We start from the raw sequence: 144,179 nt of genomic DNA on the forward strand, positions 1-144,179 counted from the left end.
TAGATGAGCTACTTTAGGGATAACTTACTCCCTCTTTCAACAGGATGGAAGAAGCTCCAAATGTATGTAAGTCAAATATAAAAAAGCATTTATTGCATAAACAATTAAAATCAATCCAATACATACATTAGTAAGTCCAAAATGCGTTTTGCCGATTCCGTTTGGCTTTCTCAATTGGTAGTTTCCATCCTGTTTCATTCCGATTAAATTCCCCACCTTCCGCCCTGATTGGTGGCAAAGGATCATCTACCAACCAATCAAGGGCGTTACTCTGGGGGAGGGTACATTCGCACAGCTGTGCTACTCTATCCCACAACGGTATGCCTCTAAAACCGATTGCCATGGTGTGTCAATTATATGCCTCTAGAACTGCTTGCCATGGTGTGCCTATTTTATGCATCTAAAGCTGGCCGGATGTGGCAATTTTATGCATCTAAAAATTATTGCCATGGTGTGCCAATTGTATGCCTCTAAAACCGATTTTATGCATTTAAAACGGATTGCCATGGTGTCAATTCATGCCTCTAAAGCTGATTGCCATGGTGTGCCAATTGTATGCCTCTAAAGCTGATTGCCATGGTGTGCCAATGTTATGCATCTAAAACTGATTGCCATGGTGTGACAATTTTATGCCTCTAAAGCTGATTGCCATGGTGTGCCAATTGTATGCCTCTAGAATTGCTTGCCAAGGTGTGCCAATTTTATGCATCTAAAGCTACCAGGATGTGGCAATTTTATGCATCTAAAAATGACTGCCATGGTGTGCCAATTTATGCCTCTAAAACTGATTGCCATGATGTGCAAATTTTATGCATCTAAAATGGATTGCCATTGTGTCAATTCATGCCTCTAAAGCTGCCATGATGTGCCAAGTTTATTCATTTTGAAAATATGCATGGGTCTCGAAAAATTATCATTTTCAAAAGTGGGTCTCGGCCTGTAAAAGTTTGGGAAGTCATGTTCTGAACGTTACCCTAAACTTGGTGCTTACTATGGAAACAAATCTTCCTTAACTCGTAGTTGAGAAACGAATAGCAAAACAGATGCTACTGCCAATCATGGACTAACAGAAATTAGTACCTGTACCGAGGAGCGTACCGTGGGGTTGGCGAGACTGTCCGCGCACACCATACATGAAGGGAGCGCCTCCCCCTTGCGCTCTGCGTTGGAGCATTGTGTGTCACGTGACTACACAGCGCTCAGTGTGACAGACACAGCGTGCTGCGCAGGACAAGGGGGCGCCCCCCTCCCCTTGCCATCAATCTGTAAGTAAGGAGTGAGAGCCGGCGCCAAGCTAAAGGTAGCTGTAAGTGAACTATCTGACTGCTGCTTGGGAAGGAGGGAGGGACATATGAGGTGGGAGTTATGGCATGGGGAGAGATATGGAAGTGGGGGGAGATATAGAGAGGGGGAGAGATACTCCCCTTTACCCACCTTACATCCCCCCTACTTTCTCTCACCCCCCTTCTTTCTGGGCTGTGCTCTACCCACTCATAGCCCTCTACCCACTCACAGCCCCCTACCTTCTCACAGCCAGCCTTCTCTCTCACAGCCCATACTTTCATAGCCTCCCACTCTTTCACAGCCCCACCACCCTTTCACAGTCCCCCACCCACTCACAACCCCCAACCACTCATAGCCCTCTACCCACTCACAGCCCCCTACCTTCTCACAGCCAGCCTTCTCTCTCACAGCCCATCACCCTCACAGCCACCCTACCCTCTCATAGCCCATCACCCTCTCACAGCCCCTACCCTGTCTCCCCACAATCCATCACAGACCACCACAAACCCTGTCACAGCCCCCCAACACACCCTGTCACCTCCACACACACACACACACACACTGTCACCCCCCATACACTCTATCATCCCCATATACACCCTGACACGCTCCCACACATACACACACACAGTCACCCCCCCACACACTCTATCATCCCCATATACACCCTGACACCCCCTCCGTACACTATCACCATCCACAATCACGTTTAGCCCCCACACACTGTCACCCCTTCACCCAGCTCCACTCTCATTAACCCCTTGTAATACTGTCACTCTCACCCCTCCAAGCATACAAAACTCACCTACCTCGCTCTGCCGCATTTACCCTATCATATTTATCCCCCAATCCTGCAAGACTCACCTTCTCTCGCACTGTCACACTCACCCCCTTCACCCTGCCACACTCACCCTACCACATAAAGCCCTCCAACCCTGTCCTCCAACTGTACCACACTCACCCCAAACCCTGTCACACTCTCCCCCACAACCCTGCCACTCTCACCCTGTCACATTAATACCCCTTAATCTTGTCACACTTCCTCCTCTTAACATAGCACATTCACCCCAAACCTGTAATACACCCACAACTATGCCACACTCACCCTGTTACATTAACCTCCTCCAATCCTGTCACACTCCCTCCTCCATCCATGTCACAACCCCCTATCATTCTCACCCTCTCTCATTCTGTCACACTCAACTTCCCAACCCTTTCTCACCATGTCAAACAAACCCTGTCACACTCACCAACTGAAGACATTTATCATTCGCGCACGCACACAGACATGAAATACAGCTGTGCCATAACACAATGCACAAAAACAGCAACCCTACACACAAAGGTCACAGACACATGCTCACAAAGACATACATTCATACACAAGGATACTTTCAGTCAGACACAAACTTTAAGGCACATACATAGGTAGACAATGTCAGACACACTCAGAAATACACACACCTGCACTTAAGTATACATGACTGCCAGGCTATGTAACCATACCCCGCAATCGTGTATAAACTATTAGCATAATTGTTAATGAAATTTGTTTATTACAAATTAATTTAGTTTGCAAATTATGCCATAACTTCAGTCAGAGAGCTCACAATGCAGCGGCACAGGGATCTGTGACACTGCAAGCCTCTGAACAATAAATACAGAGACTAGCTGCAAGTCCATCCTTCAATATAACTACAGCATCTTATACACACAATGCAACTCCTATTTATTTTCACTTTGGGTGTTAGGGGCTCGTGTTTGTGTTTTGCCTAAGGCCTCACAAAGTCTAGAGCCGCCACTGCCCTGATATATACCCTTGCATAGGGCAATTCATATAATGTTGTTTACATACTGGGGCCTCTATTTTGCCCTGTGCATAGGCCATATATCAGGGCAGTGTGTGAAATATAACTTTGTGTACAGACTAAGGGTATGTTTCTCTCTGCAGGGGTATATATCATTCTTATCTATAAATAATACACTATTCAAATGTGCTTTAAAATGCATGGTTTTACCTTTTGAGAACAAGCATATAACGCTATGATATGGGGCTGGTATAATGACACAATGCTATTGGTCTGGTATAAAATTATTCCCAGGGCTGGTTTTTATCCCCAATACTTTTGTCCCCGGCACTGATATGGTTTGATGTCTCTGTGTTATGCTTGTAAAAGGTGCGATTTGCATTTGATATGTTGATATGTTGTGTTTACAGTAAGGTGTGATGTGCCAGTGTTATGCCTGTGACAAGGTGTGATATGCCTGTACTATGCTTGTAATATTGTGACAAGCATTCCTCTGGCACATCAATATCATCACACAAGTATAAATATGTGTGTGTAAATATATATTTATGATTTGAGGCTGATAACACAGAACATCATTGGCATTACTGGGAAAGCATTGTATATGAAGCTTTGATATTTCATGCGCACTAGCAGATGGGGGGTTTGTAGGAGTTCTCCTTGCAGTGCTTTCATATAGTGTGGAATGCTTTGGGTGACTAGCAGGACTCCATTCCCAAGAAGCCTCAGAAACTTTTAATTTCTTTTTATTCATTTTTTTTATGGGACAGGGAGGATTAGGAGACACAATATAATTCTAGATATTTTTCTTTAGTTTCCCTTTACATGGTGGAGTACATTCTTTAAAATGTAACTTTTTAATGATTTGGAGGTGGGGTAGGGGTGCCGGTAAAGCTCCTCGCCAAGGGCACTAGAGACAAGGTCTCTGCGTCTACCTCCAATTCATCTCAGAAAAAATATCACACTCTATAATTTACTATGTTGAATTGTCCTACAATATGATAACGATAATGATAAGAACTAAATGGTTAACATTTAAATCCAGATATAATCCAGTATTTAGTCAATAAACACCTGCTGTTTTTTTTCCCCCGAGTGTCCTTCTAAAAATTGACATTTGTAAACTAAGATTCATTGCACCGTTTTTATTCACTAAGCCAGAAATTGTTTGGAATTGACAAAATAATTGTATGGTTTAAGGCTAATATAGCTGAACTGGGAAAATTCCTCAAGTCAGCTATGTTTCTGGCTCAGATATTTTGGTTTTACATTTTGCAACAATTCACAGCTTAGTGAAAGCCTCATCATCTTCTGAGTTTAATAAAACCTTGCTGTCTGGATATTTAAAGAATGACAGAGCCTGGGAAAGCTGGTTATATGGAAATCAAAATCATTGCCATAAATACCCAAAATGAAACAATTTCACAAAATGTTACGTATAGGAATCTTTCCATTTTTATATCCAATACTCCCTCACCTCTCTATTATAGTCTGCTTCTGGCCACAGCACGACATTGCACGCGGAACCATAGCGCATAATAATTTACTTTCCATACAATGGAATATATGTAAATGTGTAATGCACAAAGTGTGTTACTTATCCATGTCAAACTAAAAGTAATAAAAAGTTTGCATTCTGAAACAATAAAATCTCTTTCAAATTACTTTGCGTTTTCATATTCACAAGCTTTTGGCAGGTAATGTGCTGGTGCCATGAAGCCTCTAAACAGCTAATTAACTTTCCAGCTGCAGACGTGGTGTTTGGAGTATTATGTAAGCTTCCTGATAGAATGAAACACACATCTAAATATGAAAGAAAAAAATATACTGAAGGCTTGCGGTTTGATTTATTTACTTACTAAAGGTGATGGAACTGAATAACTAACTTTATAGCCTGCGAGTTTTAAGATTCAAATGGAAATTGACTAAATACATTTAAACAGCATTTTTTTGAGGTATTTAAGTAAGTCACGTATTAAAAACTTAGTGAAAGAAGTTCAATAAAATTCTATATATTTTGTTTTGTTTTGAAAAGTAAAAATACAGTTTAATATGCAATGTTATTACATAATTTGCCTTGAACCATAAAATTATAGACCAAATTAAAACCGTAAAAATAATCAGGAAAAAAACCTTTAAAAACTTAGTAGGCAACTTACGGCACTCCAGATGGCATAGACTACGTCTCCTATACTGCTCCTACAGCAATAATGCAAACAAAACAAGACGTAAACCACAACATTTGTAGTGCTGAAGCTTGCCTATTTCCGATTATTTCTTTCCAGATATATATATATTTGGGTCAAAATGATTTGTAAACATTTATAAAATAGATCTTGTATATATTTATATCAACATGTTTACAGGTAATTTTAGGCAACAAGAATAGTGTTTATATATTATGTCCATAATTTGTATTTATTTTAAATCCGTATAGTAATACCTCAGATCTTACAAACCCATACAGAATTTAGCATGTTATTTCTGATTTATATCAGTACTATGCTGAACTCCATTGCCAAGCATTTATTGTTTTAAAAAAAATATTTGCATAATGTATTTTTTGAAATATGGGTTACATAGCTAAAAAATGCATGATAAAGCAGCAATTTTGAATATAAATTGCTCTTTAGACAGATAAATAAAATTATACAAGCTTAAAACATGTTTTCATTTATTTGTTCATTATTTTACAGAAATATTGGCAGATTAAAATATTTTAGACAGTATACATTGTCATGTGTCTTGTTATCTTTCACACAGGGTCTTAAATATCAGCAAAAATTAAGTTTGTCTTACATGCAACATAGATAAAGTAAAATACTCAATAGGTATTTGTGAGGACTCTGACGGTATTACTAGAAGAACAACTTATTAAAATTGACAACAGAAAAAAGAATGTCTGCATTGAAACATAATGCTAACATACAGCGTGAACAATTAAATCACACATACATTAACACACAAAGATACACACTGGCACATACACACTCAAATACACACACTGGCACAGACACACACACAGATTCATGCATAGACAGATACACACACTGGCTGAAAGATACATACACTGACATATACACATACATTGGTACAAAGACACACACACTCAGATACACACACTGATAGATACCGTGACACACTGAAACACACACAGATACACAGACACTGGCACAAAGATATACACACACACAGATACACATACAGATAAATACTGGCACATACACACATATATACACACACTGACACAAAGATGCACACACTGGCACATGCACACTTAAATACACACACTGACAGACACATTGAAACACAGATACACACTGGCACATACATACACAGATACACACACTGGCACATATACACACTGCCAGATACAAACAGATACACACACTGGCACATACATACACAGTCAGATGCACACACTGGCAGATATACTGACACACATATACATGCACACTTAAATACACACACTGACAGACACATTGAAATACAGATACACACTGGCACATACATACACACACTGGCACATATATACACTGCCAGATACAAACAGATAAACACACTGGCACATACATACACAGTCAGATGCACACACTGGCAGATATACTGACACACATATACACACATTGTAACACAGACACACACTAGCACAAATACACTGACACAGATACATGTAAACAGATGCACCCACTCAAATACACAAACTGACACAGATGCACACAGTGACACATGCAAACATTGACACACAAATAGACACACACACGCACACACGCGCACACACACACACACTGGCACATACACACACTCATACACATACACTGACATACAGATACACACACTCAGATACACACAGTGACACATGCACTCCTTGACACACAGATATACACAAACACTGGCACATGCGCATACTCAGATACATACACTGACAGAAACACTGACACACTGATGCACACTCAGATACACACAGTGACACATGCACACACACACACACACACACACACACAGGTCATAATATTTACATTTGCAGTCACCCTACTATTAGGTTACCTTTTCACTGCAGGACAGTGACTTTGTTGGAGTGCTAGTGTGCTGCTGGCTGAGGCTAGTGTGCTGCTTAATCTTCGCTGCCTCATCTCTCCCTCCAGTTGGCATGCTCACTGTGTGGGAAGAAGTGACACGCTGTCAGTTCCTCCCAGCTTTTCATACTACAGGGGCCCTGTCGCGCTTTTAAACGGTTGTGGCGCCTGATAGGGCTCCTGTTCAGTGATACCGATCGGGTGGCACTAAGTGCATGAGCCACCCAATGGGCAAATCGCCTCTGAACCCCAATTTTGTTCTTGCAGAACCCTAGGGTTCTGCGAAACACCAATTGGGGAATGTTTTTTAAGGACATTTGCATTGATAAAGGGCACAAGCTGAAAAATTTTTGCTGTGTTTACTGTACTTTAATACAATTATGCACAAAGTATCTGTTAGCGCAGACATAATTTTTTTCCTTGTTTCTGAATGAACTTAAGTACACTATGGGAGCTACTGCAGCACAGTATATGTTTTTACTTTATTCAAACTTTTTTTCAGGTACTGCAGTAACCTTGACCTCTGTATTTCTTACTTTGTGGCCACAATAGTGATTTATGATGTCACATTAAAAAAAAGACAGCAGGGAGTTAAGGCTTAGAAGGCTTAGAAGAATTGTATGAAAGACTTATTTATTTATCAAGAAACTGTTCAATATGAAGCTGTCTGAGGGAAGAGACCTAGAGGAACATCTGAATCAAATGTCTGAGTTAATTGATCTTTTAGGTTCTATTGGAAAGAAACTTGATGAAGAAGACAAACTGATTCTGATTCTATGAAGTCTTCCAGAAAGCTACAATTAATTCAGGCACTGGAAACTAGAAATAATCTCTCTGTAAAATATGTTACCTATAGAGTCAGTAAGGAGAGCTGAAAATACTGAAAGTGGTGAAACACAAGCGTTTAAAAAAACAACCCAAAAAACACTGAGAAACAAATCAGATTATCACAGCATTCAGGGGAACACATTTGCACTCATCTTTCTAGAAACTGCTTAAACGAGGCTACTATAGATAAGGAAAGCCTCTATATTTAATATAAAACACAATAAAAATGCTTTTATTGTTCAGGAAAAGGCAGATACAGTTATCAAAAGTAATTTCATTATTGATTTGGGTGGAACATTGCACATGTGCAAAGATTTCTTCAAAAAGAAGACAATAATTTTACAGAAATTGTGATCATAGCTTATAGCAGCAAACCACTCTCTATACATGGATGAGTAGAAATGTATTGTAAAAGAAGGCTCACTGTCTGGACATTCTTTTTGACTCCAACCTCTCATTCACCCCTCATGTCCAATCAATCGCCAAATCCTGTCGGTTCCATCTCAAAAACATAGCGTGCATCCTCCCCTATTTAACACCAGATGCGGCTAAGGTGCTGGTCCATGCTGTTGTTCTCTCTCGCCTTGACTACTGCAATCCTCTTCTCAGTGGTCTTACGTGTTTCCAGATTGCACTGCTGCAATCTATAATGAATGCGGCGGTGAGGCTTATTTTCCTGTCCGCTAGAACCTCCCATGCCTCCCCGCTCTTTTAGTCCCTGCATTGGCTTCCAGTTAGATATAGGGCTCAATTTAAAATTCTGGTGCTTGCTTACAAGTCCCTACATAATGCTGCTCCAACCTACCTATCCTCCCTAATACACAAGTATGTCCCGTCGAGGCCCCTACGCTCTGCCAAAGACCCACGTATATCCTCTGTCCGTACTCCCACCTGTAATGCTCGCCTCCAAGATTTCTCCTCTGTGGAACTCCCTTGCCTTCTCCGTAAGACTTTCACCCAGTCTCCACTCATTCAAAAAATCATTGAAAACTCACTTCCTCAAGAAAGCATATCAATTAAACTGTTAGCAGGTTTTTATCCACCCCCCCCATGACTTCTCTCCTGCAACTGTCAAAATTACCTACTAAGCCCTCAGTGAATACTTTCTAACAACCTACTTCATACCCCTACTTTTACCCTTTGTGTCACTATACCCCACTCCCTCTAGAATACAAGCTCATTGAGCAGGGCCCTCCACCTCTCTGTTCCTGTACATCCAGTTGTCTAGTTACAATTAAATGTCTATTAGTCCACCCATTGTACAGCGCTACAGAATCTGATGGCGCTATATAAATAATAATAATAATATACCATATTGCTGCATATTTTGAATACAAAGGAATATAACTCTTGCATATAGTACTATACAGTCCAGAACAAAATGGTGTCGCTGAAAGTGTCACTCTTTAATGGTCCAATTTTGTAATAAATTAGGAAAATTCCTTCTTGACCTAGAAAATGAAAGTCAGATCTCTCCTTGAATCAAGAAGCTATTACCCCCACATATTAAGTATATCTTAAAATAATTATGTATGAAATATATATTTAAATATTATATTTTTGCAAGTATTTATCTAGTTGCTGTTTAACCCCTTAAGGACACATGACATTTCTGACATGTCATGATTCCCTTTTATTCCAGAAGTTTGGTCCTTAAGGGGTTAAACATATGTACAGACTCTGATAACACCACTTCTTCAGGCAGAGAATTCCACGTCCTTATTGTTCTTACTGTAAAACAACCCACTCCTTTGCCATAGACTAAATATCTTATCTTGCAGTCTGGAACCATGACCTCATGTCCTATGTATAGTCCTGTTTATGCATAGATTTCCAGACAATGGTTTGTATTGGCACTGAATATATTTGTATAATGCTATCATCTCTGAGGTGCCGTTTTCCTAAACTAAACAGATTGAAATTTGTTAACATTTTTTCATAACTAAAATATCCGATTCCTTTATTCATTTTATAGTCTACCTCTATACGACTTTGCATTTATCTATGCATTTATATTTATATAACATTACATTTAATCTGCCATTTGAATGCCCAGTCCCCAATCTATCTAAATTTCTTTGCAGCAAAGTAATATCTTGCTCACATTGTATTACTTTACAGAGTTTTGTCATCCGCAAACATTGAAACATGACTTTCAATGCCCATTTCCATATAATTTTTAAATATGTTAAATAGAAGCCTTCCCAGAACAGAACCCTAAGTGACACCACTTACCACTTTTGTCCAGCTTGAAAATTTACCATGAATGACAACTCGTTGTACTTTATCTTTAAGCCAATGTTTTAGCCAAGAACAAACATTTCATCTTGACCCATTACTTTTAGTTGGAACACCACCATATTGTGTGGAACTGTATTGAATGCTTTCGCAAAATCCAGGTAGATCTCATTTACTGCAAGAGCCCGATCTTAACTTTTAATTACTTCTTTGTAGAAAACAATTACCGTAGGTTACAAAGAAATGAATAAGGACCAGCGCTTATTCACTAAATGTCTTTTATATCACCATATGCGAAAAACTATTGCAATATTAGCTGCTGTACATTCATGTGATACCTTCTAATGTCACAGACACAATATACAAAAATAAAAAGAGAATGTAGCGCTTATTTATAAATAAATAAATAATATATCACCTTTGAGAAATTGAGGAGTGTATATTTTGGATGTCAAATTATGATATCTGATAGCTGATATCTACAAAGAGACAATCTCACATAGTATAGACCATATATGGTTAAATAAAAACGAAAATTGTAATATGTATTATGAACTTACAAACAGAGAGCTGTGGACCCAGCTCTGGTATGAATCACTTCTGGGTCAGTTTAGGCGACCCACCCCTATTCCCGGAAAAAATATTTTTCTTTATCCTACAGGGAGAATAGAAGCACAAACGATTGCGCAGTATTGTATGTATAATTCTTGATGTATGAAGAATTCCCAAGTGGGTACTTACAAAACTGGAGTCAATATAAATGACTCAATTCCAGAGTATTGTGCAGATTTAGGACTGCACTCCCTCTTCGTAAAAGATGAATCCGGGAACCAGGATAAGATGCCATCCACAGGTAGAACGTGTACGGTCCATGCCTCCCTCTCACCTCCCAGTCAGCAGTAATCAATGTTGTCCCATAACGCTGCATCGGCTGGATCTGTTTCTCCTTATGTTCGTTTGCAGCCTCCTTTTAAATCCAGATTTCTCTTCTTTCTGTTTTGTTCCACATGTAGTTCCATAATCCTATTCTTACTCCTAAATATACCTCGGAATTCCGTTCAAGGTTTCCTTCTTAATAGTGCCATCGAAATTCTTATGCGGTACATTAACCCATTCATTGCCATAGTCCATGCTCATTAATTTATACATATGAAAAAGGTGAAAGAGAAAGAAGCAGATGTTCAGCGTTCATTTCTGTTCTTACTATTGATTTCAGACATATCATAATATCCTACATTGTTTCCTTCTTTTAACATAATGATATATTTAATCCTGTAGCAATCTGATAACGAAAAACTTGATACTTTAGACACTGTTTGTAACTATTTAGTTTCATAATTAGTTCACAAAGATAAGTTCAAATTCCCATAATTGGTTTCCGTATTTATTATAAGGTTTATGCAAATTAAACATACTAATTAATTCTGCAGAGAATATCAAAGAATATCAGTTTATATCACCTATATACATATTCATATATAAAATTTGTTGTATTTCTACCAGAGACAAACTTAAGCTTTTTTGTGTGCAATTTAATTTATAGGAAATTATAGGCTTGTTTAAATATTCTTAATATCCTGTAGCAATCTGATAACGAAAAGCTTAATACTTTAGATATTCTTTGTAACTATTTTGTTTCATAATTAGTTTACAAAGATAAGTTCATAGTTAGTTTCCGTATTCATTATAAGGTTTAAAATATCTGAGAATGTCAGTTTATATCACCTATATACATACTCATGTGTAAAACTCGTATTATTTTTACCAGAGACAAACTCTAGTTTTTGTAAAATTTAGTTTAGAGGAAATTATAGGCTTGCTTAACTGTTCTTAAAAAAAAAAAAAAAAAAAAAAAAAGGATATCTATAACATTAATGACACTTATATAATAAATTAACTTTTAAAAGAACTAATTAAAATTGCTGGTAATTAATGTGAATGAGTTAAGATTATTGGTCTTAAAAATAGATAAATGAATATATAAATAAAGAGGAGTTTTTAAAGTGTAGAATATATAAAATAGATGGAAATTAACAGACAAATTAGAGACAAGGGGCAAATATTCAAGATGTTCCTTTTATCTGTAACTATAACACGAATAAGCACGTAGGATTATTAATAAGTATTGGCCAATCCTATTACAGGATCCAGCTCTGAAACAAATCCTGCCTATTAAACCAAGGATGATCCATAGAGGAGTAAAAAATCTCAAAATCACATTAGTACGAAGTTCCCTTAAAGAGGATAATCACTCATCAACTCTATTTAATAATGAGAAGGGTTTTTATGGGTGTGGCTTATGCACAGCCTGTAAAAAGTCAGGATGTACCCGGAGGGTAATTAAAGAAATAACTCTTAAAGGGGATGAAAAAATCCCCATTAAACAATTCATGACGTTATACAAAAAATATAGTTTATCTTTTAATATGCCCATGTGGACTAAAATATGTAGGAAGAACAACTAGACCATTACATGTAAGGATTAGGGAACATATATATAAGATCCAAACAGGATTTGAAAAACATAGTGTTTCTAGCCATTTTAAAAAATTCCATAATCAAAAATCGGAAGGTCTAATGTTTATGGGGATAAAGAAGTTGAATAAAAACTGGAGAGGAGGGGATTTTATTAAGTAACTTGGGAGGTCTGAAATGGAATGGATATATAAATTAAATACTTTGATCCCCAACAGCTTGAATGCTGATTTCGAGTTGTGCCATTTTTTATAAACTAACCACTCAGTCTTTTGCCCCTTGTCTCTAATTTGTCTGTTAATTTCCATCAATTTTATATATTCTACACTTTAAGAAACTCCTCTTTATTTATATATTAATTTATCTATTTTTAAGACCAATAATCTTAACTCATTCACATTAATGACCAGCAATTTTAATTAGTTCTTTTAAAAGTTAATTTATTATATAAGTGTCATTAATGTTATAAATATAAAAAAAAAAATTTTTTTATTTTTTTTAAGAATAGTTAAGCAAGCCTATAATTTTCTCTAAACTAAATTTTACAAAAACTAGAGTTTGTCTCTGGTAAAAATAATAGGAGTTTTACACATGAGTATGTATATGTCACGTCCTGCTCTGTTCTGTGCAGATGTCTGGCCTTGGCTTCTGGTATCCAGTACTCTTTTTGCTATTCTTGCTTAGTTTTCCTTGGTTTTTTTGTTTTCTAGTCTGTGTCTGGTTTTCTTTATGCTGGGATTTCTGGGTTCATTCCTATAGTTCGTCCCTGGATTTCCCAGTCTCTAGGTTTCATTTAAATGTTTGTTTTTTGTTGCCACACCCGTTTGTTTTCCATCATTCACTCTGTTTCAGTGTTCCTGCAGGCAGCTCCTCAAGGCTTCTGCCCTTTCTTGCAGGTAAGTGCTATATATGTCTACTTAGGATGTTTAAGTATACATTAGGCAGTGTAGGACCTGCCAGATATGGGGTACATTGGCGTTGTTGGCAGTCTTATGCAATGTATGATCATATAATGTGACTAAATCCCCATGATTTCCATATGTAGTATTTAGTTATTTCTCCTCTTGTTTTGCCTATGTTGTCTTGTCTTGTTTTAGTTTGTATACCCAGCCCATGTACAGTCCTGTCCAGTCATGCTCATGTTATGTTCATGTTTTCCTCATGTCTTGTCTATATGTTCTGGGTTTAGCTTACTATCCTTCTCTGGTTCTGGGTTCTATTAGTTCTGTCTTGTTTTCATGTTTGGTGCCTATCTCTAGTCTTGCCTTGTTTCTAGTACTGGATACAATCTTGCTGCAGAGCCTCCCTATTCAGCTCCTGGGTGGTCTGCTAATTTCCATGCTCCTAGTTCCTGTTATCCGCTTAAGCTGATTCAGGGTCTTGGTATGTGGCTGCACAAACGCTGGTGCTCAACACCAGGGGGGTGTGCGGTTACCCTGCACCAGACCCTGCTAGTCCACCTCCATGCTGTGACTCCTACTCTGATCATCAGGCATACTGGGTCCCGGTCCTGCTCCGCCGCCTGGACACTGTGTCTGGGTCCCGGGCACCGGACCGCCACCCTGACAGTATATAGGTGATATAAACTGCCATTCTCAGATATTTTCTGTAGAACTAGCTAGTATGTTTGACTTGCATAAACCTTATAATGAATACGGAAACTAACTATGAACTTATCTTTGTAAACTAATTATGAAACAAAATAGTTACAAACAGAATATCTAAAGTATTAAGCTTTTCGTTATCAGATTGCTACAGGATATTAAGAATATTTAAACAAGCCTATAATTTCCTCTAAATTAAATTGCACACAACAAAGCTTAAGTTTGTCTCTGGTAGAAATACAACAAATTTTATATATGAATATGTATATAGGTGATATAAACTGATATTCTTTGATATTCTCTGCAGACTTAATTAGTATGTTTAATTTGCATAAACCTTATAATAAATACGGAAACCAATTATGGGAATTTGAACTTATCTTTGTGAATTATGAAACGAAATAGTTACAAACAGAATGTCTAAAGTATCAAGTTTTTCGTTATCAGATTGCTACAGGATTAAATATATCATTATGTTAAAAGAAGGAAACAATGTAGGATATTATGATATGTCTGAAAATCAATAGTAAGAACAGAAACGAACGCTGAACATCTCCTTTTTCTTTCACCTTTTTCATATGTATAAATTAATGAACATGGACTATGGCAATGAATGGGTTAATGTACCGCATAAGAATTTCGATGGCACTATTAAGAAGGAAACCTTCAACGGAATTCCAAGATATATTTAGGAGTAAAAATAGGATTATGGAACTACATGTGGAACAAAACAGAAAGAAGAGAAATCTGGATTTAAAAGGAGGCTGCAAACGAACATAAGGAGAAACAGATCCAGCCGATGCAGCGTTATGGGACAACATTGATTACTGCTGACTGGGAGGTGAGAGGGAGGCATGGACCGCACACGTTCTACCTGTGGGTGGTAACAACGAGTTGCGGTACACATGCCTTGACCCTTCACCCATTGATTTTAGCGGTATTTAATATGAACAGGTAACCAAGGACATTGTATACATTTATCCGGTTGAGGAAGCCACAGTGGAAGTGGTGAAACGCGTTCCGGTGATTAAGGACATTGCTACCTTTTTTAATTTGTTATATATTATTGTAATAAATTCAGTTTTTATTTTCTCATCTTATCCTGGTTCCCGGATTCATCTTTTAGAAAGAGGGAGTGCAGTCCTAAATCTGCACAATACTCTGGAATTGAGTCATTTATATTGACTCCAGTTTTGTAAGTACCCACTTGGGAATTTTCTTCATACATCAAGAATTATACATACAATACTGCGCAATCGTTTGTGCTTCTATTCTCCCTGTAGGATAAAGAAAAATATTTTTTCCGGGAATAGGGGTGGGTCGCCTAAACAGACCCAGAAGTGATTCATACCAGAGCTGGGTCCACAGCTCTCTGTTTGTGAGTTCATAATACATATTACAATTTTCATTTTTATTTAACCATATATGGTCTATACTATGTGAGATTGTCTCTTTGTGGATATCAGCATAATTTGACATCCAAAAGATACACTCCTCAATTTCTCAAAGGTGATATATTATTTATTTATTTATAAATAAGCACTACATTCTCTTTTTATTTTTGTATACGGTAGGTTAGTTTGACATGATATATGTTTCATGCTGATTTATGCTAATAACAATGTTCTTCCAAACAAATCCCTGTAAATCATCCCATAACCTTCAAATACTTTCGCCAAACACAGATATTAGGCTCACAGGTCTATAATGTCCAGGCAACGATTGTGAGCCCTTTTTGAATATAGGAACCCCATCTGCCTTCTTCCAATCCTCCGGTACAATTCCTGCAAGATTAAAAACAGAGGTTAACTGTTTCCACACTTAGCTCCTTGAATAATCATGGCCCTGGGGCTTTGCTTAAATTAACTTTCTTTAGTTGTTGGAGTACCTTGTCTTCAGTAATCCAAACACATTTTTCCTGGACGTTTTTTGCAGCAATCATTAGCATATCTCTTGCCATAAGATCTTCCTTAATATATACTGAGGAAAATTAGTTATCGAAAAGTTCTGCCTTTTCCTAGTCATTAACTAAAACACATTCAGTGTACCTACACTTTAATTTTTTTTATTTTTTTTAGAATTTATGTGCTTAAACACATTTGGGGTGGATATTACTCTCTTTGGCTTTCACTTTCTCATTTTCTGATTTAGCCCATTAAATCATCTTATTGAATGCATTATTGGCTTCCTTATCTTTTACACAGGACGCCTGTGATTTGTCTGATTTAAATGTTTTAAATGCCTCTTTCTTATTTTGAATTTCTTAATTTACCTTCTCACTAAGCCTTATTCCCACTAAGCCATTTTTGGAACTTCAATTCAGCTCCAACCTGTACGCCTGGGCGGAATAATCCCCACCTAACGATACAGTGTGGTGCTGGTTCTGCAGATGGTTCTTGTTGTAGGAGATTTCCTCATAAAAATATATTATTATATTATAACAAAAAATAGCTTTGAGATGACAGTTGTCCTTTAAACAATCATTTACCCATCACTTTCTACTGCAAAGCATGAGAAATGAAAAAGTATAGAGACATTCTTTTAATCCCATCACTCTGCAAATGGGCTCTTCCTTAACAACATTGCTTGAGAACAGTATATGTGTATAAGTAAATCACATTAGTTGGTGTGACATGTTAACGAAGCAATAATTATCAACTTAATATTATAAGCTTGTCTCATATATTAAAGGTTTTATTAAACACAAATATAGAGCTGCAAATTAATGTTAATGCCCTGAATTCAAAAACTTTGTTCAGATATATTCTTTGTATTCAAGGGTTATTACAATTTTTTGCAGGCCCTAGAAATAATCACGGTTTCCTTATTTGGATGACTCAAAAAGGTGGTTTTTTTTTTGTACATTTTGCTTTATTTATAGTACAGTGCTACAGAATTTTGCTGGCTCTATATAAATAATAAAATAATAAAATAAAAAAAATAAAAAAATAAAAATTTTGTTAGAGTTCAGTGATGTGGGGAACAGCTTGACTTCTCTCTAAGTTGGGTCAAGTTTCCTTTACAAATTGCTGATGCATACACCAAGATGAAAGGTTTGTAAAAATTATTCTATTTGTGGTCTAATTCGTAACTTGTCTTATTTTCATGGGTTTTTTTTAGCTTCAATATGCAATACAAATATAATAGGGCATTTGACTCTAATGGCATTTAAGTACAGCCCTGAGCAAGTTTTCACAATTTCTAATTTTGTAATCAATTCAGATCATTCAAGAAAGTTTGAAATTTAAAATAAGTTCAAAATCCTTGGTTGATTCAAAGATGTCATAAAATGTCCATCATAAAATGACTCAAGTTATTATAAGTATGGTTTTCTGCCTCTGAAGGCAGACTTGGGATTTTTTTTTTTATATCCACACAAAAAACAAGCATGTCTTTTTTGGTATATGACAACAGCTTACACAGTCTGCAGACCTGCCCTCTCCTTTATCCCAAGTCCAGATTGAAAGTCTGTGCTTGGGGAATTGACCAATCAGAGGATTCTCATTTAGAGCACGCATGCACATGATTGGAACTTTCCAATGCTTCTCCATGGAACTAAGAAAACTGGAAGAAAAGCTGTCTGAGTAACAGTCAGGAAGGTGTTCTATTGAAATTGGTACTTTTATAAACTGTCAAATAATAACAGACTCCAGACACATGAAGCGTTTCAGCAAGCTGAAGTGCTATATGTGTCTGAAGTGTTCCTTTATTACAAAGCTCCAAAGGTACTAGTACTTTTTAATTAATTCATACATGTGATAGAACAGAGCTCCATCACATATATGTTCTATGAAATCCAAGAACTGAGTGCGACAGAATGCCTTAATTCTTGTTGCTGAATGGGTCCAAAATTCCATCACGTGCATTTCCATAATATGAAATAATATTTTATTATTATTTTGAATGATGTGACCATGGTAGATTATACAGCTAAAAAGACAAATTATTCCTTACAGCTAAAAAGACAAATTATTCATTTATTAATTATGGGGTTCTTTTCACAGCCATAAGGCATGTGGATTGATATTCTTGATTCTTCTCCTGTCTTGATAAATTCAATGCTGACAAATTCAGTGCTGCTAAGTGTCCTATTTCCTAGGCGTTGCAGAATTGTCTTACTCGTTAAAGGGTATAATCCTTTAACATTACTGCAAGAGTTCTAGGACAGCTTTAAATAAAAATGTAATGAAGATTTCATGTCACAAAAAAAAATTATGCTAATAACCAAATATAAAAAAGACCTGCAGTCAGAAAATAATATATCAGTCAATATACTTTCATTTAGAATTATGCATTTTTCTGTATTTTCTAACAACAAAAAAGTCCACTACCTATATGTATGTGATTGTGTCACTAGCAAGTCATTATCACCTCATGTCCTTACTAAGATAGATCTTCCTCCAAATGGTTCACTTGGCATTGAGCAAAAATGAGAAATCTCATTCTTCATCAATGTCACAGGCAACAAAAAAAAACACACAAAAAAACAACCGCTAACCAAATCAATTATGCAGAATGCTCTTACACAGTGAAAATCTTGACAGTGCTAGTAAATAATCTAAAAGGCAATCCTTGAGCTAAACTGAACATGCACTACTCGGCAAACATCTCTGATGCTTCCTTGAAAGATATACATTTTAAAAAAGAACTTGATTCAGCATTTTAGAAAATGAGAAAAACATAAAAGGTAAACTAAAAGCTGAGCATTAATTTAAAAAGTGTATTTATGTGTACAGTTTCAATCACGTTGTTTTCAATAAACCATTTATTTTGATATTTTTTCATATTTAATTGCCTAGCATTGTACTATAAGATATTTAATTCAGAACTTCCGAATAAGAGTGTGTCTAATAATTAGAAGGAATGATGAAATTGTAAGACAACGTATGTGTTGTAACCCAATAGGCAAAAAGCAATAAAAGATAGACCTCTATTTACAAGTGATTACATTTAGGCAAAAATCAATGTACAAGGAATTCACACATTGTGTTACTTTAACTGTTATTTCAGTTCTTGTTTACAATCTGAACTCTGATGCTGAGTAAGACAATCAATGTTTTTTAAGAAGCCTGTTACAGCTTTCTATAATGAAGCAAATTAAAACGAATAACATCCATAAAATAAAAACCAATAGAATTGTACAAAAACGATAGAGGAAATGTAAGAGAGGTTTTCATTCGACTTGTGCAAGGATTAAAAATTTGGTTTGGTCGAATCAATTCGTCCAAAAAACTATTTTTATTCTGGAGGTCAATCTCATCAATGCAGCAGTTAAGATGGACTTCATATATGCAATAGTTTTTTGGGGGAAATGGTCTGAATAAACCAGATGGCACACAAAATACACAATCAGAGTGCTACAAAATATATACAAAATATTTATATTACAACATACACGATCCAACGCTCACTAAACAACAACTTCAAAGCTCACAAAATGTAATAGTTTTTATTTTTTTAAACACCCGACTAAGGGAAAATTAATGGGGATTCAGTTACAGTATATGATCATACATTGTATAAGCCTGCCCCAATGTACCCCATTATTGGCAGGTTCTATCCTAGCTATCTGATGTCTCCTGGTATGAGATTATTCCACTTACTTGGGAAATCCTTCATCCTGGGAATCTCTAACGTGCAAGGGCCCTGTAATAAGGGCCCTGTAATAAGGCACCTGTGACAGACACCTCATTCCAGCTGTCATTAAGCACCAAATTCAAAGCTGTGAGCTTTGAAGTTGGTGTTTAGGTACTGAGTTTGCTGGATTTTGTATGTTGTATCAATTGTCCCTAGCAACACCTTATAATTTGTGCATTTTCAGAGTGCGGCCTCGTGGTTTCATATTAACCCCTTAAGGACACATGACATGTGTGACATGTCATGATTCCCTTTTATTCCAGAAGTTTGATCCTGAAGGGGTTAATATTTAGGTTTTGTATATGTTTTGCAGTACACTGATAGTTGCATATTCATCCCATTCGGTTAGCAGATCAAATGAGAAGAATTACCAGTAGAGGCGAAAAAAAGGTATATCAGTAAAAATAATCTGTATTTATATATTTAAATATTATAAATAAAATATAGCCCTTTTTACTGCCCCTCTTATCTTTTACCGTTCTACTGATGACATCTCACTTGATCTGTGAAAACAAACATTTTGTAGCTGTCCCCTAGCCATTAATCATATATTTCCCCATCACCAGTGGCGTACATACCGGGGTCGCAGGGGTCGCGGCTGCGACCGTGCCCGGCCCACCAGGGGGCCCGGCCGCCCTGCGACCCAGGTATGTACCCACAGGGCCAGCCTCTTCTCCTGGGGGGCCCAAGAGCCGGCCACGTCAGGGCCCCCCGAGGCTGGCCCTGCTGTCACCGGGCGGGCGCATGAGGGAGCACTCTCCTCTGGGTGCTCCCTCTTCAGCTCCCTCGCGCACCACACTGATACCGGAGCCGGAAGATGACGTCATCTTCCTGCGCCGGTATCAGTACGCAGCGCACGAGGGAGCTGAAGAGGAAGCACTCAGCCAGGGAGAGTGCTCCCTCGCGCGCCCGCAGAACCAGCCAGCCGGGTGACACCACTGGACCCCAGGGAATCCCCTCAGCTCTCCCACAGGTAAAGAGGCTGGGGGTATTAAATAAATAAAATAAAAAAACATGTGTGTTAGTGAGTGTATGTTAGTGAGTGTATGTTAGTGAGTGTATGTTTGTGTGAGTGTATGTTAGTGTGAGTGTATGTTAGTGAGTGTATGTTAGTGTGAGTGTATGTTAGTGTGAGTGTATGTTAGTGAATGTTAGTGAGTGTATGTTAGTGAGTGTATCTTAGTATGAGTGTATGTTAGTGAGTGTGTGTTAGTGTGAGTGTATGTTAGTGTGAGTGTGTGTGAGTGTATGTTAGTGAGTGTGTGTTAGTGTAAGTGTATGTTAGTGAGTGTGTGTTAGTGTGAGTGTATCTTAGTGTGAGTGTATGTTAGTGAGTGTGTGTTAGTGTAACTGTATGTTAGTGAGTATGTGTGAGTGTATGTTAGTGAGTGTGTGTGTGTTACTGAGTGTGTGTGTGTTAGTGTTAGTGTGTGTGTTAGAGTGTGCGTGTTAGTGTTAGAGTGTGTGTCTGTGTGCGTCTGTTAGTGAGTGTGTAGGTATGTTTGTTACTGAGTGTGTATGTATGTCTGTCACTGAGTGTGTGTCTGTCAGTTAATGTGTGCGTGTGTGTCTTAACCACTTACCTTTCTCCAGCGCCGGACTCCCTTGGCGCTGGGGATCTCTCCACCCCGATCCACCTCTCAGCTCCGAATGTGCATGCGTGGCAAGAGCCACGCGCGCATTCAAATCGCCCATAGGAAAGCATTACTCAATGCTTTCCTATGGACGTTCAGCGTCTTCTCACTGTGATTTTCACAATGAGAATCGCAGAAAATCCTCTAGCGGCTGTCAATGAGACAGCCACTAGAGGCTGGATTAACCCTCAGTGAAACATAGCAGTTTCTCTGAAACTGCTATGTTTTCAGTTGCAGGGTTAAAACTAGAGAGACCTGGCACCCAGACCACTTCATTGAGCTGATGTGATCTGGGTGATTGTAGTGGTCCTTTAAGTGTATGTGTTTATGCATGCACTGGCGTACATACCGCGGTCGCAGGGGTCGCAGCCCTGCCACCAGGTGCCCGCCGCCATGTGTTGCGGCCCCAGCCCGCGCAGAGTAAGCACGCGCGTGCGGGCGGGGGGGGCCCACGGATCAGTTTTCGCACCGGGGCCCCATGGGTTGTGTGTACGCCACTGCCCATCACACATATCCGTTTTTTGTTGCCGCAGGTGGAACTCTGAATTATGAAACAAACAAAACTTTTCGTCCGTTGTCCACATTGTTTGTTTCGTGGTATGTCCATATGGTATTCAGATGACCCCTTGTTTGAAACCAACTACACAAGTTTTTCACAAGTGTCCATTAGACTTGGAGATTTGTTTTGTTACAAACTGCAATTCTTCCGCTCATGTTATCATACAAATTCCTGAACTCCAAACCGAAATGTAGGCCGGATCGTGAACCAAACGGATTGCTGGCTCAAAGCCCAGTGACTTATGCCTACAATCCAAGTAAAAACACTTTCCAGGTTGGAGGAAACATTCAAAGAAGAAATACTGTTCACCAATAGTGAGTATAATAAAGGATACATAATTCTGCACCTAAATAATCAAAGACATGGATCAGTTATTATGCAAATTAAGTTATTAAACAATATAGAATGAGAATCAGAAAGCAGGGTTCTCTATATGTATTGCAATGATGCAAAGTTGCTATCTTTCTTAGAGTGTCCCTGTAGGATAACCTGTTTTATGAAAGCTTCATGTACCCTATGCATATTCAATGGATCTACAGTTAAAAAGTGAAAACGAGGATGCATCTATTTTAATATTGTAACAGTAATATTGAAATCTACAAAATGTTTTTACACCACCATAAAAATATGCATAAATGAGAAGCCCATACAGCTGCAGAATTCCTAATTGGTTTCCATAGGAAATAAAGATAGAAGATACATTTGCACAAATCATACATGAAAAGTTACTAATGAGCACTCTCACTAACATTGGATTATAAAGGAACAACTTGACTTTAAAACCTTGCCAGAAAAATACAAGTTGTATAACATCTGTAAAATATAATCAGCAATCAGAAAATACAAAAAAGCTAAAGTTAAATACAATTTTCTTACTGAAAACAAAGGGATTAAAGTGCATTATTAAATATATGTTTCACAGCACATTGCTAGCAGATAACCTACGAGAGAATACTCTGTCTAATTAAGCATGCAATCTTCTTAATGTTACCTTTTGAAAAAATTGTATTATGAATAATAACAATATATTTAACTAATATATATATATATATATATATATATATATATATATATATAGATGTAAAAAACATAAAATTCATATCTTGTAATACCTTTTTTTATTGGACTAACAGAATTTTTTAATGACAAGCTTTCGGGATAACCTCCCTTTCTCAAGTCTAAAGCATTTCTGAGCAAGACGACACGTAGAATTCAAAGTTGAGTTGTGATAAAAAAAAATTAAAAAATTCTGTTAGTCCAATAAAAAAGGTATTACAAGATACTAATTTTATCTGTTTTTTACATCTACATCACTGGACTAATACGGCTACAATCTCTCTCTCTCTCTCATATAATATATGTTTTCATTAATCTTTATTTGATTTAACTATTACATTAATTTCCCTACTGTTATAAAATGTATTTTAAAGTAATTTTCCATATATTATACATCATTTTTTCTTTTTTTTTGTGAAAGCATTTATTCTATTTTTCCTTTCTTATCGCTTTCGCTTTATCTCTTTCTTTCTTTCTTTCTTTCCTTCTATCTTTCTTTCTCTCTTTCTTTCTTTCTCCCCTTTCTATATACAATGATATGTTGAAAAAAAGAATAAACTATAATTAAATAAAAACATGTTTGATTTCCTTAGGAAAGGCAGTTTCAAGGTTGTGTTTTGTTTGATCTAATGATCTGGGATTTCTTAAATAGTTTCTACTCATCAAAGGATCCCATTTGTTGTCTCATGAAGTAAAAATAGAACCTTTGATGAAAACTGGTGTGACAAATGTCACACTGCTCCATAATGTCAATATGAAGTTGCCAATTAGACACAGAACCAGGAATGTGGATTGAGATTCCATGTAGCTATATCTCCCACAGGAGAGAGTCATGCTATATTACTCATAAAAGAACACCCTTTATGTTGGTTTTAAGTATAATTCTATTTAGTTAGTTCCATCATATACCGGTAATTGTAAAATGTTCGTTCTAGATTAGTTTATATTAATAGTAAAAAAGTAAAAAAATATATACAGTGCATTTTAGGACGTTTATTATGTGCCATTATTACTAATGCATAAACATGTTATAGACCACTAAGAATCCATGCCCTCACTATACAATTGCTCTGTCAGTATGACTCCACTAATTTACCTATGCCATCCAAGACTCTCATTCCTACCAACCTTTCCAGATCCAGACCCTAACTCTTGCCCACTGGCCATTGTAAACTTTTTTTCCCTCTACCACTTTTCAGCTAGTTGCACATTACTGTCCAGACGCACAAGCTTAGCAATATGTAACTGCTCAGCTATACACCCACTGTTCCCAAACCAGTATAAAGTCTCTCTGACCTTCCTAATCCTACTTACTTATTTATTTAATTATAAAATATTTTACCAGGATGGATACATTCTCTTGTTTTCAAGTATGTCCTCGGCCTACAAAATATTCTCTACATAGTTGCCCAGAAACATTCCTGGCTACCTCTATAATCCTCCCACACTATTCAGAACCATCCATCTGCCAAGCAACCAAGTCTTACTACTCTGTTTCACACAACTTCTCACCCATAAAAAGTAACAGATTTATTTACTAAAGTGAGAATTTAAAGTTAGAACAACAACATAGAGGAGAGCTTTTTTTTTTTTATCCGTAGGAAGGGCAATGAGGGGTTAACCCTTAGTTTAATACATTTAGAGAAATGAGAACAAAATGACCTATCCAAATAGGTTTCTAATGGGTTCGACCTCATAAGAAACCTATTTGAATGGGGCATTTCGTTCTAATTTCTCTAAGAGAATTTAAAGTTAATTTCAAATTTAAGGCCAGAGTAGCAGAACTGAAAGCAAATCCAGTTTGGCTATTTGGTCCTTAAATTTGAAATTCAATTTGAATTCACCTTTAATTCTCACTTTAGTGAATAGTCCTGTAAAATGTTTATAGTGTCAAAAGAGAAACTGCCAGATGAAAGGTTTGTATCCCTGCTTCAGGACATAAAAAGTAATCCATATCTCTTATTTGTGGGTCCTCATTGGTAGAAAATGGCACAGCTTGCACATCAGGCCCTAGTTGAGTGCCTACTACAAGTTAGTGAACTAACGTTGCTTCTTTGTTACAACAGACACCACTGTGATACTGAAAAAAAGTCCAAGTCAAAGGTGTTGCTAGGCAAGGCCACTGTGTGACTGTTGGTAGAGGACGGGCTATACTGCTCCATTGCTTAAAGGTACACTACATTGGCCAAAAGAAAAAAAAAACACTGTTTGGTAAATATGTCCTTAATGAAAACATGCATGCCTTTAATTTTATTGGAGGTATATCTAAAAACAAATGCTGCAGATCTCTTGTCTGAAGCCTTTGCAAGCCCTCCCCTTCCAACCCCGCCCAACTGTCTGTGGCTGTCCAATAACAGACTTCCCTATGTAGCTCAGTGAGAGAGAAGTCTTTGCAAAACAGGTACAATTACCTGCCTCTTATATTTAGCTACACTGAGCTAGAGAACTAGGATGTAACAGGACTGGTTGCCTTATTGACAGTTGGAGGTTGTGGAGGTGAGGGGGGGGGGAGGGGGGAGGAGGGGATGTAACAAGATTACTAAAATCTACACTATTTCTACAATTTAAAAAGTGCTTGATTGCACTTAATATTCGGGAATGTAGCATGTTCTTATTTATGGCTATTTTTTTCCATTGACATCCTGGTTTGTATATTTAGCAAGCTTTGAAAAGAGAGGTGTGGGTTATGGCTCCTATTGTGGAGACGTAAGGTAGCTGTTATCAAATTTAGCATTGGGCTCAAGCCCCAGATTTCTGGAAGCTAGCAACACCCCTGGTCGGAGGTGTTGCACAAAATCTTTGCTAATGAATTATAATATTTGGTTACCGAGTTATTTTTTTAAATGTGAGAATAGGATGCCAAGCTAATTCTGTGCATAGTTTGGGTCTCTGACAAAAAAGAGTAAGAACTACAATAATCTGATGTTGCGGGCACGATGAAAACTATAAATAAACCTACAACTAGACACATCTTATAAATGATAGAGCACATCAATGAATTTATATATCCATTGGACCCACAGTAAATCATAAATAACTGATATACAAAATACATCAGCGTATACATTAATATATAGTAGTGAGAAAACATGATTAATCACTTCATCTTCAATGTAGCATTTACAAAGTTTACAAAGTTGAAAAAAAAATTCAAAGTGACATACAAAGAGACTCGTAAAAAGAAAAAAAACTGAAACCTCTCATTTCCAGACATATTCTGAAATACGCATATTGCTCTCAATCATGGAGTACATTGGGCTAAGAAAATAAAGGACTATTATTATGTTTTTTATTTTCTTTACGTCTCCTCTGTTCTCTAAATCATTGTTTTATTGTACAGACTGCATTCAGGGTTTTTAGTGTATAATCTGGTATGGATATCCTATCTATGGTTTAAACTCCTGACCTTTCCTTGACCATTATTGAACTTTGTTTAACATCATCGTTATAATTTATTACTTCCAGTCCATAATTATTTAATCATAATCTGTTTTTTTTTTTGCACTAGATGACTTTAGATCTATCGGGACTTTAAACCCTGTTTTTAACTTTATTGAAGATTATAACGTTTCTATTAAACTGCACTGTTAATGTGCCAGTTTAAGATTTAATGTGTCATTGCAATTTCTAAAGAGACAATAAACCATCAAAATAATGTGTATACTCAGCTTCTGCAGGTTCTGTGTATGAATGAATTTATAGAAAATACTTTTAAACATGTTTTTGGACTTACCCAGTATACAGCAGAGAACAACAATAATGCACGTTTAAACATTTGTAAAAATCTCATTGAGGACTCCAGTGTACATGCAATTAATATACATTTAAAATAGTGGATATCCTGGACCTTATTGCAACTGACAGAGAAAGTTCATTACTTGAGTGAAATGTATTATGGCAACCAAAGGATATTTTTAAAGCAAGTACAATATTGGATTTTAGTTTAGCTGTTTTTTTTTTTTTAAATAGCTGTTTGTTGTTTTCTTGTAGTTTTAACCCCTTCAGGACCGGCCTGTTTTTGCGATGTTTGTACGTTAAGGACCAGAGCAGTTTTAACACTTTTGTGGTGTTTGTGTTTAGCTGTAATTTTCCGCTCTCTCATTTACGGTTCCCATACAAGTTATATATTGTTTTTTTCACAACAAGAAGGGCTTTCTTTACATACCAGTATTTATATTATGTCATATATTGTATTTAAAAAAAATAATAAAATATGGTGAAAAAAAAAACAAAAAACATGTTTTTGGACTTTTACTTGAAAAATCTTTTACTTATCTACAAAAGCTAATGAAAAAAACTGCTAAATAGATTCAAAATTTTGTCCCGAGTTTAAAAACACCCAGTGTTTACATGCTTTATTGCTTTTTTTTGCAAGTTATAGGCCTATAAATACAAGTAGGAAATTGCTGTTTCAATATATATATAATTTAAATGTATCAATAGTGACATTGTTACACCGTTATCTGTCATAAATCCCCGAAACACACCTAACATGTACATATTTTTTAAAGTAGACAACCCAGGGTATTTAAAATGGGGTATGTCCAGTCTTTTTTAGTAGCCACCTAGTCACAAACACTGGCCAAAGTTAGCATTTATATTTGTTTGTGTGTTAAAAATGCAAAAAACGCTAACTTTGGCCGGTGTTTGTGACTAAGTGGCTACTAAAAAAGGCTGAACATACCCCATTTGCAATACCTTGGGTTGTCTTCTTTTGCAAATGGTATGCCATCATGGGGCTAATTCTCATTCCTTGGCTACCATACGCTCTCAAAGGCAACCTAACCAATCTGACAAATTTCAATAAAAAAAAAAAAGTAAAATCAAGCCTTATATTTGACCCTGTAACTTTCACAAACACTATAAAACCTCTACATGTGGGGTACTGTTATACTCAGGAGACTTCGCTGAACACAAATATTAGTGTATCAGAACAGTAAAATATATCACAGCAATAATATCCTCAGTGAAAGAGCTGTTTGTGTGTGAAAAATGCAAAAAACTTCACTTTCACTGACAATATCATCGCTGTGATATGTTTTACTGTTTTGAAACACTAATATTTGTGTTCAGCGAAGTCTCCCGAGTAAAACAGTACCCCCATGTACAGGATTTAGGGTGTCATAGAAAGTTACAGGGTTAAGCACAGTGCTAGCAAATTAAATTATCTGGACTTTTGGCCTGGGTTGGCAGGCAGGTCCCTCAAATTGCAATCATTAAAATTACTTAATTAGGTAAAAATATTACATAAATATGCACGTAGAATTTTAATATATATACATATTTATATATTTGACGTCTACGTGTATATTTATGAAATTATTAATGTAATTTTGTATGTGGACATATGTATATTTCGTATTATTTTTATTTATTTATTTATACATAGATATATATATCATTACATTCTAAGTGTATTTTGATATAAATATATATATATCAATATCAAAATACTGTTAGAATAAAATTGAATATATATATATAATTTCTTTTTAATTATTAAAAATTATTTTTATTTTTTGTTATTTATTTTTATTAACATATTATTTGTATTTTATAATAATCTATATATACCATATATATAGTAATTATATATATTGTATATATTCGTGTGTAATTTAAATATAAGTGTATTTTTATATTAATATACGTATATATAAATATAAAAATACACTTAGTGTGACATTATATATATGATATATATACATATATTATATATAGGTACATATAGATATAATACATGTATATATATCATATATATATACACATATTATTATTTTTTTTCACTGATTTCTTTTTTTTTACACTTTATTTTTTTGATTTTTTACTTGCAGGGAGACTGCCTGTCAGCACAGACAGTCCCCCTGCAGGCAGATACAAAAACCCCTATTGCGGTCATGTGATCGAGTGATCACATGGCCGTGGGGTCCTGATCTGCCGAGGGGGGACTGCCCGGGCAGACAGGCAGTCCCCCTGGACCGGGAGGAGAGCTGATCGCCGCCGTGGGACCGACGGCGATCAGGTAAGTTGCCCAAAACCGTTATGACGGTTCAGGACCGTCAGCGGTCCAAACGCACGTTTTGCCGCTGACGGTCCTGAACCGTCAGCGGTCCTTAAGGGGTTAAGTTTAATTAATAATATATACAGTGGGACCTCGGTTTACAAACACCTCGGTTAACATAATTTTCGGTTTACATATAAAAATCCATTGAAAATAATGCCTTGGTTTACAAAAATTTTTAGCAATACAAAGCGAGTTTCCCCAGGATGCATTGCACCTGGGAGGTTTTTTAGCACCACCCCCTGCATGCTAGAGCCTGTGGGTAGCACGTGGCGTCGAATGTGGAGGTGTTGGAGCGGCTTTTGCATCGAGTTTTGGAGCCATTCTGGAAATTGTTTGCGGTTGTTTTGGGACTTTTTGGTGCATTTGTCGAACTGTGGAAAGGTAGTTGTTTGCATGCCTTTTATTGTGTGTGCTGCAGTGTGAGTTGGTTTCCATGCCAGCTCATTTTGACTCTTTTTCTGACTTTCAGAACGGATTAATTGGTTTTCAATGCATTCCTAGGGGAAACCGTGTTTTGGTTTACAAATGTTTCGCAATAAGAAACGTCCCGGAGAATGCATTAAATTCATAAACCGAGGTCCCACTGTATACATAGCACTTCTCTTTGTCCTGTAGAGTTCCAGGAACCTTACTAAGGGGTTAAGTGCCGCCCCTTTAAATAGACACCAGGCTAATTTACCTCAGAGCCAGGACTTTATTTACATAGTTACATAGGCTAAAAAGAGACTTGCATCCATCAAGTTCAACCTTCCTTACATTTGTTTTTTGCTGTTGATCCAAAAGAAGGCAAAAAAAACCCTAGTTTGAAGCACTTCCAATTTTGCAACAAACTAGGGGAAAAAATTGCTTCTTGATTCCAGAATGGCAGTCAGATTTATCCTTGGATCCAGAAACTATTACCCTACATTGAAAAATTATATCCTTGAATATTCTGTTTTTGCAAGTATGCATCTAGTTGCTGTTTGAACATCTGTATGAACTCCACATCCTTAGTGTTCTTACAGTAAAAAACCCTTTTCATTGCCTTAGACAAAATCTTCTTTCTTCCAGTCTAAACACATGACCTCGTGTTCTATGTAAAATCTGGTTTGTGAATAGATTTCCACACAATGGTTTGTATTGGCCCCGGATATATTTGTATAATGTTATCATATCCCCTCTGAGGCGATGTTTTTCTAAACTAAATAGGTTTACATTTGTTAACCTTTCTTCATAGCTGATATGTTCCATTCCTTTTATTATTTTTGTAGCCTGCCTTTGCACTTTTTCTAGTGCCGTAATATCCTTCTTTAGAACAGGTGCCCAAAATTGCACAGCATATTCATGATGTGGTCTAACCACTGATTTATAAAGAGGCAAAATGATATTCTCATCCCGAGAATTAATGCCCTTTTTCATGCATGACAATAGCTTACTGGCGTTAGCCACTGCTGAGTGACATTGCTGCATTGTTTGTTGTCTATAACAAGTCCTTTTTGTGTTGTTATCTCTAATTCGCTTCCATTAAGGGTATATGTTGCTTGTGCATTCTTTACGCCAAAGTGCATAACTTTGCATTTTTCAACATTAAATTTCATCTGCCATTTGAGTGCCCAGTCCCCCAGACTATCTAAATCTCTCTGCGGCAAAGTAATATCTTGCTCACATTGTATAACTTTACAGAGTTTTGTGTCATGTGCAAACACTGAAACATGACTTTCAATGCTTTTTTCAAGATCATTTATAAACATGTTAAATAGAAGGGATCACAGAACAGAACCCTGAGGGACACCACTTTTCACCTCTGTCCAGCTTGAAAGTGTACCATTAATGACAACTCTTTGTACTCTACTTAAGCCAATGTTCTACCCAAGAACAAGAATTTTTATCTAGACTGATATCTTTGAGTTTTAACACTAATCTATTGTGTGGAACTGTATCAAATGCCTTGGCAAAATCCAAATAGATCACATCCACTGCAACACCCTGATCTATATTTCTACTTACTTCTTCGTAGAATGCAACCAAGTTAGTTTGATATGACCTGTGCTTCAAAAAACCATGCTGATTTTTGCTGATAACCATGTTCTTCTCAAGGAATTCTTTAATATTATCCCTTAACAACCTTTCAAATACTTTTCCAGCCACAGTAGTTAAGCTCACAGGTCTATAATTTCAAGGCAAGGATTTTGAACCCTTTTTGAATATAGGAACCACATCTGCCTTCCTCCAATCCTCCAGAACACTTCCTGAAAGAAAATAATCTTGAACTATTAAAAACAGAGGTTCACTTATTTCTACACTTAGTGCCTTAAGTACTCATGGATGAATACCGTCAGGCCCTGGAGCTTTGTTTATGTTAACTTTCTTTAATTGCTGCAGCAATTGAGTTAACCAATTACAATTTTTCTGCAAGTTTTTAGCAGCAATCATTTGCTCATCTATTGCCATGGGTTCTTCCTTAATATATACGGAGGAGAAATAGTTATTTAAAATTTCTGCCTTTTCCTGGTCTTCATTAATTAACACCCCCATCCCAGTTTTTAGTGTGACTACACTTTCAATTTTTTCAATTTTTGTTTTATAATTATGTACTTAAAAATGCTTTGGGGTTAGTTTTGCTCTCATTTTTTCATTCTTAAGTTTTAGCGAATCTAATCGCCGTTTTGCACATATTATTTGCTTCCTTATATCTCTTATAGGATGCCTCTGATTTGTCCGATTGAAATGCTTTAAATGCCTTTTTCTTATTTTCTATCTCTTGTTTTACTTCTCTACTAAGCCACATTGGTCTTTTATATTTATTACCCAATGGTGCATATTGAGAAATGTACCTTTCTAATATTTGTTGGAAGATGTTCCATTTATCCTAAAGGGTTTATGCCAGTCAATATATTGTAAAGCTGCCCTTAACTTATATAAATTTACCTTTTTAAAATCACATGTTTTAGTATATCCCCATAAGCGTTTTTTTTTTTTTAGTTTATTTCAAAGGACACTATTTTGTGATCACTATTTCCCAAGTGCTCACCTACTTGAATGTTGGTCAAAAGATCAATGTTGTTTGTTAGAACCAGGTCCAGACAAGCATCCTTTCTAGTTGGTGCTTGTACAGGTTGTGACATGAAGGTGTCATTTAACAAGTTCAAAAACCTAATTCCCTTTGCTGAACTTCTAGTAAATCTGCCCCAATTTATGTGTGGGTAACTAAAATCTCCAATAATTAACGTGTTAGCCAGATTTGCAGCTTTCTCAATTTGCTCAAACAGCTGTTGTTCCTCATCAATATTAACATTAGGTGGTTTATAACATATCCTAACCAATAGTTGATTTCCCTTCTTTTGCGCCAAGCAGATATTTACCCATAATGCTTCCACATCTTCCTCATCACATTCCACTTGCTTAAGATTTGGCTCTAAGTCATGGTTGACATACAAACATACCACACCGCCTTTTCTGTGTTTTCTGTCCTTCCTAAACAGTGTGTACCCATTTAAGTTAACTGGCCAGTCATGTGTCTCATCCCACCATGTTTCAGTTATGCCTATTATGTCATATTGTTTAGTGTATACTATTGTCTCTAATTCCCCCATTTTGTTATTTAGGCTCCTTGCATTAGTAAGCATGCATTTAATACTATCATGAGTCACTTGTAATTTTTGTAAATTATTAACATTACATACCTTCTGTGTTCTGAGCCTGCCCCTCCCCCGTCTCCGTCCCCCTTATACTGAGCTAAAGCCCATCTCTTTTCTGTCCTATCTCCATTTTGTAGATTACTATGACCCTCCCCGCTACTACTAGTTTAAAATCTCCTCCAACCTTCTAGCTATCCTATCCCCCAGCACTGCAGACCCTCTCCCGTTTAGGTGCAACCCATCACTGCTATAAAGGTTGTACACAAGCGCAAAGTTGGCACAGTGCTCTAAAAAACAAAAACCCTGCTTCTTGCAACAAGACTTCAGCCGCGCATTGACCTCTCTAATCTCCCGCTGCCTTTCCACTGTAGCGCGTGGCACAGGTAATATCTCATAGAATACCACCTTGGAGGTCCTTTTCTTAAGTTTGCTACCTAACCCCTTGAAATCATTCTTTAGGACCTTCCATCTTTCTCTTACTTTGTCATTGGTACCAACATGGACCATGAATAAGCGTTCCACTACTGTATATGTCTATCACTTATATTACCTGTAGAGCATTATTTTTGGTTTGTTGTGTGTTTTAAACTGCTTTTTAAATATTCATCACTGTAAGTGCTAAACATTGGACACACTTCCTCCTAATGGAGAGTAACCACATTTTGGCAGATTATATATAGTACAATAATAAACAAATATAATGAAACTGACATTCAAAGTTCATACAAAACTCTCTTCTGTTCAGAATTTACATTATTTCTTATTAAGAACTGATGTGACTGATGCACACTGTACCTTCCATAGGATTGCTGAGATTTCCCCCAAAATAGTGTTTTTTCCAAGCTAGACAATTTATGCATACTTTTATTTAGATTTGGATATTTTTTTAATATGCCTCGATAAATCTTAATGGGAAAATCTGTTTAATAGTATGCTCTACGATAGTGTTTATGTTAGAATATACCCATATATTAATACAGACTAAATCAAGTTTGCCCTTCTACCTGTTACTTTGTGAAATTTGAGGCACTAAAACAACTTTAGGCTAATGTAGTGGTTTTGCTGTACTGATCATGCCCCTGAAGTCTCACTGCTTATATCTCTGCCATTTATGAGTTAACACACTTTGTTTATGCAGCCCTAATCACACCTCCCTGCATGTGACTTTTGCAGTCTTCCCAAACACTTCCTGTATACACCTAATGTTTATACATCTTTTATTGTACATTCTGCTTAATTTAGAATGTATTATTTCCTGCTCTGTTAATAGCCTGCAAGACCATGCAGGAGCCTCATGTATATGATTAAAGTAAAATTTACAGAGCAGGAGATAAAAAACGTCTATAGTAAGTTAACATCTGATTGAAAAGGAAACTTTTTTTTTTTCATTCATGCAGGCCGTGTGAGTCACAGCCAGAGGAGGTGTGACTAGGGCTGCATGGACAGAAACAAACAAGATTTAAATTCTGAATGACAGATAATTGAGCAGTGATACTGCAGAGGCATGATTAAAGGGAAACTCCAGTGCCAGGAAAACGATCCGTTTTCCTGGCACTGGAGGGTCCCTCTCCCTCCCACCCCCCAATCCCCGGTTACTGAAGGGATGAAAACCAGTCACTTACCTGAGGCAGCGGCGATGTCCCTCGTCGCTGTCTCCTCCTCCGCGACGCTCCTCCTGTCCATTGCGTCAGCCGGTGGGCAAGACTGGTCCCGCCCACCGGCCAAGGAGACCTAATGCGCATGTGCAACAATGCCGCGCATGCGCATTACGTCTCCCCATAGGAAAGCATTTAAAAATCATTTCAATGCTTTCCTATAGGGTTTTGAGCGACGCTCTAGCACAGGTTTCCTGTGCTATGGACCAGGAAGTGACCTCTAGTGGCTGTCTAGTAGACAGCCACTAGAGGAGGAGTTAACCCTGCAAGGTAATTATTGCAGTTTATGAAAAACTGCAATAATTACACTTGCAGGGTTAAGAGTAGTGGGAGTTGGCACCCAGACCACTCCAATGAGCAGAAGTGGTCTGGGTGCCTGGAGTGTCCCGTTAATACAATAAAACAGCTTCATTAAGCTAAATATGTTTTTGTGCCTATAGTATATAACACTAGACAATTTGAATTATGCAGTTATAGCAAGGGATCACCAGAGCAATGAACATCACGGAAAGATACTTCATTGTGCATGATTCTTATAAATAGGCACACTGTGCTGCTGGACTTTCCTCTTGGTGCAATATAGTGAGTTTGCATGAATATAAGCACTGAAGGAGTGAGCTATCATCATCATCATGAGATGCATATAGCCAGGGTAAAGACAGAGGTTACAGAAAGCAAGAGTAATCAGAGGACAGGGAGGGGAAATAGGACTGAGGGGAAAAAAAAGAAATAGAGATATTAGCTAGATTTTGCTGTGTACACCCTTACAGTAAGTTTTGTTTCTGGAATATGATGAATTGAATATACTAAAGTATTCTCCTGTCAATACAGCTATATTCTGAGTAATTAGTGACTTTAGCATTAAAGGAAAGTGTATTAAGTACTATGCTTCAAACAAGCAAATCCAGAATTAGGAATCAGAAGTCTCCAACTGTCCAAATAATCGCAGCCAAACCTAAACAGCAATGATTTTATATAGCCTAATTCAAATCCCTTAGTGAGTGAATTCTTCCTGCAGTCTGATACTCTATTGGAAGTCATTTCCAGAGAGGGACTGGACCCACTATAATTAAAAGCTTTAGATTATTTAATTGAATATGATTGCTGATTTAGGTTTCATAAATGTTTTCTATTAACACACTGGCACAAGTAATATTTGACTCAGCTTCAAATAAACATATAGTCACAGAATAAAGAAAACAAACAAACAATCACACATATATTCAAATAGTAAAATCTGATTTTAACTATTGCTCTTTTTAAAACTGACTGAATTCCATATAATTATATGTATATATCTATTCTTACTAAGTGTAAAGAAACGAATTGCCTCTGTGCTATAGATTCCTCAAGAAATAAAGCACAGCGTGAAAGTAAGATTTCCCAATCTACTAATCTAAAAGAAGGCTCAGATTCCTGTGAGGTGCCACTTCTTGTTATTAATTTTTTGAGTCTGTCTAATAATGTACCACACCTGTGAATCAACTAATATGTGATTCATACCCACATTCATCATAGAATATATATTTCTGACACTAGATAATCTCATGCGTTTACACATCATTTGACCTAAAATCTTGTAGATTCATTATCCTCTGACCTCTAACTATTCCTCACGGCCATACTAATAAAAGGCAGGACCTTTACTACTAAACCTTCAGGCTACAATCCGTTACAAATACCATTAGCATGACCTAAAAATATTTAATAGATGTCAACATTCTTCATCCTTTCAATTAAGTAGACATTTTGTAAAATTTCCTATTCTTCTTCTCTGTAATCAGCAGTGAAGGACTTGTTTTTCTATAATAGAACCAACAACAAAAAAAAACCCTCAAAGGGATTTATTAGTGACTTCATAATGGAAAAATGGAGTATTGCCACTCTTTAACCCTGTGAGTTCTAAGAAAACGAGGAATACATTGCTAATGCCTCCCCTTCTTCAGGGCTTTAAATGGATGTCAGAACAGTTTATAGGGTTGAATTGACGGTCGACAGATGCTGAGGGGAATGTATGAAGTGTTACAAACTGAAAACTGAGGCAAAGTTCTAAAAGTGGAGTAATTAACATGACAACCCAGGGAATGGCCCTGCTGATACCAATTTAAACATATTTGTACTATTGAAATAGTTAAACAGTATTTAGTGGTCTCTCACTAAGCTAAAGTCAATTTTGACAAGTTTAGCGTTACGTAAGCTTTGTAGATAAGAAAAGAAAAACATACAGTCTGTCATGTACATTGTAAGAAGAATGGTAAGCCCCCTCATTATGATAATAATTCTTTTTCTGCAATATGATTGCACAAAACATTTCACTTAATTCAGATTAAGGAACAGAAAACACATAAAAATTATTTTTTATATTTTATAAGGCTACTTAAAATCACCTCTCTCATCAAACAGATATGGGGATTCACTTCCACCATATGGCCATATTGTGTTAAGCCCACCACTACTTCACAGTACTCCAATATCAGTGGGTCCTACACTAATTCCAATGTGGGAGACAAATTACAGTGATAGTGCTAATAAGTGCTAATAAGCTAAAGCCCCCTAGCTTCAGAGTTCGCTATTATGTATTATGTATGAATTTTGGGCAGCCCCATTCATGCAAAAGGCAGGTTCTGGGTGTGCCCCCAATTCCTTTTTGTCTGCACAAAACCTCTCAACTTGTTTGCTTAATTATGCACACCCCCATTGCTTAATTATGCACACTTCTGAAAGTCTTGAATCTTCTGTTAGCGAGCCTATATAAAACCCTTGCTTTGTTAAAATAAATTGAAATTCTTATTTAGCCTACTTTGTGTCAGTTTGAATTTGTTGCTCCCCAAGCACTTGAGTGGTTGAACAGAACTAAAAATCCATGGCATAGGGAGGGCGGTTCCCTCCTGGTATAGTGATCACTAAGAAAAGTTTGAGCAAACTCGGGTGCTCTTTCCAGAACGGATTAACCTCGAACAGTGAGCACTTTTAATCCTTTTGCTTTGGGTCTTCCTCTAGGGCTGAGTCCTTCTTGAACCGTACTAAGTTGGAACAACAAGGGCGGTTCCCTTGGAGTATGAGTGGTGGGGCCAGTCAAGAGTGTACTTATTGTTCATATATTATGTAAACTTTATTTGATTATTTAGGTATGGGTCGTGGGGTAACTCAGGGGTGATATATAAACTGTATTTGATTATTCTGTCCCGCTAAGAGGGACAGAATTATTATTCTGTCCCGCTATTTGATTATTCTGTCCCACTGATTTTTATGTCTGTTAATTTTTTTGTAATTTGATTGCTTTAACTTAACATAATTTACACTAGCAGAGTTCTTGCTATTAATCACTACTGCTTTCAGACTTTTGCATTCACTTAAACTGTAGAATCTGTTATTTCATATAAATGTGTAACTGAGACGATGAATGTAGATATGTCTGGAATTTATGTGAGGAGACATGGATTGGCCCACCTTCTTGGATTTAGAAATAAGCACAGTTCACTGTGGCAATCAACTTTGAATCCTGGGTCTCCTATTATACGCGAAGAGCAAAGATAGTTTCCCCCTGGACAACTTGGGAAGGGGGAGCATGACTGCTGCACATGAATAAGGGACTGGATTATAAAATGATACAAGGTTGCAAAGTGGTCAGTTTGGTAGGAGGCTGGGGGAGGAGACTCACCAGTCAGCAGAGACAAGGGAGAGGAGAATACTGACTTTTAAATTTGTCCAGTTTTGTCCTGAAGATTTCTGCAAGCAAAAGGAAGAAAAATGGGGGGCGGGGCCGGACTGCCATGCTGGGCAGACGTCTCTCGTAAGAGCTCCGGAACATTAAGCACTAAACTGAGTATTTCTGCCCAAAACCCGACAAGCAAACTAGTCACAACGGCAGCTCACCCTTTTTGAGCAATACTGGAGCTCGAAACAAGTGGACACACCGATCCATAAGCGTAAAAAACCCCGAAGAACAGGATGATCGACCTGAGCCCTGGTGAGCCCTGGGGAAGCGGCCGACCTCAAATTGGGGATCCCCCAGTCAGCAGCGGGAAACACCGCACCGAGCCCTGTAACCCCCCCCCTATGGACCGGTGGGGGACATCCCGGTCTAAGAGACAAACCAGCGGAGACCAGCAAAAAAGCGGGAAACATAACGACGGCACCAATATGGCGGACGCCATGTGTGCAACACCTACCAGCACCCAAAATTATCAAGCAACCTCACTTGATAAAATTTTTGAGGACTTCTGGAGAAAACTCACCCAAGTGCTGCAGGCACCCTCCTCGTACAAGCCGAGCGGTAGCTTCACAGACGAGCTGCCCCAAAGCCCTCGGCTCCCGCCAAAAACCGGAGTCTCAAGCCGGCGGCACCTTAACAAAGATCCTCCTGCCGCGAAAAACAAGAAAGCCCCAGCGGGAACACCGACACTCAAGCGCAAAGGAGGACGGATAAAAGCTCCAGGATATCGACCACAAACAGCCCGAGCTTACACCAGCATACCTGCACGACGAGTAACCACCAGAGGGCAAGCAACGGTGTGCACCACTACTGTGACGTACCCTCGCTACTTCTCCCCCAGCTCAGGGACACTGCGACAGCACAGAAATCACCTGAAAGATCACCCAGCGAGCTACGGTCCAAACAACACTCTGGTCCAGACCATGCCAGCTGTACAGCAGCAACATCAGCGAGATCGCACCGGGAAGCACACTCTCATCGAGGTACCGAGCAGAACTCTGACTACACCGAGTGGCCTACCTCGCCGATCAGTTGTAAGCCGGGACAGCCAGCAGCGCTTACCGTGGTCATGGGACACTATCTGCCCCCTAGAGGGCATAGGCTAAGCAGGAGCCCACTGGTCATACCCTGACCCTCGGAGGAGATGACATGTAAATCTCACACAAGAGGGACGCTATCCTGCCATTTCCACATTGTTAGTTTTTTCTTATTTAGTTATCTCACCTTAACTCTCTTTAGGGTAGCAGGTACAAGCCTGTTTTATTCATGTTACACACTGTTTTATTCCTAGTGCATACGCTCTCTCACATAGCATCTACACACACTAGCTGATGGCTAAGATGTTACACCATAAGTAAAGATGTAAACCATGTTATATGAGCAGCACTTTCTTTGTATGTCTAAATCTATCTGCCAAATTAATAACCAAAGCAATGTTTCACACTGATGCCAGTCAGCACACTGCGGTATCCCGCTCATGCATAGATTAGCCTCACCTATCTCACTGCCACTGAGCTGATCTTGAGAAGTAAAACAAAACCCTAGCCTAAGCACTACTCCCAAGACGCTCAGTCAGTCTATCACGCATACTACCTAACACGTCTAATATACCAAGTTTACTAATCTCTTTATCCTTTTAATACGAGAACCTTCTCGTAGACGTATGCAAATAGCCTGTTTTAACTCTGCTTGTTCTTTAAAAAAAAAAAAATGTGCTTTCACTTTCATGCCATATACGTGATACTTTGTATTCTCAATGTACTTGCATACGCCGTTGTGGCTTTGTAAGAATTTTTGTTACCTCATGCACGAAAAAATAAAGAATTTAAAAAAAAAAAAAAGGAAGAAAAATAAGTTGTTAGGCTCACCAGAGGCCTCTGAGACCCCGTGTAACACCCCTTCCAGTATGACTACCACAACACTGATGGCTGACTCCGACCTGGTAAGGCTCCTGGAGGCCTAACAGGCATCCCACAGGCCGGGGGCGCTGGAGGCCCTGGTATCAGGCGTGGGAACGACCTTGGGGACCACAGGGACAATGGATGATGTTGCGGTGGCTGGTGGACGGAGGGCCAGGCGGTCCTGGCCTCCGTCGCGTTTATCCCCCAGTCCAGTGAGGAGAGGTGATCGTGGCGACAAGGGAGCCAGGGGGTCGCCGGCAGCGGTGAGAGGACATCGCCAGCGGTAGCCGCGGGGCGCAGGTGACGGTCCAAACGAGGAGGAGCAGGTGAGGCCCAAGATGGCGGCCCCAGCAATGGCGGCAAGCCCGGCAGAAGATCGCGCAGTCCGCGTGAGACTTTTCCGGCCGGAGCGAAAGTGCCGACATCACGCACGCGACGCGACGTGGCGCGCACCGGAAGTCGGCGCAGGAATGCCGGGCGAGTACGGGACTGCGGCGCAGAGGGGAGAGCGCCGGTCCCAGGCCTGGGCGCAGCAACATCTACATGACAGGAGCAGCAGTTACAGACAGCGGCTCCGGGTACAGGCGGCCGAGGGTCCCCAACATCACCTTCTGAAGAGGGCAGTGCCCAGTCTAGATCGGAGGAGAGGACCACTGTTCCAGCGCTGATTCCTGCAACGGGTACTGGTGAGTATTGCGCTAGCGCATGGGAAGCGCTGGCGACAAGCAAGGGATCTTCAAGGGGATAGTGTTCTCTCATTGCTTAGGTCTGTACTAGCCAGGCTGCCAGAGGGGGCTGCTCAGGCCAAGGTGCTGGTTAGTGTCCTTATGCAGGCATTAGCGTCTGGTCGCCCCCCTATGCCGGTTGTGAGATGGCACCACTAGGGATGCATATTCCCCTGGAGGTCAGGGATAAAATAATCAGGGGTGAGTTTATAGATGTGTTAACCCTGGTTCCCCCTGACCGGGAATCTGTGGACAGACCGCAGCGCGGGGAGTCGGCGGAGGGTAAATAAGGTAAGATTCCACGCACCTTTGGAAACTGGCTCCAAGGGTTCATGGTATATGCGAGTATAGTGTCTCAAGGAGCTTCCCAGGGAAGGCCCCGGCACTGTTCGGTTATGTGGATCTTATTTGGGGGCGTACAAGTTTATGGGGGGCCAATGTTGGTGTCGCTACGACCAGCAATTTTCCCTTTTCCTGGTGCGTCGGCAGGGGCACGCTAGGGCGTGTGCTGGCTCTTTAGAGAGAGCCACTGCAGGTGGTTCGGAGCTTGCAGGTTTAAACATGAGTGTTCCCATTGCAGAGGGTCTCACCCAGCATTGCGTTGCTTCAAGAAAGGTAAACAAGGTCAGCGTTCGTCAAGAGATGACGCGCCCTTGCCGGGGAGCGTGGTAAGGATGCGGCCGTGGCTCGACCGGTAACCTAACTGGCGGGCAGCTGAGATTTGTTGGACAGGTTTGCCGTGGGATTTGGGATTCCGTTTGTACATTCAGATTCCCCTTCCCTCTCCAGTAATTTGAAGTCTGTGCTGGGAAAAGAAGACATTTTAGCGGAGAAGTTGGACAAGGAAGTGCAAAGGGGGCGCATGGCTGGCCCGTTCACGGTTCTTTCCTTTCACAATTTATGAGTCTCTCCATTGGGCTTGGTGCCCAAAAAAGGATTCCGTGGCCTTTTGGCTCATTCACTACCTGTCGTACCTGGCGGGCGGGTCGGTGAATGATGATATTGATAAAGAGGTGTCCCGCGTTAGGTACGCATCGTTTGACAGGGCTCTTGAATTGCTTAGGGAGGCCGGAAGCCGGGGCTTTGCTAGCGAAGTCTGATATTGAATCCGCTTTCTGGTTCCTTCCGGTGCATCCGGAATGTTTTCATTTACTAGGTTGCCAGTTTAAGGGTTCGTTCTTTTTGAACGTGTTTGCCTATGGGCTGTGCTATTTCATGTTCATAATTTGAGATGTTCGCCTCATTTCTCGAATGGGTGGCTGGCTGTTTGTCCATTATGCTCTATTTGGACAATTTTTTGTTCGTGGGAGCTCGGGGGTCGGTCACATGCGTCCGTCTATGGGAGTCATTTAGGAAGGTCTCGTGGACTTTGGGTTCCCCTGGCAGAGATCAAGACAGTGGGGCCAGTGGAGGTCCTCTCCTATCAGGGCATAGAAATTATAGCTCGTTCATGGTCTTTCAGCTGCCGGAAGGGAAGCTGGAGCAATTACTCAGGTTGGTAGATATGGTGAAGGGTGTGCTAAAAAATAAATAAATAAAAAAAAAAAAAAAAAAGGCAGCTGAGGCAAATCCAGGTGCTTTTGGGTCACCTCATGTGCTCTCTATGGGACGGGCGTTCTGTAGGAGTCAGCTCTTTCACATAGGTCGGGTTTCCAGTCAGCTGCAGGATGATCTGCAGACGTGGAGTTCCTTCCTCGGTACGTATAATGGTCAGTCGTGTTGGTTGCGTCCTGCTACGTCATATACGGATCTCAAGCTGTTCACGGATGCCTCAGGGTCTTTGGGGTTTGGCGCGTACTTCCACGGTCGCTGGTGCATAGACGCATGGCTGCTTGCGTGGAAGGAGAGTAAGCTAAAGGGCAACCTTACGTTTCTGGAGCTCTTCCCCATAGTAGTGGCAGTGGAGCTGTGGGAAGAAGGGCTCTTGAATAGGAAGGTGGTAGTGCGCACGGACAACAAGGGTGTTGTCCATGTAATTAATCGGTCTACCTCTGCGTCGCATCTGCTTAGGCGGTTAGTGCTCTTGAGCCTGCGTCATAATGTGGGGATTTTAGCGTGTCATGTTCCAGGCGTGCTGAATGTCATCGCCGACCCCCTTTCTCGGTCAGTGGGACCGGTTTCGGGAGACGGCCCCAGAGGCGGCGCAGACGGGGGAGCAATGTCCTCGAGAGTTAGGGGACCTGATGTCTGACATTTGAGGAGGTTGGCAAGGGGATCCCTATCAGAGTCAACCTGGAGGTCCTATACAGAGATATGGTGGCGTTGGTTTGTCATCAGGTCGGAAAAGGGCTTGTCGACAGCGGCGGGTAGGCTGCGTGTGATGCTGGAACTCTTGGAGTCGCTAAGCGCGGCTGGTAAGTCTGTAGCGGTTGCGAGTCGCAACTTGTCTGCTCTCTCCTTTTTGTGTCAATGGTTCGGGTGGGAGGATGTCTCCAAGGTATTTGGCTTTTCTCGTGTGGTGGAAGGATGGATGCAATGTCGACGACCGGACTCTCGTAGGCCGATCTCATTTGAGATACTGGGGAAGCTGTTGTCCTTCCTTTCTCAGGTGTGCTCGCCTGCATATGAGGTTTACTGTGCTTTTTCGGAGCGCTGCGGATTTGAGAATTGGTAGCACCCAGGGCCTCGACGCACTCGCGGTTGGTGGCTCAGGGATTTGGAGCTGTCAGCATCGGGCATAGTGCTCCGTATACGATGGTCTAAGACAGATCAGGCAGGCGAAGGGGCTCAGGTTCGTATCGGAGTTACGGGGGGTGTATACTGCCCAGTTTTGCTAGTGAGGGAGTTCCTCCGGTTTCTGGGTCAAAGGGAGGGGTCCCCTTTTGGTTCACCAGGATGGTACGTCGCTGAGTCGATTCCAGTTCTCTTGGATTCTGTAGGTATGCAGACCCTACCCAGTACACGTCACATTCCTTACGTATAGGTGCGGCAACGCAGGCGAGTCGGACAGGTCTCCCTGTAGAGGCATTAAAACGGGTAGGAGATGGAAGTCGGGCCGGTATCAGCTATATGTATGCCCGCATATGTTATGATAGTTTAGCAATTTCCCCTTCTCTCTCCCCCCTCTTCCCTTCCCTCAATTTGTTAGTTATGTGATTCCCGGATGTAGGGTTGTTATGTCTGTTCCTTCATTCTAGACAGGAGTCTGTGCTTCGTATGGATAATAGGGCTCTACTATGTGTATGGGGCAGCCCGGCACGCGGTAGACAGAGTGTATGGCCGTAACTTGAGTTTTCCCCATGAGTCAGTTTGGGTACGTTGGAGGGGGTTAAGGGTATTACGCTGGGACCAAATGTACTCTGAATGTCTTCAATTAAGCCGCAGCTTCTCCAGTCCAGTCATCCTGGTATTGCACGCAGGCGGGAATAACATTGGCTGCCGGCGGTCGGTCGATCTCATCCAGGCCATGAAGCAAGATGTTGTCGCACTGCTTTGCTCTTTTTAAGGACTTGATTGTAGTTTGGTCAGAAATCATCCCTCGCCCAGTATGGCGGGCGAGCGCACATGGCAGAGGCTTGGAGAGATGTAGGAGGAAGGTCAACATGACGGTCTCTAGATTTATTCAGCGCATGGGGGGAGTTGTAGTATGCCACTTTGAGCTGGAAGGAGATAATGCTAATTTGATGCAGGGGGATGGCGTACATTTGTTACCGGTAGGCTTGGGCATATTCGATGTGGGACTCCAGTCAGGAATTGAAATTGCGCTGTCGGGGGGGGGGCGCGATGCCGGCGCGCAGTAAGGCACGCGAGGAGGGCATCGCGGTGGCAGTATCATGGACAGCGCAAAGAAAAGGTTAAGACGAAGAGTCACTTTGGGGAGATGACAGCCCGCATGGGAGCGGATGGCGGAGTGCCGGCTGTTTAGTATCATGGAAAAAATGTTGGGGGAACTGTCTGTTGGGCAACCGCTCAACAGCTGACAGATTGGATAATGTTAAAAGTGATACATTTAATAAAGCTGTGGCCGTTGCCCTTATCCACTAAGAAGGTGTCTGATGTGTTATTGGGGGGCAACGGTGGGGACATGGATTATGGGTCAGCAGTCAAGTTTCCCCCTGGACAACTTGGGAAGGGGGAGCATGACTGCTGCACATGAATAAGGGGCTGGATTATAAAATGATACAAGGTTGCAAAGTGGTCAGTTTGGTAGGAGGCTGGGGGAGGAGACTCACCAGTCAGCAGAGACAAGGGAGAGGAGAATACTGACTTTCCCTCCCACCCACCCTGTTGGTTGTTTGGTGTCTGGTTTGCTTTTCTGTTTTGTCACAGCTTGGCGGTATCCTGGACAGCGCAAAGAAAAGGTTAAGACGAAGAGTCACTTTGGGGAGATGACAGCCCGCATGGGAGCTGATGGCGGAGTGCCGGCTGTTTAGCCTCATGGAAAAAATGTTGGGGGAACTGTCTGTTGGGCAACCGCTCAACAGCTGACAGATTGGATAATGTTAAAAGTGATACATTTAATAAAGCTGTGGCCGTTGCCCTTATCCACTAAGAAGGTGTCTGATGTGTTATTGGGGGGCAACGGTGGGGACATGGATTATGGGTCAGCAGTCATGTTTCATTTAACGCTTCTAGAAGTGATGTTTGTGAACAAGTAAAGAATGTGAAAGGATATTATTGAGCTTTGTTTTAATAGTTTGAAAGAATCTGCAATTTGTGTTTTGAAAGGAGGATGTTCTATGATGTTAGTTATATGGAAGTAATTTGACAAATTGCAGCTTTTCATATTTATATATTAAACGTTTGTTTGCCTTACAAGTTAAAAACTGCTCTATTTAAATTTGAAAATTACTACCCATGCCATATAGCTCAGCAAAATGTTACAATTTAGATAAAAGATTGCTTACTTTCTGGCTTCATAGAGAGCTTGTGGTCAGTCAAGCTATATTTTGATTGTCCCTAAATAATTCCCCAGCATAGTGAGTGTAGTGTTAACAGTGTTTTATGCAGGTGAATTTTTGGATAGTTGTACTGTGATTTTATACATTTTTATATGTCATTTTATATGAAGTTTAATGTCCAGTGCAGTATTTATTTTCATCTGTTAAATCGTATAGCCGAGTGCTGTTACTTAGCCTGTTAAATGACTATTTCTATATATGTGAAACTGTTATTTATATAACTAGATGTGCAAGATTTTTTATCATTTCTGTTTTTGCTGTTTGGTGAATTAATGATAAAATAGTTTGTTTATGATTACATATGAAGCCTGATTAAATAAGTTAAAGGAACACTAATGGTTTCTCCTGCAGAGCAAGAAGAAATAAGACTGGTTGCTTTACAGAATGGAATGGCTCTTAACTATCTATTGGCAGCCCAAGGAGCCCAAGTAGTAGGTAAATTATGTTTTATTTAGACAGCTAATGAGAATGGAGCAATCCAAGATGACCTGCAAGTTCTAATTGAAGTCTAGACTAGAATGGGACAACAAGACCAAGGGTTATTAGAATATCTTGGTTGGATCTTTAGAATAGGTTATGGACAAGGTAATATTGGAAGAAAGATTGTTACATCCTTATTAATCATTTTCCTTTCTATATTCATGATATATGTAATTTTCTGAGCGTTCAAATGCCTGCTGCAGCTTCTGAAACATAAACCCAAAGAGAAGAGTAAATCTCATGTATATTTTTATTTACAACCTCTTAAAGTTCCAGACCACAATATTATTAAAATTAGCTAAAAATGCACCTAGCCTAGGGGCAGGCATCTCATCTGCATGATCAGAGTAATCCCTTTGTTTTCCCAGCCTCAAGAACGTATATGGGTTTTTATGGCCTCAGAAGTACTGGGCATATATGGGTCACAATATCTTTTGACATGCTCTCTTTGTGGTCTAGTTGATCCCTTCTGTTTACCTATTAACCCGATCATATCCATTTCCAGGTTGCACTACGTACTACAGTTGCTTCTGAGCCAGCCTATGGGAAAATGCTACCCACTAATAGTTCCATCCCCTAGATGTGTTGACCTTTTTGATGTCCCTATTCTCACTTACTGACCATACTGATTTTTATTTAGCATGCTTTTGTTTAGTTGTTCTTTCAGAATAAATGGAGGGATTGGAAGGGTTATAATGATTTAGTAAGCTTTTACTAAGCTAAAGCCACCTCTGACAAGTTTAGCATTACGTAAGCTTTGTAGATAAGAAAAGAAAAACATGCAGTCTGTCACTTAAGTAGTAATAAGAAAGGTAAGCCCCTCATTATGAAAATTAATATTTTTCTTGTTTATTTATTTATTTATTTTATTTATTAAAAATTCTTAAGAAACGCAGTCTTGTTACCCATAGGGTCTCGATGCGCATACCAGCAATAAAAACAGATAAAACAATATCCAGCAAACAACAGCATTAAAATCAGGTGCATTTAAAACCAGGGTTAAAATTTTCATGTAATCCCGTACGCCTGAGCAAATAAGACTGTTTTTAAGCTCCGGCGGAACTTCAGTAGATCATTCTCAAGTCTTAATGTCAGGGGCAGGGAGTTCCAAAGTTGCGCTCCCTGAACATCACTCGTCCTCCCTCCGCACTTTTTCTTTTTGAAATTTGGAATCTTCAATAAGTCCAAATCAGCCGATCTCAAGGATCGACTGGGAGCATAGCGTGTGAATTTATCCTTCAGATAGTCTGGTCCCATGCCATGGATAGCCTTGTATACCAAACAACCAGTTTTAAACAGAACCCGTTCACGAACGGGCAGCCAGTGCAAGGCTCTTAATGATGGAGTGATATGGTCATTGCGGGCCACACCCGTAAGTAGCCTTGCAGCTGCGTTCTGTATCAACTGGAGCTTGTGTATGATGTTCTGGGGCAGTCCAAGGTACAGAGCATTGCAGTAGTCCAATCGACTACCGATGATGGCGTTGACCACCGAGATTTGATCGGAGGGGGCAATGAATCTAAAAGTAGACCTCAGAAGTTTCAGGTGGTAGTGGCAAGAACTTACCACCTGATTAATCTGGGGCTTCAGTGTCAACCTGGAGTCGAGGATGACTCCCAGATCTCTGACCTTGGCGGCAGGACTCAGAGATGGAGAAAACGAGTCCGGCCATGAGGGAAAGATACTATTCACCTCCTGGTTACTGAAGATGATACATTCAGTTTTGGAGCCATTGAGTTTTAGATAATTGGCTCCCATCCACGACTGGATATCCTGTAGGCAGGAGGAAAGATTGATTTGATCCTCCTTTTTCTTGGCCAGGCGAAAGTACAACTGGGTATCGTCGGCATAGATATGATAGGGAAGCATGTGGCGGCGGATGATATGGGTCAGTGGCCTCATATAGATGTTAAACAGGATTGGAGATAAAGCCGAACCCTGGGGGACTCCACACGACAGGGCGATGTTAGAGGAGTAAAATGTTCCCAATTTTACCCTTTGAACCCTGTCGTGGAGAAATGAGGTCACCCAAGCCAGGGCCCTGTCATCCACACCAGCCACAGTGAGTAGCCTCTCTATCAATCTATCATGGTCGATGGTGTCAAAGGCCGCCGATAAATCCAGGAGTACCAGGGCAATTTCCTCCCCACTGTCCAAGGCCCACAGGAGATCGTCGTGGACTTTAACCAGGGCAGTCTCTGTCCCTCTGCCAGGTCGAAATCCCGATTGGAAGTCATCCAGAATGTGATTAGACTCTAGGTGATGCTGAATTTGCCAAACCGCCGCTCTCTCGATGGTCTTGGCCAAAAAAGGCAAGGTTGAAATAGGTCGATTGTTGCTCAACTCGGAGCGTGGCACAGTTGGTTTCTTCAGCAGTGGGATAACCACAGCCTGCTTCAGAATGCCAGGAACAACTCCGGTGGCAAATGACATACTAACAATGTCTGCAATATAGGGGGCCAAAACATCAGCGGCATCCTTCACCAACTGTGCAGTGCAGGGATCAAGCGATGAGGACGATGCCCTGAGAGACTTGAGGATGATCAAAATCTCAGGCGTACTAACGGGTTTAAAATTCGAGAGCATCGAGCCATCATAGGGTGTAAAAGTTTCTATATCAGGTTCCACCACTATGTTGCTCCTAATTAGGTCAATTTTTTGTTTAAAAAAGTGAGAGAGGGATTCGCAAAACTTTTGAGATGTTTCTTCTTGGGGAAGCGAACAGTTAGGATTTGCTAGGAGGTTTATTGTGCGAAAAAGCTCTGCCGCTGAGTTCTTCGCTTTTGTAATCTTATCTGTAAAATATTGTTTTTTCGTATTTTTAATACTAGATTTATATAATTTTAAAGATTTTAAATATTCCAATTTGAGGTCGGCATTATAATCTTTTCTCCACCGTTTTTCAGCTGCTCGACATCGCCATTTCATCTCCCTGGTCACCTGATTAAACCAGGGAGGGTTTTTATCTACTTGTCTTACTAGACAAGTTTTTTCATGGGGGCTAAAAGTTCTATTGATTCTACAATCACTGAATTAAACAGTAAGATTTTCTCTTCTACTGTGTGGGAAGCATGAAATTTAATGGAGTCCATTTTGCTGGCAAAAGTTGTACTAAGAAGAGGTCCGGTGACTTTGGAAATATCTCGAGACCAAGAGCAGATATTATTTCTTTTTGGGATGTGGGGGATTTTCTTCATTTCAACACCTACTGCCTCAAACTTGATCAGATTATGATCACTCCAGGCCGTGGGTTGAGGAGTAGTAGTCGAAGAAATCAACCCATTGTGGAAAATCCAGTCTAGCGTGTGTCCGGCTCTATGTGTGGGGCCGGACACTGCTTGGTTATACCCTATGGTTTTTGCGTAGAGTATTAAACTCTGGGCATGAGAGTCCGTAGGAGAATCAGCCCATAAGTTAAAGTCTCCCAAAATAATGGAGGAGGCAAACTTAAGACTAATAGTAGTTAGCAGTTCAGATATCTCCTCCATAAAGACGGGGGTACTAGTATTAGGCGGGTGATAAATGAGAGCTAGCCCTGCCATCTCCCTCTCAGTGCGCTGCCATAGGAGGGAGAGATATTCAAATGTGGTGAAGGATGTCACTTCCATCTCATTTTCCCTGATTTTAAGATGTTCTTTAAAAATAATCGCAATCCCCCCGCCTCTTCTTGTTGCCCGATTGCACATAAGTATGTGATATCCAAGGGGGGCCAATTCATCAAGACGAGGTGGGGCTGAGGGGGAAAACCATGTTTCCGTTAAAAATAGAAAATCAAGGTTGTTATCTTTAATTATGATGTTGATGGCCTCAGCGTTCTTAATTGCTGAGCGGGCATTCAATAGTGCACCCTTAAAAGACGGGCCATGATTGCTCTTTGGAGTATTATTAGTCTCGCTAAGGTTGCTGGCCAAACTAAGAATAGTTTTAATTTGGGAGCTTCCATAGTGAGATAATATTTTATTTTTCTTTAATTTGAGGGCAGTGCGAATACTTATTGGGCCATGAGTATTTAAAGCCTTTAAATAAGAAGCAGAATAATTCAGGTTACTCATGATGCTACAAGGTTTCAACAGCTGAGGCGCAGTCAATTATATATAACAATAACAGATAACGACAAGTTTTACCAATTGTCAGAGATATATGATCTTAACATTTAGCATAAAAATGATCGATAGCGATAAAGAATGCGCAGAGTAACACTTACAGTTTGAAGACTGGATGAAGTTTCAAGAATAACAGCGTTAAAAGGAATGAATAGGTAAACAATGGGGGGGAGGATTAATAAAGATGGGGGGGAGGATTAATAAAAACAAAGTGAGAGATAGATAAGTTGTTGTTGGTCCGCCCGTCCGGGGCACGGACGGGCACAGACGGGCTTCCCTCTGGCGCGCCTCCGGTGCACCGCCGGAGCGCCGCCTGCGCCCGCTGCGCTCTGCGCAGCGCGCGGTGGCAAATAAGGGGATGCCAAGCCCCTCCTCCTGGTAACAGGGTAGGCTCCGCCCACAGTGGTGCTGTCAAATAAAGATGGCCACCAAAGTGGTGAAATAGGTGGCTTGTGAAGATGAAGGCAGTGATGCCCGCGGTCTTCCCCGCCTGGGCAAAGTGCAGTTCAAAGTGCAAAGTGATGAAAGTGCTGGGGTGCAGTGGTCACGGCCACGTTTGTAGAGCTGGAGCTTTTTTTTCTGCAATATGATTGCACAAAATGTCTCAACCTGGTTGCATAATCATGCACACCCATTATTTCTGAATTATGCACACCTTTAAAAGTCTTGAACCTTTTGTTAGCAAGCCTATATAAGCCATTGCTTTGTTCTAATAAACTGGAGTTCTTAATCAGCCTACTTTGTGTTATTCTGAGTTTGGTGTTCCCCAAGTGCTTGAGTGGGAACTACGGTTGGACAGAACTAAAAGTCAATGGCATAAGAATGGTGGTTCCTTCTGGGTACAGTGATCACTTAGAAATGTTCCAACAACTATTTTGACAAATGGTCATCACTATGGATAGATGTATATGTAAAAATCTAGGTGTGATATGCCTTTAAGACAAATTCAATTTGTAAAGTGCAGAAAATATTGTAAAATGTGTACAAGCGCAATCCAAACTTTAAAGTGCAATCCAAACTGCCTCTGGTATTTTCTGTCCAACGTGGATTGGAGTTTGCAGCTATTACAGTTAGAGCAGGCTATCTGCTCTACTCTTGTGAGTTTAGCATTCTATCAATTTGAAATCCCTTTATGTTTTTGCAGTTTTGCACTATTGGTATCTTTTCTCAGTTTTTTTCTATGTTTACTTTAACATATGGATAACTCTGAAAGTTGAGCGTACGAAGCTTGTCTGTTCAAAGAAACCATTTTGTGTAAGTTTTGTGTGTTATATGCACTAGTATTCACACTGATTGCAAATAATATTATTGCACAGTTTGGATTGCACTTTAAAGTTTGGATTGCACATGTACACATTTTACAATATTTTCTGCACTTTACAAATTGAATATGTCTTAAACGCACAGCACCTCTATATTTGTTTTTTATTGTTGTGTGTGTTTTAGGAGCTATTACACTTGATGGAGTGCTACTCTTTTATATATATATATATATATATATATATATATATATATATATATAAAACATTTTTTGTATTTTTTTATTAAAAAGATAGTTTATTAGAGGATTAATGTTATGGCGCCTTTTTTTTTACTAGTTTTTTTAGTTGTAAAAATCCTTAAAGGTTTACTCTGAGCATCGTTATCACTACAGTTCACTGTAGTGGTAATGATGCGAGAGTTGCTCACCTGCAGTACCTTTTGCCAAGGTTTTGCAAAGGTTTGGGTTCCTTACCTGGGTTCCATTTGGTACAAAACATGCCTCAGTGCTGGCTGAACAGCATCCACCAAATTATGTGGTTCACTCATTAGCTGACAGCATCAGTTCAGCGCTCTCGGCCAATGAATGAATGTTTGTGCAAGGAATATGCACAGAATTGACAGTAGCCAGCTTGGAAATCTGGTCAGGACTGGCTAATGATAATGCTGGAAGTGGAGTTACACCTTCACACAGCATCATTAGATATCCAAGTTTCATACTAAAACGCTGCATATACAGTGTCCTTGCATCATGATCAGTTCAATACTGACGTGGATATTTTCGTTGGAGTAACACTTTAAAGTTAAACAGGATAACAACCATTCACTATAGCTTACCATTGTGTCTTAATTTGAGTCGGAATATTTGGTCATCAAAAGTAAATTCAAATATTCAGTGAAGATATCAGTAGGATAACATTTTATCTGAAATGTCAGTCATACATATCTCCTGCTGTCAAATCCTTCTTAAAACAATTAAAATACATTTGATAGATCCCACTGTCATGCTAATCGCAGTATGTTTCTAAAAATATTTTATAACCTCAAATACAACATTTGAAAGTCTGCAGATAAAACATTAATTAAAACAAAAGGCTCACAAAGGGATTACATTCCACATGACAAGGTGGCTGTATTGCAATTTTACTTCATTTAATCTGAAACAATAGGAGCTTACATCATGGAAGCTTTTAGTAAAGATTTTGATTAATTAATTCAGTCAGAATTATTCTAACCATAGAAGAGATATTATATTTTATGTACCTTAAGTTTCTGTTATTGCAATACAGTCAGTTTTGTTAAACCCTTTATAGTATGTCTACCTCTTAAACATTGCCTGTACTCCACACAGATAGGGTAAATATGTTTCCTTGTGCTTAAATTAACAATTTATGAAATAACTCTTTTTTTTCTATTATTTTCCAATTATATGGTTTTGGTAATGCTTATGGTGCAAGGATGCTATGGGTGCAGTCTGTTTTTTTTTTTTTTTTTTTTTTTTTTTGTGAAGCTGTTTCAATGGTTTTGAAAACCAGAAGATTCCTTAGCATCCCAATACAACCATTATGCCTGGAATATCTAAAGAGGATGTTTCACATTTCACATTCTTCATTATGCATCCAAAATATCTGTTTTTAACCCTTTTAGCTACCGGTACATCTTATTGATACATGAATAGTGATGTACCGAACTGTCCGCCGGCGGACAGTTCCCGGCGAAATTAGCTTGTTCGCGTTCGCCGCGGCGGGCGGACACATGCGCAGTTCGATCCGCCCCCTATTCGTCATCATTGGGCAAACTTTGACCCTGTGCCTCTCGATCAGCAGACACATTACAGCCAATCAGCAGCACTCCCTCCCTTCCACACCCTCCAACCTCCCTCCGGGCATCCATTTTCGATTCATTCGGAAGATGCATGCTTAGTGAGAGGAGGGAAAGTTTAGCTGCTGCTGATTACATAGGGAAATTGATAGCTAGGCTAGGGTATTCAGTGTCCACTACAATCCTGAAGGACTCATCTGATTTCTGCTGTAAGGACAGCACCCCAAAAAGCCCTTTTTAGGGCTAGAACATCAGGCTGCTTTTTTTTTTTTTTTCCTGTGTAATGTAATTGCAGGTGCCTGCCTGCCTGCCAGCCTGTCTGTCAGGCTCACAGCATATACTGTGCCCACTTGCCCAGTGCCACCACTCATATCTGTTTTAACAATCGGTTAAGCTTTACATTTAAAATAAATATATTTTTTTCACTGTAATAGAAGAGCAGTTGCCTGCCTGCCAGCTTCTGTGTGAGGTTGGATGCCTTGCCCATTTGCACAGTCAGTGCCACCACTCATATCTGTTTTAACAATCGGTTAAGCTTTAGATTTAAAATAAATCATTTTTTTTCACTGTAATAGAAGATCAGTTAGTTGTCTGCAAGCATCTGGGTGTCAGGCCTACTTCAGCGTGTGCCCTGCACAACCCTGCCAGCGTGCTTTGACAGTTGCCAATCATATCTGCTGTCTCTTTAGCGTGCTTTTACAAAGAAAAAAGGTTTCCAGTGTAAGCTAATAGCAGCCAGTCAGTGTTCTTCAAGCGGCTCTGTCAGGCCTTCCTTCAGCGTGTGCCCTGCACAACCCTGCCAGCGTACTTTGACAGTTGCCAATCATATCTGGTGTCTCTATAGCGTGCTTTTACAAAGAAAAAAGGTTTCCAGTGTAAGCTAATAGCAGCCAGTCAGTGTCCTTCAAGCGACTCTGTCAGGCCTTCCTTCAGCGTGTGCCCTGCACAACACTGCCAGCGTGCTTTGACAGTTGCCAATCATATCTGGTGTCTCTTTAGCGTGCTTTTACAAAGAAAAAAGGTTTCCAGTGTAAGCTAATAGCAGCCAGTCAGTGTCCTTCAAGCGGCTCTGTCAGGCCTTCCTTCAGCGTGTGCCCTGCACAACCCTGCCAGCGTGCTTTGACAGTTGCCAATCATATCTGGTGTCTCTTTAGCGTGCTTTTACAAAGAAAAAAGGTTTCCAGTGTAAGCTAATAGCAGCCAGTCAGTGTCCTTCAAGCGGCTCTGTCAGGCCTTCCTTCAGCGTGTGCCCTGCACAACCCTGCCAGCGTGCTTTGACAGTTGCCACTCATATCTGGTGTCTCTATAGCGTGCTTTTAAAACCAAAACTTTGTTTCCACTGTAATAGAAGAGCAGTTGCCTGCCTGCCAGCTTCTGTGTGAGTTTCACAGTGGATACTGTGCCCTCTTGCCCAGTGCCACCACTCATATCTGTTTTTACAATAGCTTAAGCTTTAGATTTAAAATAAATAATTTTTTTCACTGTAATAGAAGAGCAGTTAGTTGTCTGCAAGTGTCTGGGTGTCAGGCCTACTTCAGCGTGTGCTCTGCAGACCTGTGCCAGTGTGCTTTGACAGTTGCCACTCATATCTTGTGTCTCTATAGCGTGCTTTTACAACCAAAATTTGTTTTTCACTGTTATAGATTGAATAGCAGTTACTTGTCTTCAAGCGGGTGTCTCAGGCCTACTTCAGCGTGTGCTCTGCAGCACTGTTCCAGTGCACATTGCCAATCATATCTGGTGTCTCTATAGCGTGCTTTTAAAAACAAAATTTTTTTTCACTGTTATAGATTGAATAGCAGTTACTTGTCTTCAAGCGGGTGTCTCAGGCCTACTTCAGCGTGTGCTCTGCAGACCTGTGCCAGTGTGCTTTGACAGTTGCCACTCATATCTTGTGTCTCTATAGCGTGTCTCTTGCCTTTCTTTTAACCAATTCGTTCCTTCCATATGGTTTCAAAAGATCTCTGGCATCATTACTTTCAACGCAAATAACGTCATCATAGTTAGTCTCCTCATTATTCACCGGGAAGAGAGTGTTTGCACTGACTACCCACAGCATGCTCTTGCCATTGCCTACTCCACCTTCAACGACAGGGTGTCAGGGTGTCAATCCATATCTGCCAAGTGACCCTATGTAGGGGGAACAGTCTCTATTCTGCTCTGTGTCAGTGTGTATCAGGGATCATTAGGATAGGTGTCAATCCATATCTGCCAAGTGACCCTATGTAGGAGGAACAGTCCCTATTCTGCTCTGTGTCAGTGTGTATCAGGGATCATTAGGATAGGTGTCAATCCATATCTGCCAAGTGACCCTATGTAGGGGGAACAGTCTCTATTCTGCTCTGTGTCAGTGTGTATCAGGGGTTTTGAGGGCAGGTGTCAATCCATATCTGCCAAGTGACCCTACGTAGGGGGAACAGTCTCTATTCTGCTCTGTGTCAGTGTGTATCAGGGCTGGACTTTGAGGACAGGTGTCAATGTTAGGTGATGTCTGCCCTTTATGGATTAAAAGCAGACTCTGCATCAACTGTGCAATTTTCCATGGGAGTTTTGCCATGGATCCCCCTCTGGCATGCCACAGTCCAGGTGTTAGTCCCCTTGAAACAACTTTTCCATCACTATTGTGGCCAGAAAGAGTCCCTGTTGTTTTTAAAATTCGCCTGCCCATTGAAGTCAATGGCGGTTCGCGTTCGCCGTTCGCGAACCGAAAATTCCGGGTTCGCGACAACACTATACATGAATGCTCAATTTACTAAATTACCTGCACATACAGTATGTGCCTAAGGTTTAGTAATACTACCAAGAAGATTACTTTTATAACATGTCAGTTATTATTTATCTATGCAGTTATTTTGAATGTTTTATTTTTTATTTGAAATATAATTGTATTTATCTTTATTTCTCAAATTTTAAATTCTAATTATTTAAATTTAGATATAGAGATATTAAGGGATTTTAGGACCATACATAGGAACTGGAAGCATTCTGTAATTGAACATTTTTTCCAGGTCTACTATTTTGGCCAATTATGACATTTTTCCAGTTCCCGGTTTGACAATTACCACTCATTGTTTGTGTCATCAGAAGAGAACCAATTATTCATAATCACCTCTAGTATTCATGTTTTACATTTACTTATCTACAGACCCTATGAACATCTCAAACATTATTAAATCCCTCCATAAGTTCTACTCAATGAATTAAGTATTTACTACAGTAAAAGAGTGAAACTGTTTAAATCAAATCACAACATTTAATTGCACAGCTATAAAGGATAAAAAGGGGTGGTGATGGAGATATGTAAAGATGTACAGACACAGGCATGTCTTCATTGGTGATCCACGTGAAACTGCTGTTCTTCAAGCGATAATTTCACTTAATAGTAACATTTACACTTTTCTAACAATTTAGCATATCACATTTTTTTCTTAGATGATTTTTGATTGTGAATACAAGACTTCAAATTTATAAGTGGATTCTATACCTATGAAGACAGTCTTTAAATACAGAATTCATCACAGCTGGCTCAGTAGGCTGTATGGATTGATTATCATAATACACTTAATTATTACTAGAAGAATCAGAGGGCATGCTTAATATATCTTTTGCCATTAAACCCTCAGTTGAATCAGCACATTTCCTCTATCACACAGCTTGAACCATAATTTTCAATCATCAGTTCAAATAATGAGATCTTAGAACTCTGACCAGTTTGAGCAAATCTTATTTTTTCTTACAAAAGCTTATTTCATTAATGTAAATTGATTTTTTTTTTTACAGATAATACAATTTTTTTATTGCAACTTTCTTGTCTTAAAGCAAACCAAACTAGATATGCAAACTATAGTATGCAATGTAATATAACACATGACTTATTATGGGATTTGGAATTGTATCTTTTTGCAATAAAGCACACATTTTTTTTTTACAAGGAATTTAATTTAAAAAACAAAACAAAAAACAACACTGAACTAGTTGAATGTATTGCAAAATATTATCAGAGGTGAAAGGGTTTACTCTGCCTCCTGAATAACAATCTTCCCTAGACTTCAATGGAGACATTGCCTTTTAGTACACAGCATAAACTTTACTCTTTTAAGAGAACCCAACCCTATGTATTTTTCTTTGCTGGTAACTTTGCTGAACACACTCACCACCATAACAACAAAGGCTTATTTAAGTTGTTAGAGGGCAGTAATGTCTGGGCACATTCTTACCTTTAAGGGTTATCATTTTCCGAAGTTGAGACTCCAGAAACTGGTACATCTGCCTTCTGACTTTTGGTCCTCTCTGCATCAGAGTATTAGAAAGTGATAACTGAGTGGTGGCTGATCAGTTGACAGTCTCACCCTATTACTGGGTGTCTATTGATAGAAATAGTATTTCTCAATGGGCACCCATAAGTTGAAGTTGCACAGGAGGCATGATTCATGCACAGGACGCATGATTCATAGTTTCACTATAGAAAGATTGTTAATAAATAAGTAAATATATGGAATGACTTCCTACATTACAAATTCATGCAATGTTGCTATACTTCTGCCCTCTTTATTGCCAAGCAAGAATATATTTCACCTCTCATCTCCACCTAGCTCTGTGATCCCAAATGCTTTGTTCATACCTTTAACTCCCTTCTCTGCTTCACTGTAACCACGTCATTAATTAACCTCACAGCCAGTGATTTTTGAATGCCCATTTATTGACACGATTACCCAAATTAGGAATTAGGAATTATATCACCCCTCTGTCCTCCTCTCTTTCAATAATCAGCCTCCATTTCGTTCTATATTCCACTCTTAACTCTTTCCCCCAGTTTCTGAACAAGAAGTATCTAAACATTTTCTATTCCTCCTCTCTCCGCTTATCATAATTCCTTTCCTTTAGTCTGGTCCCATCTCTAATGCATATTTTCAAACTCTCTCTGTCTACTGGTATCTTTGATACTGTGGACCCCGCTCTTGTTCTTCAAATCCTCCATAACCTTTGACTCTGTGACATACAAGGTTTCATCTTATCTTTCTGAATGCTCATTCTGCTTATCCAGTTCCACCTATTCCACACTGCTGGTCTCAGTTGGTGTTTCACAGGTTTCTGTTCTTGGTCTTCTTCTACTCTCCATAAAAAAATGTTTCTAACTTTATTAACTGTTTAGCATTTCAATACCATCTATATGCTTATTTATTTCTCCTCCCCTGAACTCTCCCCCGAGCTTCTGAAACACTTCCCAAACGGCTTCTGTTCCATATCCAGCTGGTTGCCTTCCCATTAGCTAAAACGTAATCTTTCTAAAACTTTATTCCTCATTGTTCCCCCCTCAAATAGCCCTTCTCGATCTACCTTCCTGCATGTCAATTGAACACTTATTGCCCAATCTCCTCACGCTTGCTGCCTTGGAGTTATTTTGGCTAAAGTCTTACTTTTTCTCCTCACATCCAGTCTGTCTCGAAATCCGGTAACATCCACCTCAAAAATATTACCTGCATTCATCCTTTTCTAGCTCAACATACAAATAAGCCAATTGTTCATGCACTTATTGGTCTTCCAAATACCCACATTGCCCCTCTTTAGTCCATAGTGAATGTTGCAACTAAACTCAACTTTCTGAATGACTCATACTTCCATTTCTCATCCCTTTATCAATCATTACATTGGCTTTCTGACCCTTCAGTTGCAATTCAAACTGGTAACTAAGCCCTCTTTTCGCAACAAATACATGATCTTCACTCTGCAAGTTACATATATAAATATTTAAGTTATTAATTACATTTGTTGTATAGGAATGTGCTATGTGTCAAATCACAAAAAAAGATTTACAGAGTAAATTCTTCCTTTAAAGCCATGTTCCCAACTTTGTCCTCTGCCCAGGTGTGAAATATTGCACCCCGAAGGACATGCATGTATATATTTTTCCAAACTTAATGACTCTACACATTTGTGCTGTTCTTGCTGGGCTTGATATGCTAATTGACAGGTTTAAATTTTCTGCTAAGGGTGATAACCAAAAAACAATAATAAACAATAATAATAATCCACAGGTGAAAAATTGTGCCTCCTGTTATACATATTAATTGCGGACGCACATGCGTCTTGCAATTATATTCTGCATTCAGCCTGAGTGTCATGGTATTCTGGTAAATGGGACATTTTCTGGTTTTCAGTGGAATGCTTGTGCGTTCCACTGATTAATTCTATTATCTGCTTGGTTCTAAATAGTTCAATGGTTCTCTTCTATATGTTCCAACATTATAAGTCTTCCTCTGTTGAAAGTTATACACCATATTCATGCCTGATTATTTGTGATCTTATTTCTATGACTCTGTTAAATGCAATGTGTATATATATATATATATATATATATATATATATATATATATATATATACTTCCTGTACATTGGTTTCCTTGCCAACCATAGCCATGTGATTATGGTTGCGAGGTTTCCAATTATTGTAGGTGGCCAGTGGCCACCCATTTCACTCAGGTGTTTCATGGTTTGGTATATAAGGGGATTTCTCTCCTCTTTTAGTATGCTCCCTTTATAAAGGTGTACACGCCAAAATGTTGGGGGCTTTTATTTGATGTTTCACCCTCTTCTCACTAACTCTGTCATTCTTATTTTTCTGGTATGTATTATTTTTTTGGACAATATTTTATAGGTATCTATTTAAGTCTGTGTCAGGATTGATACTATTGATTCCTAGTACTGAGTATTGATTATGCTTATTTTTTGACAAGGTTATATTACCGTATATACTCGAGTATAAGCCGACCCGAATATAAGCCGAGGCCCCTAATTTTACCCCAAAAAACTGGGAAAACTTATTAGCAGCAGCAGCTACTGGTAAATTTCTAAATAAAATTAGATCCTAAAAAAATTATATCAATTGAATATTTATTTACAGTGTGTGTATATAATGAATGCAGTGTGTGTGTATGAATGCAGTGTGTGTGTATAAGTGCAGTGTGTGTGTATGAATGCAGTGTGTGTATGAGTGCAGTGTGTGTGTATGAATGCAGTGTGTGTGTATGAATGCAGTGTGTGTGTATGAGTGCAGCGTGTGTGTATGAGTGCAGCGTGTGTGTATGAGTGCAGTGTGTATGTATGAATGCAGTGTGTGTGTGTATGCAGTGTGTGTATGAATTCAGTGTGTGTATGAATGCAGTGTGTGTGTATGCAGTGTGTGTGTATGCAGTGTGTGTATGAGTGCAGTGTGTGTGTATGCAGTGTGTGCATGAGTGCAGTGTGTGTGTATAAATGCAGTGTGTATATTATGAGTGCAGTGTGTGTATGAATGCAGTGTGTGTATGAATGCAGTGTGTGTGTGTATGCAGTGTGTGTATGAATGCAGTGTGTGTGTATGCAGTGTGTGTGTATGCAGTGTGTGTATGAGTGCAGTGCGTTTGTATGCAGTGTGTGTGTATGCAGTGTGTGTGTGTGTGTGTGTGCAGTGTGTGTATGAGTGCAGTGTGTGTATGAGTGTAGTGTGTGTATGCAGTGTGTGTATGAATGCAGTGTGTGTATGAGTGCAGTGTGTATGAGTGCAGTGTGTGTGTATGCAGTGTGTGTGTGTATGCATTGTGTGTATGAGTGCAGTGTGTGTATGCAGTGTGTGTGTATGCAGTGTGTGTATGAGTGCAGTGTGTGTATGAGTGCAGTGTGTATGGATGCAGTGTGTGTATGCGTGCAGTGTGTGTATGAGTGCAGTGTGTATGAATGCAGTGTGTATGAGTGCAGTGTGTATGAGTGCAGTGTGTATGAATGCAGTGTGTGTGTATGCAGTGTGTGTATGAATGCAGTGTGTGTATGAGTGCAGTGTGTGTATGAGTGCAGTGTGTATGAGTGTAGTGTGTGGGTGAGTGCAGTGTGTATGAATGCAGTGTGTGTATGCAGTGTGTGTATGAGTGCCATGTGTGTATGAGTGCAGTGTGTGTATGAGTGCAGTGTGTATGAATGCAGTGTGTGTATGAGTGCAGTGTGTATATGTGTGTGTGTGTGTGTGTGTGATGGAGAGCATTGGTGGGGGTGGGCATTTTTTTATTATTATTTAATTATTATTCTTTTAATATTATTACTTTTTCTGATATTATTTTTTTTATTTTATTATAATTTTTTGATTTTTTTTTTCGTCCCCCCTCCCTGCTTGTTAGCTGGCCAGGGAGGGGGGCTCTCACTCCCTGGTGGTCCAGTGGATGGGCTGTGTAGGAGGGGTTCTGGCAGAGAGCTGTTACTTACCTTCACAGCAGCTCCTGTCAGCTCCCTTCTCTCTCCTCCGGTCCGTGCAGCTCTCAGGTCAGCTCCCTCTGCAAGTCTTGCGGCCGCGCGCAACACTCTGACCCCGCGGCTCTCGCGAGACTTGCAGAGGGAGCTGACCTGGGAGCTGCACGGACCGGAGGAGAGAGAAGGGAGCTGACAGGAGCTGCTGTGAAGGTAAGTAACAGCTTCCTGCCAGCCCCCGGTCCTTGTCTGTATTATAGCAATGTAAATTGTCATAATACAGACAATTGACTCGAGTATAAGACGAGTTGGGGTTTTTCAGCACAAAAAATGTGCTGAAAAACTCGTCTTATACTCGAGTATATACGGTATTTGCATTTATGCTATTTGTATAGTTTTAGCTATGCTGTAATTTATTGATATAAATTTTGGACACCTGTGATTTTTTACCCGTATAATAAAGTACATTTTATTTAGTTGGTTGTGCTCCATTCAGTTTTTTAAATTGGCCACAAGATGAGAGGGGTGTAATCAACCTAGAGTTCTTACAGTTATGCCTTCTCTCCATCCCGTGCCTTATTTCAGTTTGGCTAGCAAACCAAAATGATCAAAATGATAAAACCCCAGTGGTGAAACGCGTTAATGGTTTTTATTGTGTATTTTAAATAATAAATTAAGTTTGGCTATATTATTGTGCCACTCATTAATTTTTATTTTATTATTTTTACACATACTCCATATTTTCTTTCCTGGCATTTTATATATCCTGAGGTGGGGATTATACCGCCCACGCTATCTTTCAAGTGCAGTTAGATCTGCACTCCATTTGTGAGTATATTTCCTCCTATTTCTATTATCCATTATACCAATAGAGAGCACTATTTGCTGTTCCTATTTTTTCCCTTTTCCTGAGATTTGGATACCATCATACTCAAGGGGACAAGCATTCGAAATATCCTACAAGCAGGGATTATTATGCTGAACACCTGTTACCCCTGAGCTGGTCATAGCTCATGTAAATGTGAGTGCAATATATTCTATTATTCTACCACTACTCAATTTAAACACTCTGCACGATTGGTCCTTTCCCTTTGTGTTTTCCATATCACGAGACGATTTGAAGTACCACAGACAGAGGATACACTCTACCAGTGGAACCTGTGGAACAGACATTTTATTCTCTGATACATATTGGGACTAATTGTTACTGTTTATTTTTATATATATTTCTTATTTGTCTATGTTGTTTTAATTTTGGCGCAGCCTTTCTCTCTTCCTATTGTATATTCTTATCTCAGGGGGTAAGAGGGTTACCCTCTGTAAGGTCGCTGCCTACCTATTATATTATTAGCGCTAACCTATATTTTTTTACTTCCTATGTTAGTGATCACTTATAAACATTGTTTCTTTTGTTCTGATACATGTTATAGATTGTGATACGTATATAGAATAATTAAATAGTTTGCACACCAACATATTAAGTGAACTAAAAGTATGTTTACAGTTATTATGGGCCCAAACGATCCTTCTCTCCTTTATAGGTTGACTGGTGCTTTGAATTAGTTTTATTAAAAAAAGAAAAGCAAATTTTAAGTATCCCCTTTCTCAGTACCATATTTCAATATCATATATGGGTGTATTAACTAACAACTGAATTAATTGTTTAGTTAATACATTCCTGTATTTCCCTTTATATACAATTCTAATTTCCCCTGAGAAAAATACTTTCTATCTGCTTGATAAGTATTAAATTACATATTAATATGTTTACCACCTGATTTTTCATGGTACATAAATATGTTCTGTGTTTCTGCTAGTTGATGTTTTTGCCAATTCAGATCATGATCGGTGACCAGAAAATGCACAGATGAGAACAAAGTGATTGCAGTATCCTGCCTGCTGTAAAAGTCAGATTTTCCTGGAGCATCTTTTATAACTTGCATATTTATACTTAAAAAGCTCTAAATAGGATATCTAATTAATCTGGCCCTATGAAACAGTATTATAAAATCTTTAGCTGTAAAATGAAGCAAAATATATTGCCAATGCAAGAGTGTGCTAATCTTAATATAAGATGCACCTGTTTCTGAGTTATCTCAATGTGATAACTTCCAGCAACCTGTATGTAATTTGCCTCCTTATCGCAAACAGAGCAGAGGAAAAAAAAAAGCCAAAATCGTAGGTCTGCTTCTAGTCTGTGAATTATTAAATTGGAAAAACCAAACAGTAATATATATTGGTATAATACATCAAAATTCGTTTTTATCAGTGTTGAAGTAGTATTTCTGCTAACCAATATCAATAGACATGAGCAGTCACCTTATCTCTACAGATTATTTCATCCCAAATTTAACTCAGTTTTTGGTAGGACTCCTAATCTTCCCCAAACCACAGATTACTTATGCTACAAAGAGCACAGCTTCAAACAACCTTGAATTTCTATCTAATAGTAAGTTTATTTTTTGCATCTCTGTTCAAGTGAACTTTACATGAGGTCATGGGTATAGAAAGCAGGGCAGATACAAGGAAAGGTAAAAGGAACTTAACATGTATAGCTTGGAGGAAAGACGAGACAGGGGGGGATATGATAGAAACATTTAAATATAATAAAGGGAATTAACACAGTAAAGGAGGAGACTATATTTAAAAGAAGAAAAACTACCACAAAAAGAGGATATAGTCTTAAATTAGAGGGGCAAATGTTTAAAAATAATATCAGGAAGTATTACTTTACTGAGAGGGTAGTTGATGCATGTAATAGCCTTCCAGCTGACGTGGTAGAGGTTAACACAGTAAAGGAGTTTAAGCATGCGTGGGATAGGCATAAGGCTATCCTAACTATAAGGTAAGGCCAGGGACTAATGGAAGTATTTAGAAAATTGGGCAGACTAGATGGGCCAAATGGTTCTTATCTGCCGTCACATTCTATGTTTCAATGTTTCTATGTTACAGTGTTAACTTTTATTATTTTAGATGTTATGCTATCCTTCATATACAGGGCCACCCCTCCTCCTTTCTTGCCTTCCCTGTCTTTTCTATATAAGGAGTACCCTGGTATTGCTATGACCCAGTCATTTTTCTCACAAAGAGATTTTTGGCGGGCGATTTGAAAGTTTAAAAAGCGAAACAACACAGAGGATAATCAGAAGCTGACTGAGGAAGCCGTTTGACGGTGAAACGCGTTTTAGCTAATGAGAAGATCTAATTTTAGATCTGTTTAATACATTCTGTATTATTTATATAGTATTTTAATCTTTGTTATTTTCTAGAAAGCTTGTATGCATTTTAATATTACTTTTATTAATAAATATATCTTTTATATCTACCAATTTTACTGCATCAAGTTCAAATGATTCTAGGGTGGGGTAGTGTCACCCCACAAACTGACACTAGGCCTATATACTTAGAGCCAGTTACCAAAGGCTCTAAACAAGGTGAGCACTTCTGTATTGTATTTATATTGATATAATCAGTATTTAAAATACTACACTGAGATTGGATCATCTGTGTCTTTTCCTGGTTAATGTGGAGAGAAACGTACCCATACACAGGGGCAGACTGACCGGTCGGGCACTTCGGACATGGTCCGAGGGCCCGGCCGGGAGGGGGGTCCGCCATCAGGGGGCCCGGCCGCCCCTTTAAATGCTGCAGCCGCCTGAGCGCTCTCTTAAGAGCCTCAGGCGGCTGCAGCTTCTCACCTCCCCTCCCCTGTAGCGTGGCCGAGCTGCACTCCGGTCCGCGGTGCCCGGCCGGAGTGATAGGAAGGTGCACACTGAGTGTGCACCTTCCTGTCAGTCCGGCCGGGTACAGGAAACAGAAACTCCTGTTCCGCGCGGAACAGGAGTTTCTGTTTCCTGTAAGGTTAAGGTTACAAATACCCGCTAAACTCAAAGTTTCTCTGTTTGTTTTTGGTGATTTTTCTCATTATACCATGTCTCAGTAACGGCGACTAAATCTACGTTATCAGTTGCCATTATTGCCACAAGTTCATGGATCTTATTCTCCAAACTGCGAGAATTTGTAGACATGACTCTAAGCTTATCATTTTTTAACACACTTGCTACAGGCACCTTCTGTCCTTGTTTTGGGGGGCAATTGGATTGATGTTTTATCAGCCTTTTGCCCCTCCCCCACCCCTTCCTAGTTTAAGTACATCCTAGCAAAACCTCTGAACTGCTCACTGAGAACATTTGTTCCCTTTTGAGAAAGATGCAAACCATCTTTTTGGTACAATTTATTTTCATTCCAAACAGAGCTACCATGAGAAATAAAGCCAAATTCTTGCTCCCGACACCATTCACCAAGCCACAAGTTAAAGTCCCTAATACGTATCTGCATGTCGTTCTGAGTGTTATGCACAAGCAGAACTTCAGAGAATCACAGTGTGGAAGCAACCTGCCGTATATCATTGGCAAAACACTAAAAACTTCCTTTACCTCTGAAACCTCATTGCAAGCTAAGTAATTTGTCCGTAGATGGACAAGTTCATCCAATTCCCCTGCCTGCTTTGCTCACTTAACAATATTTAGTCTCCTGTCTCTGTGAGCAGTAGCTCCAGGAAGACATCTCACAAGACCACTGTTGTCCAGCTCCACACCTCTTATGATAGAATCCCCCAACAACAAATGCTTTCTATTAGGCCTCACCATAGTCTGCAAGCCTGTCTCCATAATACCACTACACTCAGTGCCTGAGAATGTCTCCACAACACCACTACCATCAGTGCCTGAGCCTGTCTCCACAACACCAGTACCCTCAGTGCCTGAGCCTGTCTCCACAACACCACTACCCTCAGTGCCTAAGCCTGTCTCCACAACACCACTACCCTCAGTGCCTGTGCCTGTCTCTATAACACCACAACACTTGGTGCCCCAGCCTGTCTCCACAAAACCTCTACCCTCAGTGCCTGAGCCTGTCTCCACAACACCACTACCCTCATTGCCTGAGCCTGTCTCCATAACACAAGTACATTTGGTGCCTGAGCCTGTCTCCATAACACCATTACACTCCAAAAGTGCTGAAAATGAATTATGTAGAGCAACAGACTGTGCAATATGCCTTTTATCCACAACTCTAATTCTACCAGATCCTAGAGTAATCCATCTGCCATTCCTAGTACGTCTCTGCGGCAGTGGCTTTGCAGCAGTTCCATCCTGAGTTTGTTTACCATATAATTTACAAATCTCAGACTTCAAAAATACAATCTCCTGCAGCAATATAGAGAACTGTCTACAGATTAGACAGCATCCAAATCTCCAAAAAGTGGAACATGTAACAAATGCATAACAATTATTACACTGAACTAAATCTGCCATTTTAATGAGGTGAATAATTTAAATCAAACTAATCTTAATTGGTTTTTTCTTGTCCTCCTGTATACCTCAGATTACCTCCAGTTTATCTCCAGAATATCTCTGGAGCACTTAGATGTAGCAATCAAGCTATATTAGCCAAGCTAATGACCACAGCCCTTATATAACTCCTAAAAGTACCACCCAATAGGAATGTTTAACACCTGGGTAAGCCTATGCTTATTGGCAAACAATAGCTAATTAACCAACAATCAAAAGCAAACACCTAGCTAATCAAATGCCTTACCAATTACCAACAGGAAATCAAACCTTGTACGATCAGTAACCTTATAGATGAATCTTACCTGTAACAGTAAAAAAGAAAATTCTTAGCAAAATCTTAGACAGTTAAGGATTCTGTAAAACTCTCCAGAATATCTCTAATCACACACTTTGAAGCAGCACTTAGATGTAGCAACCAAGCTATATTAGCCAAGCTAATTACCACAACCCTTATATAACTAACCACAACCCTTATATAACTGTATTTTTTTTTAGATAAAATGCAGTGTTTACATTACAACCTAGGGATACCTCCACTGGCCTTTCCTCAGATGGCTATTAGAAGTGCTTCCTTGGGCAATGCTGCACAGTGTGCATCAATTCCATTCAGTATATCCACTGTCTGCATGGAGACACTGACCTTTCCTCATAGAGATGCACTGATACAATTAATCTATATGAGGAGGTGCTGATTGGCCAGGGCTGCATTTGGCTTGTGATGGCTCTGCCTCTGATCTGCCTCCCTAAAAAGCTCAGCCAATCCAAATCTTTCTTTAAGGGAAAATATTGTGATTCATCTGATCACCAATTCTGAGGATGTCAGTAAATAAGGCATATCAGGAGCAGAAAAAAGGGGAGAAAAGGCTGCGCCAAGAGATACAATAAAATAAGTCCCAATAAAAATATAAAAAGGATATATATAAATATATATAAAAGTCAATATAAAAAACAGTATAAAAATCAAAAGAGGATAAATGTCTATGTTGCGCTGGTGTTCTCTCTTCTTATGATGCTTTAGATCCTCCCGTGATATGTAAAATATAAAAGGGAAAAGGACCAATGGTGCAGATTGTGGGGTACGTGGAAAATGAAGAATAAAGATGTAATAAACTCACATTTGTATGAGCTATAACCAGCTCAGGTGGAATGGGCGTTCTGCAGTATAATCCCTGCTAGTAGGATATCAGGAAATTCTGATCCACTGATGCTGTCCAATTCTCAGGAGAAGGGAGAAAAATATATAACAGATAGTGCTCTCTGAAGATAAGATGTGGTATATATAAAACAAAATAAATATACTCACAGTATACAGTGCAGATGACACTGCACTTGAGATATGGCGTGGGTGGTATAATCCCCACCTTAGGATATATAAAATGCCAGGAAAGGATAATATAAAATTGGAGTGATAAAAATATATATAATAAAAATATGAATGGCACAAAGATAAAGCCAAACGTAATTTATTATTAAAAGTATACAATAAAATCCATTAACGCGTTTCACCTCAAGGGTTTTATCAAATTTATTATTCCATTTTGATAAAACCCTTGAGGTGAAACGCGTTAATGGATTTTATTGTATACTTTTAATAATAAATTACGTTTGGCTTTATCTTTGTGCCATTCATATTTTTATTATATATATTTTTATCACTCCAATTTTATATTATCCTTTCCTGGCATTTTATATATCCTAAGGTGGGGATTATACCACCCACGCCATATCTCAAGTGCAGTGTCATCTGCACTGTATACTGTGAGTATATTTATTTTGTTTTATATATACCACATCTTATCTTCAGAGAGCACTATCTGTTATATATTTTTCTCCCTTCTCCTGAGAATTGGACAGCATCAGTGGATCAGAATTTCCTGATATCCTACTAGCAGGGATTATACTGCAGAACGCCCATTCCACCTGAGCTGGTTATAGCTCATACAAATGTGAGTTTATTACATCTTTATTCTTCATTTTCCACGTACCCCACAATCTGCACCATTGGTCCTTTTCCCTTTTATATTTTACATATCACGGGAGGATCTAAAGCATCATAAGAAGAGAGAACACCAGCGCAACATAGACATTTATCCTCTTTTGATTTTTATACTGTTTTTTATATTGACTTTTATATATATTTATATATATCCTTTTTATATTTTTATTGGGACTTATTTTATTGTATCTCTTGGCGCAGCCTTTTCTCTCCTTTTTTCCTGTATATCCTTACCCCAGAGGGTTAGAGGGTGACCCTCTGTAAGGTTGCTGCCTCCTTTGTATATTATTAGCGCTAACCTACTCCACACTTTTTCTTATATCAGGAGCAAAGCCAGGAGCAGCAGACTGGAATAAAGGTAAGATTTTACTATGTTTAGAGGGGTAAAGGGGGTGGATGACAGGTGGGCTAGATGGTGTTTTAACACTATATAGTGTCTGAAATTCATGTTTGTGTTCTTTTAATAAATGTTCATTAGGGGAACGGTATTGTTATGAAAAGCTGTGCCCCCTAGATTTTATTAAATTCCCATTTTGATGTTTGAATTTACATATCCCTTTGAATGTATTTAAAACCCCACTCTAAACACAAAAAAACAACACACATTCTGCTTTGAAACAAAAATAGTTTTGTTTATATAGGTCCTTTGTATTATAGTCCATGACTATGACTAGACACACAGTGCAGAGAAAACTCAGCTCAGCCAAACCATTTTTGACAAAAAATATTTTTCAGGAATTCCAAATTTTATTCTTAATATCGTTTCAGCTCAGCAGAATTTCAGTACCAAAAAACAGGTTTGGGAACAGAATCAGACAAATGTAATAGGCAGACAATGTAATAGAGCAGCAGGAAATGCTAGCAGAATGCTTGGTTGTATAGGGAGATGTATTAGCAGTAGAAAGAGGGAAGTGCTCATGCCATTGTACAGAACACTGGTGAGACCTCACTTGGAATATTGTACGCAGTACTGGAGACCGTATCTTCAGAAGGATATTGATACCTTAGAGAGAGTTCAGAGAAGGGCTACTTAACTGGTTCATGGATTGCAGGATAAAACTTACCAGGAAAGGTTAAAGGATCTTAACATGTATAGCTCGGAGGAAAGACGAGACAGGGGGGATATGATAGAAACATTTAAATACATAAAGGGAATCAACACAGTAAAGGAGGAGACTATATTTAAAAGAAGAAAAACTACCACAACAAGAGGACATAGTCTTAAATTAGGGGGACAAAGGTTTAAAAATAATATCAGGAATAGTGATGTCCCGAATTGTTCGCCGAACTGTTCGCGAACTGTCCGCCGGCGAACAATAGCGTGTTCGCGTTGGGCGAACATATGCGATTTCCGGTCCGCCCCCCATTCGTCATCATTGAGTAAACTTGACACGAAAAGGAGTTTTATCGTCTACTGTGACCATTTCTGTTTCCGAAGTTAAGGAAATTCTGTATTTTGTAACCATTTTTAGATGCCATAAACATCCTAAACTTCGAGCCTACAGCAATTTTTTTTTTTTACATTCTTTATTTTTATTTTGAATCTTACAAGATGCATAGGTATGCAGTAACAATCTAACAAGATTTGTAACAAATCAGAATAGTTGTACAGCGATGCAACACTATCTAGATCCGTTGACAGTGCTGAATCCCATATACAGTGCCAGCGAGTAATAACAAACCCAATTTATGATAACCTTATGACAGTTTAACCTTGTTTGTGTTTGGGCAATGTGGAGTGCAGTATTTAGTTAGTTATTCTTCTTTTATACTTTGGGGGCCATCGGGGGTTCCAGTAGGACATGGTTTGGATAAGTATATGATAGCTACAACAGTGCTTCAGCATGCAAGCGGGTAACACTTGCGAGGCCAGTATCCCACCCCAAGTTCTGCATTTCTGTGTAATGCCCTGCGGCGTGGTTTTGGGTTGCAACCCTTGTATATACACATTTTGTCGTTTACGACAAGTCGTGACTTGTAAGGTCAGTAGTGTTCATCCGTGTGGGCTTAGTTTGTCACATTCTGGGAGGGAGGTTCTGCTGCTGATTGGCTGGAATGTGTCTGCTGACTGTGATGTTCCGGGCCAAAGTTTACTCAATGATGACGAATAGGGGGCGGACCGGAAATCGCATATGTTCGCCCAACGCAAACACGCTATTGTTCGCCGGCGGACAGTTTGCGAACAGTTCAGCGAACAGTTCGGGACATCACTAATCAGGAAGTATTACTTTACTGAGAGGGTAGTGGATGCATGGAATAGCCTTCCAGCTGAAGTGGTAGAGGTTAACACAGTAAAGGAGTTTAAGCATGCGTGGGATAAGCATAAGGCTATCCTAACTATAAGATAAGGCCAGGGACTAATGAAAGTATTTAGAAAATTGGGCAGACTAGATGGGCTGAATGGTTCTTATGTGCCGTCACATTTTATATTTCTATGTTTCTATGTTTCTATAACAAAAAGTATGAATATGTGCCAACTGTGTGCATCTTTCAAACATTTAGTTCTCAAATCAAGTGAGAAAAGTAACCAACAGAGGGAAATAAAAAAATATATATAATAGATATTTTTACTTTGCCTAATTATTTCACTCTATAGCTTACTTCTCATTTGATTTCTAAAGAAAATCAACATTTAGTGACTGTCCCCAAGCCATCAATCATCTTTCCCCCCGTTATTCATCTCCTTTTTGCCCCACAGACAGAATTCAGAATCACAAACCTGAAATAAACATGCCCCATTGCCCATTTTAGTTGGTTAATGATATGTGTACTTTACTGCAAAAAGTTTTGGAATTTGACTGAACAACCAGTTGGCCCAAAGTTGAACATATTGCAGTTTGGATTGAAACTAAACTCCTAGTCTAGTTTTGACATGTATACATGTTTTAGAAATTCTGCATGACCTGAATCACATGGATAACATTGATCAGGTTCAACCAAGCATTCACTTTCCAGAGATAGACTGCAACCCACATCCATGTGAAGAGAAGATCCAAAATTATACTAAAATTAGTCATTGCTAACAATACCTCTCATACTGACGAAGGCTGACGAAGTTTAACTCTGAGGCCATGCCTGCTGTGATACTGCAGCTGTGTGTAAAATCAAGATGTTTCCTGTAAGCTCCAATAAGCTACCATGGGAGCATTGTCAGCACTAGAGCAAGTGGGAAAGGTTCTCACATATCATCTCTCTTTAGGTAGTCTGACTTACCCCTGGATAGAGAAGCTGGTGTTTCCAAACTTTTGAGGTGTACAGTTAATTAAGTTCCAGTGTTCCAAAGTATTCTCTGTCCTTATCTCCTCTTCCTTGGGTGCAGGGTTGGTGCAGCATTTTTTGTCTACACAGTCGAAGACGCATTTTGCCATCCCCCAAATTTGTCTACATCTCTGTGTTTATTAAACCCAATTTTTGCCCATCTTACCCATCCTTTTGCTATTTTTGTACATCTTGCCGCCTTTTTTGTTTCTCTTTTCCCTCTTTGAATATTGTGTACCCTGTTTGTAATTTCTTCATGCTTTTGAGCCTGTTAACCCCTTAAGGATGGTGGGTGTTCTATGCCGTCCTTGAAGGGGTGGCTCTAAACTCCGGCGATCGGCGTTGCTTCCGGTCTGGGGGTACTGCTTGACAGCCCAGACAACTCCTCTCTCCTTGTCAAATTAGGCACCTGCGGGCCATGCGATCGCTCTGAAACGACATGCATCTGCCTGCAGGGGGCCTAAACTGACTGGCAGTCTCCCTGCTGCTTTAAAATAAAAAAAAAGTATATTAGTAAATAAAAAACAACAATATACATATATATATATGAGATATATACATATATCTATATATAATATGTATATATATCTTGATGAAATTATATATATATATATATATATATATATATATATATATATATACATATATATGTATATGTACAGGTTTTATAGTGCTTTTGAAAGTTACAGGGTCAAATATAAGGCTTTTTTTCCATTTGTTTTCACATTGAAATTTGCTAGATTGGTTATGTTGCCTTTAACCTCTTAAGGACTAAACTTCTGTAATAAAAGGGAATCATGACATGTCACACATGTCATGTGTCCTTAAGGGGTTAAGAGCGTATGGTAGCCCAGGAATGAGAATTACCCCCATGATGGTATATCATTTGCAAAAGAAGACAACCCAAGGTATTGGAAATGGGGTTTATCCAGGCTTTTTTTGGTAGCCACTTAGTCACAAACACTGGCCAAAGTTAGCATTCATAATAGTTTTTTGCATTTTTAACACACAAATATAAATGCTAACATTGGCCAGTGTTTGTGACTAAGTGGCTACTAAAAATGACTGGACATACCCCATATTGAATACCCTTGGTTGTCTAGTTTTGAAAATGGTATGCCATCATGGGGGTAATTCTCATTTCTGGTCTACGATACAGTCTCAAAGACAACATAACCACTCCGAACTGAAAAATGAAACATGCTATATTTGACCCTGTAACTTTCTAAAACACCATAAACTCTGTACATGGGGGGTACTGTTGTACTTGTGAGGCTTTGCTAAATACAAATATGTACATTTTATTGCACTCAAATCTAACAGTATTATGACATTCACAGTTAGGATGACATGCAGAACTAAAAAAAATCTAAAAAAGAAAAATCTTAATTTCTCAATTTTTGTTTAGATTTTATTTATACTGAATTATGTTTTATATATGAATAGTTAATGTGAAATGAAAGCCCTTCTGAATAAAATGATATATAATAAGTGTGGGTGCACTTAATAGGAAAATGGTGAATTACACTTGAACAGACATATAGCACTAATTCAAGTTTTGTGGTCTCTTATGTCTTTAATCCCTCTTCTGAAGGTTGTTCCCTCCATTAATGTATTTTATCTAATTTGCCCCTTTTTGTCTCTTTGTACCTTATCTCATTTGTGTCTATTCTCTTTCATACACACACATATATATATATATATATATATATATATATATATATATATATATATATATATATATATATATATATATATATATATATATATTACATATTACATACCAAAAGAGTTGTGATGGGGAAAAAATGTGGATGAAAACTCCTTCCACGTGAAGTAAGTGGATAATTAATACATTGCTAAACACAAATACACACACCAGTCAAGCCATAAGACTTGCTTTTCCCACAGAAATCTCACTTTAACAATGCTCTCAATACACCTACCCAGATTTCCTTGTAGTAGTGAGAGCATTGTTAAAGTGAGATTTCTGGGGGGAAAAGCAAGTCTTATGGCTTGACTGGTGTGTGTATTTGTGTTTAGCAATGTATTAAGTGTATGTGTATGTGTATGTGTATGTGTATGTGTATGTGTATGTGTATGTGTATGTGTATGTGTATGTGTATGTGTACCATATATATGAATGGAAACACTCTCTGACACACACTTTCGTTCACTGACCCAAACCCACGTTCAATGACAACTTTTTACTATTCTATACACACACACACGCACCCTCACAGGCTCATACGTAGGCATATACAAACACACCGAGTCATAGACACACACACACACACACACTGGCTCTTACACACACAGACTTGCTTATATATACACACACAATTAATGTTTCTTATTGTCCAACACGTGTCCCACCAAGTGTTGCTGCCCAAATAAAGCTGACCTTTTCTCTCCATAGAGCTCGGCCACTGGGATATGATGTCATGTATCCCAGCGGCCTTTAGCTCATTAAGCAATTGGCCGCGGCTGCTTCTTGCAACTCCCATTGCTAGAACCAAGCCTCCTTCAGGCTGCACGCGTTTTTCCCCCCACAAAGTAATTCTTCCCAAGCCCTAAATTTAACACTTTCCAAAACAAAAAACAAACATTCTTTAATCCCAAATGTAATCACTGAAAGTCTAAACCTGAAAAATCCTTTATCTTAATCCTAACTCATCTTAAAAACTAAACACCACATGTACCCAATACTAAATGAACCACATTCCAACTCTAAACTCAGCAATCATAAACAACACCTGTACCCAAATATAAAATTAACCACACTCAACCCCTAAAATACAGTTATCATACATGGATATATGTTTTAAGACATTTTTATGTCTGCCATGTTCAGTTAATACATACATTATCCCCACTTCATCAACATTTGTTTGGGGCGGGGGGCACCTTACATGAACATTACATGTAAATCTAGCACTGGTTACAGGTAAGGTTGTCTAGAATGAGTGGAAAGCTATGCTAAAAATAACATGATGTGGGGTCAAGACAAAACTGCATTAAATTCAAAGAAAAATAAAAGAGAAGCGATTCAATTTGTATTACTTGTATTGTGGTCATAGAAGAACAATGAGTGAACACATCAAAATACATTCTTTGTATCTTTCTGCATAATCTAAATTCAGCTGCTACCTTCTTTAGTTTTTTTCTGTATTCTTTCTGAATCACAAAATTATTCAATACCTATTTGTCTATCAACGCATTGTTTTTGTTCCTGCTTTAATTCAGAAGAATAAAAGCTTTTTGTACATCTGAGCAAGAAAGGAAAGCTAAACACTTAGTTCCTGAAGATTTTAATTCATGTTTAATTCTTATTGAACTTTAATAATAAAATAATTTGCAAAAATTCAAAGCACAAGATATATGTTCAGTAATCTTTTCAGCAGGTTTATTCCCAGAGAGACAAAGTGCTTTTTATTTTCTTTTAAAACAGGTACTGTATATGAATATAGATAGACCTGAAAAATTTAAAGAGAACTCTCAAGAAATATTGCAGAGTTATTTACCAACTTCCAAGTTTTGGTCAATTAAGACCTCGATTTAATATTTTTGTATAAGTTGTCCACATGACTTAATATATTTGGATATACTTTTAAAATCTTATTTTCAAAATATTAGATATATAAAAAAAATCTTCAAATATTTAAATATTTTTCAAAACATTAAATCCTTAAAATTAAAAGTGTGTCCAAAAATATTAAGCCAGTTGAAAAACTTATACAAATATATAAATTTGAGGGCTAACTGTGAATTGCAAAATTGAGGCTAAAATAACAAAGCTTTGTCTGTAGCTGAATTGAAGAAGTTTTTGAAACCTAAAAACATTTACTATTGATATCTCAGACTGTTTTACCCTAAATTTTGCCATTTAGATTTAGCTTGTTAAAATGTGAAGCTTCATGAATAGCGCTGCTGGTAACATGGGGTCAGCAGTTCACCATGTTAGAATGCCTGTAAAGGAATAATATCTCATGACGTGATATCTAAAATATAAATTATTGTCATCATAATAATTATTATTGGCATTTATATATAGCGCCAACTTATTCTGCAGTGCTTTACAATATTATAAAGGGGGGAATTTAACAATAACTGAGACAATTACCAAATGTTACAGAAACAATACATTAATGAGGACCCTGATCAAATGAGCTTACAATTTAGAATATACGTGATCATGTCTGTGACCAAGTGCAAGTTTTTTGCTAATGTGACATATTTGCATTGTGCTGCTACCTTGGTGTATTCACTTTTATTTACTTAATAAATACTTAATTTTTGCTTTTACTGCTTGTATTTCAACTTGGATTAGGTCTTCATTGTACATCCACTCCTGGTGAGCTAACCGTTTTTCCTATTTTGGTTTTTAATATATCAATGACTTGTACTAAGACTTCTGCTCTTGTAATTAGCTAAACATTGCAGGGTTGGCACCAGACTGGAGAGGTCTTTTAAAGAGAATCACTGAACAGAAAGTGAAAAATAGATTTTATTTCAAACCATCAGCCCAACAACTCCCCATCTGTATCTGTGATATCGTCTGCAATTAGCTGGGGAGAAAAGACATAGACATTAAGCAGAAAAGAAAAGTACATCAAACTTTTTACCAGTGTCAAACTTCGCCAATGCTTTTTAGCTTCTTTAACTTTCCAAACTGTGATGCAAATAAAACATAGAAAGTATATATAATTGATGTACAGATACATTAAATGTATAAATACAATTTTGAATTTGAGAATGTTGTTCACCCGTTAAGCAAGATGGCTGCTTAAAGAGAGATCCATAGAAACGGTAGCTACAAAAAGAGGTAAAAGCAGAAATGTATAAAGATATACACAAAATATATTTTATTCAAAAGTTAAATATACAAAGAAAATGATAAAAGCAAAGAAAACAGAAAAATCTGCCTAAGATGTGAAATCTATCGATAACATTACATCACCAGCTGTCAGAGAAATAGAGGATGATCATTCACCTCAACATCCTTCAATAAAGACTCTCTGTGACTCCAAAAAATATGATCCCCCAATAACACTTTCTTTAATGGAAAATACAATTCGCAATATGCTGGAGGATATGTTTGAACGTTTTTGTTCATCTTTTAGATCTGATTTAATGTCAGAAATAACGTCTAAATGAACTGGAAATCCTCACTGACAAATTAGACACTGAATTTACCGTTCGCGAAGAAGCACACCATTTAATAGAAGAGAAGGTGAATATACTTGAAAACCAATTGAAATTGGCAGTCGCAAAAACATCTGAATTAGAAGACCGCGGCAGAAGAAATAACCTGAGAATTTGCAGAATCCCTGAATCAGTACCCATGAACCAGCTAATGGATTTTGCTAAAGGATTAATTTGATCAATTTTGCCAAATTCGACCGACTTTGACATAACCATAGATAGATGTCACAGGCTCCCTAAGCCTAATTCAGCACCGAATGAGGCTCCCAGAGACACTATTCTGAGACTGCATTTTTATCACATTAAAGAGCAATTGATGTCTAAAATGAGACAGGGAATTAAACTACCTGATCATTATAAAAATGTTACAATTTTATCTCCGTCAACATTAATAGAAAGAAGAGAATTTCAGATATTTACAAAAGTTCTTCACAATAAAAATACTAAATATAGATGGGGTTTTCCCGTTAAAGTTTTATTCCATTATGAAGGTCAAAATTATATAATAACGACACCAAAAGAGGGACAGGATTTTATATCTAGCATGGATTCACAGGAACCTCTTACACAAAAATTCATGAGAACATCTTCTAGAAAAGAACATATGAAATAATACATCAATTCATACATCCATAAACTACGATTTACAAGAATAGTTTTATTCGGTTCCACCTTCTTCTTTTTTTTTTTTTTTTTTTTTTTAGGATAAGAAACCTTTGCCACATTTTATAATTAATTAACCAAGGAAATTAACAAAACATATATATATATATATTTTTTTTTAATGGACTGGCTTAAAAAAAAATCCAAATACCAGTTATTTTTGTTTCTTTTTTATATTGGAATACCGGTACATTTAAAATATGTTTCTATTTGGTATATATTAATTTATAATTCTGCTTTTTTTCACGTGTGTCAAATGATGGTGTATCTTTGTATACACTGGCATTTGTCTATGAGAGTTAGCAGAGTTTCAGTTTGGAGAGTTACATAAGCACATAGCTGAAAAGAGACTTGCATCCATCAAGTTCAGCCTTCCTCACATATGCTTTTGCTGTTGATCCAAAAGAAGGCAAAAAACCCAGTCTGAAGCGCTTCCAATTTTGCAACAAACTAGGAAAGTTTATACCTCCCTCCCCACCCTGGGCCATCAAATGTTTTTTAAGGAGAAGAGACCCTTTTTGTCTTCTCTCCCATTGCCCACGTGTTTTGTATATTGTAACGGATCACCTGTACTCTGACTGAGTACCTTCCATTGATAAACGCTTTCTAGCTTGAGCTGAGGACCACAAACACCACACCGGACACCATAACCACCGCAGACTCCACAACCGCCGTAGCTTAACTGGAGTCTCGCCGTCTTCCTTCCACCCTGGATCAGCCTCTGTCCTCCAGGACCGTGTGGAAAAAGACCTCTCCTCCAGGAGAGCGTATCAGGAACAGCTCTTAAAAGAGCTAACTGATTAGAGCTCAAGGGCTCAATCCCCAGTGTAATTATAGCAGTTCCCCTCCAATCATGAGACAAGACTACATGTTGAGGGTCAAACAGGAACAGAATGAACTAAGGGTTTATTGTCTCTTTTACACACGTTTTCCCGCAAGGTTACCACCCATGTGGACCTTGTGGTACACAGGACACAAAGTTACAAAGCCAATCAAAACACTCTTCTACAGTTAGGCACTCCCAGATAATGTACACAAACCCTTCCCTCTGCCTGTGATACAATTACCAAACACAATGGACTAACTAAATTACCCACAGGCAGAAAACACACATTTTTCACAAAACACAGAAAACATCCCTGGATAGCCCTGTTCTGGGTAAACAACATATCCAAACATCACCCAGATCAGAGCAGGGGTTCAAAAGTTTTGTGGAAGTCACATTTGAATGGCCACAAGCATGGCTTTCATGCTCAAATCAGTTCCACAGATTTAAGCTGTGCGGCCGGTCTATCTTCTTCTCTATCCTGGAGATAATTTGCTTAAGTGGCTGTGGTAAGCCAATTATCTCCAGTAACAGGAAATATCTCTAAGTCCAAAAACCACATACAAATACATAACTCTTATAATACAATGTTTAACCTATATATTCAACATATCCCCAGATAGCTTGGATCTGAGCGCTCAATATGTCAGAAAAGCGCTCAGATCTCACGAATACAGTTGGATCGCCATGGGGCTAAACAATAGCAAGGGCTGATGAGAGATTGAGGAGGGACAAAGCAGCCAGTTTCAACTGGTCTGGAAGTGTCTCTGGGACAATGCCCTGCTGGAGAAAAATGGACAGAAAAAAGGAGGAGGGGAAGAGGCACATTTCCCTTTGGATTTAAAGGGGCAGAAAAAGTGTTTTAAAATCCAATAAGTCACAGGGGCCATAATCACAGGGCAAAAGGCTAGCCGTTAGTCCTCTCCAAGAACAAATGGCGAAGGGTACTTCGTCACATATATAGTTTATTTTTATTTCTGGAAGGAACTTTTCTACAAGTTTGTTTTTAACCCTTTTGGTTAAGTTCTAATTTTTTCCTTTTTTGTTATTTTCAATTTTTATTTTTGTCCATCCAATATAATTATATTTATATTTCTTAAATGCTTTATATATATATATATATATATATATATATATATATATATATATATATATATATATATATATATATACACAATAAACAATACACAAGATCCAGCGCACTCTCCTATCTACTAAACAGCAACTTCAATGTTGACAGATTTTATTAGTTTTTAAAAGTTTTTTTAAAACACCTAATCTAGGCAAAAACAGGTTACAGGTGCCTCATCTCAGGTCCCTATTTAGCCTTGTACTGCAGAGAGCCTCAGATGGAATTTTTTTCCCCAAGTAAGTGGGTTAATCTCATAATCTCTTCAATCATTTAAGAAGGGCCTTAAATCCCATCTCTTCAGGAAAGCGTATGGCCTCCCAGAGTAATCTCTCCCTTACATACCTGTCTCTTGCTCTCCTATGGGATAGTGCTTTGCTCTCTCCTCCAGCTCTGCTTCACTTGATATTTCCTATCCTAATGTTTCTAATACCCCACCTCCTATAGACTGTAAGCTCATTTGAGCAGGGTCCTCTTCAACCTATTATTCCTGTAAGTTTTCTTGTAATTGTCTTATTTATTGTTGCATCCCCCCCTCTCAAAATATTGTAAAGCGCTACGGAATCTGTTGGCGCTATATAAATGGCAATAATAATAATAATAATAATAATAAGAGCAGACATTAGACTGTGAGAGTAGGACCTGACAAAGATGGGGTACATTGACGTTGTGGCAGGCTTATGCAATGTATGATCATATAATGTAACTAAATCCCCATTATTTTTTTGCCTAGATTAGGTGTTTTTAAAAAAACTTTTAAAAACTAATAAAATCTGTCAACATTGAAGTTGCTGTTTAGTAGATAGGAGAGTGTGCTGGATCTTGTGTATTGTTTATTGTATAATATGGCCCCCAGCAGCACCCCATTTAAGCATGTTCAGGTGAGTGCAACCATCCCCCCATGTTTCATATATATATATATTTGGGAGTCTAGCCGACTCCTTGGTTTTGCACCCCTCCCTGTTACAGGTGCCTCATATCAGGTCCCTATTTAGCCTTGTACTGCAGAGAGCCTCAGATGGAATTTTTTCCCCAAGTAAGTGGGTTAATCTCATAAGAGCAGGCATTAGACTGTGAGAGTAGGACCTGCCAAAGATGGGGTACATTGATGTTGTGGCAGGCTTATGCAATGTATGATCAATGATCATATAATGTAACTAAATCCCCATAATTTGTTTGCCTAGATTAGGTGTTTTTTAAAAAAAAACTTTTAAAAACGAATAAAATCTGTCAACATTGAAGTTGCTGTTTAGTAGATAGGAGAGTGCGCTGGATCTTGTGTATTGTATAATATGGCCCCCAGCAGCACCCCATTTAAGCATGTTCAGGTGAGTGCAACCATCCCCCCATGTTTCATATATATATATATATATATATATATATGATCTAAGTACTTTTATATGCACATACACATACATAAATCATTATTAAAAGTGTATTTTAATGTTAATTTATATAATTATATATATTAAAATACACTTAGAATAACGTTAATTATATATATATAAAATAAAAAGAATCAATAAAGTGAAAAAATAAAAATAAATACAATTAAATTTAAAAAACATTATATATCAATTTAAATTTGTTCCAACTGTACGTCTAGGTACGTCCAACAAAAAACGGTCGTTAAGGACTAGGTAAGTCCACGGCAAATAGGAGCCCTGGACCGGCGATCCACGGCGATCAGCAGTGCCCCTGCAGCAGCTACGGCCACCCCGGCCCTCCAAGGCCATTTGATCAGCATGATCACATGACCGCAATTGGTGTCTATGGAGCTGCCAGCAGAAGGACTGTCTGAGCTGTTAAAAAGTAAAAAAAAATATAATAAAATAAATATATTATATATGTATAATATATTGTAAAATAATTAAAACATTTTATAATATATTATACATATATAATGCATAAATATGATTTCATTATAAGTGTACTTTGAGATATATACACATATCTCAAAATACACATATAATAGGTTCATATATATGCATTATATATGTATAATTAAGTGTTCTTGCATAGCAAGACCACTTAATGTTATCTCACATATATATTATTAAGTGTTCTTGCATAGCAAGACCACTTAATGTTATCTCACATATATATTATTATTATTATTCTTATTATAGCCAAATTTGCCACCCTAACTCCTCCCACAGTTTTTACACTACATAGACAAAAATTTACCAAAACGTGCAGATTGTTCCCGATCGCGTTGCTATTACTTTGTGGAACATTTCGCTGAATGGTTCTCGGAATATCGTCGTTCTTGTGGCGAAATTTGTCCCATAGGAATGAATGGCAAAGCTAGAGTGGGAGCTGGCAAAAGCTGAAAAATCAGGACATGATTTCTAAACTGCCACTACTCCCTCATTTTCAAGCCCACCTACACAAATCTTATATCAAAACGTTCAGCTATCCCTGCTGCCACTAAAAATGTCCACGGCTAAGCCATAGTCCTGATTGTTTTCGCAATATGACCATTTGTTTGCAACTCACGCAGTCCATTGACATTCATTGAAACGCCACTCTGCAAAGCTCACATTTGAAGGGCAATTTCTAAACTGCGACTGTGCCTTCCTTGTTAATATCTCAGAGACATACTATGCATCAAAATGGAGGTCTGGGTCTTGTGATTCTCACAATATAAAGCTCTTCACTGTAGGATTTATAGTTTTTAAAATACGACCGTTTGAAGATGCCAACCGCCAAAATACTCTGACCTGTGCAAGGCTGCAGCAGCAAGTGATGTCATAGACAAAGCCTTTTGTACACCTGCTAGAGTTTTTATAAATGTATGGTTTAATGTAACTGTGCAACAAAGATGCAATTAAATGTGCTATATAAATGATAACAGTTACTGCGCCCACTCCAGTTGTAGACTACTGGTGGAGGCAAGAACACTTCACACAATTTCCCCCGAAATTGTAGCTTTTCTAGTTATTATTATTATTCTTATTATAGCCAAATTTGCCACCCTAACTCCTCCCACAGTTTTTACACTACATAGACAAAAATATACCAAAACGTGCAGATTGTTCCCGATCGGATTGCTATTACTTTGTGGAACGTTTTGCCGAATGGTTCACGGAATATCGTCGTTCTTGTGGCGAAATTTGTCCCATAGGAATGAATGGCAAAGCTAGAGTGGGAGCTGGCAAAAGCTGAAAAATCAGGACATGATTTCTAAACTGCCACCACTCCCTCATTTTCAGGCCCACCTACACAAATCTTATATCAAAACGTTCAGCTATCCCTGCTGCCACTAGAAATGTCCACGGCTAAGCCATAGTCCTGATAGTTTTCACAATATGACCATTTGTTTGCAACTCACGCCTTCCATTGACATTCATTGAAACTCCACTCTGCAAAGCTCACATTTGAAGGGCAATTTCTAAACTGCGACTGTGCCTTCATTGTTAATATCTCAGAAACATACTATACATCAAAATGTAGGTCTGGGTCTTGTGATTCTCACAATATAAAGCTCTTCACTGTAGGAATTATAGTTTTTAAAATACGACCGTTTGAAGATGGCAACCGCCAAAATACTCTGACCTGTGCAAGGCTGCAGCAGCAAGTGATGTCATAGACAAAGCCTTTTGTACACCTGCTAGAGTTTTTATAAATGTATGGTTTAATGTAACTGTGCAACAAAGATGCAATTAAATGTGCTATATAAATGATAACAGTTACTGCGCCCACTCCAGTTGTAGACTACTGGTGGAGGCAAGAACACTTCACACAATTTCCCCAGAAATTGTAGCTTTTCTAGTATATTATACAATGCTTTAATTTTAATATAATATACATATATAGGAAATAAAAGTGTGTGTGTATAGATGAAAATGTATTCATACTTACCGTAATTTTCTTATCCCCTGGTCATAGGGCATGGAAGCACAACAATGGGTAGCTCCTTCCTATCCCCAAATAGACAGGAACTAATTAAAAATAAGGGTATAAATACCCTCTTCCACCACCTCCTCCCTCAGTCTTGTTACTAGCAATATCCCAGGGCGGGATCTTTGTGCTGCCATGGCCTATGACCAGGAAAAGAAAATTACGGTAAGTATGAATACATTTTCATCTTTCCTGGCCATATCCATGGCAGCACAACAATAGGTAATACCCAAGCAATAACCAAGGGAGGGAATAAAACTCATGATTTCAGGTATGCTAGTGTATTAGAAAACCACAAACATGAAATCACAGCAATAATCAAACTTATGAGTTGGATGCAGTTGACCAGCTTTCATGTCTATTTGGTAATGTCTTATAAAAGTGTTAATAGCGGACCAAGTGGCTGCTTTGCAAATAAGTTCTGGTGATACTTTAGCCGCCGCTGCCCATGATGAAGAAAGGGACATTGTAGAGTGAGCCTTAAGTCCTTCTGGAATCTTCATTTTTGATGCTTTGCAAGCTTGGATGATGGCAGATACGATCCATCTACTGATGGGTATTTTGGATGCTTGAAGGCCTCTCCTGGACCCGTTAGGAATAATGAACAATCTTTGAGAGATACGCCATGAGGATGATCTTTGCAGATAAATTGACAGACATCTCACCAAATCTATGGAAGAGGGATTAAATACTTCTCCATCATCTAGTTCATCTGAATGCAGTGCTGGGAGCACTATCTCTTTGTTAATGAAGAAGGCTGAGATAACTTTTGGTCAAAATTCTGGAACTGTTCATAAAATTACTCTATCCTTGTGGAAGACTGTAAAAGGCTCTTTAGCCGATAGGGCATGGAGTTCAGATACCCTTCTACCTGAAGTGAAGGCCACCAATAGAACGGTCTTTATGGTGAGGAAATGAGGAGAAACAGATTCTAGTGGTTCAAAAGGGTGACAACTCACGGCTTTTAAAACCAGCGGTAAGTCCCATGGAGGAGCAAAAGGCTTAATAGGAGGCTTTATCTTTAGTACCGCTGACATGAATCTGGTCACATCTGTGGCCCATTTGTGGTCAATGAGGGCAGAAAGGGCTGAGATATGTACCTTTAAGGTATTATAGCTTAAACCTTTATTGAGACGTAGTTGCAGAAATTCCAGAATATCTTTAGAAGAGGCTGTCTGAATATCTATCTGTTTAGACGTTGCCCATGCGGAAAAGACAACCCAGATTCTGTAATACGTGGTGGAAATAGAACACTTTCTAGCCTGCAACGGAGTGTTGATTACCGATTGAGAAAACCCTTTTTCTTTTAACCCTTCCTTTTCAAATTCCACGCCATCAGATTGAGGGAGGCCGTATCTGGGTGTAGAACTGGGCCTTGTTGTAGTAGAGAAGGAATCTTTGGAAGCTTCCAAGGATTTGCTTTGCAGAGATTCAGCAGTAGAGGAAACCATGGTATGCGTGGCCAAAAAGGAGCTATGAAGATGATGGATACTTTCTCTTGCCTCAACCGTCTCAGAAGGGGAAAGATGAGTGGAGTAGGAGGGAATGCATATCCTAGGTTGAATAGCCAATCATAGAGTATAAAAGAAAAGAGTAATACTCAAGAGTATAGAGCAGAAACACTGCTCTTTTGATATAGCGTTGGTGGTATGATCCTGTTAGGGACCAGGAACCAGACAGAGACAGAACTAGATGCAAAACCACCTTTATTAATAAATAACAAATAAATAACCAAAAGCAAAGTCCAGGAATCAAGCAGGGGTCAGTCACCAGAGCGGGTAGTCAGGCAAGCCAGGATCCGGAGCACGGAGAGCAGCGGAGTCAGGAACAAGGCCGGAGTCAGGAACCAGGAACAAACAGGAAACACAGGCACAAGGAGACTTCTGGGGAACAGGAAACCACGCAAGGGCAAGGAGGTTCTGGGATTTGCTGCTTAAATAGGCTGAACTGATTAGCATCAGGGTTGATTACTACTCTCAGGTGAGTAACCGTGGCAACATGCTGAAGGAGCTGATAGTAATTACAGCTGAAAACTCAGTCACTGAAACAGAAAGGGTTGCTGTTTAAAACAACAAAGAAACCCTGACACCTCGGATTTATTTGGAGTAACAGCGAAGGGCAGGCTTACTGCTCGATGGTATCAGCTCTGGTGGTATAATCCCTACCTCAGATATTTTTTAATTAGTAGTGAAAAGCTAAGTAGCAAAGGAAATATATTATGAAATATATTTTAAAATGGTAAAAGAATTTAAAGGAAATTGGCACAAACTAGGTCTATTTGTCCAAAAGATTTCCTTTATTCAGTAGTAAAATTGAATATAAAACATCCAAAAATGGCTCCTTTTGTCTCCCCCCCCAACCCACCCCTCCCTCCCCCCAGGTCAGAAGGAGTTACTAAACCCTTTTTTGTGCTCACTCGATTTATTTACATTGCAGGACTAAGGGCAGTAGGGACACTGTACCCATACTACTTCAATGAGCTGAAGTGGTCTTGGTGCCTATAGTGTTACTTTATTACCGTTCAGAGAAAACAATATTGTTACACAAAATTATTTATTCATATAAAGTAGATATCACAGGGTATTTATCTAAGGGTATTGTGACTCCCTTCACATGTCTTTGCCAAGATTTTGTGAAAATACAGTGATGAATTAATAACAAGTTCACTGACATTTTTTGTTTTTAAACTTGGCAACATTAAGATGAATCTATGGTGTATTATCCTTATTTTTGTGCATTTTAGTAACCCACACATTTATATTACTCCATAAATGCATACCATTTGCAAATGTGGACACCAACATGGACACCATACTCTCTTATTATATATTATAAACTTTATTGATGTACCATACTTTTACCATTTTAGTTCAAAGTGTGTGGTTTTCATTTTTTTAAAATAATTTTTACATACACATTGTTTCACATATTTGTTTTTTGCTGCATATTTGAGTGCAATATCCCTTGTGTATGCCTTGTAAAATGTACGCAAACATACAGGGCCAAATGAATTACTTGCTTATTGCAGCTCTGACATCAGTAGGTCCTCTTACATTTACCCTTACAGTACAGATGTTTTGTCTATATTTTTGGTGTGATGAATAATATAGCCATTGTGAACACCCAAAAGTAATGGGAGTTTTAGCAAAGGGTCAACTTTTGTATTTTTATTCACTCAATGGGATGTTTAGTCAATAGACTTCAAATATGTTTATGGCAATTTGGAAAGGAACCAACTAACATGGAAAGAAATACATTTCATAAATGAAGCACTGTGCCAGAAAGATATATCTAGCCCCCAAGAGATTTCAAAATGAAGAAAAATGCAGGATATGGGAACTTGAACTTTAGAGAAATATCAAGTTTATTAAATATTCTCGCAGCTTCACCAAAGTGGTATGAAATGCGTTAGGCATCTAGTAAGTTCATCTACTGTATGTTTTATTAACCATACATAATATTTTATGAATGTTCTAGTGTCCATAACTTGCATTAACTTCATACTGGAGCATGAAGCTATATATATTTAGAACTGTAACTATGACTTTATTTATGATATACCTGCGTTCTACTTCTAGGAGCCTCTTTCCATGGAAAGGTTAACAGTGAAACAGACGTAATATATTTGGTAATTTAATGATATTAATCTTACTATTGAAATTAGTCTTCAATTTAATTTGTATTTTACCCTTAAACTGTGTTCACATATGTATATCAGTCCTGCTTATAGATAATATTTTTTGGTTATAATTCTTTCTGATTTAGTGATTTAGTGAGAATGCAGGGGTATGATCTTTACACCCAACCTGCTTCAGTAAGCTAAAGTTGTTTTGGAGCTTAGAGTATTGATTTTATATAATAAATATTATAGTTAATACCTATCATAGTAACTGGAAAGATGAACCCCTTAGTGACCAGACCGTTTTTCAATTTTCTTACCGTTAAAGATCGGGGTTCTTTTTACATTTCTGCGTTGTTTGTGTTTAGCTGTAATTTTCTGCTTACTCATTTACTGTACCCACACATATTATATACAGTTTTTCTAGCCATTAAATGGTCTTTCTAGAGATACCATTATTTTCAACATATCATATAATTTACTATAAAAAGAAATATAAAATATAATGAAAAAAAACCAACAAAAAAAAACTTTTTCCAACTTTGACCCACAAAATCTGTTACGCATCTACAACCGCCAAAAAACACCCAATGCTAAATAGTTTCTAAATTTTGTCCTGAGTTTAGAAATGCCCAATGCTCTTAGCTTTTTTTTGGAAAGTTATAGGACTATAAGTACAAAATTAGTACAAGTTACATTGTAACACTGATATCTGTCAGGAATCCCTGAAAACCCCTTTACATGCATATATTTTTTGAAACACATAGAAATTTACAAATGCATGTACGGAGAACTTTAAGGGTTAGTGCCAAAGAACACCCCAATATGTGTTCAGCAACATCTCATGAGTACAGTGATACCACCCATGTATAGGTGGGTCAGGTTCTCTGGGTGCTAAAAGACCTTATTTGGAGGGTGCGCATTCCAGTTTTCTAACTTGGAATTTTCACAGATGGTCATCATGCACCCATGTCCTATTTGGTACATTTTTAAAGCTGGCCAATGTAATTTACCCCAATCAAACCATATATTTTTGAAAACCTACACCCTAGGGTATTTCAAATGGTGGTATTTTAACACTTTCCATGCACTCATTGTACCACCAGTCTTTGTCAAATGTTTGGGCAGTCATTTTGTTGTGTTATTTTTCTCTCACATTGTACTTTAGGCATGGATTCTCAGTTCCTGATATGTGTTACTGACAAAGAACACCCCAATATGTGTTCAGCAAAATCTCCCGAGTACAAGAGTGCCCCCAATGTACAGGTCTTACGGGTTTTTGCAAACTTACAGGGGTCAAAATGTAGGGTTACCCCTTTTCCATGTTTGCACATTGAAATTTGCCAGATTGGTTTGCTGGGCCTATGTTGCCTTCGAGACCGTATAGCAGCCCAGGAATGAAAATTAACCCCATCATGGCATACCATTTGTTAAAGTAGACAACCTACGGTATTCAAATTTTGGATTTTACCACGTTAAATCATACAACCATTGGCACAATAATGGGACACTTAGATATAATCAACACTAGGCTATGGGTATCCACTTAGCACTTAGTGTCTAATATATTCCTCTCGCCACAAACTGACATGGCAATAGGACCGGCCAGGGTTAAATACCCTCTCCATTCCGGATTTAGAATATACTCAAGTACATTTATTTGTACATTAAGCGACAGTGAACTGTTTGACAATTTTCTCGCAATATAACTGACACAGCTATTTTGACCTGACAGGGTTAAACACCCTCTTCATCCCTGATCCTCATTACGTCACTCACTAAATCCATCCTGATTGGTCAAACTTAACAGCGGGCTTTTCGAATCCCCCAATCACGGCGATTCATGTCATTTAAATAACTGGCCACTTACCACACATCGGTTCCCCTCTGATGAGTTGTGGACGAAACGCGCGTCAGGGGCCAACGGTGATTCCCAGCGATATCTTGCTGTGTGGTTTACTGACTATATTCGCCCACACTTTCCTCTGAATCCCGAAGTAATTGACTGTTTGGAACTGGGTAGTTTCATGCTAACAATTTTTTTTTTTCGTCACCCCCATGTATTTAATCGTCATCCTTTGTCTATGGGGGTCTAACATTTAGCCATTTGGCAAGCCGTTCCCAGCACTCCGTACAGTCTTTTCTCAGATTAGCCTCTGTATTGTATCGACGATACTTAGAGGCTTTCAATTGGTGAACGTCCATTACTTAGCAAATTCGTTTTCCTGTGAATCAAGTACTAAAGCTCTTGTCACAAGTTAACTATAAACTGCAACATTGTATAGTTGCAGTCTGAATCTACCGGAGGTACTCTGAAAACTTTTGAACAGGTCCTCTGTGTTTGCTATATGTTTTGACGTTTGTATCTCAATTATTCACATTTAGATCAAAGTACGTAACCATTATGCAAATATCTAATTTTAACTATCAATAGATATTATCACCTTAACGTTGCAATTCTTTTATCATATTATATTGCAACTATTTATTTATCATTTTGATTTATTAATTTGTTTATCATCAATTTTCATTTTTTGACATACATAGCACTATATGTCTATTTTAACCAATTTATTAAAAGTTACTTTTTAATCATACTCAGGGCACTCAACTGTTGTATTTTTTCATTACTACCCTGGTAGTTTTTTTTGTGGGTTAATCCCACTATGAGTGTTCCCTTATAGCTTCCACTCCTTTCCCCTTTATTTCCACCTAGGAATATAGTGGATACGCTTGTCCTCCAGCGATGTTCACACATATAAGAAAAAGGAGATGCAATATAGTGCTCTCTGCGTAATATTATAAATGTATAGAAATGAAAATATACTCAAAATTTGTGAGCAATGGATTTGCTCAGTATTTGCAGTATGGGTGGAAAAATCCCCACCAAAGAAGTAGTCCAGGAAGTTGTGCCTTAGGTAATACCAGGAACAATGATAGAATAAAATAAATAAAAATAACAAGAAAGGCTAGCAGGTTCAAAAATAGAGGCACATCAGTGCCTTATTGCTAATAGCAATATACAATTAATAATAAAATAATCCAACAATGGGGGGCGCGGCCTGACCATCATGGAGGGAAAACATGCTCTGCTGGAGCTCCTCTACTATGATGGGAATAATCACAATTATTACCCTCATTGAGTTACAGGTGATTATTTTAAGAAATGTACCTGATTCCTGATCTTGCTGTGACTCGATGCAAGGCTCCAAGGCGAGACCGGAGCTCATTAACTGCACAACTCGAAACGTGACCTGAGATGCACCAGACGCGTCTCGGCACCCACTGCTGCACAAGATCCCCATTAGCCCACCCCCCCGTTAGGGAAGCCCAAGGTGGCTATCCTGACCTAATTGCTGAGCAGGGAGATACCATGAAGGGTGCATCACACTACAGCGACCAACCTAAGATGGCAGACACCACATGGATCCCCGGCGACACAGAGGACAAGCAGGAATTTGTGGCTAGGCTGGATAGAATCTTTCAAGATTTCTGGCGTAAGCTGTAGGAAAGGATGCACCACCCTGCCCAGATTCAACCAGCTGCTGACCCGTCACACAAGCGACAACCTGACTGATGACAAAACCCCAAAGCTCCTGCAACAAAACAAGCCCCAACATGGCAGCGGTGCAAGATGCACCAGAACAGAGCAGCAAGCAGGAGTGTGCCGTTGTGACCCAGCACAGGATCTGTCACACACTCCCAAGTTATGATACCTGGCTTCATTTGGAGGTTCCCATTGAGGCTTAGAGGCCTGTCTTTCTGGCCTAGCCAGGTACTCTAATATCCCCTTGGTAGGGGTAGGGTGATATGGGTTCTTTGACTACTGAGGGAAAAGCTCTGGGTCCTTCATTCTACCCTTGCACTCTTGCTTTTTGTAGAGACACAACAACACTCAGTTTATAGCTGTTTATTTTCTCTTAAGGTCTGCTCTTCAGCTTGTACTTATCTCTCACTCCTGGGCACTACGTTCTACAAATTCACATGTTGATATAAACTTGTTTCTACTTAAAACTGTGCAAATTCCTGGTCATGCATTGTGCTGCAATGTTGGTTTCTTCTTCTGTCATTATGCAATGCCCTAACTGTGAATATGTTATCTTTCACATGCACAACAAAAATAATTAATAATAAAAAATAATCCAGCAATGCATTTCACCAATAAGGCTTTTTCAAATAGTAATGCAACTACTAGACTGCAAAAGAACACGGGCCATTAGAAGAATTTCTGGACTATGTAACGGAACGCAGTATATTAGTCCACGATATCCGTTGGTATCTTCAGGAAATCCACAGTCAAGACAGAAAGCACGGCAATATTCCCCATCCTCCCAATAACCGGACGAAACACAGTTTGGGAGTCAACTAACTCGCTTTATTCACAGACTTCCGTATTTATGCAGTTCCCCGTGCAAGGGGTTTCCTTACAGTTATTACAGGGGATTTCTCCCATCAGGCATTGCAATTACCCCAACAGGCATTGCTGCACGAGAGGGATACTCCCACTAAAATGGACGATTAAGTGGATTATCCCCTCGTGGAGCAAAACCGACAATTTATACAGAAATCCATATTTTATCCATTACTGCTCGCTTTTAGACGAATGACCGTTCGGTAGATAGCTGGGGTCGGCGGGCACATTTAGTGAGAATACCGCTCCGATCCCAGCTAAACTAACCGAACGCCGCACAAAATACATCCAAACATGGAGTTCGGTCTAAAAGTACCGAATATGTATGGGGCACATAATGTACTAAACGCGGCACTCCCAACCGCTCTGGAAGTCCAGCGGTGTTCGAATCATTGAGTAGCCGTTTTCGGTTCCAGGCTCTCGACGACCGAACACCGCTGCAGAGACAAAGGATCCAAGATGGCCGACCGCCGCATGGTCGGTAGCCGATCGGCGGCCACCTAGGAGAGCCTTTAAATACCGATTGCAACCGGGGTGCAATCGGTTACTTGGTGCCACACGACTGGTGAAGGTGTGGTCTACCTGGGGAGCCCACATTCGTACGGCGAACGGCTGTAACATAGCATTATCACAGGTAAAGACTTGCAGTATACATTCAGCCTATGGACAACCTACAATACATATAAGTCAGAAGTGGCTAGGTTTGCCACAATGCTCCCCCAGAACCAAGCCGGCATACACAGTCTGATCCCAACGGATCGGCTTGGGGATGTCCGGGGGAGTACTCACAGATCATTTTTCTAATTCCGTCTGTCTGGATAACCCGTCGGCGTTACCGTTTTGTTTTCCTGGCCGGTAGTGGATGGTAAAGTCAAAGGGCTGCAGCGCCAAACTCCAGCGCAACAGCCGGGCATTGTCTCCAGATACACGGTTTAGCCACACCAACGGGTTGTGATCTGTGAGTAAGGAAAAAGGTTGTCCATACAAATACGGCTGTAACTTTTTAAGGGCCCACACCACGGCCAGGCATTCTTTCTCAATGGCGGCGTAGCTTACTTTGCGGGGTAATAACTTGCGGCTTAAGTATGCTACGGGATGCTCTCCGCCATCGGCTCCCACTTGGCTCAGCACTGCCCCCAATCCAAACATTGAAGCGTCTGTGTGGACAAGAAGTCTTTTAGTTGGATCAGGAGCCATTAACACAGGAGCATTAGTTAGGGCGGTCTTGAGCTGTTGGAATGCCTGCTCACACTCTGGGGCCCAGACAACCAGTCGAGGAAGGTTCTTTTTGGTCAGGTCCGTCAGGGGTTTGGCCAGGGTACTGTAGTCGGGTACAAATTTCCTATAATACCCTGCAGTCCCTAGGAACGCTAGCACCTGGGTTTTGGTCCTGGGGGTAGGCCACTTGGCTACGGCCTCAATTTTGGCTGGCTCGGGTCTCTGTTGCCCACACCCTACTCGGTGTCCTAGATACTGCACCTCGGCCATCCCTATGTGGCACTTACTTGGTTTTAGCGTTAACCCAGCTTCCCCAATACGATCTAGGATCGCCCCTATATGTTGGAGGTGATCTTCCCAAGTCTGGCTGAAGATGGCTATGTCGTCCAGGTAGGCACAGGCATAGTCCTGGAAGCCGTCCAGTAGTCGATCTACCATCCGCTGAAAAGTAGCCGGAGCGTTTTTCATCCCGAAGGGCATGACCTTGAACTGGTACAGGCCAAACGGGGTGACAAACGCCGACTTGGGGATGGCATCATCGGCTAAAGGAATCTGCCAGTATCCCTTACATAAGTCAATGGTAGTGAGATACTGGCCCCGTGCCATCTTATCTAGCAGTTCGTCTATACGGGGCATCGGGTAGGCATCAGACACGGTCTTGTCATTCAGCCTCCGGTAGTCAACGCAGAATCGGGTCGTGCCGTCCTTTTTAGGCACCAGGACTACCGGCGATGCCCAGGGGCTATCTGAGGGTTCGATAACCCCTAACTGCAGCATTTCATCCAGCTCGGCCTTCATATGAGTCCGGACTGATTCCGGGACCCTATATGGTGCCTGTCGCATAGGTAGCTGTCCCGGGGTTTCAACTCGGTGGGTGGCCAGCGGAGTGTACCCAGGTAAATTAGAGAACGTAGCCCCTTTAGCTACGATCAGCGCCTGTATCTGGGCACGCTCGCGAGGGCTTAGCCGCTCCCCCAGTTGAACCCCCCGGGAGGGCTCTACCGGCTCTTCCTGTTCTAGCAGATCAGGTAGTGGCAAGTTCTCCTGATCTTCTATGGCGGAGGCACAGATTGCCGTCACATCCTCTATCCGCTCGTGGTAGGGTTTAAGCAGGTTGACGTGAAGCATGCGTCTCTTCCCCACCCCGGAGCAGGGGCCAATCACATAGGTAGTGTCGCATCGCTGCTCCACTACCTGGTATGGGCCTTGCCAGATGGCCTGCAGCTTATCTGTGCGGACAGGTTTTAAAATTAAAACCTTCTGCCCCACTTGAAAGCTGCGGTCCCTGGCTCCCCTATCATACCATCGCCGCTGACGTTGTTGGGCCGCCTGGAGGTTGGTGTGTACAGCCTGGGTTAGCGCCTCCAGTCGGTCTCGGAACTCCAGTACATACGATACGATAGGGGTTTCGCTAGCGATACTCTCCCCCTCCCAGTGCTCCCTAATTAAGTTTAAAGGTCCCCGTACTCTTCTCCCGAACAGTAGTTCGAATGGGGAGAACCCGGTCGATTCTTGGGGAACCTCTCTATACGCAAAGAGCAGGTGAGGTAGGAACCTCTCCCAGTCTTTGTGGGTTTCCCCGAACGTCCGAAGCATCTGCTTCAGCGTCCCATTGAATCGTTCACATAGTCCATTGGACTGGGGGTGGTAGGCTGAATTGACTATGGGCTTAATGCCACACACCTTCCACATCTGTTGGGTAACCTCAGCAGTAAATTGGGTGCCCCGGTCGGATATTATTTCCTGGGGAAACCCTACCCGGGAAAATACTTTTATTAGAGCTTCCGCCACGGTTTCAGCGTGAATGTTAGAGAGGGCTACCGCTTCGGGATATCGGGTGGCGTAGTCCACCACGGTTAAAATGTATTTCTTCCCAGAGGGACTGTGTTTTGGCAGGGGCCCTACTATATCTACTGCTACCCTGCTGAAGGGCTCGGCGATAATGGGAAGGGGGCATAATTTGGCCTTGTGGCGATCCCCTCGTTTTCCTACTCTCTGGCAGACGTCGCAAGATGTGCAATATTGTCGTACATCCTGTGAGATTCCGGGCCAGAAAAACGCGTGCGTTAGGCGGTACCGGGTACGGGTCATCCCTAGGTGTCCTGACAAGGGGATATCGTGAGCAATTCTGAGCAGCTCCTGCCTATACTTCCGTGGTACCACTAGCTGTTTGTTAGTCAAGGTGACAGACCCCCCCACGTCCTTGGCCGTGATACGGTACAGTAACTCTTTTTCCCACGTGTAATGCTCCCCCTCTAGCCCGGCCTGGTCAGCTTGTGCCCGGTCCCTATAGACTTGTAGAGTGGGATCGGTCTGTACTTCAGTGATAAAGGTAGTCGGGGTATCCCAGGATATGGAAGTCGGGTGAGGGTCGTGGTCTCTTACCTGAGCCTCAGAGTGTATCGGTGTAGCCGTGGTGCGTGCCTGTTGCCGTGTGGTTACTGGATGGGCTTCCTGGTAGGGTGCCTGTGGAACAAAGGCAGAGGTCATCTGACCCAAATCATTCCCTAACACAACATCTGCTGGTAAATTCTGCATTAGTCCCACTTCTACTGTCCCCTCTCCCGCACCCCAGTTCAAATGTACTTTCGCCGTGGGTAGTCGGTATACAGCTCCCCCGGCTACCCGAACAGCCACAGATCCGCCGGTATGCGTGCCCTCTGAAACCAAATGGGGGGCTATCAGGGTTAAGGTAGCTCCCGAATCTCGCAGTCCCTGCACTTCGTTTCCCTCAAGGGTTACCAGTTGTCGGTGATGTTGCCGGTTATCAGTGGCTCGGACCGACATGACTTCGTGTAATATGCCCAGAGGTTCCTCCGCCTGCCCACTCCATAAATCCTGAGTGGCGGGTTCCCTCTGGTAATGGTGAGCAGCCGCCCTGGGTGCGGGGTTTGGACGGCCCTGATTCCAGGTGGGCCTGCTGCGATTCTGGGTGCATTCTCGGGCCATATGCCCCCATTGTTTACAGGAATGGCATTGGATGTTGGCCCGCCCGTTGTATCTGGAAGGTGGCGGTATCTGTCCTTGTGAGGGACGGAACGGGGCAGCGGTGGGCGCTAGAGGTGTTGTAGCGCTAGGTAGTCCTGGGGGTCGGGAGTAGCTTTTGGCTACGGGTCCCTGGGGTCTCCGGGCATCAAAGTGTTGATCGGCCAATCTAGCCGCTTCCGTTAGGGTGAGGGGTTTCCTGTCCCGTAACCATTCTTGCGTCTCCGGGGATAATCCATTAAAAAATTGTTCCAGCAACATCAGCTGGCGCAATTCCTCCATGGTGTTGGCGTTGCTGGCCTGGATCCACCCTTGGGAGGCCTGATCCAATTTGTGTGCCCATTCTGCGTGCGAATCTCGCTCTGGTTTGCGTAAGTGTCGGAACTTGCGCTGGTATGCCTCTGGGGTAATGGCATACCTCTCCAAGATTGCGCGTTTTACTTTGGCATAATCTTTGCTGTCCTCACTGGGTACAGCACGGTACGCTTCGGCTGCCCGACCTGCTAGTTTGCTTGCTAGCAGTTGCACCCATACGGACCGTTCTAGCTCATGCAGATCACACAGTCTTTCAAAGTCCTGCAAGTACCCGTCTATCTCGTCCTTTTCCTCGCAAAAAGCCCTGAAGGCCTGGTACGGGATCTTGGGCTTTACTGGGTTGTAGAGGGACCCTGTGTTTGACTCGGTTCGAGCCAGGGTGTGTTGCGGGCTGTGTGCCATAACATATTCCTGCACATTTGCCATTACCATATTCAACATGGCATCTGATATCGGTTGCGGCAAAAACGCTAGCCTGGTCCTCATTTCTCTTTCATAGAGCGTTTCCTCCATTACTACTGGGGGGGTAGCGCTGCGGGCTTGGTCTCCCTCCATCAGCTCGGCAATGATTGTCGCCTTGTTTTTGCTGCTGGCTACTTTCCCTCTGGCTTCCAGTAGTTCCTTTAAAGTCTGTCGTTTCAGTATGGTATAATCAATCTCCATACGAATTGCCTTTGCTTTCCTCGTTCGGTAGTTCCAGTTACACGAACTCCGTTTTTCGGCTGTAAGGTTCGGATCCCGTCGCTTGCCACCAATTGTAACGGAACGCAGTATATTAGTCCACGATATCCGTTGGTATCTTCAGGAAATCCACAGTCAAGACAGAAAGCACGGCAATATTCCCCATCCTCCCAATAACCGGACGAAACACAGTTTGGGAGTCAACTAACTCGCTTTATTCACAGACTTCCGTATTTATGCAGTTCCCCGTGCAAGGGGTTTCCTTACAGTTATTACAGGGGATTTCTCCCATCAGGCATTGCAATTACCCCAACAGGCATTGCTGCACGAGAGGGATACTCCCACTAAAATGGACGATTAAGTGGATTATCCCCTCGTGGAGCAAAACCGACAATTTATACAGAAATCCATATTTTATCCATTACTGCTCGCTTTTAGACGAATGACCGTTCGGTAGATAGCTGGGGTCGGCGGGCACATTTAGTGAGAATACCGCTCCGATCCCAGCTAAACTAACCGAACGCCGCACAAAATACATCCAAACATGGAGTTCGGTCTAAAAGTACCGAATATGTATGGGGCACATAATGTACTAAACGCGGCACTCCCAACCGCTCTGGAAGTCCAGCGGTGTTCGAATCATTGAGTAGCCGTTTTCGGTTCCAGGCTCTCGACGACCGAACACCGCTGCAGAGACAAAGGATCCAAGATGGCCGACCGCCGCATGGTCGGTAGCCGATCGGCGGCCACCTAGGAGAGCCTTTAAATACCGATTGCAACCGGGGTGCAATCGGTTACTTGGTGCCACACGACTGGTGAAGGTGTGGTCTACCTGGGGAGCCCACATTCGTACGGCAAATGGCTGTAACATAGCATTATCACAGGTAAAGACTTGCAGTATACATTCAGCCTATGGACAACCTACAATACATATAAGTCAGAAGTGGCTAGGTTTGCCACAATGCTCCCCCAGAACCAAGCCGGCATACACAGTCTGATCCCAACGGATCGGCTTGGGGATGTCCGGGGGAGTACTCACAGATCATTTTTCTAATTCCGTCTGTCTGGATAACCCGTCGGCGTTACCGTTTTGTTTTCCTGGCCGGTAGTGGATGGTAAAGTCAAAGGGCTGCAGCGCCAAACTCCAGCGCAACAGCCGGGCATTGTCTCCAGATACACGGTTTAGCCACACCAACGGGTTGTGATCTGTGAGTAAGGAAAAAGGTTGTCCATACAAATACGGCTGTAACTTTTTAAGGGCCCACACCACGGCCAGGCATTCTTTCTCAATGGCGGCGTAGCTTACTTTGCGGGGTAATAACTTGCGGCTTAAGTATGCTACGGGATGCTCTCCGCCATCGGCTCCCACTTGGCTCAGCACTGCCCCCAATCCAAACATTGAAGCGTCTGTGTGGACAAGAAATCTTTTAGTTGGATCAGGAGCCATTAACACAGGAGCATTAGTTAGGGCGGTCTTGAGCTGTTGGAATGCCTGCTCACACTCTGGGGCCCAGACAACCAGTCGAGGAAGGTTCTTTTTGGTCAGGTCCGTCAGGGGTTTGGCCAGGGTACTGTAGTCGGGTACAAATTTCCTATAATACCCTGCAGTCCCTAGGAACGCTAGCACCTGGGTTTTGGTCCTGGGGGTAGGCCACTTGGCTACGGCCTCAATTTTGGCTGGCTCGGGTCTCTGTTGCCCACACCCTACTCGGTGTCCTAGATACTGCACCTCGGCCATCCCTATGTGGCACTTACTTGGTTTTAGCGTTAACCCAGCTTCCCCAATACGATCTAGGATCGCCCCTATATGTTGGAGGTGATCTTCCCAAGTCTGGCTGAAGATGGCTATGTCGTCCAGGTAGGCACAGGCATAGTCCTGGAAGCCGTCCAGTAGTCGATCTACCATCCGCTGAAAAGTAGCCGGAGCGTTTTTCATCCCGAAGGGCATGACCTTGAACTGGTACAGGCCAAACGGGGTGACAAACGCCGACTTGGGGATGGCATCATCGGCTAAAGGAATCTGCCAGTATCCCTTACATAAGTCAATGGTAGTGAGATACTGGCCCCGTGCCATCTTATCTAGCAGTTCGTCTATACGGGGCATCGGGTAGGCATCAGACACGGTCTTGTCATTCAGCCTCCGGTAGTCAACGCAGAATCGGGTCGTGCCGTCCTTTTTAGGCACCAGGACTACCGGCGATGCCCAGGGGCTATCTGAGTGTTCGATAACCCCTAACTGCAGCATTTAATCCAGCTCGGCCTTCATATGAGTCCGGACTGATTCCGGGACCCTATATGGTGCCTGTCGCATAGGTAGCTGTCCCGGGGTTTCAACTCGGTGGGTGGCCAGCGGAGTGTACCCAGGTAAATTAGAGAACGTAGCCCCTTTAGCTACGATCAGCGCCTGTATCTGGGCACGCTCGCGAGGGCTTAGCCGCTCCCCCAGTTGAACCCCCCGGGAGGGCTCTACCGGCTCTTCCTGTTATAGCAGATCAGGTAGTGGCAAGTTCTCCTGATCTTCTATGGCGGAGGCACAGATTGCCGTCACATCCTCTATCCGCTCGTGGTAGGGTTTAAGCATGTTGACGTGAAGCATGCGTCTCTTCCCCACCCCGGAGCAGGGGCCAATCACATAGGTAGTGTCGCATCGCTGCTCCACTACCTGGTATGGGCCTTGCCAGATGGCCTGCAGCTTATCTGTGCGGACAGGTTTTAAAATTAAAACCTTCTGCCCCACTTGAAAGCTGCGGTCCCTGGCTCCCCTATCATACCATCGCCGCTGACGTTGTTGGGCCGCCTGGAGGTTGGTGTGTACAGCCTGGGTTAGCGCCTCCAGTCGGTCTCGGAACTCCAGTACATACGATACGATAGGGGTTTCGCTAGCGATACTCTCCCCCTCCCAGTGCTCCCTAATTAAGTTTAAAGGTCCCCGTACTCTTCTCCCGAACAGTAGTTCGAATGGGGAGAACCCGGTCGATTCTTGGGGAACCTCTCTATACGCAAAGAGCAGGTGAGGTAGGAACCTCTCCCAGTCTTTGTGGGTTTCCCCGAACGTCCGAAGCATCTGCTTCAGCGTCCCATTGAATCGTTCACATAGTCCATTGGACTGGGGGTGGTAGGCTGAATTGACTATGGGCTTAATGCCACACACCTTCCACATCTGTTGGGTAACCTCAGCAGTAAATTGGGTGCCCCGGTCGGATATTATTTCCTGGGGAAACCCTACCCGGGAAAATACTTTTATTAGAGCTTCCGCCACGGTTTCAGCGTGAATGTTAGAGAGGGCTACCGCTTCGGGATATCGGGTGGCGTAGTCCACCACGGTTAAAATGTATTTCTTCCCAGAGGGACTGTGTTTTGGCAGGGGCCCTACTATATCTACTGCTACCCTGCTGAAGGGCTCGGCGATAATGGGAAGGGGGCATAATTTGGCCTTGTGGCGATCCCCTCGTTTTCCTACTCTCTGGCAGACGTCGCAGGATGTGCAATATTGTCGTACATCCTGTGAGATTCCGGGCCAGAAAAACGCGTGCGTTAGGCGGTACCGGGTACGGGTCATCCCTAGGTGTCCTGACAAGGGGATATCGTGAGCAATTCTGAGCAGCTCCTGCCTATACTTCCGTGGTACCACTAGCTGTTTGTTAGTCAAGGTGACAGACCCCCCCACGTCCTTGGCCGTGATACGGTACAGTAACTCTTTTTCCCACGTGTAATGCTCCCCCTCTAGCCCGGCCTGGTCAGCTTGTGCCCGGTCCCTATAGACTTGTAGAGTGGGATCGGTCTGTACTTCAGTGATAAAGGTAGTCGGGGTATCCCAGGATATGGAAGTCGGGTGAGGGTCGTGGTCTCTTACCTGAGCCTCAGAGTGTATCGGTGTAGCCGTGGTGCGTGCCTGTTGCCGTGTGGTTACTGGATGGGCTTCCTGGTAGGGTGCCTGTGGAACAAAGGCAGAGGTCATCTGACCCAAATCATTCCCTAACACAACATCTGCTGGTAAATTCTGCATTAGTCCCACTTCTACTGTCCCCTCTCCCGCACCCCAGTTCAAATGTACTTTCGCCGTGGGTAGTCGGTATACAGCTCCCCCGGCTACCCGAACAGCCACAGATCCGCCGGTATGCGTGCCCTCTGAAACCAAATGGGGGGCTATCAGGGTTAAGGTAGCTCCCGAATCTCGCAGTCCCTGCACTTCGTTTCCCTCAAGGGTTACCAGTTGTCGGTGATGTTGCCGGTTATCAGTGGCTCGGACCGACATGACTTCGTGTAATATGCCCAGAGGTTCCTCCGCCTGCCCACTCCATAAATCCTGAGTGGCGGGTTCCCTCTGGTAATGGTGAGCAGCCGCCCTGGGTGCGGGGTTTGGACGGCCCTGATTCCAGGTGGGCCTGCTGCGATTCTGGGTGCATTCTCGGGCCATATGCCCCCATTGTTTACAGGAATGGCATTGGATGTTGGCCCGCCCGTTGTATCTGGAAGGTGGCGGTATCTGTCCTTGTGAGGGACGGAACGGGGCAGCGGTGGGCGCTAGAGGTGTTGTAGCGCTAGGTAGTCCTGGGGGTCGGGAGTAGCTTTTGGCTACGGGTCCCTGGGGTCTCCGGGCATCAAAGTGTTGATCGGCCAATCTAGCCGCTTCCGTTAGGGTGAGGGGTTTCCTGTCCCGTACCCATTCTTGCGTCTCCGGGGATAATCCATTAAAAAATTGTTCCAGCAACATCAGCTGGCGCAATTCCTCCATGGTGTTGGCGTTGCTGGCCTGGATCCACCCTTGGGAGGCCTGATCCAATTTGTGTGCCCATTCTGCGTGCGAATCTCGCTCTGGTTTGCGTAAGTGTCGGAACTTGCGCTGGTATGCCTCTGGGGTAATGGCATACCTCTCCAAGATTGCGCGTTTTACTTTGGCATAATCTTTGCTGTCCTCACTGGGTACAGCACGGTACGCTTCGGCTGCCCGACCTGCTAGTTTGCTTGCTAGCAGTTGCACCCATACGGACCGTTCTAGCTCATGCAGATCACACAGTCTTTCAAAGTCCTGCAAGTACCCGTCTATCTCGTCCTTTTCCTCGCAAAAAGCCCTGAAGGCCTGGTACGGGATCTTGGGCTTTACTGGGTTGTAGAGGGACCCTGTGTTTGACTCGGTTCGAGCCAGGGTGTGTTGCGGGCTGTGTGCCATAACATATTCCTGCACATTTGCCATTACCATATTCAACATGGCATCTGATATCGGTTGCGGCAAAAACGCTAGCCTGGTCCTCATTTCTCTTTCATAGAGCGTTTCCTCCATTACTACTGGGGGGGTAGCGCTGCGGGCTTGGTCTCCCTCCATCAGCTCGGCAATGATTGTCGCCTTGTTTTTGCTGCTGGCTACTTTCCCTCTGGCTTCCAGTAGTTCCTTTAAAGTCTGTCGTTTCAGTATGGTATAATCAATCTCCATACGAATTGCCTTTGCTTTCCTCGTTCGGTAGTTCCAGTTACACGAACTCCGTTTTTCGGCTGTAAGGTTCGGATCCCGTCGCTTGCCACCAATTGTAACGGAACGCAGTATATTAGTCCACGATATCCGTTGGTATCTTCAGGAAATCCACAGTCAAGACAGAAAGCACGGCAATATTCCCCATCCTCCCAATAACCGGACGAAACACAGTTTGGGAGTCAACTAACTCGCTTTATTCACAGACTTCCGTATTTATGCAGTTCCCCGTGCAAGGGGTTTCCTTACAGTTATTACAGGGGATTTCTCCCATCAGGCATTGCAATTACCCCAACAGGCATTGCTGCACGAGAGGGATACTCCCACTAAAATGGACGATTAAGTGGATTATCCCCTCGTGGAGCAAAACCGACAATTTATACAGAAATCCATATTTTATCCATTACTGCTCGCTTTTAGACGAATGACCGTTCGGTAGATAGCTGGGGTCGGCGGGCACATTTAGTGAGAATACCGCTCCGATCCCAGCTAAACTAACCGAACGCCGCACAAAATACATCCAAACATGGAGTTCGGTCTAAAAGTACCGAATATGTATGGGGCACATAATGTACTAAACGCGGCACTCCCAACCGCTCTGGAAGTCCAGCGGTGTTCGAATCATTGAGTAGCCGTTTTCGGTTCCAGGCTCTCGACGACCGAACACCGCTGCAGAGACAAAGGATCCAAGATGGCCGACCGCCGCATGGTCGGTAGCCGATCGGCGGCCACCTAGGAGAGCCTTTAAATACCGATTGCAACCGGGGTGCAATCGGTTACTTGGTGCCACACGACTGGTGAAGGTGTGGTCTACCTGGGGAGCCCACATTCGTACGGCGAACGGCTGTAACATAGCATTATCACAGGTAAAGACTTGCAGTATACATTCAGCCTATGGACAACCTACAATACATATAAGTCAGAAGTGGCTAGGTTTGCCACAGACTATATTGTATTTATTATTTTTTTTATATATTCTATAGTATCTACTTTTGGTTCCCTTTTTTATTTTAATTATTTGTTTTATTGGTCTTTTTTTTATATTGGCACAACCTATTGTTTATACTAAATAGGACTTAATGCAGGACGACTTGCTGGTTATTCAGGCTTTGTAAATGATAACTGATTTACCCCCTTACCAGTCTGTACATAGGGCTATTTTATGTTTTTCACATCAACAGTTCATCAACACTTTGTCTATTGTGTTTTAATATCGTGAATATTTGATGATTTAAATAAAGGTGATGTTACAAATGTATTAAGCAATTTTATCTTTTTTTCTTGGGAGTGGTCCTCCTTCTCTAGGATTTATTCCTAGTTCATTACTCAAAAATCTTGGGTACACGTCCGTTCATTGCCTTTTCAACCAAGTACTTGGCGCATGTAGGTTGCTAGTATTTGTACGTTTCAAATAACCCTTCAAACTCAATATGCCTATTCCCTAAACAACCCTTTTTTTTCCTAACCCTAACTGTAACTCCTTGGCATTCTGTGCCTACAGGTACCTGACATATACATTTGTCTCTGCAGCATAAAAAAATAGTGAATGAGAGTTGTGCATTAACATGAGGATCTGTTAGGACATGATGCATATGCTGGTGAGTTGTTCAAGTGAAGCACATAGTTAAAAAGAGATACAGTGTAATGAAGTGCAATGTAGTGAAACATTTTATCGTTGGCAAATGCCCTTTACAGAGAATACATGCCTTTGCATTCTGATGTGTAGCTGTAGATGCAGCTATCAAAGACATGTATTAATGACTCCCTGAATGGATGTACTAAAATCAACCAGCCTTTAAATATTTAAGTCAGACTGTTTGACTTTAATAAAATAGCAATGTCAGTTGATATTCATCATATTGCATGAAATAAAAAAAATATATGAATATGGAATTCTAAACTGAAAAACCTTTCGATGTTACATCTTAAATTAAGGCAAACTAGTTTAATCAATTGACAAGTGATTACTTTATGTCAATCAACCTATTCTCCAAGCCTCTTACTAAATCCTCTGCCAAATAAGGACTGTGACAATCAATGCTGATGCACAAACCACATACACCATTTCACAAAGTAACGAAAAAAGAACACTAGACTCATCAATAAACATGGAGGAAGCATGACATACCAGGATAAAATAATAGAAAGAACATAAAATACAAATAAATAGAGCACGCTTACCGAAATTTAACCAACATATTTCAGTAAACAGCCACAGATATTTCTGAGGTTAAGTTAAAACATTTTAATTTATTTTGAAACCTGAGTACATAAGAATAAGACACATGTGTGCTTAGTCTTATGCAGTACCACATCCTACTAAAATAAATGAGCAAACTTGCACTTCATTATACCTAAGTATACAACAACCCCAGTGAATAAATGCCTTCAGACACTATCTCCCAATTGCTGGTGTTTCCATACCTGAATTAGTTTTGTTGATTGTATATCTAAATAGATATACACCATTTGGAAATAATCCAAATGAATATTTACAGTGGCATAATCTGAGACAGACAGTTTGAGCTCCTACAGGGTCAAACAACAATCCTGTAAAAATAAACTATGATTGGGTGTTTACAGAACACAATGAAAAAGGACAGGAGACTGACTGGATTATTTACTAAAGTAAGAATTAAAAGTGAAAAGAGAGACACTCACACTCACACTCACACTCACTTGTTTGTTGGTGAAAAACTGAAAGCATAGCTGACAGAAATGTTTTCCAGTACAGCTATTTTGTCCTTAAATTTTAAATTCACTTTGAATTCTCAATTTAGTAAATAACCCTGTTAATGACCAAGTCGGCCTCAGAACAATACAAATCACACTCACAGGCAGTCATGTTACTCTTATCAATCTTAGGCATGCTGGGAAAATATGTTCAAATGCTGCTCTCAGATTTATACACGTAGCACTGCATAATTTCATTCACACTGTGCGATATGGTTTTTACTGCGTGTTAGGCTATGTGTTTTCATTGATGCTTAATTTCTTACTGAGCAGCAAGCGAAACAGAGTGCCCTAAAGTAAACTATTGCATTTGATTCCAATATCTTAATTTGCATTTGAATTGCCTTTAGTAAACACCTGATTTATACGTATTTTGTCACCAGTTTGGCTATTAAACCAAAATTCTGCAATTTGAATTTGAATTTCAGGTTTAGTATACAGTATAAGCACAAATATGTTGGTAAACTCATGTAATAAAACATTAAAACTCATTTATAGTTTGTAGATTGGAATATATGCATCATACAGAATCAATCCATGTAGATCAACTTCTATTCAAAATGCAAGGATGCATTCCTAATTCTGCATCTATATATTGTACTGTCTAGCATCACAGTGTCACTCTTAAAATTAAATTTTTTTTATTGTTGCCAAAAATGCTTTCTTGATGTACTTTGTTAAATTTACTGAATAGATCTTAAAGTGTACATGTTTATATGATATATCTTTGAACTAACAACATTTTGATCAACTAACCTAACATTAATCAAGTCCCATCTATTAATAGATATGAACACTTAATTATATCCCATATTTCTAACTCACAATATGCACAACCTAGCCAACATGTCTCTTTTTTTCAGTCTGCCATACACCTGTATATGAGACTTATATTTATATATTTTTAAGTTTGTTTCTGTCTGTCAGACAGAACTTTCACTATATTTTTAAAAAAAATATCTAGCATCACAAAAAGCAAATACCTTTGTAAGCAATGCAAATAACAAAGCAGAAAAAGAAACCTTAAACTATGCATACTGAGCACTAAGTGAAGTTAGAAAATATGAGTACTTTTCAGGAAGTGTGTAAGGAGGCTATGTGAGACTCAGCCAGGGGAGGTGTGGCTAAGGATGCATACATAAAGTGATTTCACTTCTAAATGGCAGAAATGAACAGTGAGATCTATACATTAAAACCATTTAATTAAGCTAAAATTATGTTGGTGCTTAGATTGCCCCTTCATAGAGTAGTCTTTTTTTTCTTTCATAGAAAGCCTTAAATTCAAAGGGATATTTGAGAAATATCCAAATCACTTGATTTTTAATACAGTTTTTTGTAAAGCGATGCGTAAAAGCAAACAATTAGTGATGACATTTCTTATTTCTGTTTATTAAAAAAAATTTGGTGTGGAAAATAACAAATTCATGTTTTTAGCAATATGAAATTCATTTTAACATTATGTATTACTTTAACTTGAGCCTTCAGAAAATATAATAGTAACACGGTCAGAAAAAGTATATTAAAATGCATTATCACTGGGGGTTAAAGCAAAAACCTCACGGCATAAAGGAAGCATTTTCAATGTAAAAAGCATCAACACAAGATTTTTTTAATTCATCTACTCCTCCTGTAGAACACATTCCTTGTGTTATATTGCCTTTCAGCTTCATGATACTTGTCTTCCAATATAGTTATCTTTAGCATACTCTGCAGTGCATAGTATCATTACTTCACTTCCATATTCATTATATGCATGGCTTGATTTACAACTCATTTGGCACAGGACCTTTGTCGCTCATATCCTGTATTTGTAACACTCCCTTAAGCAAAGGTCTTCATTGGAATTGAGCAAATATTACTGTCAGTAGGGTCATGTTTAATGTAGATTGATGCAATCTCCGTGCATCTATCTATGGAGGTATCACAAAGAGGAATAATTACTTGCAAAGTGTAAACGTAGAAGATTTCAGCCAAGTAGCTCATTACTCTATGACTTCTGAAAAAAGTTTATTTTATAGAATCAGAAAACATCTCATTATAAAGTGTTATGTATAGGCTTATACATACATATAAATATATATGAAATATTAAGATATAAATATATATACCAATATAAGTTTATTATAGCCTGTAATTAAATTCAAAGTTTATAATCTTTCACTATTACTGCAAGGGTAATGATGGCATATTCAATTGCATGATAATCTGCTTACATCATAATACTGTATTATGGCCTCATTTAATGCCATCATCATTTTATTTTTTTTTTTTCTTGCACAGTAGTGCTATGTTACAGTTGCCAATGTCTCGGAATGTCAAAATATTTATGCATCTGAAAGCTACAACACTAAAACGAAGTTCATCATTTTGCTATAGGAATGTCAGCCACTCTAGTGGGGCTTTGCTGTATGAATGCTAATTCACTGTACGTTCTGCTATATGTGCGTTGCATTACAAATTTCAGTTCATTGTATCCAGGTCATTGCTTTATGAATATCAGTTCACACTTTGCAGAGCTTCACACTATAAATGTCAGTTCATTTGATGTGTTCTCATGATAGCGATATGTGTTCACTGTATTTCTTTTGGTCACCACGTGAATGTAAGTTCACCATAAACTGTTTTTTTGTTACGTGAAAACTAGTCCACTCTATGAATTGTCTCAGCATACAAACGTTTGTTCTCTGTGTGTGGTTTTGCTGCATTAATGTAAGTTTACTCTGTTCATTGACTCACACTGGGTATAGTTCTGCTTTTTAAATGTCTGTTTACTAGACATGAGCATGGCGACTCAGCTGAAACATTTCTTCTGAAAGAAGAAGACATTCCAGGAATTTCAGCTAAATATCTGTTTGGGTTGGCAGAATTTCAGTGCCAAGATTCCGATTCAGAAACTAAATCAGAAGAACAAAATGGCGTGAAAATAGGCATATCACTATATCACTATGTTGCCATATATAATGTGTATGTACTTTGCAGTACACTGATAAGAGCATTTTCCATTATTTAATTTACAGTTCGAATGGGAGATCGGGAATTTGGCAAAACACCTGATCGGCCCAAATTCAGCTGAATTGCAGTTTGGCCTAAAATAAGTCTACTGTTTACTCTATGCACGGTTTCACTATTTAAATGTCAGTTCACTCTATACTTGATCACAAATCTCTACGTAATGCTTCTCCAACCTACCTATCCTCACTAATACACAAATATGTTCTGTCTAGGCCCCTATGCTCTGCCGAAGACCTATGTCTATCCTCTGTTTGTACTCCTACCTCTGATGCTCGACTTAAAGACTTCTCTAGGACTACAACGTTCCTATGAAACGCCCTTCCCCTCTCTGTTGGACTTTCATCTAGCTCCACTCCTTCAATAGAATCTTTGAAAACTTATTTCTTCAGGAAAGCATATCAATTAAACTGTGAACAGCTTTCTCTCCGCACACCGTGATTCCTTTCCTGCAGCTGCCATTAAAACAAAACTCTAAGCCCTTGGTGAATACTATCCTAGCATCCTACTTTACTACCCCTACCCTTAACTTTTGCTTTGCTATACCCCACTCTCTCTAGCATGTAAGCTCATTGAGTATGGCTCTCAATCCCTCTGTTTCTCTGTGTCCAACTCATCTGGTTACAAATACATGTCTGTTAGTCCACTCGTTGTACAGCGCTACATACATTGTTGCCGCTTAGGAGGAAGCATCAGCTCTTGGTGTGGCATTCAAAGTGCACAGGAAGGCAGCTAGTCTTGGAACACAGTATAATTACATAGTTACATAGCTGAAAAGAGACTTGCGTCCATCAAGTTCAGCCTTCCTCACATTTGTTTTTTGCCGTTGATCCAAAAGAAGGCAAAAAAAAAAAAAAAACAGTTTGAAGCACTTCCAATTTTGCAACAAGCTAGGAAAAAAAATCCTTCTTGACCCCAGAATGGCAGTCAGATTAATCCTTGGATCAAGCAGTTATTACCCTACATTGAAAGATTATATCCTTGAATATTCTGTTTTTGCAAGTATGCATCTAGTAGCTGTTTGAACATCTGTATGGACTCTGATAAAACCACTTCTTCAGGCAGAGAATTCCACATCCTTATTGTTTGCACAGAAAGGCAGCTAGTCCTGGAACACAGTGGGTTTGCACAGAAAGGCAGCTATTTTTCGAACACAGTGCTTTTACACCAGAAGGCAGCTAGTTTTGAAACATGGTGGGTTTGCACAAAAGGCACCTAGCACTGCAAAAGGAGTGTGTGGAAGTGCCATGTAAGTATACCAGAGAACAAACCAGGATAAACAGTCTTTGCAGGGAAAGTAATACTTCTATCTATTTCATTGTAGGGATAGACCCCGGTGCTGCAGGAGGAGTATTGAAATACTGCAAGCAATCACAGCTGGGTTAGAAGCCAGCAGGAAGGGTCCATAGTGGGAGATGTATCCTGACAGCTTGCAGTCGTTTGCAGGTCCAGGACAGGATTGGATGGTTGGTACGGAGCCAGAAAACAGGATCTCCAAAGCAGCAGAAGTAAGGGAAACACCAGTATGCATTAGCATTTAGAAAGGCAGATAACAGGAGTAAGTCAGTTGCTCCGACAGTAGTGATTTGGGGATCTCCCCTCATATACCCGTGGCTGTAGGTGTGTCCTAGGGTGCTATATGCCGGTATGTCTATAATAGGAGTAGAGTGTGATGCAATAGTAGGGAAAAAGGTTTGAATGCTGGAGAATCTATGGTGAGTTTGAAGATTACATTGTAGACTGTCATCAAGATAGGCTTTACCAACACTCATTTCTACCATAAATGCAATAGACTACCTATTTCCTCACCACATTGCTGGCCGATGTCGGAGAGGGAAAGGTTAGGTACATGTTTGGTAAAATCATCTGTGAAAGTAGCTTGAAGGCCATCATTCCATTTGTTAGTGCAAGGTGATGACAGCAAATAGCAGCAATGGCACCAGCATGCTGAATATTAGGGAAATACTGTGGGAAGGAAGGGCCTTTTCAGTACATCATGTTTTAAAGGAGGTTAGGGATCTAGTGAGACTTTGTTATTAGGGAAAAAACCTGACACTTGAACCATCATATGAAGGAGAGTGTATGCTGTATTAGGAAACATCTCCAAGAGGGACCTCACAGTGTGTGGTACCTGTAGCACATGAAGCATCTTAAGATGAGTGTTGCCCAAACAAGATGCCTTTGGAACTTGTTTCACAAACCTCTCAACTTCTGCATAAAGCAACTTAAAGTAAGCCGGTGGAATCTGGAATAGAATAGTCCATTAACTCTTTTGCATTTTCTCACTTTATTAATGTTTGTTCACTATATAAATGCTAGTTTACACAGTAACGAGTTTTGATATATTCATGGTTTTGCTATATATAAACATGCCATTTTGTTGTTGGCATGATTCGGTATATAAATATCTTTTAATTATTTGCACGGTTGTATTGACAGATTCTATATAAAAATGAAAAAAATGAATATTTATCCTTGAGTTATTTCTAATGTATGAGTTCTCTCTATGCATTGTTTCCCTATATGTATGTCATATACTTTATACATATTTTCACTATTTGAATAATGACTCACTGTATGCTTTATTTGTTATATCTATGTCAGTTCACTATGTACATTGTCATGATATATATCAACATCTGTTCACTCTATGCATGGTCTCACTATATAATTGTTAGTTCACTCTGTAGATCGTTCGATATATGCACATCAGTTCACCATATGCATTGTTTATTTCTATGATTGCTGATTTACTCCATGCTTTCTAAATCATTTCAGTGGCTTACGTTCTGTATGATTTTGCTAAACAAACTTTGGATGTATATAGGCAGTGCTCCTGGGTAAATTAGGTAGCATCAGAAAACTTAATAAGGTAAAATAATGTACCTCCTGATATATGGACAATATCCCAGGCCCTATCTGAAGAAATGGCTCATCATCACAAAAGCTTAGTCAGAGTGTGCAAAGATTGGGTGAAGTGTAGTGTAGAATGAGACAAATCAGAACAAGAATGTGTTGGTTTCATATTGGTAGTGTGGCAAGTTCAATACAGTAGGCTTTCCATTTGAAAATTTAACAGCAGATATGACCTCAGAGTAATTAGAACAGGCAGCTTATGTCGATGCTGGTTTCTGATATTTTAGGAACCTGGCGACTCTTTTACTGCTTGGGTCCTCTGACTTTGTTGTCAGAAGTTGGCAGATTCTGCAACTCTGGAGGCAAAAACTCTTGTTTTTCCATTGAAGCATGTCTATGTCTTTATTTACATTTGCCTTAGTTTAAATTGCATCACATGAGCATCTGTCTGTAATTTAGAAAACAATTCATTTATATAGCTGCCTCTATTTTATTCTGAAATGTTTTTATATTGATCTGCTTGTTATAAATTCACCGGAGACTTTGCCAACTGTTCTCCAAACTGACTGCAACCATGACTGTTAGATAGTAATGCCCAGGGAGAAGTAAAGGTAAAAATCTGAAACATCTGGATGATTAAGTTACAAGCATTATATAATCAGCAGTATAAAAGAGACAATGTGCTACTCTCAAAAATATGAAGTGTGACATTCTATTATTTTATTTACATACACTACTATCATTGAATTTAAAGCGAAACTGTTCTTGATTATCAAGTTAGTAAAAAAAAACAAAAAAAAAACAGCCATTTCACTTATAGATTATTTTGCTAGAATATCTATTAAATTGTTTTTTTTTTTTATTTGGAAAAAATATAAAGTATGATCTATTCAAGTAGAGATTTATCTATAAGTATTCAAATAAAATTCTGGCTTTTTGAAACCCCCCTCTCCCCAAAAAAAGTATCTTAATAAAGATCGAGGATGGTTAAAAACATTTATTTTCATGACATAATACAAATTGATTGGAAATCCCAGGGAGTGTTCTTGCTCTTCACATTGTTAATATATATATATAATTCCTTTTAACGAGTTAGAATGACGCTCTACCTGTTAGAATAGAAGACTCTACAGGTGAGTGTCAAGCTGGCGATAGTTGGTAATTATTTACAAGACAAAATGCGTAACGAGACCCATATGAAACCTATGTTTAGTGAACAAAAGGAATAATCAAAAGCCAAATGGCTCATCCTCCCTTTACTCAGAATTGAAGTGCTTTCTATTACTAAGATTGCAGACTTTAATAGATTGGTCTATATCTGGAATAGGAACGTGGTACACTTTCATGAGTAAAAGAGTCTAGAACTTATAAATCAAAGTAAATTCCCTATAGGTCGCTATAAGGGGAAAAACTGAGGTATGAAAACTACAGTTCAGTGCTTGGTCTGTAGTGAACTCTTAATGCATAGTAGAGGAACAAGATAATAACAGTTGTGGGGATATAGTATCAAAGTCGCACACTGAGCATTTACTAGACCAGGGGTAGGCAACCTATGGCACGTGTGCCATGCACGGCACTCGAGGTGTCTTTGCACGGCACTCAAGGCTGCTAGAGCCAAACAGGCTCTGGCCTATGAGGAGTCCCAGTGAAACTTCAGATATCTGCTAATACGAAGAGGTGGTGAAGGACAATCCTCAATTTATGCATTGCAGCATGTAGAGAAAGTGATCTGAATGGGAATCCACACTGTTGCAGCTCCTGTCTCTGACCTGTACCTGGCCAGCCTGGTCCCCACTGGAACCCAGGGAAGCCACCCACACTGCTAGATATACACAGATATGCAGAATAACTATCCCCTCATACAAATAATACGAACAGCCCACACACAAACATATACACAATCCCAACAAACTCAACACTAGGGATCGACCGATTATCGGTCTGGCCGATATTATCCAGGACCGCCGGGCCTATTACAAGCCCTTTACAGCACACTCTTACTTACCTTCCCAGCAGCTCCCTTCCGCTCCCCTGTCTAAATCTCGCGAGTCCCGCGGCCGTCAGAACATTGCCACGGGTTACCATGGTAACGCTTCACGCGGCACACAGGCCACGAGAGTTAGACAGGGGAACTGAAGGGAGCTGATGGGAAGGTAAGTAAGAGCTTGCTGGACCCCCTCTGCACAGTCCATTCCACTGGACCACCAGGGAATGCCATATCCCCCCTCCCTGGCCAGGTAACAAGCACGGAAATGGGAACTAAAACATTAGTTAACATTTTATTTTAAAGGAAAAATAAAAATGTGCTTTCCCCCGCCATTTTACACACTTAACATACCTACACAAACATACACTACACAAACACACTCTGCATTCATTACATACACACACACTACGCAAATACACACACTCTGCATTCATTATATACACACTACACACACTCATTGCACAAACACACACTCTGCATTCATTATATACACACTACACAAACACTCATGGCACAAACACACTACACACTCTGAATTCACTATACACACTACACACACTGCATTCAGTATACACACACTACACAAACACACACTCTGCATTCACTACACAAACATACAATGCATCCACTACACAAACACACACACACTGCATTCACTAATAAAATACTCTCACTGCATCCACTACACACACATATATTCTTGAAAACATAAAAAATCACACTGACATATATTTTGTGCATTTGCCTTAATACATTTTTTTTTGCAAAATAAATAAAATAAACATGTTCAGTTAACAGTAGATTTGTGAAGAAATAGTTAATTTTTTTTAAAAAAAGGGTAAATGTACAGAATATCAATAAGTTATCGGCTATTGGCCTGAAAGTTCACAGATCATCGGTATCGGCTCTAAAAAATCAATATTGGTCGATCCCTACTCAACACTACTAACAATAGACATACATGCACACGACCCCACATGCAGCCTCTCACATGCAATACCCCAAACATACACACACTACCAAACACACAATGTGACATATCCATCCACACACAATTCCACAAGCAGCTCCCATACACAGCCTACATTCATAGGTATCATACACAACACCACAAACTACTTATGAACATATACAATGTAATAGCTCATATACGCACAAATACAATGATACAAAGCAACTGTATAAATAACACCAGCAGGATACGGCAACATACATACCTCAATTTAAAAAAATAGGACCGGCACGCTACGGGACATCACAATCTTATTTCGGCGCAGTGCTGCTAAAAGGTTGCCTACACCTGTACTAGACACTGCTGATACAATTGCAATGTAAAGTTACCAAATTGTTGCAATGTCAAAGTTAAAAAGCTTTTAGAGAGAGAGATGTAATTTTGCCTGTATGAGAACGTAATTGAAACTCTCAGAGAGTCTAGAATACTTAATTCTGAACCAGACCCTATTCTCACGCAATAGCAAGTGGGTTATTAGGACAGCAAATCCTCTACTAAAAAGTATAGTGTCTAGACTTGCAGGCGGAAAAGAAGAAAATAAGTAAACTAAATGCTCAAAGTGCAGAACCATGCTTAGAGTGCTGGTTACCTGCACTTGTGAAAAATAGTGCCCTGTGAAAAAAGAGAAAGAAGCCCGACACGCGTTTCAGTGCCTTTGATGTGCACCTTCGTCAGGGGTGGAGTGTCTAACTGGTGCAACAGTGGATTGACAGGGAGGCCAGTTTTACGAACCCCCACTGTTTATTTGCTACTCTCACTGTATAATTCCTTTTAAACTAATGGCTGTTTTTTACTAACCACAGTGTGAGGCCTTTTTTAAGGACCAAACTTCTGGAATAAAAGGGAATCATGACATGTCATGTGTCCTTTAAACCATCATGATGGAGTCAGCTACATAGGTTGTCACATGTGTAATTACCGGATATTACACATAGGTTGTACACAGGATATTACACATTTTAAAATGCCCCCAATAATGCCTCAATTAATGTAATTTTACTAGTATCTATTTTTATTTTTGAAGTTTACCAGTAGCTGCTGCATTTCCAACCCTAGGCATTGATTTATGAGGAAACCCTTGCTTCCCACTCATATCTGACTTTCCTCAGTTGTTTTGAAATTAACGTTAAGGGTTTTTCCCTAAAGTAAGAATTGCTAGGAAATTCAAAGTGAACTTCAAATTTAAGGACAAAGTAATCAAATTTGAAAACTTCTCTAAGTCAGCTATGCTTCCAGTTTGGCTACTGACAGGTTTCTGCAGTACCTAAAACAGTCTAATAAAGTTCCCTTAGCAATGCAACATTTATCCTGACACTGTTGATCATTCGCAGTAGTGGGTAAGTGCCAGGGAAAGTAAAAAATAAATTAGTATTTAGATTGTGGACCATTTCAAGTTAGCTCTGCTTTCCTACAGGTAATTAAGCATATACAGTTGTGCTCAAAAGTTTTCATACCCTGACAGAAATTGTGACATTTTGCATTGATTTTGAAGATATGACTAATCATGCAAAGAAAATGTCTTTCATTAAAGGACAGTGACCATATGAAGCCATTTATTATGACGTAGTTATTTGACTCTTTCTGAAATCATAATGAGAACAGAAATCACCCAAATGGCCCTGATTAAAAGTTGACATACCCTTGAATGTTTGGCCTTGTTACAGACACACAAGGTGACACACACACACACAGGTCGCTGAGTTTGTTAGCTCTCACGTGGGTGCACTGAGCAGGCTAGATACCAAGCCATGGGGAAGCAGAAAAGAGCTGTCAAAAGACCTGCGTAACAAGGTAATGGAACTCTATAAAGATGGAAAAGGATATAAAAAGATGTCCAAATCTTGAAAAATGCCAGTCAGTACTGTTCAATTACTTATTTAAAAGTGGAAAATTCAGGATCGCTTGATAACAAGTCAAAGGCAGGTAGAGCAAGAACGATTTGAGCCACAACTGCCAGAAGTATGGTTTGGGATACAAAGAAAAACCCACAGGTAACCTCGGGAGAAATACAGGCTGCTCTGCAAAAATATGGTGTGGTTGTTTCAAGAAGCACAATATGATACATGAACAGAAATGAGCTGCATGGTTGAGTTGCCAGAAAGAAGCCTTTACTGCGCCAATGCCGCAAAGAAGCCTGGATACAATATGCCCGACAACACCTTGACACACCTCACAGCTTCTGGCACACTGTAATTTGGAGTGACAAGACCAAAATAGAGCTTTATGGTCACAACCAAAAGCTCTATATTTGGAGAGGGGTCAACAAGGCCTATAGTGAAAAGAATACCATCCCCACTGTGAAGCATGGTGGTGGGTCATTGATGTATGAGCTCTAAAGCCATGAGGAATCTTGTGATTATTGATGGCAAGATGAATGCAGCATGTTATCAGAAAATAATGGCAGACAATCTGCATTTTTCTGCACGAAGGTTGTGCATGGGACGCTCTTGGACTTTCCAGCATGACAATAACCCAAAGCACAAAGCCAAGTTGCCCCTCCAGTGGTTACAGCAGAAAAAGATGAAGGTTATGGAGTGGCCATCACAGTCCCCTGACCTTAATATCATTGAGCATCTCTGGGGAGATCTCAAGCGTGTGGTTCATGCAAGACAACCAAAGACTTTGTATGACCTGGAGGCATTTTGCCAAGACAAATGGGCAGCTATACCACCTGCAAGAATTAGGGGCCTCATAGACAACTATTACAAAAGACTGCACGGTAAGGGTATGCAGACTTTAGAACAGGGGTCATTTAATTTTTTTCTTTGTTGCCATGTTTTGTTTTATGATTGTGTCATTATGTTATAATCTTCAGTTGAATATGAATCCAATAAGAAATAAAAGAAAAGTGTTTTGCCTGCTCACTCATGTTTTCTTTAAAAAATGAACATATATTACCAATTCTTCAAGGGTACACAAACCTTTGAACACAACTGTACCTTTTGCTCACTCTTTTGTGGAAGCAGCAGAAATACTTTCAGTTTCCAACAAGGAAGTGATATAACTAATCTGAATGAAAATCAACCCAGGATAATGTCCTCTTTAAATCATTTGAGAAAGAGATAAGTTTGTTTAAAATATGCGGTGGGCCAAAACTCAGAGTAGGGTTTAAGTAGTCAATAACTTTTTGAAGTCAGCTCCATTGCCGGTGGTCAAAGAAATTTTCCCACAATACGCACTCTCGTGTCGCTTCATTCGCCGTTCGCATGTCCTGTCATTTGGACAGGGCACTGGCGAATTCACAGAATTTCGTCCTAACAGAATGAGTAGTTTGTCCATTTGTGTTAGCATGAAATTTGTGCATTTTGTTTGAGTCAATCAAAAATGTGTCTTTCAGCCATCTTAAATAATACTAAGTACAAATTACCTAGTATTAGCAATTAAGGGAGATTAGGAGGGGCATGTCTACTAAACAGTGACCAGCCAGTGGCTGTTCACTGTAAAAAAAAAGAAAAAAAAAAAAAAAAAAAGAAACATGCCCCTACATGCGGCATAGCCCGGTCATATTGACCCTAATAGAATGATAGGGGGCAAGGGAGGGTTTAGGATGTGGCGGGAAACACTGCTTTTGTTTTTACATGTTACAAGGATGGAGCCACAAGCTTGTAGCTCCCTCCTTGTAATAAATTAAACTAAACAAATGAATGAAGATTGAAATTCAGTCTTCGTTCATTCATTTGAAATTTCTATTCATTCGTCTTTCTGATGAATGAACGAATAGCCAAAATTCTTGTCCAAATTTTGGACAATTGCAAATGCCCAAATGTTCGACTGAGCATATACTGTAATTTCACTGTTGTATCTAGTGTGGACAAATTATGTGTCCTGCATGGCCTTCATCTGCCCACACAATTCAGTGGAGTCGTGAGGGTGGTTAAAAACAAACAAACAAACAGATGTGGCCCTGACAGTGGCGCTTTAATGTTTGAGGCTCTTGCGCTTGAATTTCTGCATGGATATTCTTCTTGAGCTGCTCAAGTGTACATGGTTTGTTCATGTACACCTGCTCCATCAACTATCCCCACATGAGTAATTGGGACCTATAAAGTTGGGCGAACATGGTGACCAATTAATCTGGAAATTTCTTGAAATAATCTGCTCACTGAAGAGATGTAATATGTTTGTACATTTTTTTGACTTGTAACTTACTGTTCCTTCCTAAAATTACCAATAATGAATCTCCAAAGACTGCAACAGGAAAAAATTTAACTACTAACAAATAAGTTATTTACTTGTCAAATCATACTCTGAATTTTGGCCCAAACTGTATAATGCAAATGTGTGTATCAAATGTGTTTCACTGATTTAAAGTAGATCTACAAATAGTTCATTGAAAATTGTCCCTTAATATATCTTTAAAAGAAATAGCTTTCTATCAAATAGAGAATTAAAGCTCACATTCACATCGCAGACAGTGAATGAGTGGGTGCATGGCAGCATAATTTCAAGCTTTCACATTGATCCCAGAGTTAGAAGCCTTTGGACCACATGCCTAAGTAAACAGCATGGGGTTGTAGATTGACTGTTGAGCACTGGTGAAATTCAGTGCTGTCAAGCTGATGTTGCAAGAATTCATACAGAGTATTATCCAACCCTCAAAGGAATAATGTAGGAATGTGAACAGTTTATAAATTATCTTTGTGCTGCCTTGTTGCGTCATGTGTTTTAGTCTTATAGAAGGTCTTGATTAATCTATTTAGTCCATAATTTCATTTTTTTTTTTTTTTTTTTTTTACTAATCTAATACATCAATTTATGCTAGTTACAATAGCCCAAAGTATGGTAACATACACTTTATCATAGAAGGTGGTCAAAGTTTCAAGAATGTATTATTTTTTAAAATTAGGATAAACCATGAGAGGGGTTACTTTGCATTTTATTATGGTTTTGAAAAAAATATCTTTCTAAAGATCATACATTGAAAAGTTGTTTTGGTAAGTCACGTGTTACTTTCTGTTAGCCATATACATCTTGCATTGTTTATCATGTAGTGCAGGTGTAGGCAACCTTTTAGCAGCACTGTGCCGAAATAAGATTGTGATGTCCCGTAGCGTGCCGGTCCTATTTTTTTAAATTGAGGTGTGTATGTTGCCGTATCCTGCTTGTGTTATTTATACAGTTGCTTTGTATCATTGTATTTGTGCGTATATGAGCTATTACATTGTATATGTTCATAAGTAGTTTGTGGTGTTGTGTATGATACCTATGAATGTAGGCTGTGTATGGGAGCTGCTTGTGGAATTGTGTGTGGATGGATATGTCACATTGTGTGTTTGGTAGTGTGTGTATGTTTGGGGTATTGCATGTGAGAGGCTGCATGTGGGGTCGTGTGCATGTATGTCTATTGTTAGTAGTGTTGAGTAGGGATCGACCAATATTGATTTTTTTAGAGCCGATACCGATGATCTGTGAACTTTCAGGCCGATAGCCGATAACTTATTGATATTCTGTACATTTACCCTTTTTTTAAAAAAAAATTAACTATTTCTTCACAAATCTACTGTTAACTGAACATGTTTATTTTATTTATTTTGCAAAAAAAAATGTATTAAGGCAAATGCACAAAATATATGTCAGTGTGATGTTTTTATGTTTTCAAGAATATATGTGTGTGTAGTGGATGCAGTGAGAGTATTTGATTAGTGAATGCAGTGTGTGTGTGTTTGTGTAGTGGATGCATTGTATGTTTGTGTAGTGAATGCAGAGTGTGTGTTTGTGTAGTGTGTGAATACTGAATGCAGTGTGTGTAGTGTGTATAGTGAATTCAGAGTGTGAGTGTGTAGTGTGTTTGTGCCGTTATTGTTTGTGTAGTGTGTATATAATGAATGCAGAGTGTGTGTTTGTGCAATGAGTGTGTAGTATGTATATAATGAATGCAGAGTGTGTGTATTTGCGTAGTGTGTGTGTATGTAATGAATGCAGAGTGTGTTTGTGTAGTGTATGTTTGTGTAGGTATGTTAAGTGTGTAAAATGGTGGGGGAAAGCACATTTTTATTTTTCCTTTAAAATAAAATGTTAAATAGTGTTTTAGTTCCCATTTCCGTGCTTGTTACCTGGCCAGGGAGGGGGGATATGGCATTCCCTGGTGGTCCAGTGGAATGGACTGTGCAGAGGGGGTCCAGCAAGCTCTTACTTACCTTCCCATCAGCTCCCTTCAGTTCCCCTGTCTAACTCTCGTGGCCTGTGTGCCGCGTGAAGCGTTACCATGGTAACCCGTGGCAATGTTCTGACGGCCGCGGGACTCGCGAGATTTAGACAGGGGAGCGGAAGGGAGCTGCTGGGAAGGTAAGTAAGAGTGTGCTGTAATGGGCTTGTAATAGGCCCGGCGGTCCTGGTATGTATTATCGGCAATATCGGTATCTCTATTGGCTGATACCGATATTGCCGAAAATCGGCCGATAATATCGGCCAGACCGATAATCGGTCGATCCCTAGTGTTGAGTTTGTTGGGATTGTGTATATGTTTGTGTGTGGGCTGTTCGTATTATTTGTATGAGGGGAGGGTTATTCTGCATATCTGTGTATATCTAGCAGTGTGGGTGGCTTCCCTGGGTTCCAGTGGGGACCAGGCTGGCCAGGTACAGGTCAGAGACAGGAGCTGCAACAGTGTGGATTCCCATTCAGATCACTTTCTCTACGTGCTGCAATGCATAAATTGAGGATTGTCCTTCACCACCTCTTCGTATTAGCAGATATCTGAAGTTTCACTGGGACTCCTGATAGGCCAGAGCCTGTATTCTCTATCACCGTTCAGTTTTAGTTTTGTTTTTTTTGTGGGAGGAATTTTTCATAAATTGTACAACAAGCACATTTATAAAGGGTCTGAGAGTTTCAGGGTTTTCTTAGGAAAAACATCTTAACAAAACCCTAAAAATTCAGAACCCCCCCCCAAAAAAAACATGTTAGTGAAATTCAAATAATGTTAAAAAAGGATATAGTAAAACGTTGAATACATATTCATTAACCCCTTAAGGATGGCTAGTGTTCTATGCCATCCTTAAGAGGCCGGTCCTAAATGCCGGTGTGTAGCATAGAACGTCCTAGCCATCTTTGCCGCCCATGTGCGAACCGCCAATCACATGCTGCAGATTGCATTTGGGGGACCTGTCTGGCAACCCAGTCCATGTGATCGCAGTGACAGCAAGAGTATTTTTTTTAATTATACAAACAACATAGATAAGGGTAGCATGTCAGTTCAGTATATGGGGCTTATCCCTGTAAAGCTGCAATTTATAGTGCTTTTGCAGGGATGAAAAAAAAAAATATTGTATATAGTATATTCCACTTAATTCAGTACACCTACTTTCTTTGTTTTCATTTAAGCAAGTTGTGTTCTGTGTGTGTTTGGGTCAAGCATTTCCCAATTTTGTCCCAATCTCAGTATAAAGTTAATCATAGCAATTAGCAGTATCATTTAAAAATATGTCTGTAAGGCAAACTGGTTTGTCAAAAGAGGATGATGATGATGAGCCAGAGCCAATGCCATCTAGCTCTGAAGCATTTTCAGTTGCAGGCAGCAGCACTGTGGGCAGACTTTGTAGCAATGCTGCCAACCTAAAATAAAAAAGTCTGGCCCACCAAGTAAGTAGAAAATAATATTTTTAAGTTCAAAGGCAGGGAAAAGTAAGAGTTACTGGGTCAGTGTATTAAAATATTCAACTTCAGGGGCTGTTGGGATTTGGGTAATGCTGCTGTGCTACTCCCTGTAAAGAACTGTATCTGACGTATTTTGTTAACCATAAACCTTTCTTTACTAGTAATATTTCCATTATTTTTTTTTGCTCTTTTTTATCTACATTAATCCTGTCTGTCTTAATTGCTTTCCAACAGAGACTAATGACTGCCCGACATTAGCTCGCTCAATAAAAATTTTAAGTGACTTTCAGCCAAAAATAATAGTCATGAGAAAATGAATGATATTCGGCAAAATTAACAAAAACACCAAAACAAATTCTCCATGCACATTGTAACAGATAAAAAAACAAGCTCTCTAAGAACCACCAGTGGTGTGCCTACTTTGTATGCAACTTAGCTTAGCAGTCACTAATAGATGTCAACAAGGATCGGATCACAACAGTCCAGTATCAGCTGTAGGGCTAAACACCCGGACCCCAGAGACAATCAATTTAAACCATTGTTATCTAATGGCTTTAGTGGAAAGTATTCAGTATCTTTATGTAAAGGAATAATTGCTTGAAACTCTGGGTGATACAATCTGAGACTTTGTTAACTGACTGATTTTATAAGATAGTTATGCATAGATGTTAAATACATTTGGAAAGACTTGGGTCCTGGCATTAATGCAAATGTTATTCTGACACGTAGCTGTGTAGTAATAATTATGGGTTAAAAAATATTTTTAAAAATATATTACTAACTAGAAATTGTGGCAAACTTCATACACCCCTTTATGGCAATGTTGTTCCCTTATGATAGTGGCCTCTTTGTGGAGGACAATGGAGCCTGCCACACTGTAAAAATTATTCATGAACGGTTTGAGGAACCTGACAAAGAGTTCATGGTTTAGCCTTGGCCTCCATATTCCCCAGATCTCAAACTGATTGAGCATCTGTGAGATATGCTGTAACAACAAATCTGGAGGCCCCATCCACAACCAGCAGGAATTAAATGATCTGCTGCTAATATCTTGGTGCCAGATACAATAGGACACTTTCAATGGTCTTGTTGAGTCCATGTCTTAAAACATCACAGCTATTTGGCAGCTCTGAAGGGGACCTACATGATATTAGCTGATTCATTACATGATATTGGCTGATCAGTTTCTGTGTGCGTTTGTGTACATATACATATAAATATACACACACACAGTGCCCTCAACCACTATTAGCACCCTTGCTAAATATGGGCAAAGAAGGCTGCGAGAATTTCTCTTGTTTAACCTTTTGCTCGTTTGTTCACAAAATACAAATAAATACTCGGTGAAATATATGTGCTTGATGAGGTTGGAGAATACATGGCAAGGGATCTAAGGCCATTCCTCCATACAGGATTCAGATTGTTCAAATTTCGAGGTTGACGTTTGTGGACTCTCCTCTCCCATTAACCCCACACGTTTTTATGGGGTTTAAGTTGAGGACTGAGATGACCGGGATTTGTGGTCAGTAAAAAAATGTTGTGTTTTTGATGTATGTTTTGGATAATTATCCTGCTGGAAGATCCAATCATGGCCCGATTTAAGCTTTCTGGTAGAGGCAGTCAGATGTTCTTTTACTATCTGTTGATATTTGACAGAGTCCATGATTAAAGACCAACCATCATATTTAACTGTGGGCATGAGGAACCTTTCCCATACGGCTACCTCTTTGTGCACCAAACCCACCTCTAATATTTATTATCAAAAAGCTATATTGTGGTTTCTTCTGACCATAGCACACAATCCCATTTGAAGTTTCAGTAGTGTCTGGCAAACTTAAGATGCTTGAGTTTGTATTTGGATGAGAGAGGTGTTTTTCTTGAAACCCTTCAAATAACTGATGGTGATGAAGGTTATGTCGGATTGGAAAATTTCTGACCGCATAACTTAACTAACTTCTGCAATTATCCAGCTGTGATCCTTGGAAATTCTTTGGCCATGCAAACCATCCTCTTCACAGTGCATTGGGACAATGTAGACACCCGTCCTCTTGCAGGTTGATTCACAACATTTCCAGTTGACAGGAAATTCTTAACTATTGCCCTGATGTTAGAAATGGGCATGTTTAATACTTTTGCCATCTTCTTTTAGCTACTTCCCATTTTGTAAAGCTCAACTATGTTTTGTTGCACAACTATATTCCTTAGTCTTACCCATTGTGATGAATGACTAAGGCAATTTGGCTTATGTGTTACCTCATATTTATACACCTGTGAAACAGGAAGTCATGGTTGAACAAGTTCCTGTTCCTAGTTACACAGGTGTACTAAAGAAAATGTAAGCTGGGGTGGTGGAGCTTGACCCTGAAGCGAAACAGACATGTGTTATATGAGCTCTTGACACTCGGGACCTAGGCTCATGTGACTGTCTTGCTGCACCTGGAGTGTCTCTTTCGGACTTCTTGAGAAAGACGATCAGAAATGCGCGGTGCCAGAGAGGTGGGGACCCCTGTGTGTGCACTGGCCTGCCATCCTGGGCTGAGATCCTCCGAAGGAAGTGCCTCCACGTCGACCATGCACGCAGTAGGTAATTCGCTGTGAGAGGCATCATAGCAGTGGATGGAAAGGATTGTTCGTAAACTCCTCTTTAGTAATTAATCATCCACATCTATGGCATATATACTTTAGGAATTATAACTATAATCACTAGAAAGTAAAATGTCATTTAAATTTCTCTGTATTGGATTCATGTTTGTAACAACTACATTTCTTTACCCAGCTTATTGTACTAGACTTCGTGAATATAAGAGATATTGTAAGTTACTTGTGATTAACACAAAGCAAGTCTTGCTCCAGGCTTCAATTTACCAATCAAGTTCCAAAAGGAATTCTTTGTAAGAGTGTCAATAGGTGAGTAGTACTAATCGTTCTTAGAGTAAAATCTGGGAACAGCGCTTTAACAGAGTTTATCCCTACTTAAGAAGCGATGGAATCTAGCTTAGCCTGTTAGTTGACTTGCTTAATGGAGCTTTTACTTTCACCAGCGAGGCCATTCTGCAGGTCTCTGTTGAGTAGGACATGCAATTGTGTAGAAGAAAAAAGACGCTGCCCCAGGTCACGATAGCATGTGGAAAGTATATTCTAAATATATTTACTTACTCTCCACATGGACCATTCTGACGTCCCTGGTGTTACCCTTAATTCTCAAAAATCCACAAAATGACAAGTGTTATCTATACACCGCACTCTGAGTACTTATAACTAAATTTAAACGGAGCAAATGCTTGCTGTGCAGGTTTATTAGAAAATGTATTTTACAGGACACATGCTGACCAGAATATGAGGCAAAGACAAACATACAAATAAAGTAATATGAAAATAAAACAGAAACTGGGTGCTAAGCAGGATGTAAGGATGTAAAAATCGCTTCACACTCTGGTATAATTCCCAAAGATTACCAACAAGAAATAATGTACAATAATGAGTGGAGCCAAGAAAAACACCAAACATAGAGAGAATGAGGAAATAAAAATGAAATACAAACTTTGTAGTTATATGTAGGTTCCTCCAAATGATGTGGTTATATGTAAAGAAACAGAAAAAATCTACAATGATAGTGCAGATGGTTAACAGTGATAGAAACCGTATTTCCCATCTAATCAGCAAGACTTAGCACTTTTGCAACATCTCAGTAATGAAGTGATTTTAATATATGTAATAAAAATAGCATAGATTTATTGTCTGCTACATGCAGGGAAAAATAACATCAAAATAATTAAAATATAGAAATAATATCAGTACTAAATAAAAAAGGGTGGTTGGCCCCTTACTGAATCAGGTGGTGAGTTTAAACAGCTTATGCTGTAACTCACTATCTTCACTTTAGTGATAGGGTGGCAGGCAGGCTGATGGTCTATGTGTACCTCCGAAAATCAGCTCCGAGTTCCGTGCACAGCAAGCTCCTCCCCCTTACGTGACGTCAACGCGTTTCGCCTTATTGCGGCTTCCTCAGGACGTGTTCATAACCACCATGTTGGTTATGGGCATAAATAGGGCAAAGTCCTTCGTGATAGGTTACTTTTAGATTGCCCCAATTACAGTATAATGTTCATTAAAAACGATATAGTTCTAACTTAAATTATTCCTCCAATACAATTCATAACAAAAATAGCAATCAAAGATTATGTTCAATGGTATTAAACAAAGAAAATTATTAACATGAAAAAGCCTAGTTTACAGTTCCTTCTGTAAACCGGTCTTTTCTCTTAAAGTGACCTCGTTCCTTATAAAGTGCAAGTTGTAACATCTACTTACTCCACATAGAAAGATCAATATTTTCTAAAAGTAGCATCAATAGAAATAGCATCTATACGAAATGGCTATGTATGAAGAATATATATATTATAATATTCAAACTAAAAAAATGTTATATCACATATAATTTAAGTATTTTCAACATATTATTAAGTAATACTAATGCAAATAAATACAAGAATAAAAGCAACTTCTTTTAGTATATATAATTCCCACTTATTGTATACAAAAAAGAGAAAAAAATAATGAGAAAAGGTTAGTCTTGAAATTCAAAAAATTCTGAAAATTCACTGTTCGTTATTTGAGATAGAGACCTAGATTACCACATTTAAATAGCCCAAAAAACTGGTGCAGACTATGTGGGACTTAATTGTTATTAAAGTGCAAATGTGCATAAAACAGTGCAAAAAGTTTAATACTTATACGGTAAAAAGGTGCATATTTATAAAAATAATAGTACTAAATATATATATATAAATATGCATATATAAAGCATACAAAATAAATAAATACGATATGGAGGGATGGAGTATTCTCTTAGTGTAAAAAACTATTTTAATTTAATAATTTATTAGTTACTTTAAAAAAAAATGGCATATTTCAAAATCATTGTTTAGGCCGTGTGGAATCATAGTGTTTAATTCGAAAATCCACTTAATTTCGGCCTTTCCTATTTTTTTGTTAAAATCACCACCTCTCCATGTCTTTTGAACTTGTTGGATCCCTATAAAACTTAAATGTGTGGGATCTGCCCCATGATGTTGTTTAAAATGTAAAGAAACTTGATGTAGTGCATACTGTCGTTTAATATTATACACATGTTCGCTTATGCGGATTTGTAGGGATCTAGTTGTGCGTCCTATGTAATTTAGCCCACACGTACAGGTGAGCATATATATTATGTTTTTTGAACTGCATGTGATTCCTTCCTTAATTTTATATGTGGTTTCATTTACATTAAATTCTTTAACATGCTCTTTTATTTTGTGTTTTGGTACATGCATTACAATATCCACATCTAAAGAAGCCTTTTTGTTGATTTAAAAAATAATTACCTTTTTTTTAGGTTCATCTAAAACATTATTTACCAAAATCCTTTTTAGACTAGGGACGCCTTTGTTTATAATCCTGGGTGTATCATTAAGAATATTATTTAAAATAGGATCATCCATAAGTATTGGCCAGTAATTCTTGACAATATTCCGAATTTTTAAATTATGTCCCCCTGAATATTGACAAATAAATGGGACATCAAGGTTGGTACTTATGTCTTTTTTCTCCTTGTACTTTAAAATTTCTGTTCTATCTAATATTGCTACTTTTCTCTTTGCTTCAGTTAAAATCTCTTCATTATAGCCTCTTTCCTTAAAATCTTCTATGACTTTTTGACTTTTATGACTTTCAAAATTTCAGGAAAGAAACCTATAAACGCCCATATCCTCCACACCATCAAAATAATATATGGAAAAGAAAGGAGTATGAACAGACTCCACCAAATAGGAGATGGCAAAGTTGGAGGAACAATAACCATCAATTTAAACAACATCAAACAAAGAATCCTGATAGAGACTTTTCGTATAGAAATAGAGCCAGAGACAATTATGTACCAACTCATAATAAATTTGAGATATTAACCAATGATAATTATTCTCCCTCACCTTTTTTAGAGAAGCGAACAAGGAAGAGGGACATACAGTCCCCTCCGCCTTTAACCCCTTAAGGACCAAACTTCTGTAATAAAAGGGAATCATGACATTCAGGATAAGAGAAGGAGAAGAGGAGGTAAACGAATAAATAAAGGGAAAATTAAAAGTATCAATGATAGTAATAATTCGACACATGGATCTGAAACCAAAATACTTAAGGGGATTTTTAATTGGTGGAGAGGTGGTGATTTTAACGAAAAAATAGGAAAGGCCGAAATGAACATGGTGGTTATGAACACGTCCTGAGGAAGCCGCAATACGGCGAAACGCGTTGACGTCACGTAAGGGGGAGGCGCTTTCTGTGCACGGAACTCAGAGCTGATTTTCGGAGGTATACATAGACCAGCTGAACTGCAAACCGACCGAGCCCGGAAAGCATACTGCAGCCTGCCTGCCACCCTATCACTAAAGCGAAGATAGTGAGTTACAGCATAAGCTGTTTAAACTCACCATCTGATTCATTAAGGGGCCAACCACCCTTTTTTATTTAGTACTGATATTATTTCTATATTTTAATTATTTTGATGTTATTTTTCCCTGCATGTAGCAGACAATAAATCTATGTTATTTTTATTACATATATTGAAAGCACTTCATTACTGAGATGTTGCAAAAGTGCTAAGTCTTGCTGATTAGATGAGAAATACGGTTTCTATCACTGTTAACCATCTGCACTATCATTGTAGATTTTTTCTGTTTCTTTACATATAACCACATCATTTGGAGGAACCTACATATAACTACAAAGTTTGTATTTCATTTTTATTTCCTCATTCTCTCTATATTTGGTGTTTTTCTTTGCTCCACTCATTATTGCACATACAAATAAAGTTCTTGCACCGGGTAGAACAAAAAAAAAGGAAAAAACAAAATAAAGAACTTAAAGGGACACCTCAAGCAGCTAAACAAGTTCAGCTTAAATTAAGGCTAATACGTTTAAATACCAGTGGTTAGTTTATTTTCTTTCAATTCTGTGTAGTATTCCTGCATTACTGTAAAATGTTTTGCTGATTTCAGCAGTGTAACCCAGCCTCACTAGCTTCCCCCTCTCACATTTCAACATGTTCCTGATTCCTAGTCTCTGAAATAAACTTTTCTTTTTCAGCCAATGAAAATAGAGGCATATCTGCTGTTTTGTAAGAAATTATCACAGCACAGACTGCACCGCAGAGACAAGACTAGAGCCCATATACTCTCCTCTCCCTTCCTCCCTGTAATGCAAGTATTACATTCTCCTCCAGCCCCTGTCAGAAAACCTAATTTAAATTTTAATGTCAATGTTTGGTGTTTCATACTTGCTGACTTCTAGTGTTTTGTTTGAAGTTGTTGATAAAGAGGCTATGTGTGCCAGGGTAATGTCTTGTCAACAAGAAACTGAATTCTCACCTTTGTCCATGGTTTGGCTTATGGGTATGGCCTAACAACAACGTTACGGTCTGCTATGACTTTCAGTGATGAGACTACCCTCATATGGGCTCACTTGGTGTCAGAGGATGAACTGTGAGGAAATAGAGGTTGGCATGATTAATAAGAGAGAATATTTAGTGACTGCCTACCATTCTGTTCAAAGCTGATATTTTTTTTCTTAGCTTACTGTTTATTTAAGGATCTTTGCAGAGATGCACAAAGTTTTTTTATTTTATTTCTTTTTTTAACTTTTCACCATTTGTTTTGTCCTTGTGAGTCCTGATAAAAGTTAGATAGCTGCATCTCCCACATCCTTGCTTGGCCAAATGCCAAGAAATACTTTTTTTTGTCTACTTATAGTAGAGTATAATCAATCCTTCAGTGTTGAATTTTTGCAATTTGTAGAAAGCTTTACTAGCCATATTCATTAATATTTTGTAACCAGTATATACACATATACAAATCACAATTTTCTTTTCTCCACTGCCAATCACAATACAACCTAGCAATAAAAAAAACTCTCTAAGAACCAACAGTGGCATGGTCTGACTTTGTATTCAATACTAATAATATATTTGGAAAGCTCCATTTGTCCTATATGAAACATGGCTATAAGAGAAGAGGGGTTTTGTACTACTTAATACATTTCTTACAAGCTAGCAGTCAGTACACTGCACTCCTTCATTTCATTAATTTATTTTTTCATTTATTTTTTTTTATTTGAATTATCTATATTTTCTTTAATGTACCTTGCAAATTGTAACCAGAACAGTTTAACTCTGGTCCAGGTGGTTATATTCAGGATAAGAAGATGAAAATACTTTTGTTCAGCCTTCAAAGGTGACAAAGAATGCAACCCACTTATCCTCTACTAACAATTTGCTTAGAAGAAATAATTTATTAGTAAATAAAAATCTGTTTATTGACTTGAGTGTTTTACTTCTAGTGTTCAGGAATTTTAATGGCAAAATGCCTGGCACAAAAATACTTGAAGGGAGATGTTTTAGTTCAACGGTGTCATGAACAAAAATCACATTGTTAAGAAGACTATTTGTTCAACTTTTATCTAACATATAAATAATACAAAGAAACCCATCATGTTGGTTTTCTCCTTTAATCTTTGAAGTTATTGTTGGAAATTAAATTTTATTTAAAACTTCATCTTGAGAAATGTAATGCATTATTATATGCTGTATGTATTATCTAGCATGAAAACGTACATTCTTTTTTTTATATTAGTAATGATTTATAAACTTTTCAAAGACTTACTCGGTCTACTAGCTCATATATCAAATTGATTGTAGTTTCTTTAGCTGTAAAGCCAACAGCTATTGTTTCTGTTAGATGCCCTATGTGAATAGACTACCAGCTCCCAGTTGCAAGTATTCTCTTTCCTCAGAATGCTCTTATTAAAATGCCTACAGGAAAATAAATTAATACTTTTTTTCATTGACTGATGATCGGAATAAGAAATGCTTTAATTACATTATAGCTTGCAATGCAGAAAAGCAATGCAAATTTCCCTGCTACCCACATATAGTGACCACTTTACTAGGTCTAAAACATACAGAAATATTTCCAGCAAGGATTCAGTGAGGTACTGGAAACTTTCCTTAGAGAATTTGCTAACTCAATATCAATAAGGTTTTCCCCACAATTGCTTATGTAGTCAATGCAATTCAGACTGGTATTGAATTGGTATTAATCTCTTAAAGGGACACACCAATCACATAACAACTTTATATAAATTAAGTGGTTATGGTGCCAGGATGCCCCTGGACACACTCTTACCTTAAGGGGTTGAACTGTTCTAGAATGGTTTATTGTCAAAGATTGCCTCCAGTGCTGAACTTCAGGTCCCTCAGGCACCATCTGGCTTCTGAATCCGAGTTACAGAAAGCATGCCACAGGTCCGGTTACGGTTCCATTCAGTGTAATCACTCACTGCAGAGCGTGATAAGTATTGAAATGCAAGAGTAGCAGTTCTAGTGCATAAAGTTGCATGTAAGAGGAAGCTCAAATAACTCAAACCAGAGTCTCTCTGTTCCGGTCTAGTTAAAGATGTGTAATTTGTATAACCTTTGGGAAGTTCTCAGACGTAAAAACATGCAAAGAAGAACAGTACGACAAAATATGATGTATCATTTCTTGTACAAGTATATAAAGGAAAGAAGAAAGGGCATTTATAATTTGGAGAGCTTAAGTTACCTCTACTATGATAGGCTTGGTCAGTACAATCCCCACCTAAGGATATCTGATATGTTCTCCTAATCCAGTAGGAAGTGCATCCAAGGGATATGTTGAAGTATCAGATAATAAAACTAAATCTAGTGTATGTTTGAGGATGAGGTATAATTAAAATAAAGAAATACACTCACAGTGTATAGAGCCTCCCATCAGCACTCGGAAAACAACATAAGGCGGTATAATTCCCAACCAAAAGATCTTATTTGCTTGCAGAGGCTCTTGTGATGTACTATATAAAAGCAAAGATGAAAAAAAAATCTCAGAGCTAAGCACTGTGTTTGATCACAGTGACTGGAGGGTTTTAAATCATAGTGTGTCAGCAATATGATTTACCAGCTGAGAGGGACATAATCTATCTCACGTTGTGAGTGCATTGATCTTAGCAGAGAATTCCTCTAACATTATTTAAAGGGTTGGAAAGGGTTAGGGTTAACATCAGGGTTAGTGTTAGGGCTTATGTTAGGGTTTGTGAGTATTTAGGTAATGGTTAGTTGGAGTTTGTGTTTAGGATTAATTCAACAGGAGATCCAGCTCACATGATTGGACAGACTTCTTGTCTATCAAGGGAAACTAAGCTTCTTACCGTCATGAAAAAATAAAAAAAAAGTACACCCTCTTTGAATACTATGGGTTTACATTTCAGGACATAATAATCATTGATTCATTAGCAGGTCTTAAAATGACGGAAATACAACCTCAGATGAACAACACATGACATATTACACCATGTCATGATTTATCTAACAAAAATAAATTATATAGTGGGTTTGTTTTTATTACAATAAATTTGGGATATGAACTATTGTGAATGACAAATCTAACAGAACTTAATTCAGCAAAAATAGTTGTTTGTGTTAGAAAATGGGTTGGTGCTTGGAGGATTTACTACTGTGACATTATTGGGTTTGCCTGTAAGAAACATTACACTGCACACAACACACAGTACACTAGTCTGAGCTAAAAAAAAAAAAAAAATTCTACAAACACTTGGAAAAAAAAAAACCCTGTCAAACTATAAATTGTGATCCCAAGTTATTATTAAGTGGTAGTCTGTCTCTGCACTAACCGTAACCACCTGTTTCACACTAGGATGAATGAAGCAGGCTATTTACCACTTACATTTTGTGTGAGTGCCATTATGGCAGTAGCTAGGCAAGATAAACTTTCTCTTTTTGCTTTTTACTGAACAACACACTCCCCAAAAAGATTTTATGTATGCAAACAGTATACAAAAAATATTTTTAAAAACTAACCTAGTCCCATAGGCAATGTCCTATATCCTATTCAATGTTGTATCTAGTTAGCTACTGCCAGTGGCACTTGAAACAGTAAGCCAAACATACATTTGCATTAAAATCAATGACAAAGACAATCTTTCACTTACATACAGGCACAACAAAAGTAAAACACTGCTGATCTGTCTCCCTCAATAGCTGCAGTCAAAGTATCTGGAAGAATCCTGCTTGGAAGTATAGACTGTTTTACTGCTCCTTTTTTCCCCACTCTATTGGTCTGTTGATCTGTAAATAAAATGAACAATTTTCTTGCTGTCCCCTTACCACCAATCATCATTTTTCTCTACATTTGGATTTAACAGCAGATCCAACCCATATTATTGGGCAGACCACTTGTCCATTGGAAAACTATGCTGCTTATTTGCCCCCACCAAAACAAAAAACAACACCTAAAAAAAAATAAAAAATTCATACACCTTTTTTTCTGGTGCCAGGAATTTCACTCCAAATAATGCATTGAACAACGATGTTTAGGCTTGTGCAAATGGGTTTTCCCAAAATTCTGACACATGGAGGCTCGGAAATTTGAATTTTGTCAGATCACTAGATTGGCCTGAATTGGTTGATTTGCAATTTGGCCCAAAATTAATTCCCAAAACAAAAAATATACTTTGAGTGCAGCTTTATTTCCTGTGATGGCTTGTAAAATTACATACTAAATTAAAGAATTGTTGCCCATTGAATTAGTATTATACTCTTGTATTTTGTGACCTGTAACAGCCAAAAATCATAGGCATATAATCTACTCTAAGTTAGGATAAAAGATGAGTTTTTAAAAATACCGTATATACTCGAGTATAAGCCGAGTTTTTCAGCACATTTTTAGTGCTGAAAAACCCCAACTCGGCTTATACTCGAGTCATAGTCTGTATTATGGCAATTTGCATTGCCATAATACAGACAGGGGGGAGAGGGGGGCTGGCAGAGCTGTACTTACCTTTCCTGCAGCTCCTGTCAGCTCTCTCCTCCTCCGCGCCGTCCGTTCAGCACTTCGGTCAGCTCCCAGTGTAAGGGCTCTCGCGAGACTTACACTGGGAGCTGACAGAGGGAGCTGCACAGACCGCGCGGAGGAGGAGGGAGCTGACAGGAGCTGCAGGAAAGGTAAGTACAGCTCTGCCAGCCCCCCTCTCCCCCCCACTGAACTACCAATGACACTGGACCACCAGGGAAGGAGCCCCCCTCCCTGCCATGTATCAAGCAGGGAGGGGGGACGAAAAAAAAAAATAATTAAAAAAAAAAATAATAATAATTAAATAAAAAATAATAATACAAAAAAATAATAATATAAAAAAATTAAAAAAATAATAATTAAATAATACATAATAATATAAAAATAATAATAATATAAAAAAAAATAAAAAAAAATAATAATTAATAATATATTAAATGCCCACCCCCACCAACACATACACAAACACACACTGCATCACACACACTCACACTTCATTCATATACACACACTGCACTCACACACACTGCACTCACACACACTGCATCACACACACTCACACTTCATTCATGTACACACACTGCACTCACACACACTGCATTCATACACACACTGCACTCACACACACTGCACTCATACACACTGCACTCATACACACTGCACTCATACACACTGCACTCATACACACTGCACTCATACACACACACACTGCATTCATTATATACACACACTGTAAATAAATATTCAATTAATATAATTTTTTTAGGATCTAATTTTATTTAGAAATTTACCAGTAGCTGCTGCATTTCTGTCAGGATCGGGACAGGGATCCAACACGCAGAGTACAAACAGGTGGTAGGTACGTATACCGGACCTTAGAATGGCCGGACTTAACGTAAGCAGTAAGTAGAGAATAGTCAGAGACAAGCCGAGGTCAAGGGAACGAGAGGACAGGTAAGCGAGGGACAAGCCGAGTCAAAGGGTAACAGAGATAAACAGGGTAGTACAAACGAGCCGGGTCAGAACCAAAGAGACAACTAGAATACAAGAGCGCTGAGTGACTAGACAGGCTAGAACCACGACAGGGCAATGAGCAAATGCCGAAAGCCTTACTTTATACCTTGATTCTAGAGGGTAATCACGCCCCCGACGAGTCCTGATTAGTGCTCGGGACTTGACTGACAGGTCGACCCGGGTTGGCGTCATGACGTCGACTACTGAGCATCGCGTCATATAAGGAAGTGGATCGCGGTCGGCTTGTAAATGGGCGAGAGGACCGCGAGGAACGGAGGAAACAACCCCTCCGGGAGGATAAACGTCTAAGTCTCTCACCTCCTCTGAGGCAGAGACTACAGGTACCCTGACAGTACCCCCCCTCTCAGAAACGCCCACCGGACGGAATGAACCGGGACGAGACGGAAAACGGGAGTGAAAAGCCCTGCGGAGGCGAGGAGCATGTACATCCTCCTGAGGAACCCAAGTCCTCTCCTCAGGGCCATATCCCTTCCAGTCAATAAGATATTGTAACTTCCCCCGGGAGATTCGAGAATCGATGATGGAGTTGATTTCATACTCCTCCTGACCCTCAACCTGAACAGAGCGAGGGGAGGATATAGTGGAGGAAAATCTGTTACAGACTAACGGTTTCAGTAAGGAAACATGAAAGGAGTTAGGAATGCGTAAGGCAGCTGGAAGAGCTAGGCGATACGCAACTGGGTTAATTCGAGCCAGAACCCTGTAAGGGCCAATGTAACGAGGAGCGAATTTCATGGAAGGGACCTTTAAACGAATGTTTCTTGTACTCAACCATACCCTATCACCTGGAACAAAAACCGGAGCCGCCCTTCTGTGCTTATCAGCGTGTTTCTTGAACAACATGGAATTATGTAGGAGAATTTGTCGAGTCTGATCCCACAACTTCCTCAAATTGGCAACATGAACATCAACCGACGGTACCCCTTGGGAAGGAGAAACCGAGGGAAGAATGGAAGGGTGAAAGCCATAATTCATGAAGAAGGGGCTGGAACGAGTAGAATCACAAACGAGATTATTGTGTGCAAACTCCGCCCAAGGAATCAAACCGACCCAATCGTCCTGGTGTTCAGAAACAAAACAACGCAAATATTGTTCAATCTTTTGATTGGTACGTTCAGCAGCTCCGTTAGACTGAGGGTGATAGGCAGAAGAAAAATTCAATTTGATGCCAAGTTGAGAACAGAAGGATCTCCAAAAACGTGAAACGAATTGGGAGCCTCTATCGGAAACAATTTCGGAAGGTATCCCATGTAAGCGAAAAATCTCTCTCGCGAATATCTCCGCCAATTCAGGAGAAGTCGGGAGTTTAGTTAAGGGCACGAAATGAGCCATCTTAGTAAACCTATCAACCACCGTGAGGATCACCGTCTGTTTTTTTAGAAACAGGCAAATCTACAATGAAGTCCATAGCCAAACAGGACCATGGTCTCTCTGGAATGTTCAAGGGATGTAACAAACCACATGGCAGCGTATGAGGTTGCTTAGTCTTCATACAGACCTCACATGCTCCGATGAAATCCCTAATATCCATTCGTAAAGAAGGCCACCAGAAATCTTTAGAGATCAAGGAACATGTCTTGCGAATGCCCGGGTGCCCAGCCGCCTTACTGTTGTGAAAACACTGTAAGAGTTCCAGTTGGAGTTCAGGAGGAACGAAATGCCTTGCCCCAGGGGTCTGTCTAGGAGCCAGATGTTGCAACCTCATGATCTGACCAAGCAACGGAGAGTGAATCTTAAGACTCGTGTTGGCGATAATATTGCCCCTGGGTACTATAGAAGACAAAACCGGCTCAGATATGGCAGAAGGTTCATATTGGCGAGACAAAGCATCGGCTTTAGAATTCTTAGAACCAGGTCTATAAGTGAGTACGTAATTGAAATGCGTGAGGAATAAAGATCAACGAGCTTGCCTGGAGGACAAGCGCTTGGCCTCCCCAATATAGGACAAGTTCTTGTGGTCTGTGAAAATAGTAACAGGATGTAAGGTGCCCTCCAATAAATGTATCCACTCCTTTAAAGCCATGATAACTGCTAGTAGTTCCCTGTCACCAATGTCATATCTGCTCTCAGGGCCTGATAGTTTCTTGGAAAAAAAACCACATGGATGTAAGGGCTTACCCACACCTAACCTTTGGGACAGGATGGCACCTATACCTGTCTCTGAGGCGTCTACCTCGAGTAGGAAAGGCAGGGTCGTATCAGGGTGAACCAAAATTGGTGCAGAAGCAAACAATTCCTTGAGTGTTTTGAAAGCAAAAAGGGCTTCAGTAGACCAGTTCTTAGTGTCAGCCCCCTGTCTGGTCATATTGGTAATAGGAGCAATAATTGAAGAGTAACCTTTAATGAAGCGCCTATAATAGTTGGAGAATCCAATAAACCTCTGAATGGCCTTGAGACCCCTGGGTAAAGGCCAATCCAAAATGGACTGGAGCTTATCCGGGTCCATCTTAAACCCTTCCCCAGAAATCACATAACCAAGAAAATTTATCTGGGATTGGTCAAAGCTGCATTTCTCCAATTTGCAATACAGGCCATGTTGAAGAAGCTTGCGCAATACCCTTCTGACTTGTCTGTGGTGAGTCTCAAGCTCTCTAGAGTGTATAAGTATATCATCCAGATATACAATAACGCAGTCATGTTGAAATTCCCTAAGAACTTCATTGATTAGGTCCTGAAATACTGCCGGTGCATTACAGAGACCAAAAGGCATTACTGTGTATTCATAGTGCCCATAACGGGTATTGAACGCCGTCATCCACTCATGTCCCTGCTGAATTCTCACCAAGTTATACGCCCCTCTGAGATCTAACTTGGTGAAAATCTTGGATCCTTTTAGACGATCAAAGAGCTCGGTAATCAAAGGGATAGGGTAGGCATTTCTAATGGTTATTTTGTTCAAACCTCGATAATCAATGCACGGTCTTAGTGTACCATCCTTCTTCTTAACAAAAAAAAACCCAGCCCCGGCAGGGGAGGAGGATCTCCTAATGAATCCTTTTTCAAGGTTCTCACGAATGTACTCCTCTAAGACTAAGTTCTCTTTAGTGGACAAAGGATATACATTACCCCTGGGAGGCATAGTACCAGGTAGCAGATTAATCTTACAATCAAAAGACCTGTGAGGAGGTAAAGTATCAGCATTCTTTTTGTCAAATACTGCCTTTAAATCCAGGTACAGAGGCGGTATTTGTACCTCTGTAGAGTAGGTAGAATTAATCGGTGTGTTAACTGCGCAAAGTGGTGACACTGTCCGTAAGCACCTGTCCTGACAACCCTGACACCATGAGACTATCTCCCCTAATTCCCAATCAATAATAGGGTTATGTTTTTTTAACCAAGGATACCCCAGGACTATGGGAACAGATGGAGACGAAATAAGCAATAAAGATATGTCTTCCTCGTGTAAGATACCAACAGTTAATTTAACGGGTATGGTTTCACGAAAAATCACAGGCTCAACCAAAGGTCTACCATCTATGGCCTCAATGGCCAAGGGTGTCTCCCTTAACTGGGATGGGATAGTGTGTTTAGTAACAAAAACTTGGTTGATAAAGTTCTCAGCAGCTCCGGAATCTATCAATGCCATAGTTTCTAATACTCCCTTCTCCCAAGTTAAAGAAACGGGTAGCAGAAGCCTGTGATCTTTATAATTATGATTAGAGGACAAAATAGAAACACCCAAGGCCTGTCCTCTAGAGAAACTTAGGTGCGAGCGTTTCCCGAGCGACAAGGACAATTTAGGCGTAAATGGCCTCTGGCTCCACAGTACATACACAGCCCCTCCCTTCTCCTGTACTGTCTCTCCTCTTCTGAGAGACGAGTATTGCCTATCTGCATAGGTTCTGGAAGAAGTGAGGTTGTGGATTCAGAACTTTGAAATGAAGGAGCTAGTTTAAAGGAAGATCTACGGTTTCTCTCTCGAGTGTTCTGCCTCTCTCTTAAACGTTCATCAATGCGAGAAATAAAAGAAATTAAATCCTCCAAATTTTCAGGAAGCTCTCTAGTAGCAACCTCGTCAAGGATTATGTCTGATAACCCGTTTAAAAATACATCTATATAAGCCTGTTCATTCCACTTAACTTCTGCCGCCAAGGACCTGAACTCTAGTGCATAATCCACAAGTGTTCGGTCTTCTTGTCTAAGGCGCAACAGTAATCTAGCTGCATTGACCTTTCTACCCGGAGGGTCAAAAGTTCTTCTGAAAGCAGCTACAAAGGCATTATAATTGTATACTAACGGATTATCATTCTCCCACAATGGATTGGCCCATCTCAAAGCTTTCTCGACAAGTAATGTGATAATAAATCCAACCTTCGCCCTATCTGTGGGATAGGAGCGGGGTTGTAATTCGAAATGGATACCTATTTGGTTTAAGAAACCACGACACTTCTCTGGAGAACCAGCATAACGTACAGGTGGAGTGATACGGGAAGAAGCACCTACAGTGGCTACCTCTAGACCTGAACTCACAGGAGAGATAGAAGTATTACGCATCTCCTCTGGTTGATTACTAGAGCGAGATAGTAACGCCTGTAGTGCTAGAGCCATCTGGTCCATTCTGTGATCCATGGCGTCGAACCTAGAGTCAGAAGGACCAACCTGAGTGTTTGTACCTGCAGGATCCATTGGCCCTGTCGTAATGTCAGGATCGGGACAGGGATCCAACACGCAGAGTACAAACAGGTGGTAGGTACGTATACCGGACCTTAGAATGGCCGGACTTAACGTAAGCAGTAAGTAGAGAATAGTCAGAGACAAGCCGAGGTCAAGGGAACGAGAGGACAGGTAAGCGAGGGACAAGCCGAGTCAAAGGGTAACAGAGATAAACAGAGTAGTACAAACGAGCCGGGTCAGAACCAAAGAGACAACTAGAATACAAGAGCGCTGAGTGACTAGACAGGCTAGAACCACGACAGGGCAATGAGCAAATGCCGAAAGCCTTACTTTATACCTTGATTCTAGAGGGTAATCACGCCCCCGACGAATCCTGATTAGTGCTCGGGACTTGACTGACAGGTCGACCCGGGTTGGCGTCATGACGTCGACTACTGAGCATCGCGTCATATAAGGAAGTGGATCCCTCGCGGTCGGCTTGTAAATGGGCGAGAGGACCGCGAGGAACGGAGGAAACAACCCCTCCGGGAGGATAAACGTCTAAGTCTCTCACCTCCTCTGAGGCAGAGACTACAGGTACCCTGACAATTTCCCACCCTAGTCTTATACTCGAGTCAATAAGTTTTCCCAGTTTTTTGGGGTAAAATTAGGGGCCTCGGCTTATATTCGGGTCGGCTTATACTCGAGCAGGGCCGGTGCAAGGATTTTTGGATACACAGGCGAAGATGAATTTTGCCGCCCCCCACACACACGAATAAGATGTATCTTTAGCGGTGTCTCATATCCAGCCTTTTGAAATCCCCATGTAGTGTATTGTACCCCCCCTTTAGTGTGTCTTACACCCCCTTGTATGTCTCTTACAACCTCCATGTGTATCTCCTCCCCCCCCAGCCCCTTTGTGTGTCTTTCTTTCCCACAGCCCTTTTCTGTGGGTCTCTCCCCTCAGCCTGTTTTTGTGTGTCCCTCTTCCCCTCAGGCTCCTTTGTGTAACTTTTCCCTCCCAAGCCATATAGACATAGATATATAGCTACACACACATACAGGCACACAGTCACAGAAATATGCAGGCACACAATCAAACAAACACAGCCATACAGGCACACAGTCATACAATCAACACATACAGGTACACAGACATACAGTCATACAGACACACACACAGAGACATGCAGACTCTGGCATATAGATAAATAAAGACACAGTTATACAAACACAGACATACAGAGACATGAAGATGCAGGCATACAGAGACATACAGAACAAGGCATACAGGCATGATGCAGAGACATACTTACACAGGCATGCAGGGACATATATACACAGACAGTCACATAAAGATATACAGAACAAGGCATACAGAGACATATGGATACGGTCATACAGAGACATACAGACACAGGCATACAGGGACATTCAGAAACACACGGACACAGTCATATAGAGACATACAGACACAGTCATACAGAGACATGCAGACAGGTATACAGAGCAGGGGCAGATCCAGAACCTAATCTTGGGGGGGGGTAGTGAGTTTTAGTGGGGTAATAGGGGCTCTAATTAAGGAGTTAAGGGCTGTAGTAGGGGGACAGGGGCTGTAGTTGAGAGTTAGGGGCTGTAATTGGGGGCTTAGGAAATGTAGTGGGGAATTGGGGCTGTAGTAGGGGGTTAGGGACTGAAGTAGGTTGATGGCTGCAAGTGGGAACAGGGGCTGTAGTGTGGGGGATATGGGCAGCAATTGGGGGAGAGGGGCTGTAGTGGGGGTAAGGACTGTAGTAAGGGAATAGGGGCTGTACTGGAGTTATGGGGTAAAAGGGAGTGGAAGGGATGTGAAGTAAGGGAGTTAGAGGCTGTAGAAGGGAGTATAGGGGCTGTGGTGGGAGCAAAGGGGCAATGTGGTTGGAAACGGGCAGTATGGTGGGAAACAGGGGCAGTAGAGGGGGACACAGGGGCAGTATGGTGTGGGCACAGGCTGTAACGAGGGACACTGAGGCAATAAAGTGGTGTCACAGGGACAGTATGGTAGGGCGTAAATGGGAAGTAGAGGGGGGACAGAGGCTGTTGAGGCGGGTAGAGGAAGTAGAGGGGGGAGACAGGCAGTAGAGACGTGTGAAAGGGAGGCAGGGGGCAGGGGCTGTAGAGGGAAATAGAGGAGGCACAGGGGATAAAGAGGGGGCACAAAAGCAATAGGGGGAAGTTAGTGGGGACAGGGGCTGTAGAGGGGGGCATGGGCTGTATAGGGGCACATGGGCAGTATGGTGGGGCAGAGGCTTTAGAGGGAAAGAGGGGCTGTAGACAGGGCAGGGGCTGTAGAGGGAAATAGAGGAGCTGTAGAGGGGCAGTATGGTGGGGCAGGGGTTATGGAGGGAAATAGAGGTGATGTAGAGTGGCACAGGGGCAGTAGAGGAGGACATGGTCAGTATGGTGGGGGCAGGGGCTATAGAGGTACTGTAGAGGGGCACATGGGGCAGTATGGTGGGGCAGGGGCTATAGAGGGACGTAGAGGGGACATGGGCAGTATGGTGGGGGCAGGGTCTATAGAGGGAAATAGAAGTGCTGGAGAGAGGCACATGGGGCAGTAGAGTGGGGACAGAGGCTATAGAGGGGCTGTTAAGGGGCAGGGGCTATAGAGGTGGCAGGGGGAGTATGGTGGGGGCAGGGGGAGTATGGTGGGGGCAGGGGGAGTATGGTGGGGGCAGGGGCCGTATGGTGGGGGCAGGGGGAGTATGGTGGGGGCAGGGATAGTATGGTGGGGGCAGGGGCCGTATGGTGGGGGCAGGGGGAGTATAGTGGGGGCAGGGGGAGTATGGTGGGGGCAGGGGCCGTATAGTGGGGTCAGGGGCCGTATGGTGGGGGCAGGGGCCGTATGGTGGGGGCAGGGGCCGTATGGTGGGGGCAGGGGCCGTATGGTGGGGGCAGGGGCCGTATGGGGGGCAGGGGACGTATAGTGGGGGCAGGGGCCGTATAGTGGGGGCAGGGGCCGAATAGTGGGGGCAGGGGGAGAATAGTGGGGGCAGGGGGAGTATAGTGGGGGCAAGGGGAGTATGGTGGGGGCAGGGGCTGAAAAAAAAAAACGTTTTGATTTAAAAAAAAAAAAAAAAAAAGCTACAAGTTCTTACCCCACCCCCTCCCCCTCCCAGAGACTTACCTTGGACCAGGGAGGGGAGAGCCTTACCCCTGGTGGTCGGCTGGGACAGGCTGCACTGGAGGCTGGAGCTGCAGATAGAGTCAGGACCGCTGGGGAGTCTGGGAGCAGTAGAAGTCCCGCCCCCTTCTGACATCATGAGAGGAGGACGGCTGACTTCACTGCCAGGCTCCTGCTGTGTGCTGGCTGCAGGGAGAGAGGTGAGATTAAAAATCCGAGTCTCCAGCCAGAGGCAGGGGATTCGGATTTTTGCGCCCCCCTCCTCTGGCGCCCTAAGGCGGCCGCCTGTGCCGCCTTATGGACGCGCCGGCCCTGACTGCAAGGCATTTCCTTGGTGAGAGGCTGTTAGTGGACAGATGAGAAGTGGTCCCTCTCTTTTTCTGTCTAGCCTCACACACAGAAACTCGAGGAGCTAAAACGGTTCCTTCAGATCTACTATTATGGATGACTGGACTACAGAGGACACTGGTCAATGCCCTTGATTCGTATCTCCCATTACTAGCCTATTTAAGCTCACAATGGCACATTATAAGTGCTGGTAACAGGCACACCATAGTGATCAGGCATCTGTAGGTCTAATGGGAAACCTGGCCCTGCTTTTACTTTGGCTAATTTATTGAAATAATTACACAAACAAATGTAACTAAATAATCTTATTAATTAGACATGAATGTATTGGAAAGTGATGGTCTCTAATCTATTTGAGAAAACAATTATAGTACACTATCAGAGCAGTATCCCTATTCTGATTGCCTGTAAAACATATATTTAAGTTGTCCTTTTTAGCCCTTAAAACATGCTTTTATTTGAAAGTAAACCATGTTAGTTGTACTTCTTTTTGGTTGCATTAATTGCTTGAGTCTAAACAATTTTTAGCGCATATGCAGAATATTAAAGTGGTTCAGAGGTCAAGAGAAAAGTGTGGGAACTCCCACTAAATGGATGAAATGTCCTGTGTTTGTTTTGCACAATGCAATTACATTGTGTTTGCTTGTATCTTGTCTTTGGTGTCCCCATAAGTGGGATACCGAAGAACATTTGACAGGGCTGACGTGTGTAGAAGAGGCTCTTTGTGGTAAAGTGTGTGTAATAGGGCCTGCTTTTAGTTTACTATGTATAGCTAGGGCCTGCAGTGTATAAGTGTTGTAGAGATTTTGTGTGTTCGTGTGTAATGGGGCCTGCTTTTAGTTTACTATGTGGAGTTAGAGCAAATGGTCTAGCATTTGTTTCTGATTATGCACTAAGAATGCTAGACCTCTGCCTACTCCTTAACAGTGTGTGACCCAACTGTGGTCTTAAATTAGAGAAGATATTTGAGGACGTCCTATAAACAATGAGCAGCTGGGGAGGCCTCTGGCCTGTTGCCAGGTAAATGCTCTTCTGAAACTCCTTCTTGAGTCAGCAGCCAGTCTCAGCATGATACACACTGACCCATACATACACACAGAAAGACATTTTACCATGCTCAAGACCTGTGAGAGATAGAGATAGATATAGGTCTATCAAATATTGCCGAGTACGTCCACAGGATACATACCCAAGTCCACCCACAAGGGATGCAGTGTGTGTAGTGGATGCCGTATGTGTGTATAGTG

The sequence above is a fragment of the Pelobates fuscus genome, chromosome 5 (assembly GCF_036172605.1).
Source record: "Pelobates fuscus isolate aPelFus1 chromosome 5, aPelFus1.pri, whole genome shotgun sequence".
In the NCBI taxonomy this organism is placed as follows: domain Eukaryota; kingdom Metazoa; phylum Chordata; class Amphibia; order Anura; family Pelobatidae; genus Pelobates; species Pelobates fuscus.